Source organism: Gopherus evgoodei, chromosome 4 (assembly GCF_007399415.2).
Source record: "Gopherus evgoodei ecotype Sinaloan lineage chromosome 4, rGopEvg1_v1.p, whole genome shotgun sequence".
Taxonomy (NCBI): Eukaryota; Metazoa; Chordata; order Testudines; family Testudinidae; genus Gopherus; species Gopherus evgoodei.
Window position 1 is genome coordinate 51,750,341 of NC_044325.1, and position 144,179 is coordinate 51,894,519.

The window sequence follows — 144,179 nt, forward strand, 5'->3', positions numbered from 1 at the left end:
CTATTCGCACTATGTATGTTCAAAATCCACAAAGTTGTGTATCTAATGAATTTTAAAATAATCTGTAAAACATTACTTAACAAAATGCCACTTTTCAAACTCAGTGTGGGATTTTTAAAATATTCAAAGAAGAATCTACTGAAAGAACACATTTAAAAACAATACATTTTAGTAGCAAAATTTGCCTATAACAAAATACATAAAATACTAATCCGAGTTAAAGCGTGTGAGACGCTCAAGACGTCACGTTTATCAAGATACTGCTCTTATGATTATTGTAAAAATGGTCATTTAAAAAATTTAAAGCAATGCTTTTCGTGGTTTGAACTTTAATTATAACAATTATAAGAGACAATTCCATTAGCCAAACTACAGAGAATCTGTATGGAATGACATTCTTCCTTGCTTTATAGCAGTACTAAAGATTACCTATAAACTTCATTTTAAAATAGCAATGGTATAATTTTCTAGTATCTTTATTTTCTGTTCTATATATATAGCCATATAGTGTTTTAATATTAATCAAAAGCAGGGGTCGGCAACCTTTTAGAAGTGGTGTGCCGAGTCTTCATTTATTCACTCTAATTTAAGGTTTTGTGTGCTAGTAATACATTTAACATTTTTAGAAGGTCTCTTTCTATACGTCTATAATATATAACTAAACTATTGTTGTATGTAAAGTAAATAAGGTTTTTAAAACGTTTAAGAAGCTTCATTTAAAATTAATTTAAAATGCAGAGACCCTGGACAGGTGGCTAGGACCCGGGCAGTGTGGCACTGAAAATCAGCTTCTGTGCTGCCTTTGGCATGCGTGCCATAGGTTGCTTACCCCTGATCTAAAGACTACACAAGAAATACTGACAATGTCACCAAGTAGGTGTGTCATGCCAAGCTTTTTTTTTTTTTTTTAAATGAACCTTTCAGTAAGAGTTAATGACAATTTCTAACCAGGCCAAATACAAGGGCGGCATTTTAACAACTCCGTATGGAATAAGGGATGCAGTTGTAATAGAATACATAAAAACAGATGATATTGCAAATATTTTTGATCTATAATAAGCTTAACTTGAAATGGAGTTGTGGAAATGTATTTGTAACATAAAAATAGATAATTTTGTAATCAAAAATCAAAGATGAACTTAACATCATGGCCAACTAAACATATACTTCCACGCAGGAAGTAGAAAGTTAAAAATGAAATTCACAACACAAAGACTGAATATAGTTTTCTTTTTAGCCTACTTCCAATAGAAATAGTTTGGTTTGTTTCCTGTACAGTTTGATGCTTTGTCTATACCATATATAGTAGAAAAATAAATTCTTTAGCAACCTAGAAACAGTTTATAAAACTCTTGAAGTTTAATTTTTCTTTGCTAAATATGCCAATGTCAGACTGACACCTATAAATAAAAGCTATGTAGACAACAGATGCAGTGTAAAACAAGTTAAGAATACTACAATTTACAAGACAGACTTTATTATTGTACTTTATCAATTCCTGTATGCTTTGCGACAGGACTAGGGCTTTTTGTTCTTGTTTTCTTAGAAAAGATAATTACTTGCAAGAATATAACACAAATATCAAGATAATTTATCATATACATGTACTTCAACAGCAGCCTTGTTTATGGTATCATCTTAATCTAGAATGATAATCCAAGTCATAATTAGAAGTACAATACCTAGGACATAATTGGGAAAGGCAATTTTTATTTTAGGAAAATGGAGTAAATCAAAAACTCTTAAGAGCCTTAATTCTCAAAATCATCTATTTACTATAATACATAGAAGATGATCTTAAAATCTCATTATGAATGAAGATTACAACAGTGAACATCATAAAGCTTTTTTAAACTACACATAAGATATCCTAGCAGCTGAGTGAACAGAATTTATTTTTTTCCTTTCCAGACCCAAACCCAAAAAGCTATAATTTGAGCATGAAATAAAAAAACTGCTAAAAGTCTCACAAATATTTTTTACTTATGGCCTCCCCTCAATTCTGCTACAATGTGTAGTCTTCTAAAACAGTTACCACCAATTAAATGTTTAAAATTTTTTTTTAAAAAGCAGCACTCTTTTAAAGCAAAATTGGTACCAATGTCAAAGAAAAAAGTAATAACTAAAAATGGTGCAAAAAGTCAGTAATTTTGAATTTTTAGTACAACATACGACAGAAAAAATATGAATACAAATTTGAGATTTTATATATACACTCTAAAGAGGTTAATTGTCAGTACCGAAAGTATTTATTGCTATATATTAGCAATGCATTTTTGTATATCTTTAAAGGGCCACATAAAAATAGATTTAAAGAATAGATTAAACTGAAGTCCTAGATTAAAACATTGTTTGGTTTACAGAATTTTACTACAACAAAGTTCATGTTTATGTATGAAAAGTTATATAACCTTGTATGAAAATGTCATGAACTATTTTCTACACACTAAATGTGTTCCCAAGTGGGAAAAATTAAAATATCTAAAATATATTAGATTAAGTTTACAAGACCATCAATGATCTTTTAAACATGCAGCTGTTTACAGAATTAACAGTATTACAAAATGTTTAATTCAGTAATGGAATGTAAGGAAATAACTAGGAGACATCAAAATTTTTGTACAATATATGAAACTCACTTTTACAACAAGCATGTCCTTGGTATTGTGCTGTAAGAAATACTATGCAAGTTCAACAAATTGTCCACAGGTTTACTTAGAAGTAAAGATGAAAGGTGCAGGATTGTAATATTTTCAACAGTGCATTTTGCATTTTTTCAAAAACCATCCCCAGCATACTATAGCATAAGTAGCCAGGAGGTTACAAAATAAACTACAGCTGGGCTTCAGTTGTCTACACAGAATGCCTGAATGTGAATAACTCTGACAAAAATAGCACATTAAATAACAAAAACAGCCATAAAGCAGGCTGTAAGCACTGAATGTATCATAAATGTGATCTTTTAAATCATTAAATTTCTATAGAAAAATTTTATTCACAATATATTGTGACAAACTGCCACAGGAATGATATAGTGATTGCGACAAGGTTTCATGCAGCAGCAGCTTTGCACTTTATAGCTATTTTTGTTTTTAAAAATTAAACCTCTCCAGTCATGCTTATCCCATGGTTCTGATCTGCAGTGTGTATGAATGAAGAAATACAGTATGGGTTGTAACAAAAATGTCCCATCAGTTTGGATGTGGATTATTTTTCATAAATATGAAGTACATACTGAATCCTGAAACATGCATGTCTTGCTTTATTTTCTGTCCAACGCCAGGCTGCCTGCATCTTCTTCTATTTATATAATACCAAGAGGATCTGCTTGTAATTGTGGTTGTATCAGCTGAGGTTGCAATGGTGGTGGTAACTGAAGTGGCACCATTGGTTCCACCATCTGCACTGTGGTGGATGGTGGTGGCTGACATGCCACAGAGTTGGAGGTTTCTACAATCTCTCCATTGCAAAAGAAAAACTGGCACTGTTGAATGAAGGTCTCTATAACTGACTGGTGAATCTTGGTGGTAGACAGGAACTCCCGGTTTTCGAAATCAGGTCTCATCAAAGTTGGCCAGAAACAAATTGATAAGTTATCAGCAGTCATAAGATTGGTTCTATTTTGCTGGCTAACCCTGAAATGAGAATAAATTTTCAGAACACGTTCACAAAGAACAATTAAAAATGATATACAAACAGGTCTGATTTCAAATATTTTCATAAACATGAACTTTAATGCAAAAGAATATTTTTACAAATATCTATTAAAACAATAGCATTCTTAGATGTTACACTGATGCAAATCCAGAAATGAATATTTCAGATTTAACAGCTAACAGATAAGACTTTGACTCGGTGTTTTGAATCTGAATCACGGTGGAAATTAAAATGCAAGAAGTTATCCCTCATTTTAAAGAAGTGACAATGAATGTATATGTTAGAGTCTAGCAACTCTCAGAGGATTTCCTGCCCTGCAAGGTAAAATCCATTAGCTCTGCATAACATTTGACCTTTGTGCTGAGAGGGGTAGCTACGGGGGGGCTATGGCAAATTTTGGAGTGACTATAGCTCAAATAAGACCTCCCCTAGCACCACCCCGCCTGCGTGTCTTTTAAATTATAAATTACTTTTTTTTTTGCCTATCTCAGTGTTTTGATTGGTCTTCGGTTTAATGCAGCTCTATAGCTGCTGAACAATCAAGCCCTCTAATACTGTCTCAGCCTCAGGGGCAGCCTTAGGGAAAATGGCACCCCCGTGCAAACTTCTATTTTGGCACCCCTTCTTTGGAGACAGGGTGGGGTTGGATCGGCTCAGGCTGTCAGCCCCAGCATGTGCGAGGCTAGGGCTTACAGGTGGAACTCCGCCATGCATGGGGGCTTACAGCTCACAAGCCCCACATAAGAACCATGCAACCCCCCGTTTGAGGACCCCTATTCTAGAAGAAAAAGACGACAACATGCCTATACAAAGAGGAATCTACATTTAGTGATATCTATATATCAAAAGAAAAAAGCAAGATTGAAATATTTCATTTCATTATAGGCTTTTCATATTAGCCAGTGATAAAATAGTGTCTGAAATTAAGCCGTGCTATTAAGCAAATTCCCACTGTTATCAGTAGGTGTTTTGCTTACATCAAGATGCACAAGTTGAAGTGCAACATGTGTCCCCTCACAGTTACTTTGAGAAATATACACTGTTGAAAGCTAGATGATTCTGCCATGTCATCACTAGCTAAGGTGAAAACAACAGTATAAATAGGAGTAAGATTAACTTTTATTTTTTAAAATGTTTAAATTTAATTTAGCTGGGCAAAGCTGGCAAAATTTTTTTGCGAAATCAATGGAAAAGTTTTCACCCATTCATTTTGAATGGTTTGAGCTCTCCCAATTTTATTTTTCACAAAATTTCAAAAGTCCCATTTTTTAAAACTTTCTCTTGAGAAATCTACTCCCAACTTGATGTTTCAGTTTTACATCTTTGACAGCTTGCGCAAAAGCACTACAGTAGCTTGACTTCCAGCTGATTTCATTTGTTAAGTTCTGAAACTCAAGTTCAAGACGCTAAAAAGATGTTTTTAGCTTGGCTGGGGAATGGGAGAATCTATAATACAAACAGTTGAGGCCAGGACAGCATTTTGCTTTTTGTTCTGCAAGATGGAAGCTGTTGAATGAAGCGTCATAAAGTGAGCTGGAAAGAATAAAAAAGGTACCAATATGCTGCTTCAGTGATTATCCTGAGACTCAGAGAAATCCTCCAAACTGAGGGAAAAAACTAACTGTATTGTACATTTCAGATATTTTTATAGATTGATAGTTATTGTACATCAGTGGCCTCCAACCTTTTTACACCCAAAGATCACTTTTTGAATTTAAGGGCAACCCAGGATCTAGGATGACCAGATGTCCCGATTTTATAGAGTGAGTCCCGATTTTGGAGTCTTTTTCTTATATAGGCTCCTATTACCCCCCTGCCCCGTCCCGATTTCTACATTTGCTGTCTGGTCATCCTAACTCTGTTCCTTCCCCAAAGCCGCGCCCACTCCACCCCACTCTCTGTCACTCGCTCTCCCCCACCCTCACTCACTTTCACCAGACTGGGGCAGGGAGTTGAGGCTCAGGAGGGGGTGCGGGCTCTGGGCTGGGGCTGAGGGGTTTGCAGTGTGGGAGGGGGCTCTGGGCTGAGGGCTGGGGTGCAGGAAGGGGTGAGGGATGCAAGCTCTGGGTGGGTGTTGGGGTGCAAAAGGGGGCTCTGGGCTGTGGCAGAGAATTGAGGTGCAGCAGGGGGTGCAGGGCGCTAGCTCTGAGAGGAGGCTGAGGGCTGGAGCAGGGGGTTAGCATGAAGGAGGGGATATGGGGTCAGGGCTGGGGCAGGGTTTTGGGGTGCAGGAGGGGGTGGGGTGCTGGCTCTGGGAGAAGGCTCAGGGCTGGGGATTGGGGTGCAGGAGGGGGTATAGGGTGCTGGCTCTGGAAGTGGACTCAAGGCTGAGGCGTGGCCTCCCGCAGGGTGGCACTTACCTCGGGCAGCTCCCAGTCAGCGGCACAGTGAGGCTAAGGCAGGCTCTCTGCCTGCCACAGCCCCATGCCACTCCTGGAAGGGGCAAATGTGCCCCTGAAGGGGTGGGGGGGGGGACGACACATGGCTCTGTGTGCTGCCCCTCTCTACTGGTACCGCCCCCAATGCTCCCATGGGCAACAGTTCCCTGTTCCCAGCAAATGGGAGCTGTGGGAGCGGTGCTTGCAGGCAGGAGCAGTGCTCCGAGACCCGGTCCATTGCGATTGACGAGTTGGTCACCACTGTTGTACACTGTAGAATCATTATCCTGAAAACAAAAATCAAGACTATCTCCACAAAGTAGGTCTGTGTTAACAAACTGTTTGTCCCTGTTGGCACAAACCTTCTACACAGGGGGGCAAAAATGAAGACTTTCTGTGCTATGAAGGGCTTTGTTTAATCTGCAACTTTGGAACAGCTCTCACTCATTTTTCATTGCTGATTTCCCTGACCATCACCTTTTCCCCTTCAACATAGCTCTGCTGCCTCCTCCTAGTCCTTGCCATATCCAACCCTTCTGAGATTTCCAGTCTACCCACATCAGTGACTTCTCTACTTTAAGTCCTCATCCTCTCCTGTTATCTCAGTAGACAACACTACACTTCCCTTGACTCCTTTGACTCTCTCCCATTGCCAGATTTGCCTAATCAAGCACAAGCCACAGCTCAGCCCCTCTCCTATATCTGTTGCTTATTTTAATAAGCATGATAATTTCACTGTTAACTTGTCCTCCCCTTCCTTATTGTTTGCTTCATTCACCTGTTGTCTTTCGCCATATTTAAGCTCTTTGGGACAGTAATTAAATTATATGCATATAGCATCTGGCACAATACAGGCCAGATCCCTGATTGGAGCCTCTGTGCATACATAACCAACATGAATTTGTAATGATAGGGCAAGATATAAGCAGTTTTTAACAATCTTTGTCAGTACTTTATCGATTAGGTTAACTATTGATATTGCTCTGTGTGTCCTACTGCAGTGTGTCTCAAACTTTTGTACTGGTGACCCCTTTCACATAGAAAACCTCTGAGTGTGACCTCTCCTTAAAAATTAAAAACGCTTTTTATATATTTAACACCATTATAAATGCTGGAGGCAAAGCGGGGTTTGGGGTGGAGGTTGACAGCTCATGACCCCCTATGTAAGAACCTTTTGACCCCTGAGGAGTCCTGACCCCCAATTTGAGAACCTTTGTCCTACTGTCTTTTAGAGCTTCATACATTTTTTCCCCAAAACATGGTTATACACGCTTCCAAACAGGAATATGGGATTTTGCCCCTTTGAGGAAGTGACAGAATTTTAAAGTATTCAAGGTATATAGAACTCCTAAAAAGATGCATAGGTATTCAAACAGTAAAGTATCAAAGAACAGTACCATAACTAATGCCAATCAATATGGTTTTATTAAAAATCTATCTAGTTAAATAAATGTGTGGTGCTTTTTTTGTTTGTTTTTTTTTTTAAAAGAAGTTATACATTTGGTTGACAAAGACAACTGTGTTGACGTAATAGACTTCTGTAAGGCATCTGACTTAATATCACATGATATTCAGATTAAACAAACAGCACTGTACAAAAATCAACACAGTACACATTAAGTGGACTGAACACTGGTACAACCCACAACATATTTTCTAGGGTCTTGCATGGATCTGTTCTTGGCCCAATGATATTCAATATCTCTATCAATGATCTGGAAGAAAATATAACATTGCTAGTCAAGTTTTCACATGACAACATAGATGGGAGTGATAAATTTTAAGAAGTTTTACTGAGTAATCAGAATTGCTTAGTAAGTTGGATTCATCTGAACCATTTTAATATACTCAGAAATACTAGGTCATACATCTATGAACAATGAACATAGGTCATAGTTACAGAACGGGGAGGGGAGCCCTGAATTTTGGAAAGGAGTGCAATGTTATGCATATGAAAGCTAATGCCATTATTGGATGTATAAGCAGGGGAATATCAAATAGGACTAGGGAGAAGGTATCATCTCTGTATAAAGCATTGATAAGACAAATACTGGTATCCAGTTCTGGTGCCCACAATTTTAAAAGAATGTTGACACATTGGAAGGAATTCAGAAAAGAGTTACAAGAATTATTTGAGGTCTGGGAAACCTGTCTTCCTGTGAGAAAGTTAAGCGATGACTTCTTCATGGTCTGCATGTATCTACATGGGAAGAATATGTCTTACAGTAGAGGGTTCTTTAATTCAACAAAGACAGAATTTCCAGTTACTAGAAACTGAAACTAAAGATTCAGACTAGAAATGTGGTGCAAAATTAACCGTGAGGGTAATAAACCATTGAAACAGTTTACCTAGGAACATGCCGGATTCTCTGTCACTAGAATTTTTTCAGTTCAGTTTTGCTCTCTTTCTACAAGATATGCTCTAGCTCAACCAGAAGTTATATGCTTGATGCAAAACTATTGAAGAAATTCTATGGCCTCTGTTATGCAGGAGGTCAGATTAGGTGATCATAATGGTCCTTTCTGGCCTTACTGTCTATGAAACTCACTGGCAAGCTTGTCTTTAAATCCTGTACTTTACCCAGCAGCAGTATGTTGGATTTTTAGGTTCTTCAGAAAATAGTATATTTGTTTTATAGCAGGAGTTCCTGAGAATGAATTAAGTGTTATATCAAATTTTAAATGATTTTAATGCTCTCTTATCAGCTCCTGAGTGGAGACTTTAATGCAGTGGCCCCCAACCTTTTTCGTCTGGCGGGCACCAGACAACGAGCCACGGAAGACTGTGGCAGCAGACGAGCATCCGCTGAAATGCTGCTGACAAGCAGCGTCAATAGGAGTCGCCGCTGAAATACCGACAAGCAGCGTCATCCAGAGGCATCGCGGCATAAATTTTGGTGATGACACCTCGGGATGACGTTGCTTGTCGGTGCATTTCGGCGGATGCTCATCCGCTCGCCAGTACGCGGAAACATTTAGATGCCCTGGCGGATGCCATGGCACCAGTGGGTTCCGCATTGTGGACCCCTGCTTTAATTAAATGACATTTTTAATGTCACAGCTGGCTTTGTGGCCAATACAAAAAAAAAAAAATAGGTTTGAAATGAGAGTTCCTTGTGATTTAGATTTGACCACGAGAGAGCTCCTGCTTCTTTCTGCTTCTTTGAAGTTCTCAAGTTGCAATTGAATTTCTGTTGTGCCTTTGTTTTTTCAGTTTAAATGTTCCTGACAAAATGTGGGATTCTGTCCTACTTTGAAATACCGCTGCGTATATTATTAACAAGAAGAACGATTGTTTTCAACATATAAAAAGAGAATTTCCATCTTGGTGCCTGATCTTTGATATCCTGCACTCCTACCAGGTGTGTGATCTGAGATAGGTATAACACCTATTTACTAGGCTAAATATTTCACTACTGTTTCAGATTTACTGAAAATCAAACTTTAGATAAGTTTTAGATAAGGAATCTTTACCTTTAAAATGGAAAAAAACCCTCACACTTAAGACTACATCTTGTTCTAAAATTACAGATTTTAAGGTTTTAGATTTGTTGTTTATCTGGAAATTGGGTGGAATTTTATCTATTTTGTTTTTTAATATATGATTAAGGTTCATCAAGTTCCTTATCTGTAGTGTGAAAATAATTGGTTAATAAATCTGATAGACAACTGGGACATTAATCTGGACTGAATGTATACACCAAATATTAAGATAATTGTACAAGAAAATATTTTCCTCATTTGCAGTGGCAGAAGTAACTGCAACAGGTAATATTTTGTGTTAATAAATGTAGTGCCTTTGTCAAGTAGTATAGGATGAATCAGATACACCTCTACCCCGATATAACGCGACCCAATATAACACGAATTCGGATACAATGTGGTAAAGCAGCGCCCTGTGGGGGGGCAGGGGCTGCATGCTCCAGCGGATCAAAGCAAGTGTGATAGAATGTGGTTTCACCTATAATGAGGAAAGATTTTTTGGCTCCCGAAGACAGCGTTATATTGGGGTAGAGGTGTATTGTCTGTTTTGAATGTATTATGTCCAGAGATATTTACATAGTCATCCTGAATTAGGGCAATATTCACATTTTCTTTCTTGAGAACTTTTTACATTTCAATGAGTAGTTAATGCTGTCAATATTTCATGTACAGAATTTTAAAGAATTCAAAAGACAATAGGGAAGAAGTTGCATTTTGTTTAATGCTTGTATCCAAGATTTTTTTTTTTTAAATTGGCTCTTCTACATATAATTGTTTCCTAGGGTACCCCTCAGAGGAAAATTAATGAGTCAGTCTGTTGCCAGCTGAATAATTTAATTAAATTTTAAGAACACTGTTAAATGTAAATAGGCTAAAATGGTACACAATACCCTGCTGACAGCAAAGGGAGTAGGCTAGTTATTAAAATATCATTTTTAAAGTAGAACAAATGTTCAGTCTTCCAAGTTATCACAGAACCTTCTTCCTTTTCTCCCTGAAGTAATTCAACACGCTGCCTAGAGCTGCTCTCTGGAGCTCTGTCTTAAACTCCATCCTTGACCCTCTTCAGTGAGACTCCAGCTCTCTATACTTCTCTGAAATTGCTCTCACTTACATAGTACTGAAGAAGTTCTTAGCAAAGTGTCAGAAACAGTATTCTATCCCTACCTCCTGTCAGGCTGCCTTTTACCCTGTTGACCATGCTCTCCGTGAAATCTTGTTTCCCTCAGTTTCCATGACTATTCTCTCTTGGCTCTTCTACCTCTCCAATTGCAACTTCAGTGTTTGGTTTGGAAGATTCTTCTCATTCCAGATAATGGGAATTCTACTGGGCTTCTTCCTTAGCCCTCAACTCGTCTCTCTGTATGCAAAAGTGATTATACAGAGATAGAACAGACCTATCATCTACCTTCTCTGTGCTGACAACACCCAGATCTACTTCTCCACTCCACTCTAATTTGTTCTGCTCCTGGTCACAGCTAAAATCTCAGCCTTTTTGATATCTGCTGGCCATCTTAAACTCAACATGAGCTTTTAATCATTGCTTCTAAATCCTCATCATCCCTTCCTTTCTCAGTCATTATGACAAAACTTTCACTCTTCCCTAAGAACTTGAGTGTACCTTTAAATACCCGGCCTAGTCTAGGTATAAGATATCAATAGCTAGAAATAAGGACAATAAGGAAAAAATTTTCAGGAGCATGGAGTCTATCTCCATGAAAAAGATAAGTGATATTTCATATAGACCCCATTAAATAGTACTCTCTGTAACTGATATGGAAAGTGTAGACTGCTCCACATTAAGATCACAACAGGTTAGATTGTGATAAATCATAGGAGATAGTCCATTTAACACAATTATTGAAGCTAAGCACATACCATGGAACTCAAAAGTAAAAATTTTAAAATATATTTTTTAACAAACAGTAACTGCCATTTTAATTACATACTCACATTAGTTTAAACACAAGGTAGTCTAGAAGTCTATGTTTTCTACTCAGAAGCCTTTGCAAATTTCAAAACTTCTTCAGAGTTTTTAAATAGAACGTGTGTTTCTTTAAAGATCTTATGCTGCCAGTCTATTCCACTGGTTTCAGATGACCCATTGAGGTACCTTCCAGTCCTACATGTCTATGATTTTCAAATCCTTTTACCATCTATTACTGTGGTCAAATACAAGGCAATCTCTTGCATGAGTTTTGTTCTGTATACTGCACGACATCCCCATTTTGATCTGGTTCCACTCTTTAAGCGCTGTTAACTTTAATAACCAACTTAGCAGGACTTTCCTTCCTACTGCTCAGAAAGGTTTCTCTAGGGAGACATAGAAAGCTATTTTTGTGGTTTAATTAGCTGGGCAGCCAAATAGTTTTTTGAATGAATTATCTTAAAAGGATTCAGCTGGGAGCTGCAACATGTGACCTCTTATTTAGCATTTTATTTTTCAACGTGTTACTGTTACAGCGAAGAAAACATAATACTACCCTGTAATGTATTTTACTATAATACACGTTCCCAATCAAATCAAACATTATATAACTACATTAAAAGTCCATGAGAATACAACATTAAAATTGGATAGTTAGTCCAGAAATGCAATTATGGTTGAATATTCAACTGTAAGTATGTTACCTTGAGCCTACGTATTATAAAAATTTTATACTATATTCTATTTAAGAAATATTAGTCATTATGAGATATTTTTCTGCTCTAGATGAAGTTAAGAATATATACAATAATCTAAGAATCAGGGAGTTTCTTAATCACTTGAAACAGCCTCATCCATTGCACAGATTTTTAAAAATTGGACAAAAAGTTACTAGAATGCACTCTAGTCACACCAGTTTGGCTTCGGTGGAGTTAATTCTAATTTATACCAGTGTAACTGTTATCACAATTAGACTCAAGGCTTTTCAGGGCATACTCTCGCATTGGTGGGGTGAGAAATCAGATGACCAAACTGGTCTTTTCACTCTTCTTTCCATAATTCTGAACATTATGTACTTGTATATATACACCAAGTCATGCTATGGGTGATGTCCATCTGCTAGTGTCAAGATTAAAAACAATTCCTTATATATTAAAATCAAGGAAAAACCTTGAAAGCATTAAATGGCTCATGTAGAAGACCAGATTTGAGGAGACAAATACAAGACTTTCACTCCATAAGAAATATTTGTTTTCAAGCAGTTTTATTAAATAACACTTAAAGATGTTATGAAAAGCCAGGTGCAAAATAGACATGACCCTAAGTACCCCTGTATTTACACCTTACACACTACTGCAATGTTTGTACAAAATATGCCTTGTAATGAATTCCCTCTGTCTAATGTTACTATAATATATTTAAGACAAAGACAGCCTACCTTAGGTAAAAGGAACATGATTTTAAATCAATTTACACAGGAGCCATAAACAAAGCTATCAAGCTAAACCTGAAGAGGTTGTCTTGAGCCTGAACTCGAGAGAGAATTAACATAGCTCCTGCAGTGAGAGAGACAAGAGACCAAATCCCCAGGTGGCCTTCCTAACTTTAAGAACAAAGCCAATTTTTTGGGAATATAAAGGACAAAGAAACTCCATGTTTATCTTTTACCTGTGAAGACAAGGGAAATTTCTGTGGAAGGTCCTAACAGAGAGGACCTAGACATGCTAGACAAAGAATAACTAGTGAGAGAAACCATCCTAAAGACCGTACCTTGCTAAATTAAGTTCTCGACTTTTAGGTGCATATCTTCACTTCTACTACTAACCACCTTTACCTTTATTTCTTTTTCTTGGTATCACTTCACCTATGTTCTGTTGTTAATAAACTTGTTTTATTTTTCATCTAACCCAACCGAGTGCTGTGTTTGAACTGAACTGTTAACTCCAGTTAAATTGGCAGGCTGCTGGGTATTGTCTCTTTAAAGGAGCAAACATATCTTCTTATTTCTCTGAGTACACCACGGGAACATTGCAGACTCCAGGGCAGACAGTTCTGGGCAAATTTGGAACGGTAGGTGTGTTGGGGTCATCTTGCCAGGTGTAACCAAAACTGGTAGAAATCATGGATGAGGCTATTGTGTTGTAGGCAGGCTGCTAGGGTCAGAGCTGAACAAATGGTTACTTACCTGTAACTTGTTCTTCTAAATGTATTCTACTTAGGTATGTGTGCATGCACCCAGCACACTGGAGCTGGAAAACTGCCTAGCAGCATTCATAGGGGCAGCACTCATGCCCTATGCCCTAGTCCCTCCCCTGGCCATATATTGAGGTGCCGCCCCAATCTCCTCAGTTCTTTCACACAGAATGCCAGAAGTACAGACTCCAATGCAGAGGGCATGGAGAGGGAGTCATGAAATACACATCTGCATCACATTTCAAGGAAAAACAGTTACAGGTAGGTAACCAATTTCAGCCATTTCTGAAGAGGACATTGGTGCATACTTCCATATTGGACTATGGTGTGTGCATGCAACCATACGGCCTAGCAACTGCAGACATATTTGGGCTGTAGTTGAGTGTTGAGACTGCAGCTCCAGACGCAAGGGGAATTGCCCAGAATCACTCCGCTCGCAGAAATGCTCTTGAACTTGTAGAGTCTACCGGTGTGCCAACAAACTTGATTCTCTGAGCAGAGCCGGCCCACAACATTTTGACACCTGAGGCAGGGAGCTTAAATGATGCCCCCATGCCTCATTGCTTGGGCCAAAACTTTGAAAGGTATCAATTCTGACTTCTTCCTGTTCTACTCCTCTAATAGTACTGCTCTGCAATCTATCCCAATAAAGGAGAACAAATAACTTAAAATGCCTTGTTCAAAATTTTTAATTAACACTTAACTTTCAAATGCCTGAACAGAAAATGTAACTTTTCTTGTTTGCAAGAAAAAAAAAACACTGGAATTTTTATCTGTTTGAATAATCAAAAAGTGGTGCTTTCCATGCCTTCTTAGTTGCAAAGATTTGAACTGCTTCCTGAAGATCCTCAGTCTGGGCCAGCTCATGCTCTATTGAGATGGTTGCAAGGCCGACCAGCCTCTCCTGTGTCATTGTGGCGCATAGATGTGTTTTTATTAACTTCAGCTTGGAGAAGCTGTGTTCTCCACTGGCAACTGTTACAGGAAGTGTTAGAAGTATGCACAGAGCAACAAAAGCATTTGGAAAGAGGATGGTCATCTTATTTGTGCACATATATTCCAGAACAGCCTTTGGAGTTGATTCTGCTGAAATGTATCTTGAAAGGGCTTTCAGTTCATCACCTAAATCACTCGCATCAATATTGCGCATGTCATCATGTGTCAGCACTGTCTCTAGTGCCCTGCATTGCTGGTGTAGGTGTTCTTCAGGTATAGTGAGGAGTTTTGGAATATCCTACAGCATCCCAAATATACTGCTGTGTTCCTTGAGCTGCATGAAATGTTCTTCAACTGACTGTATTGCACAATCTTGCACCTGATTAAAGAATTCAACTTTGAATTGTTTTTGGAGTCTCTTATGGGATTATCCCGTGCCTCATAATCAAAATGTCGTCTTCTTCGGTGACTTTTGTATTCTTAAATGGGTGGGAAAATAGCTTCAGTGTGAAGTTTCTCTGCCAACTTCTGTGCACTCTTCAGAATGTGTTGAAATCTCTCATCTGACCAGTAAGACTGTAAGGATGACTTTGCTTTGTCCAGTTGTTTCATTGCTCTAGATATAACAAGGCAACACCTTAGAGTCTCTTACTTACAACATTTATTTCAAACAGTATGTTATGCCACAACACTAAGCCACACAAAAATTTGAAGTTATGTATGTTTCTGGTGATTCCATTTCCCTCTGCCACTGTTCTCCCACGAACAGTTCCTATCATAGCATTATCCTCCATAATGCAAACTATGGCATCATCTATCATCCCAATTTGGTGTATGATAGGCTTTATCGCTTCCACTCAACTTTCCCATCGTGCGGCACTCTGTGGTTTCAGTGTCAGAGACGATGTTCTCAGATGTTGCTTCAAAATTTGCCACCGATGACTCGATGCAGAAAAAAATACATAGATGCTTTGAATTACATTAAAAAAATCCAGCAGAAGCTGATGCTGCATCTGTATGGGCCAAAAAAAGCTAGAGGGTTTAACTCTTGGATCCGGGTCTGCACTCCTCTATTCTTTCCACCCATGTTCACAACATTATCTTAGCCCTGACCTCTTATGTCAGCTATTACAATTCCCTATCTTCCAGCTTTCAAAGAAGCACATTTGTCATACCACCTCCTGTAGTATCATCAATGTCAATACATTCTAGAAAATGCTCTCTGACAGTCACCACTGCAGGGACATTTTCACTAGGTTCTGTTGTTGTTACAAAACGCACCATTAAAGTCATTTGTTCCATATGGCTGAGGACAGGTGTGCGGTCCAGAATAACAGAACAACATCTTGCTGACTTCAGATCTGCCATAATCTTCTGTTTGACTTTTGTTGCCAGTAACTATATGATCACATTTTGAATTGTTTTTCCAATGTAGTGGTGCGTGTACATTTCTTGGGTGGTGACTCTCTTAGATGCTCGTAGAGTACAGCATCAAACTCAGCCATCAGCTCCACAATTTTAAGGAAGTTTCCATTGTTTGGCACATCCAGCTGATCTGAAGTGCCACGCAGTGCTAGGTTTTGGATAGCAAGCAGTCTCACAATGGCCAGTGAGCCTTTTCGGAACATTGTGCCAGTAAAGAGACACTGATGCAATCTTCTCTTGATGCTGATCATCTATGGTGGCCTTTAATCTTAATCTCATCTCAAGCTCTTTCCAGCTATGGAATGCTCTCTGGTGATCTGCTGTCTACTCATGGCATGCCAGATTTCTAGCCAGATTTTTCCAGTCCTTTGTTCCTGTAGAACCCAATGTGGCTAGAACATTAGACTGGAAGAGTTTGCAACAAAAACAGTATGCAGCATTCTGGGGTTTTGAGAACATAAGCCACAGCCTCTCCACTTTGTCACCATTGGGAATTTCATGCCAGTAATGTGGTACATAGAAACTTCTGTTTTCATTGTCTTTGGGGAACAAGAAGTTTTTCACTTGCTGTGGCCTATGCAGTACAAGGAAGTCCCTCAGGCTACTGCTCAAGTGGGTCCACAGTCCTGGATCATCTAGACTTAAGGAACTAAACTCAGCAGCAGCTGTTTCTTGTGACTCCACCATACTCTTCTCTGATCTACACTTTTCTTCAGGAATGTGCATGGTTACATTCCATTCGAGATGGAGATATGGATGCTATGGTAGCTGCCAGGTCACCTGCACTCTGACTAACTGGAAGATCAGGCATCTCCTCACCACTCACATCGTCACTGGCTCTGGAAGACTCACTGTGAACATTTGTGTCTATGTATCTCAGGAGAGCTCCTTCCTGCTTATACAGAAAAGCTTCCTTTGTTTTCTTTCTTTTTCTGAATGCTGCCCCAGAGGGGCATTCTCTTCTTTCACTCCTGACTGCTGTTCTGTGCCAGCTATAGTGGCTCTCAACACTCAGTTGAAGGGGACAAATAAGCAGACTGGTAGCAGGGCCTGAGTGAGGGAAGATGTCAGCATCTTAAGGGCTTAACTGGCTCCTACTACTTCAGTTGACTGCCTGTTCTCCTCAGCTGGGTTCAGGGAAACAGCAGGAAACAGGAAGCTCCCTGAGAAGCTGGTGTTTATGTACCTCTCTAGCACTCCTGGGGGTGCTAGAGAGGTACATAAGAGGCTCCTCCTCCTCTCTCTCCCTGCAGCTCCTGCTGCTTTCTGTTACCCCCACCCCCACGTCTGGTACCTGAGGCGGCCGCCTCAGTTCGCCTCACGGTAAGGCCAACTCTGTCTGAGTTGGAACCAACGTTGACTTTCCGCTGTTTAGGAGGAGGCCTAGAGGACCATGTAGGCGTAGTGTAAAGTGAACATGACAGAGGACCTCCTCTCTGGACTTGACCCCCAGTAACCAATCATCCAGATATGGAGGGATATGAATACCTCTCTTCCTGAAGCATGCTGTTACCACAATCATGTATCTGGAAAATCCCAGGGAGCAGAAAGTAGGCTGAAAGGCAGCACAGTGTACTGGTAGTGCTGGCCAGCTACCAGAAAACTGAGGAACCTCCCATGGCTCGGAACGATTGCTATGTGGAAATAAGCATCCTGCAGGTCCACAGCAGCAAACCAGAGATTGTGATTTAAGGCAGAGAGGATAGTTGATAGGGTGACCATACAGAATCTCACATATATGAAATATTTGTTGAGAGTGCAGAGGTTTCTTCCGTCGCTTGGTTTTGGGAACCAGGAAATATAGGGAGGAGAGCCCCTGTCCCCGATGCTGCCGGGAAACCTCCTCTATAGTTCCCAGAGCCAACCGAGACTGCTTGCGGAGCAGATTCTCATGAGAGGAGTCCCTGAAAAGGCAGTGGGTGGGGAGGAGAGATGGAAAGAAACAATATGGCATAATTCAATCTGACGAAGCTTAAGACCCAGCTTTCCATGGTAATTGAGTCCCAGATATGATAACAACAAGCTAGTCTGTCCCCAAACAGATGGAAAGGAGAAAGAGAGGTCACCACTGGATTACTGTCCTGGACACTTGTCAAAATAGGTACTTGCTGGATGCTGGGGAGAGAGGGAAAAGGAGGAAAGGCAAAGTTGGCAGGTTAAACCCAGAACCAGAGAACCGTCTCCTCAGGGATCTGTGGTCCCTTCCAGTAGTTCCTCTTCCTTACAAGAAGGGAGAACTGTCTGAAAAAAAAGTTGCTGTGTTGATCGCAATAGTGGCATCTCTTTATGGCCGGAGTATATACTCCCAAAGAATGGGACTTAGCTATGGAGTCTTTAGAAGAGTGCAGGGTTTCATCATTTTTTCCCCAAAAATAAATCCCAGCCATCAGTCAGTCAGTCCTTAATGGTCTGCTACACCTCACATGCAATGCACAAATTCTGCAGCCATGAGGCCCTCCTCATGGTCACAGCCAATGCTGTAACTCTGGTTGCGGCATCTACCACGTCCAGAGCTAACTGCAACAGTCTTAGCCACAATACGATCTTCTGCAATGAATGCTGTAAACTATTTCCTGGGAGGGTTCTGGTAACTTATCCATAAACTATATAATATACATGGGTGTCCAACTGACAGAGTCATATTTAGAGACCAACATCCGATTGTTTCCAATGGACATTTGCATGGAAGAGAAGGTATAAATCTTCCTCTCCATTAAGTCCATTCTTTTGGATTCTTTCTCCATAGGGATGGACTTATAGTTTCCCTGCCATGCCCTGTCATTTGCTGCAGTTTCCACCAGAGAGAGAGTTAGGGGCCAGATGGGTGGAGAAACCCTCAAAACCTGGCACTGGAATCAAATACCCCTTTTCTGAATGCTTTGCCATGGGAAGCAATGAAACTACAGTATTCCAGACGGCTTCTACAGGCTCCAAAAGAGCCTCACTCATCAGGAGGGACACTCTCGCTAAAGCTAATGATCAGAGAATATCCAACAACTTATGTGTATTCTCCTGTGGGCACTCCACCTTGATACCCAAGGTAGTGGCCATATGCCTTTGGAGGTCCTGATAAGACTTAAAATCATCAGTCACTGAGGGAGAGAAAGATTCTGGTACAGGACAGTCATCCAGGAAGAAGGTTTGCTGCATCAGCGACAGGTCCTGTTTTTGCACCGCAGGATCTGATCGGAATAACCCCGGAGGTCCAGGGGGAAACAAGCTCCGCAGTTGCTTGCAGCTGAGATGGTCTGGGAGTGGGAGCCACCATTGGGATTGGGTATCTCACTCTGTTGTCGGTCAAGGAATGGGATCTCAGGAGCAAAGAAGCATTCAAAGGCTTCCAAGGAGCTCACAGATGAGGCATTGTTGGCCAGTATGCACTGGACCAAGAGCCCCTGTCCCAACTGCAAGGCAGATGCCAATCTCCGTACTGATGGCCATCCAAAGGGGATCTGTGATGCCTATCTGGTGACAAAGGGTAGGATGACCCGGACCTGGAGCTTCAGGGGTCCTGGATCTTCTCTGCTGACAACGGGGTAAACAGACTCAGCACTGGCACTGAAGAGGAATGGGAGATCAGCAACGGCAGTACCAAATGAGAGAGAGAAAGAGTTCCATTCAGTACTAGGAGAGGCACCAGTATCAAGGCTGAGGGCAGCACTGAAGTTGACAAAGAAATCTGCTGCCAAGATGACAGTGCTGAAGGATGCACCATCACCAGGGGCCATTCAGTGTCAGGCCCAATGTTGGCCTCAATTCTACAGACTGAGGCCCAGATTGTGCTCTGGTGGTGATAAGACCAGGAGCTCTGCAACATGGCCACAAGATGCCAAGGGCACAACAAAGTACAAGGCTGTAGAAACCATACCAGTGGAGAGGCTGGGACTGAGGGGCAAAGCAGGTCAATGCTGCTTGTTATGTTGCCAGCATGGAGACAGTTGCGTGGTGCCGACGTCATTGGTATCAGACTCAATGAATGCCCCATGGCCAGAACCAGAGTCAACAGTACAGGCTCTCTGAGTGGTACTAGGGAGCAGTTAGATGACACTGCTTCATCCTGTGTGCTGGAGGAAATACACTGCTCCTCTTAGAAGATCAGGAGAAGCCTTCCCAAGCCCCGGAATGGTCCAGATTCATTTTATGGGATCTCTTCCTCACCATACCAGAGGAGGGAAAACAACCCCTTTTTCCTCTTGGGGAAATGACAGAACCCAAGCATGGAGCAGAATCACTTGCCAGATCTGAAGGTGACTGCTGATCTGGCACTGAAGCCCTCATCTAAGTGGGCCTCCTTCAGGTGCTTGTCTCTCACCACCTGTGTCCTCACTGTGAATGACTTGCAGATGGTGCACCACTCTTTAATGTGTCCTTCACCAAGACACAGGCACCTTGTGTGGGGATTACTGGTGGGGATCCCCCACCCCCCAACAGACAATGCTTAAACACACAGAGCAGCCAACTACAGTAACTTCTCACTTAACATCCTCCCGCTTAACGTTGCTTCAAAGTTACATCACTGCTCAATTAGGGAACACGCTCGTTTAAAGTTGTGCAATGCTCCCTTATAACGTTTTTTGGTTGCCTGCTCTGTTCACTGCTTGTAAGATTCTGTGGAAGAGCAGCGACTTCGCAAGGGAGCACTGCACAAGTTCCTCTTCTCCACCTCCTCCTCCTCCCTCCCAGTGCTTCCCCCACCGCCAAACAGCTGTTTGGTGTCACTTAGGACTTTCTGGGAGGGACGGGGAGGCGGGGGGGGAGTGCTGCATCTCCCCTCCTCCCCCTCCCTCCCAGAAAGTCCTAAGCACGGCCAAACAGCTGTTTGGCAGGAGGAAAGTGTGGAGAGGAGGTGAGTACGGGTGGAAAGAGGTGGGCCTGGAGTGGAGCAGGGACAGGAAGAGGCGGGCCTTTTCTTCTCTGGGAAAGCTGCCGCCACTGCTGCTGCGAAAGGTGCTTCCTAGTGTACTTGCCTGTCGCAGTGTAAGCTGGGGCACTTCCCAACCACAGTACAGTACTGTACTGTACAGTATATAATGCCTTTTGTCTGCCCCCAAAAAATTTCCTTGGAACCTAACCCCCCACATTTACATTAAATCTTATGGGAAAATTGGATTCATTTTGCATCGTTTCACTTAAATTTGCATTTTTCAGGAACATAACTACAACGTTAAGTGAGGCACTACTGTATTCTAACTAATACTTAACTAACACTAAACTTAACCTAAGTGCTACTACACCTCTACCCTGATATAACATTAATTCGGATAATACACGGTAAAGCAGAGCTCCGGGGGGGGGCGGGGCTGCGCACTCCAGCGGATCAAAGCAAGTTCGATATAATGCAGTTTTGCCTATAACACAGTAAGATTTTTTGGCTCTTGAGGACAGCATTATATTTGGGTAGAGGTGTATATTCAAGGAAAAATTCTTAGAAAGTGAGACCACAAGGTAAAAAACACCACATGGAACTCCAACGCTAGCCACAAGTGATCAGAAGGAACTGAGGAGGTCAGGACAGCTTTGCCCTTATATGGCCAGGGGAGGGGCTAGGGCCATAGAATATGAGTGTGCTCCTATGGGTAATGCTAGGCAAAGTTCTCCAGCTCCTGTGAGCTGGGTACGCACACCTCTAAGTAGATTACACAGCTGCATCAACTAACAGAAGAACCAGGGCTCCACAGCACACATACACAATACTGCATGCTTGTCTGCAGACTGTGAGCCACAGCAACAGAGTATTTAAGGCACCAGGGTTACAGGGAAGGCAGTGACACAACCTCTTACTGATCAAGCCTGCAGAACATGACAGTAGATTAAATACATACTGCATTCTAATGTTTAGTTCATTGTATGGTTTTGCATTGAATTTTAATTAAAAGAACTCCCAAATCTACTGTTGCACGCAACTGTCTCTTCAACAGAGACATTTACTCAAGATATAAGAAATTTTGCTCTATCCCACAGAACAGTGATAGCGTCAGATTATCCTACTTCAATAAATCACAGTATTAATAAGCTACAGTAAGGCAAACCCTTACACAAACCATGAATTCTTTTCATTATAAATTAACTTACATTTCAAATCCCCTTTCTTGCATTCCTTTTTTTAATATTAGTTTGTTCACGCATTCAATATTTTTATTGACAGATGAGTGATATGAACATACAATTTTTTCAGTAATTATTACATAGATTTTTAGTAGTGAAAAGAATACTAAACCTGTTTAGATGAGTTATTATAAATTTGAAGACATCGTAGTTCACAGGATGGAATTTCTTCACAATTTCTTTTAACTCATGCAGTCGTTCTGTTTTATCCAAGATCTCTGTAGAGATAACAGCAAAACACCAATTTTCCTTATATACTTAAAAGGAAACCTTTACAAATGGTAGTGCTAATTCATCTCATTAGTATGTAGGGACAGATAAAGCATCCATTCTGGGAAGGAATGCCAATGTGAGAAACCGTATTTGAAGATACATGAAGAATTGTGTCTAGACAAACTATTATATATAGTTTTACTTCTCTATCATAGGTAGAACACACAGTCTGTACCTGACAAAATTATTTATCTATGTTTAATGTTGAAAAATCATTTTAACAGCTCATTGTTGGCTTGTGAGATGATCATCATTAACTCACTTATGAGTCAGATTTCCCTCTTTCACACTATTACTACTAAAAATATTTTATAAGACTTTTATTCAGAGACAGAAGATTCCCAAAATTTGGGGGAGGGGTGGTTCTAATACATGATTTATGTCCATGAATTGAAAATATGTTAAGCCTGTCAAGTAGTCCAATTGATGAAATAACATGATTGAGCCTGGGAGAAATGATTTAAAAACCACTCTGTTTAAAAGAGGAAAAGGTAGAAACTAGCAGAAGCAGGCAAACATTCAAACTTTAAAGAGTAAGTATGAACAACAGTCTAGAGAATAAACTAACAGAGAAGCCTTCCACAGACTATTAAAAGTACAATGTTAAGTAGGTTAATTTTTCTGTATGGATAGCAATCACAAGTTTATCCAAACCTTACAAATTTATTTCAAATAATCTCTGCAGCTGCTGTTTGCAATTTCAGGGTGAGTTCTTAGTATTTAGATAAAAGAGCTGGCATATAAGGAAAGATCATTCAATATAAAAGAAAAGGACGTTTAAGGTAGCAGTAACAGAGATAGCCATTGGGATGGGCTTGGTCTTTCTCGGAAGGGATATGACCAAGGTACCCTCTTTGGCTGATATTCAGGAAATATTTTGTGGCTCCCAGTGGGGCAACAGACTGGCAGTTTAGTACTGCTGAAAGTTGCAATTACAGCAAAAGGACTGAAGCTCTCTCTTGATTCTCTAGAAGACAGTTGGTTAGACAAAAATAATTACTCATAATTTCTTCAAAGGCTGATTGAATGAAAATCTAAAGAATTGAAACATAAAGGATGCCATCACACATTTCTCTAGGTAGCCCACCAAGATGCATGTGTGAAAATTTCTTGAGTTTTAAAAATGGAGAGAGAGGTGGGGTCAACTGGCCAAATGATATTCCAAAAGTGAGCAATGCTGTTTTACAGCTTAAAAAGGACTGAAATGGAATTGTGTTTAGGGCCAGGAACTCCATGTTTTTCACACAGAGGAGGAGACTTGTAGTGTGTTTTCCTATTTAGATGGTGTTAGGATTATTACTTTTTTTTTTTTAAACAGTTCTTTTGATCCATCAATTTTACTGTTAGCGTACATATTTTTACCTTATCCTTCTGACTCGTAATGCTTAATTAAAAAAAGGAACAAATCTCTCTTACCTAGCCTCAAAATAATGCTACTATTAAACAATATGTAGGCATTAGGGAGTTTCCACTCTGCCCTGAACATGCAAACACTTTGTGGCATTAGCGCCATTTGGCATCTCATTCATTAAAATGTTATCTGCATGATTTTATTACTAAACACATATCTGAGGTACAGGGCCATACAGCACGGCATTAAATCTGTTCCCAAATTGGGATTATCATTCTGCAACAACAACATTTAATTTATATTCCTTTTTAAACAGTTGCTTCTATAGAAATTAAAAGTTTTCATTGGTTTTGTCACATTTAATAAAAAAAATCACTAAAATTTGCCTGTAGTTTATTAATCAAGTAATCTAACTAAAAATACTGATTGAGAATTAAGACCACTAACACCTTTTCCTAGAAATAAAGTATTTATGGATATCAACTAGATAAAACCAAAACATACAAAGATACATGTGTTAAAAGATAGGTGTTAATCTAGCTGGTCTTCTATACCCAATTTCCAGATTTAGTGTGATAAATATATTGTCATGTTTTGGATTAAAAAAACCAGTACTATGTGTGTCATTAGTTCCACCCTGCACAAGTATGTAACACTGGTTTATGTTTATGGAATAGTTTGCTGCAATCCAATTCCTTGACCTAATCTGATTCAAAGAAAGAAGGCCTTTAAACGGGGTAGATCCATAAAAGTTATGCTTTGCAGCTGTAAGTGTACGAAAAATACATGAAAGGTAAACAGATTTAACACTGTATAGTTGTTGGGTTTTTTTAAATAAAGGCATTTGGGAAAATTCTTAAGTAAAAAGAATATTAAATATTTTTAACTTATAAACCTTTTTGAACAAAATATTTATTTCATGCATGCTTCCCTATTACTATTATTTACATTTATTCTTCAACTTTACTATAGACTGGCACAAAGCTAATTCTTTCAATTAAATGAGTTATCCAGATAAGATAAATAATAAAATCACAATTTGGTCTGAGATGTTCATAAAAGATTTACTTCTTTATGTAACAGTGTTCATTCATTTTAAAGTGTGTCCTTTTAAAACTGCATAGACACAGCAGAAAGCAGCAATTTATTCTAAAAATTTCAGTTTCACAAGAGCTAGTCATTTCAAAATATAATGAATTTAAAACGTATAATAAGATAACACACAGAATGTAATCAACAAGAGACTAGATTTACTACTTACTTGATGCTTCTACCAATTCTGGATGTAGAGAATAAGGTATTAAAGGATCTGGCAGATCTGCAAAGAAAGCTTTAAGAGCCCCTGCCACAGCATTTACTGTCACTTCCATAGATTCTAGGTTGATATTATGATCTGTGAGACACAATGAAACAGAAATTTATTAGTGTAAGCAAAACCAACAGCTATCACTGCACATACCTTATTTTAAAATAAGGTATCTGTAATACAAAAAGGGATATACCACCAAACATTCTATTCAAAAAGTAACTGAATGAAAAGGTCCACCATCGGGTAAACATATGCCTGCAATCATGCTCTGATCCAAATGTGAGTAAATCCACTAATGTACCTATGCAGCTGAAGAACAAATAGATATTTTAGATAGATATTTAATAGATAGATTTAGATATTCTGTATAGAAGATGTTGGCTTCAATGTGGCAGAGAAAAAAATCTAATTTACTCTTGCCACTGTCTATGATGAATTTTACTATATTGCATCAATCCAACTGTGGGAATCCAGGTCAGAGTGGAAGTTTCTATATAAATGACTAAAAGACTGAGGCAGTATATTACAGGGTGATGTTCAGAGAGGAATAATAACAATAATACAGGACATCTTCCCTTGGAGATCCAGATTATAACCACAATATACTATTTGCATTCATGTACATTCTAACAAGATGAATAAAGGCTCTACATTGTACTGGAAGTGGACTAACTAAATTTAACATTTTAACAAGATTATTCAAAATACAATTCACCAATAACAGAATCCTCATTAGTCATACAGTTTACTTTTTAATTAGAACCTGAATGCCGAATACTAATAAATATAAATATTTATTAAAAAATGCAACACTTAAGCTAGAAAGTAGAGGTATTTTGGGAAATTACAGTTGAGAAATGTCAGGTCAGAACATAAGAACTGCCATACCAGATCAGATGAGTGGTTCATCTAACCAACATTCTGTCTCAGAGTGACCAGTAATAGATAGGAGTGCTCTTGGATTCTTCGCTAACACTAAGGGCTTGTCTACATGGGAACACTCAGGATAATTAATCCAAATTAATTAAAGATATCAATTTAAAGTGGATTAGTTAAACTGCATGAAACCCATGTGGACAAACATTCAGAATTGAAGTGGGTTTAATTCACTTTATCTTAATTCACTTCGAGTCAGTGTTCCGCTTTAGGAGTAGTAAAAGGGATTTGTTAAAATACACTTAAAAGAAGAACTCAAGAACTAATGACATTCGTTGGAGCAATCTAAAAGGAATTAGAAAACAAAATACCTGAGCTCTTACGAATAATAATTAATTTATAACAATAGAATGCTGAAGAGTGACCAATACTGAACCCCAATTCCCTTCCAAAAATAGCTACTAAGAATAATTCTGGAGAAGAGACTTATTGCAGTATCAGGAAAATCAGTTACAATTACCTTGATCAAACTGCTTCTGAATGTTGTCTTGATCAGTTTTATTCCCACTAACACGGTAGAGGCCTTCAGTGCATAGCCCTGATTGGGGAAAGAAAAATTTTTAAACACAAAATTATATTTTACAGAGTAACAATGAGATGGACGTATGGTACATAATTATTCATTCACACATGAAAGTAGCAATTAATGTGTTCTGCACATACATTCATTCATATTAATTTGCTGGGTATTACATTTATATAGGAATTACCATATTGTTTCAGTCTAGTCCAGTATCTTGTCTCTGACAATGGCCATAATTAAGGCTACGTTTTAGTCACAGGTATTGTTAGTAAAAGTCATGGATAGGTCATGGGCAGTAAACAAAAATTCACAGCCCGTGACCTGTCCATGACTTTTACTATGCACCCATAACTAAAACCTGCTCTGGAGGGGGGCACTGTGGGTGTTCGGGGGAGGGGTCTGACCCAGGACCTCTGCTGGTGCTGGGGTTCGGGGGAAGTTGAAGGGGCTGCCAGGCTCCCTACCCGGCTCCACTCAGCTCCCTGGAATCCCTTGGCTCGTAGGCGGAGGCACAGCCAGGGGGGTCTGTGAGCACTGCCCCTGCCCCGAACACCCAAATGCCAGCTCTGCAGTTCGTATTGGCTGGGAACCGTAGACAACTGGAGCTGCAGGAGTGGTGCTGCGGATGGAGGCACAGTGCAGAGCCGCCTGGCTGTGTCTCTGCCTAACAGCCGAGGGATATGTTGCCGCTTCTGGGGAGCCACTCCTAAGTAAGCGCCACCCGCACTCCAACCCTGTCTCAACCCTGTGCCCCCTCCCACACCCAAACTCCTGCTGCTGTTGGGGGGAGCGCTCCAGAAGCAGCCAGTGCCGCTGGCCCAAGGGCTGCCTGAGCAGCTCTGGCAGCCCCTGGACCAGCTGCACCAGCAGATGTCACAGAGGTCACAGAATCTGTGATCTCTGTGACAGACTCACAGCCTTAGCCACAATACGTGCCTGCATTAGCCACATGTGGACTAATCTCCCTACCACCAAAGAGATAAGGATTAGACCTAATCATCAGATATTTGCTTAAATCATGAAGTCCAAAGTTTAATATAATTTCTAAAAGCAGTCATTAACAACAACAACTTTGGATATTGATATCTATGTAAATATATAATCCTTTTCTGAATCCTACTAAATTCTTTGGATCAACAACTTCCTGTGGCAATTAGTTCCACAGTTTAATCACATGCTGAGTGAAAAAACTACTGTATATATTCATTCATAAGCCAAATTTTCTTTTAGTAAAAAAGGGAAGCACTAGAGAAGGGGTCGGCTTAAGAACGGGTATAGAGAGGGAGAGGTGGGACACAGCCCCTCCCCCCAACAGAGGGAGCAAGGAGAGACAGCACAGCCAGCAGAAACAGAAGGGAAGAGGCGGGGCCAGAGTTTCTCCGCTTCTGGACACGCTGCTCTCCCCCTAGCCTCTAAAGCAGCTGCAGCTCCAGGGCTGGCAGACTGCAGCCGTGCCGCTCAGCCCTGCCCCTAAGAGCAGGTTGTGGCCATGCCGCCCAGCCCAGCCCACTGGAACATGCTGCGGCCGTGCCGCCCACTCTGGCCCGTTGGAGCAGGCTGCGGCCACACTGCCCAGCCTGCCGGAGCATCTGCAGCCACGTCAGAGACATCCTCCTCTGGCCCTCCCCAGATAAGGTAGGAAGGGATGGGATGGGGAAAGTGTGGGGGTCCCGGACTAGGGGTGGGGTCATGTGGGGGGTGGTCACATGGGTTACTCCCCTGACTCCCAGCTTCTCCCCTCAAAAAAAATTTCCCCACCAGTTGCTGTCCCGGCCCGTTAGGGTGAACAGTTGGCACACCGGGACACTTCACTTACTTAGGCTTACCTCCGTGCCTGCAGACGCTCGAGGTAAACAAATCATCTTGGCCCACCGGTGACTTATCCTGATGGCCCGGTAGCCAAAGTTTGCTGAACCCTGAACTATAGGGTCAGCTTATAAACAAACCGTCTTATGATCGAGTATATATTCCCTTTTACTGGTTTGGAATTTTCTACCTTTTAATTTCATTCTACCTTGTTCTTAGTTAAAAAAGAGAATAGATGCCTCTGAGATCTACCTTCTTTATATAATTTATTATTTTATATACTTTTATCCTGTCTCCTCTTATTCATCTCCTTTCTAAGGCAAATAATCCCAATCTTCTGAGAGTTTTCCAGGCCTTTGATCATTCTCATCTTCTCTGAACCTCTTCCAGACCCTTCTGAGTTGGGGTGACAAATATTACAAAAGTATTCCAGCTGAGAATGAAGCATTGATTGTATAAAAAGAATTCTGTTTTCAATATTATCCTCCATTCCTTGGGTAGCCTAATATCTTGGGGTTTTTTTTGGCACACTGCACATTTTCACTGAGCTGTCACCAGTGATACCAAAGTTGCTTTCTTGGGTTGATAAACTTAATTTAGAATCCTGTGAGATGTAAAAGTAGTTTAATTTTTTTCCCTCTAATGTGCATTACTTTGCATTTTTTGTGTGAAATTTTGTTTGCCATCATAATGCCTATTCACCTAGCTTTAGGGCTGTCTGTAGTTCCTTACAGTCTGCTCTGGTCCTGACTAATCTAAATAACTTCGTGTCATATGCAAGTTGTGCTACCTCACTACTCACTTCCCCCACCCCCTTTTCCAAACCATTAATAAATATATTAAACTAACATCAGGCCTTGTATGGAGAGACCTAGCTGTTAACCTTTTGTCATGTTGAAAACTGAACATTTAATCCTATTCTGCTTTGTCTCCTAGCCAATTTTTGACTCAAGACAGTACTTTGACTTTCACCCCGTGCCTACTTAGCTTCTTCTAGTAGCCTCTTGCGCAGGACTTTGTCAAAGACTTTTTGCAGTTCCACATATATTATGTCATCTTGTTCTCTCATCCACTGCTTTAACTGATGTATTCAAAAGAGTGAGATATGATTTTCCTTTGCAGAATCTATACTGATTAGACCGTAGCAGATCTAGATCTTCCACACATTTTATTTTTAATTGTCAAATCACCAACTTGCCATGTAGAGATTTAAGGTTAACAGTTCTACAATTGCTCGGATCATTCCAATAGCCTTTTTATGGATGCAACATTTGCTACCTTCCAGTCCACTAGAATAGTAAATGTTTTGAATAAAAATGTATTGTTCGCAGCTCAGCTACTTCCTACTTGAGTGCTTTTAGAATTCCTGGATGTACCAACTGGGCTTGGAGCCTGATTATATTTTAAATTACGATTTTGCTCAAGCACCTCTCTCTAAGAGTATATAATCTGTATCATGAAAAAGCATGCTCGGGCTAGGAATCTTCCCAACATTGTGGGTAGTGAATACCAATTAAAAAAAGTCACTTGGCTTCTCAGCACCATCCTCATCTTCCTTAATTACTCCCTTTAAATCAGTGGTGATCCAGTAGATGCACAGGTTTCCTATTTTTGATACATTAAAAGAAACTCCTGCTTGTTTCTGCACCTTTAGCTATTTGCTCTTCAAACTCCACTTTAGCCTCTCTCATTTTCTTCATTCTTAATACCTGCTGTAATTTATGCTACTGTTTATTGGCTTCACTGTGGTCAGATAAATACATTTTGAATAATTTCTGTTTGGCTCAAATAGCCTCTCGAACTTTGTCAGTTAGCCAGAATGGTTTCCTCCTTGCTTTCCTGGTTCCCTTTTTGTTCAGCAGTCTGCACATCTCCTTGACTATTACTGTTTTTCTTAGTAGCACCCAAGCCACATCCAAGGTTTTAACTTTTTACTTTTCAGTTTAGGGCCTGTTTGGCTGCCCATCTCATTTTATTGAAATCTTTTTCTATAGTGTAGTGTCACTGTCACTTTTTGGTATGTTACTTGCTCTTCAGATACTGGACCTAATTAGATTACGGTTGCTGTTATTTAGTGGCTCAGTTATGGTCACCTCTTGAATTAGCCTCTATGTTGCTTAAGAATAAGACACGAATAACCTCTGCTCCTGTGTGATCTACAACAACTTGTCTCAAGAAGCAATCACTTAAGCATTGAGAAATTGTTTCGCTGAAGACTGTTTCATTGTGCTATTTGACCAATTTGTATGTTATCGTTAGATTTCGCTGCCTCATTGATCTTTCAACATTATGCATTGAATTTCCTTTTCTTCATCTGGAGACCGCTAGTACTGCCCAACTAATATATTTATAATTTTTTCAGGTTGAGATTTGCAGTCATACAAGATTCAACTGTGTGCCACTCAGAATTTTTATTTTGCTAGAGTGTCTGAAATCCCTTACATACAACCTTACTCTCCCAACTCTTCAGTCTAGTCTGTCTTTCCTGTGCAGGTATTACCATATCCCTTTGGCTAATATCATCTCACCACAGTTCTGTAATGCATGTTATATCAAGGTCCTCATCCATTGCAAGGCATTCCGGTTTGCTTATTTTAGCATTTAATCTTCCTGAATTTGTATACAGACATTTACAGTTTTTATTCCGGATTAAGTGTCGGTTTTTATTTAACACCTTAATCTAACACCTTGCTGAGTTTGCAGAATTTACCTATGTGTTCTTATTCTGTCTCTGCTCTAGTTCAGTTGTAATTTGCACCCTATCCTTTACTGGATACACAGATACCACTGTATTACCATCTTTATCAGATGACTCTAACTTGTGTGCTGCTCAGTTGCTGTCAGCTTTCCCCATTTATAAGTTTAAACACTCCTCCAACATACTATTTATTTTATGTACCAAATTCTCCTGTGCTCATTCCACCTTCTGAGTCTGAGGCTTCTCCTCATTGGAGACAGGCATCTGTCAGCCTAGCTACATAGATATAGCTACCCCAAACAAAGACCAAAGGCCTCAACTCCTCCCACCCACTTGATTATTGATGATTAGTGTCCTGAAGCTGGCATTAAAAAACTTAGTACAATATCTAACTCAAGAAGTCTAGGGGGATGTCTACACTACAGATGCGAGAGTGGTACAGCTACAACACTGCTGCTGAAGCACCATAGACACTTCATACATTGAGGAAAGGAGTTTTTCCATCTGTGTAGTTAATCCACCTCTCTGAGAGTGTTAGCTAGACTGACAGAAGAATTCTTCTGACAACCTAGCTGTGTATACACTAAAAATCAGGAGTCCCCAACGTGGTGCCTGCTGTGGCATCTATGTGCGCCCGCCTACTGGCTGTTGGAAAAGCAGCCACCGAAATGCTGCTGAGCAGCGGCAACGTCAACAAGCGCTGCCACCAAAATGCCACTGATTTTCGGCAGCATTTTGGCGGTGACGCCTCTCGGTGATGCTACTTCTCAGCGGCGACACTTGTTGGCATTGCTGCTTCTCGGCAGCATTTCGGCAGCTGCTTGTCCAGGGGCCACACTCCTAGGCAGCTAGTTGTCAAGCGTTCGCCACACTGAAAAGGTTGGGGACCACTGCACTAAATCCATCTCAAGGGAGCAAAACTTTTTCACAAGCCTGAGCTACATAAGCATATACCAGGACTAGTGATGGTTATACAGTTAGAAGAGTTGCTGTATGTGAGATCCTCCTTAAAAAAATACAAAGTCAGTAAGATATTTATAGATTAGTAATGTAAAACTGAATCTTCTTAATATAGACTCATAGACTCTAGGACTGGAAGGGACCTCGAGAGGTCATCGAGTCCAGTCCCCTGCCCTCATGGCAGGACCAAATACTGTCTAGACCATCCCTGATAGACATTTATCTAACCTACTCTTAAATATCTCCAGAGATGGAGATTCCACAACTTCCCTAGGCAATCTATTCCAGTGTTTAACTACCCTGACAGTTAGGAACTTTTTCCTAATGTCCAACCTAAATCTCCCTTGCTGCAGTTTAAGCCCATTGCTTCTTGTTCTATCATTGGAGGCTAAGGTGAACAAGTTTTCTCCCTCCTCCTGATGACACCCTTTTAGATACCTGAAAACTGCTATCATGTCTCCTCTCAGTCTTCTCTTTTCCAAACTAAACAAACCCAATTCCTTCAGCCTTCCTTCATAGGTCATATTCTCAAGACCTTTCATCATTCTTGTTGCTCTTCTCTGGACCCTCTCCAATTTCTCCACATCTTTCTTGAAATGCGGTGCCCAGAACTGGACACAATACTCCAGTTGAGGCCTAACCAGCGCAGAGTAAAGTGGAAGAATGACTTCTCGTGTCTTGTTTACAACACACCTGTTAATGCATCCCAGAATCATGTTTGCTTTTTTTGCAACAGTATCACACTGTTGACTCATATTAAGCTTATGGTCCACTATGACCCCTAGATCTCTTTCTGCCATACTCCTTCCTAGACAGTCTTCTCCCATTCTGTATGTGTGAAACTGATTGTTCCTTCCTAAGTGGAGCACTTTGCATTTATCTTTATTGAACTTCATCCTTGTTTACCTCAGACCATTTCTCCAACTTGTCCAGATCATTTTGAATTTTGACCCTGTCCTCCAAAACAGTTGCAATCCCTCCCAGTTTGGTATCATCCGCAAACTTAATAAGCGTACTTTCTATGCCAACATCTAAATCATTGATGAAGATATTGAACAGAACCGGTCCCAAAACAGACCCCTGCGGAACCCCACTTGTTATACCTTATGATGAACATAGTTCTAGTTAGTTACTACTGATATTTCTAAATCTGTTCTCTCTTCCACACCAAAATTAGATATTTTCTGTAGACTGAAATCTTACACTGAACAGTGTAACTTGGCCTTTATTATAACCTAGTGGGAATCAGAGGCAGTGAGGAGCAGCCTATGAAGTAAAGAGCCTGAAGGCTTGGGGCAGGGAGTGGGGTGTGAGGAGTGGAAGAAGCAGGGGAGCCTAAGGCAGCCTCCCCTCTTCTTCCTCCCATACATCCCTTATTTCCCTTCCCTACTCCAGCCTGGCCCCTAGCACTTCCCTCTTTTTCATTCCACTCCTATCACTCAGTCTACACCTGTTTCTGGCTCCCTCAACTCTGCAACTCCTAGCCTACCCTTCCCCTCTAATCTGTTCTCCCCTGCTTCTATTCTATTCCCCCTCCAAGCATGCACCCCATCTGATTCCATCCTTCTCAGTCTGCACCTACACCAATTTCTTGTCCCCCATCTCTGATCCTCAGGCCTCTGCATCTGAGTCATCTTGTTCCTCCTCCTCCACATTGCCTGAACACCAGCAGGGGGAGTGCTGAGAACACAGAAGAGTCTCCCCCGTTCTCAGTTCTTGTCACTGGCACCACATCAATACCCAGCTGTCAAGAGAAACAACTGAAAGAAGTTCATCTCAGCCCAGCGAGACAATGTTTTGAAATTTTAGCTGTTTACAAATCTCTAAGGAACACATGTTACAGTGATTTTCATAGATTTATAATTTGGACAAATCTGAGTAGATTTTCACAGAGACAGCACGAAGCACATCTGATGTCAAGGTTCATAGGTTCTGACTTTCTAAAGTGCCGGGGGGAATGGGTGCTCGAACCCTGGCTCTGCCTCAGGCCCTGCCCCCACTTCACCCCTTCCCCCAAGCCCCACCTCTTCCCCTGACCCAGTGTCCTCACTCCTCCCAGCCTCCTGCACACCATGAAACAGCTGACTGTGGTGGGCAGAAGGTACAGGGAGGGAGGCGCTGATCCGCAGCGCGAATGGGAAACATTGGGGGTTATGGGGAGAGCTGACAGGACTGCCTGTGAGTGCTCAGCACCCACCATTTTTTCCCCATGGGTGCACCCACAGAGCCCTGGAGCACCCACAGAGTTAACGCCTATGTCAGGGCTAGTCCCACCAAATTTCAAGTTCCTACTTCAAAACATGGAGGAAGCGATTTTCAAAAGCACCTAAGTGAGTCAGAAGCACATTTGACTTTTGGTTTTGAAAATTTCACAAAGACATTGAAGCTTTTCATTAAGAATTTAACATTGGCAAAACAACCTATTTTTCCCTAAACTTCTTCCAAGAAATGGCTGTACAGTTTTTGTTGAAATTTTAAAAACGAAAATTTGGCTCAAAGCAGCCACCTGGGATGGAAAATTTCAGAACAAACAATTAAAGCTTGGCAAAGCAAATAAAAACAAGACCTGACAAAGAAAATTGTTAGGCATCTTGAAGTGAAAAGGGGAGTGATTAGGATGAGGAGTCTGAGGACTGAGACTTGGATGAGAAAACTGGAGGAAGCCACTTGGACAAGGTGGGAAAGTGGGGCGGCAGAGACAGGATCCGTAATGAAGAGGCCGGCCAAGGATTGAGGATGGAGAATGGGATTGATTATGCAAGGAGATGGACTGGGATACAAAGCAGGGTTGGGAGAGAGAGAACTGGCACAGCAGGTTGCAAGAGCCATGAACAGAGAAGCCTGTGCCCAGTACAGTACACGGTTCCAGGATATGGAATGGGACCCAGCATTCTTGAGTCACCCTCTTTGTCTACTGTCAGCAAATATTTGCACTTTGCCAGTGTTTTTTGCGTTTTCTGCCCTTCTAGTGGATGGCCCATATGGAGGAGGCTCAACTAAACAGTACTATCAGTTATACTGTTAGCTCAAGTGACTGTGCTGTGGACATGAAAGTTCCAGCCCTGCTGATGACTCAGGTAATGGTCAATATGAGTCTCACATGATGAAATCTGTTTTTCTGATTTGTTTTAAAAAAGTTAAGAAATTACACGCAAAAAGCTATGTTAAAAGTATGTTAATGATTGCAAAGTCAAGCTTTCAAGTGTTAGGAAAAGAATTAGATTAATTTGGCATTCAAGTGTGTCTGCATGATACAATCCTTAATTATGTGATCAGTTTTTCCAATATTTTCCAGACTATTTTAGTGCTATACAAACATATAACAAAAAGGTATCCTCTGCTCCAAAGAGTTCATTATGCAAGTACCGGTAATTACTTGTAATCTAAGTTTGTTCTGTAATTGCATACTACAGATTTTCTCGGATCTTCCCCTGAAGCATCAGATATGTTGTTAGACTATACTGAACTAAATGAACCACTGGTCTGATCTTGTGTGGCAATTCCTATGTAAATTAAATAATTTGTGGGGAAAGAATCTAACCCATTTTATTTTTAAAGGGGAAAAAGAATAAAGCAAATCACTTATTCAAGATATGTTAAAGTTTCACATGAAATTAACCTATATAAATGCTATTTTTAATCTAAGCTTTGGAATTTGTAGAAAGGGTGGGATTTACAAACTACTAAAATGAGGTACCATTCACAAGCTCAAAAAAAACAGAACCAGACAACTTCAACATTAAAGTGATCTAAATGCACTAATGAAACAAATGTATAGTGAACATTAAGAACTTTCAATAGGCAATAGTGTGATCATTTAAAGTTGAAACTTTTCAAAAGTAAAAAACAGGGAGCGCTTCATCTGATGTTGAATTAACAGTTCTACATCTGCAAATACTAAAACTTTTTACATTAACCAATCTCTAACAAGCCCTCTGGCCCTACAGCAAGCATGGCTATTCACAGTCGTGTGTCCTACAGTGTGTTCACCCTGCTGACAACAGAATAAGATTTCTACCAATATGACATGACAAACAGCAACTCACTTTCCCTGCAGATGTCCTAGAGGAGGTGCCTATGCATTTATTTTATTAAAGAACGAGTAACTCAGATGTGAAGATTATTTAATCTGACTTTACCCAACTGTATCAGGTGTTTGGCTGCTTCTGTGGGGGAAGGGAGATACTATATCAGTAACTACAGTGAAAACAAACATTGATACCCATATTTAGATTTATGCTCACATGGTTTATATCTCCTTTACATAATTTCCATTGTGTTGGCTTTCATGAGATATCTTAATTAGTAGATAGTTGAAATGTACAACATTATTGTATATTTCAAAACGTGACTTTCAAGATCTTGTATGATACATAAAAACTAATTTCTTTCTTACTTGTATTCTGTGATGCCCCACAACAGTACAAACTAGTGATATGTTTCTGTCCTCTGTAATGCATGTGATGTCCAATCAGGATACATAATTTTTCATGCTGGCCTCTGCCCCCTTCTGTATTTGTGCAGGCAGACTTCTCACTTTATTATTTCCAAACTTACATAACACAAGTTAATCTGTGATGTCTTTCCTCACTTGTCACTCAGCCCAGGACCCAAGTCCGATGAGGTGGGCATTTATAAATACATGGTCACTCCATGACAAACAATTAACAGGTAAGAAATCTCTATCACATGACATTACTAGCAATACCCCTAAGCTATAGAGGGAAAGCTAAAGGACAGGCTGAGGTAAAGTGACGTCAAAAGGGGACAAAGGAGTGAAAAATTGGTCCTCTCCCCTGTGAACGGTAGCTTAGGTCCAACAAGAGACTACAGCTCAAAGCACTTACTGTCTTTGCCATACCTGTAAAGGATCAAATGGAGGCAGAAGAATTGGAGAAGGTGCATGGAGTATCAAACAGCAGTCTGATACAACTCGTTTACTGAGGTTTCTCCCTCTTCCTCCCAGGAGGGGGAACTATCCCAGCAGAGTGAGCCTGGAATTAGGGCTCTAATCCACCGAGTACTAATTTAGAGGCTTTGTTTCCCCTTCTTAAAATCCTCATATAAGAAAGGAATTGGAATTGCCTAAATTCCCTTGATGAAATCAAGATAAATCTTACAGACTCCATTACACATATAAGGAATGTCACCAAATTTCTGTGCGCGCTTTGGAAGATGAGCAGAGAAAGAAGTCTGCTTAAAGAAAAAATTGACACTATTTTGGGGGAAAATGAGAGACAGGAGTAACCATTTTTCTCCATCAAAAACTTGGCAGGCTAAATCGCAATCAAGGACAGCAAGTTCACCCATCTGCAGACAAAGAGGCTAGCCACCTAAATGTAAACTATCCAAGACAGAAAAGAGAGAGGCACTCCAAGTATTCAGAGGTATCTTAAAATAGGAGTTTTCACACTAATTTGAGATTTTAGAGGGTCTGAAAACTTAAATGGGACGGGAATATCTTAGGTAAAATAAGTCACTGAGAAATCTACACATGGCCAGATGAGATCCATTATAAATCCTATCTACCTGACCCTGGAAGAAACAAAGGGCAGAGACCTGGACCTGGAAGAAGCTAACTGCCAGACTGTTACCAACACTAGCCTAAATGAAACCTAAAATTACCAGCAGTACGGTTTTCTGTTGGAGAATTTGAGAAATTTGCATTAAGTGCCTGGCTCAAATCCTGTAGTAGGCAAACAAGGGCTGTTATTCCAGTGGGACTGAAGAAGAATGATTAGGACTTTGCCATACTTGATTTATTTAGAAGGCTTTGTTTACAAGGTGGGCCATTAGCCTTTAAGTTGCAGGACTGTGAGGCAGAACAGATTTATCAAGCAAGGTTGGGTCTTCTGGGAAATGGAAGATTGAGACCTTGAGACAACTAGAACACATCTGCAAATTACATTCTTGGCTAATCCAGAGCCCCTAGATCAGTGAGCCTATGCTGCTACTTGCCTTTTTGAGAAACTTCCAAATTAGACATGGGAGTAAAGTAAAAAATTCCCATATGTGCATGTGTACACAGAAGCAGAAAATATACTTGGCCCACATCTTGGGTTCTGCATACTGGCTATAGCACTGAGGTATCCAGTTGAAGATCAACTCAATGAACTCTCAACATTGGCTATTAACACTTCCTTGCACAACAACCATTACCTTCCTTGGATGGATCTATATTCTGTTCAAGAGGGCAGAGAATATGGAGCACTTTTAAAGAGACTCCAAGTGCTTCTCTGCCCATTAACAGAAGAGAGAGGACTTTCAGCAGATCTCTACTCCTGGCTTCCCCAGTCTCCTCAATGGTTTGGTATGCTCTCCTTGACATCATAAGCCTCACAACACAACTATTTCAAATTTGATGACAATATATATCTCCAGATCAGTGGCACCACTATGGGCACCCGCATGGCCCCACAATATGCCAATATTTTTATGGCCGACCTGGAACAATGCTTCCTCAGCTCTCGTCCATTCACGCCCCTTCTCTACCTATGCTACACTGATGACATCATCATCATCTGGACCCATGGGAAGGAGACTCTGGAAAAATTCCACCACGATTTCAACAGCTTCCACCCCACCATCAACCTCAGCCTGGACCAATCTATACGGGAGGTCCACTTCCTAGACACCTCGGTGCAAATAAGTGATGGTCACATTAACACCACCCTATACCGAAAACCTACCGACCGCTATGCCTACCTTCATGCCTCCAGCTTCCATCCCGAGCACATCACACGATCCATTGTCTACAGCCAAGCACTGATGTACAACTGCATCTGCTCTAACCCCTCAGACAGAGATCAACACCTACAAAATCTCCACCAGGCATTCTCAAAACTACAATACCCACATAAGGAAATAAGGAAACAGATCAACAGAGCCAGACGTGTACCCAGAAGCCTCCTACTGCAAGACAAACCCAAGAAAGAAACCAACAGGACTCCACTGGCCATCACATACAGTCCCCAGCTAAAACCTCTCCAATGCATCATCAGGGATCTACAACTCATCCTGGACAATGATCCCAGACTTTCACAGGCCTTGGGTGGCAGGCCAGTCCTCGCTCACAGGCAACCTGCCAACCTGAAGCATATTCTCACCAGTAACTGCTCACCGCACCATAGTAACTCTAGCTCAGGAACCAATCCATGCAACAAACCTTGATGCCAACTCTGCCCACATATCTACACCAGTGACACCATCACAGGACCTAATCAGATCAGCCACACCATCACCGGTTCATTCACTTGCACCTCCACCAATGTAATATACGCCATCATATGCCAGCAATGCCCCTCTGCTATGTACATCGGCCAAACTGGACAGTCGCTACGGAAAAGGATAAACAAATCAGATATTAGGAATGGCAATATACAAAAACCTGTAGGAGAACACTTCAGCCTCCCTGGCCACACTATAGCAGACCTTAAGGTGGCCATCCTGCAGCAAAACAACTTCAGGACCAGACTTCAAAGAGAAACTGCTGAGCTTCAGTTCATCTGCAAATTTGACATCATCAGCTCAGGATTAAACAAAGACTGTGAATTGCTTGTCAACTACAAAACCAGTTTCTCCTCCCTTGGTTTTCACACCTCAACTGCTAGAACAGGGCCTCATCCTCCCTGATTGAACTAACCTCATTATCTCTAGCTTGCCTGCATATATATACCTGCCTCTGGACATTTCCACTACATGCATCTGACGAAGTGGGTATTCACCCACGAAAGCTCATGCTCCAAAACGTCTGTTAGTCTATAAGGTGCCACAGGATTCTTTGCTGATCATAAGCCTGGGCTATCTTTATAACCTTGACCTATATGTCTAGGAATAGCGCCAATCCTCCTCCTCTACAGCTCCCTTTTCCCCTGCACAAAGCCTTGGATACCAAGGGAGCAAAGGAATAATAAAGGCTGCCTTCTATTGGGTTTTTCCAATTTTGGAAAAAGCTGCATTTTTGCGTCAGATTTCTGAGGAATGAGCCCTGTATGGCTGGATCTTGGGCTGGTACGGTCAGTACTTAACAAGAGACTGGCAGATAGAGAAATCTGGGTCAGCCCCTCCTAGAATAAAGGGGAAAAATGTCTCCATGACTTTAGATTCCAAGATGGAGAAAACACGTATAAAGTAGGGAAGTTTTTCTCCTGCCAAGTCTCTGGGAGAGCTGAGTACTGGACTTCACAAAATAATTTTGAGAAATTAGAATATCTGAGAGTTGAAAATAGAAACTTCCCCCGTGCCAAACTTCTGGGGCTCTGCTTGCTAAGATGAAAGACTCCTCAAAAAAACAATAACCTCAAGATAATTATAGACCTGAGGCTTGATGTTGAGACCCTTCAGAGCTAGCAAAAACCTAAGTTAGATTTCTGCAATCTAGTTTGTGAAGCCAGGAACAGAGTACTCTGTCTAAATGGACCTCCCATTAGCCTTCAGATGGCAGTTGTAGATGTACAAGGGACATGCCCAACTGTGGCAACAGGCTTACGCCTTAGGATGAATATCTGTCTGATCAGCCCTTCATTCATGCAATCATTGCCTCCAGTCAAGGACTAGAAATCCTGAAGTAAGGGGCCACTGTTGACTCCAAATTGGAGTGAGGCAGCCAGAGATCCTGAAACATTGAAACTGAGTTTGTAAACCTTGTGCAGATTCATAGGAAAAGAAAAGTTCTTGTCCAGAGTGGAGTAACCCATCTCTAACATTTTGATAGAGGGCTACACAGAGAGGACTTTTTCGTGAGTTAGCCCTGGAAGGAATACTGAAAAGCTCAACCTCATTCTTGGTGATCTTTCGCTCAACAGCGAAGACAGAAAGTTAATGCCAAATGAGACATTAGAGAGGCCCACATCTCTGGTAAAATTATCTGGGAATTTCCCAGTGAAAAGACTGGTTTTGAGAGAGGGAGACAAAACTGGATCTTTGGAGTAAGAGCCTACTTTCACTTCAACCTTATGCTTCATCCCCAGAGAACTGGAGAGCCATACACAGGACCATTCCACCTCTCAGGGCAGACAAGTCCAAGGCCTGAGGAAGGAAGTCAGAAAGGAAGATGAGAGGGGGAGTCATTTAAGAAGCTTGTTACCTGAGGAGGAAGACCTAACCCCCACAGACTAGAAAGGAGGGAAGCAGAGTATGGTTGGTTTACCTAGGCAATGGTCCTGGGATGCAACATCAGGCGGGGGGGGGGGGGGGAAACAATGGGTAGGGAACTCCACTGGGTAGGAACAGGGAAAAGGATCTCTGAGGGTAGGTCCTCTTCCCTGAAAATAGTTCTCCTTTTCTTCCAGTCAAGGGTGAGGAGGAGGCAGGAAATATTACGGGAGAACCCAAATTTGATCCTACTCCATGTCACACCAGTGGCAGCCTGCAAAGGCCTGAGAGATCTATAATAGTAAGGAATGCATTAAACGGATGAAATTTTGAACAACAAAAGAGGGAAGTGCTTGTACTTCCTACTTGGAATCCCCTCCTTTCCTGTTTTTTACATCTTCAAGACTGAGGTGGGTCTAAACAACCCTCAGCCTGTGGGAGAGCCTGTCAATTAATTTCTCAAAGAAAAAAAAAAAGTAAGTGCCGTGAGGGGAAAAAAGATCATCTCTCTGTTTCTACAGCAGCATAGATTTCTGCAATTGTAGCTGTCAAGATGGACAATTATACTAACAGTTTTTGACAAGCTATATTACCTAAAGCAGCAGTTCTCAACCTATTTACCATTGTGGGCCACACATGCAGCTCTCCTTACGTTATGTAGGTCGCATCCAGGGGTGAAAGTAAGTTAGGCCACTTAGCGGAGGGCGGAGGACGACTCTGGCCCCCAGAAGGGGCAGGGCTCGGGGCGGAAGGGGTAGCTGGGGTGGGGGTGGGGTGTAAGCATCCCCCAGCCTGCCCTTTCAGGCCACCTGGCCCACGCCACCCGGGGCTCCGTTGTTGATTTAAGGGCCCAGGGCTCCAGACACCGCTACTAAGCTAGCAGCAGCATCTGGAGCCCTGGGCCCTTTTAAATCATCGGCCCTTTTCCCTCTTCCCCCCCCGGGGGTGCACAATGGGACAGGGACATTAAAGCGCAGTAGGGTCCTTTGCCGCGGCAGCTCTTTAACGTTGCTGTACTCCCCGCTGACCGAGGGGAGAGGGGAGAGCGTGGTGCAGGAACGTTAAAGTGCTGCCACAGCAAAGGACCATCCTTAAAAGCACTGCCATGGCGCTTTAAGGTTGCTGCCCATTCCCCCTTCCGTATCTGCAGCCCTGCCAGTAGGGACCCTACCGTCAGGGCTGCCGACAGGGGAGGCAAAAGGGGCAGGGACATTAAAGCACTGCTGCAGCAGCATTTTAATGTGGGCTGGGTGTGGGCCAGTGTGGGTTCTTACTGGCACAGAGTACCATCCCGTACTGGCTCACTTTCACCCTTGGCCACATCCACACGCTATATATACTACCTGTAAAGCCCTGAGGATATCACATGAGCTCACCTGTGTACTGATTGGGTGGGTTGAGAACCACTGATTTAGAGTCACCCTATTTCTATGAGAAAAGAACAAGGTAGGTATAGCAAGTGAGAAAATGAAGATATGAAAAATTATGCTCAAGTGAGAGTTTCATCGCTTTGAACCCTAGCTGTTAGATATATTGCACATTGTAGGTGGGGCTGGTAGCACTGCATAGCATTAAACTTACCTGATACTTCTCATTATACACCCCTATATTCAGCTGCTTATAACTTTACCAAACTTTAAACATTTGGGCTGAAATTTTCCATGCCAGGTGTCTGCCCTAGGCTGAGTTTTTTTTGGAAAATTTCAGTCAAAGCAGTTCAGCTGTTTCCAAGACAGAGGCTAGGGAAAACACATTTTGCCTATGTTAACTCTTGGTAACCTTTACTTTGAACAATTCTAGCATCCCCATGCTTTGGAGCAGGGACTTCAAATTTGGCAGGAAAGCATCCTTTGTATCACAGATATATCTTTTGCCAGCCTTGTGAAAAGCCACTTAAACTGGGCTAAGTTATAAACCTTGGGGGCGGGGCGGAGAAATGCAGTTTGCATGTGCTCAGTAGATACTTATTAGGATTAACAGCTAAAATCTCTCAAGATTCTGTCCACACTGGATATGCTCCAGCTCACAGCTCAGCAGGGCTTTCCTGAAATTGCTGCTCTGGGCTGCTGTAGGCTCCATCAGGTCCAGGCTCCAGAAAGCAGTGAGCCTGTGAGCTTGTAAACACTGAAAATGCTGAAACAGATTCTGGTGTCCAGGAAGTTGATGCTGGTGTGCGACTGTTTTAGAGTTTGATGGATGGGTGGTGGCTGCTGAGGCTGTGGTGGAAATCTATGAGGGAGTTTAGGTCATCTATCCAGAGGATGAAAATATCATTGATGTATCTCAACTATATTACTGATTTTGTGGTACATTTGTCCAGAAATTTTTCCAGAAGGTGCCCATGAAGAGACTGGCATATTGGGGGGGCCATCCTAGTACCCATGATTGTTCCCATGGTTTGGACAAAGTGTTTGTTGTTAAATGTGTTATGTGTGAGGATCAAATGGATGACTTTGGTGATGTTGAGGTGGATTTCTAAGCGTTGTCCATTCTCTTCAAAATATTTGAGGCAGGCATCTATGCTGTCATTGTGAGGCACGTTGATGTATAGGGAAGTGACATCCACGATGGCAAGGATGGTTGTTCTGAAAGGTGTGTTAATGCTGTGGAGTTTCTGGAGAAAGTTGGCTGTGTCATGGAGGAAACTGGCCCTATATGTAGTGAGTGACTTGAGGATAGTTTCTACAAAATCTGATATTCCTTTAGTAAGAGTGATGTAGCCAGATATGATGCATCTGCCTGTGTTTTTTTTTTAATCTTGGGACGCATGTAGAAGTTCCTTGGGCAGGTTCATGGGGATGAGGTTATAGAGTTTCTCTTGCAGTTGTTTGGAAGAAGTATGTGAAGATATATTTAAATTCCTATGTTAAGTGTGGGTGGGTGGGGGGCTCTTCTGAATTCTATAAAGTACATTGTGTCACTGAATTGTCGGTCGGTCTCACCGATGTACTCATCACAGTTGAGGAATACAATGGCACCCCCTCTGTCTGCTGGTCTGATTGCTACCATAGCTGAATGTCAGGGACTCAATAACTACCTTCTCAGCCACAATGCTCAGGTGGATGTAATGTTTGTCAAGGATTTCATAGTCAATATTTTTTCTAATGCAATTGATGTAATGATTCATTGTGTGGTCTTGTCCACTGGGGGATGTCCAGTCAGATGATTCCTTTTGCTTATAATTGTCCAGGATGTGGTAGTTCTGAGTGGTATCATCTTTGTTGTGAAAGAATTCTCTGAGGCAGAGTCAGTGAAAGAATTACTTTTGTTCACCACGTTAGTATGATACCAGTTTCTGCAGTGGTGCAGAAGTTCAGTCCCTTGTCATGGTTACTCTAGAGCAGTAGTTCTCAAACTTAAGGTGCATCCCCCTCCAGAGGGGAGTGGGGGAACGTTCAGGAGGGATGGGACCAGCCCCTACAGGGGGCAGGGAGGGTGTGCCACATTTCCAGCCCCACTCCAGCCCCAGACCAGCTCCACCTCCAACCCCAATAGGCCCCCAGTCCTGTTCCACCTCCAGGCCCAGCTCCACCGTCACTCCCTCTCCATCCCAGACCAGCTGCAACCCCAGCTGCAGCTCTACTCCACCCTCAGCTCAGCTCTGCCCTCATTCTCTCTCCATTCCAAGACCAGCTCCGCCTCTATACCCAGCTCCTCCCCCATCCCCAGTTCTGCCCTCAGCTCTGTCTTCTGCCCAGGTTCCACTGCTGAGGAAGCCTTGGCTATGCAGTAATGAAGGGGAGGTGCAGACAGATTCCATTACTGGGAAAAGGGAGGCATGACTGAAAAAGTTTGAGCACCACTGCTCTGGAGGTGTTGTTCTGTTGGTTGTGGCCAGCACGCAGGAAAGAATTCTCTGTAGTAACTCAGATCCCACCCTATCTATCATCCCATTACAGACCACTGGGCTTTTTTCATTTTTGCTTTTTTTACTCCTGCCTATGATTTTTTTCCCCCCCTTTCTTGGGATGCGGCATTTGGTTTTCAGTTGGCAATGGCTGAATATACAAAATAACTGACAGCGGTACTGTCAAGTTCTGGCATGCAGGAATGTTGAATTCCAGGGTAACAGGCTGTCACCGTGTTTTTTTGATAGTTGTTTTGGGGTTCCTGCATGATTTCCAGTAAGTTTCATTATTTTTAATTCCAGTGTGTGGGATCATGTACTGGATTTCTTGATTGACTTGGTCCCTTCTCGAGGGGTTCCTCAGTTTTTCCAAAGTACGTCCGCAGAGCTGTTCAGCATATGTGGAGTTTTATACAGCATATGTGGAATTTTATACAGCATATGTGGTGGTCAGAAGGTTGTAAAAGGCGAGTCCTCTGGGGATGATATTTTGTTTCTTTCCTTTGTCCAGGAAGCAGCTCAGGAACTTTGCACTGTTAAGTTTGGTTTCTTTCTTGTTGTCGTTGTGGAGTTTCCTTTCAATAGGAGCAGGCATATTATCAAGGTCTCCTAGCGAAAAAAATCAAAAAACAAGGAAGAACTGGTTCTGAGACTAAGTGAAAAGAATTGGTTGATTGTACAGCAAATACCTGGCCTTTAATATAATGGAGGCTCAGGCCTTTGGAAAAATAGGTAACAGGAACCCAGTAAATTTTTTTTAATAGTGGCCTGCAAGAGATTTATTGCCTTTGGGCACACTAGAAAAACCCATCCTCTTGCATGTTCTTTTATTCTTTCTCATTCTTAATTTAAGGAGGAAATCCAATAGCTGTCCAAAGTATTTGTGCTATAAAAGACACAACAACTGGAGTCTCAGTAGGTGTGAATAGTGAAAAGAACCTTGATGAATTAAGTATCTCATGAGCAAAAGTAGCTATTAGTCTGACGTAGATAAGAGAATCATGGTCTGCGAGGCCAAAATTGGAAAGTTAGAAGCAAAAGCCATAATCCCTATAACTTCCAAGCTACTTTTACCAACAAATAGAAGGCAACAAGTCAAGCACTCCTCAACTGGAAGGAAAAAAAAAAAAAAAGAGTGTCCATCTTCCAAGACTCCACAATGAAACTTCTGTATAGGTAATTTGCAAAAAAAGGTTATCTTTTAGAATGAACTATTTGGGGCTAGAAGCACAAGAATATCCTAGCTCATTTTCCTTTACTGCTGTGAAGAGATCTCTCAGCCTCATATGGGCTGCTTTCTCTAGATGCATGTGGTCCAAAATGAAGGTCCAGATGTTACAGACATTGGCAGGATTTCTGAGTTTCTGGATCTGTTTGTTTCTAGTGTCTCCTTTCCTACTGAGGAGAACAATGGTGGTGCGGTTGTTGCTTTCTATAAGCAGAACTTCAAACAGCATTCTTGGAAGGATGATTTTATTGCACTTTCCAAATGGCATCATCGTCAAAAGGCTTATGCTGAAACAAGAATCTTCAAGATCACTTCGGACTAAGGGAGGACTTGGCTACATGTTGAGTTGCTCCTGATTAACTCCACGTGTAGACACGTATTCCTGAATAATAATGTCAGAGAATTAAGCAGAATAAATCAGTGTGTGGACTAAGTGTTTTCCCATCTGAGCATCTCACAGAGAGGTAGAGAAAACTAAATACTGCACAAGAGGTATTTAGCCCTCAATCAACACTGGGAGGAGATTAGTCACAAAGCAAAGCCCTGAATAAAACAAAATGGGAGTCTTACAACGGAGGAATGAGAAAAGTGAAAGATTAAGCCTCAAATCTGAGGCTTACTTGTCTTGTTCTTTGAAACAATTGGTAAGAAAACTGGTGCTGAAAGCAAAGTAAGTGTGAATGTATATAATTACATAATCTTCAATTATTTTGAAATTTTCTCCTTTTTCTATTTCTGCCATCAAAATTACCACTTCAGAGCATTCTATGTGATTTCTGTCAGGACTGCCCAGAGGATTCCGGGGGCCTGGGGCCATTGGCGGCAGGCGGCTCCGGTGGACCTCCCGCAGGTGTGCTTGCGGAGAGTCCGCTGGTCCCGCGGCTCCGGTGGAGCATCTGCAGGCACACCTGTGGGAGGGCCACCGGAGCCACGGGACCAGCGGACTCTCCGCAGCCATGCCTGCGGGAGGGTCCACCGGAGCCGTGGGACCGGCAAGCGGCAAGGGGCCCCCCGCGCAGCAAAATGTCTAGAGCCGGCCCTGTTCGGCAGAGGGGGGCCATTCCGTTCTGGGACCTGCCGCTGAAGTGCCCCGAAGACCCGCGGTGGGGGCCCCCCGCCGGCGAATTACCGCAGAAGCAAGACCCGCCGCCGAAGTGCAGCCCGCTCTTCGGCGGTAATTCGGTGGCGGGGGGTCCCCGCCGCGGGTCTTCGGGGCACTTCGGCAGCGGGTCCCTGAACAGAAGGGCCCCCCGCCGCCAAATTACCGCCGAAGACTGGGTTGCACTTCGGCAGCAGGTCCTGCTTTGGCGGTAATGCGATGGCGGGGGGTCCTTCCACCCCAGAGCGGAAGGACTCCCCCGTCAGCGAAGACCAGAAGCGGAAGAAGCTCTGGGGCCCAGCCCCGCAAGAGTTTTCTGGGGCCCCAGAGCAAGTGAAGGACCCCGCTCCAGGGGCCCCGAAAAACTCTCGTGGGGGCCCCTGCGGAGCCCGGGGCAAATTGCCCCTCTCCCCTCCCCCCCCCGGGCTGCCCTGATTTCTGTACCATGGGGCAATGTCTGCAACAGAAGAGAAAATAAAATTGCCAGACCTTGGCATACCAGGACAGCAAGTGTTCCTTACAAATTAGGCAAGGACCTGGTAGGAATGCTAAGAACCACTATACTAAGTCACTGGAAAAATCAATAGCAGTTTGGAACTCTAAGGAAAGCTTCATGTAATGCTGGTGCCCATCATCAGGAGTAAAATCTTGCTTGGGGGATGAGGGAAGGCTATGTTAAAATAGAAACTGGCAAAATCCAATAGGTCTCCTCTTTAAAAACTTAAGGTATTACACTGCTCTGAAAACAGATTTCCTTTCTTGAACATTTATTTTTGCTTCATCTGTCATAAAATAGAAGCTTGAGTAAATGCTTGTTTTACAGCATGTTTTAAATATCAGTATATTTGCAGAAGTTCCCGTTCTTTCTTCTTACATTAATTATTCACTAAATATACAACCTTATGGAGGCAATACAAATGGAAAGGGGATGGTGAGGCTATTTTCAGGGTGGGTAAAAAAATCAATGATTTTTTTTTTTAAATCTGATTTTATTTTAATCTGTTTTTTTTGGGGGGGGGAGAACCTATCTAAAATAGTTTTAATTAAGACACATTATAGCTCAAAGATATCTTGTCATGGAATAGGGATTATAAATTCTAATTCTATAGTATGAGACAACATATTTATGTAATGTTTAAGAAAAGTTTTCTAAATGAGTTCCAATAGTTCATGGATTAGGGACCCAATCTTAGAGGTTCCAGGGGCTTCAGTATAGATTATTTAGGTTTATCTTTCTATCTCCCCAATGGGACTTAGTGCTCAGTCTGGAAGATACCATCAGATACTTAGTTTTGCAGTTCTCAAACTGTCAATGTGTGTCTCCAGAGATAACATGCTTGTTAACAGAAAAAATGTTTTAAATAAATAAATATATAGAGGTAAGAAATAACAGACCTCAACCCTACTGTCCCTCTTCAAATTTGTGTACACTGAGTCAATCCCTTACCTCTCTTTGAAAGTGCAAAGTTTCAAAAAGTTCAATGAATAAAAGGTTGTTGGGGGCAGAATAAATCTGGAGATAAATGTGAGAAGGAAGGAACAGGCAGTAGAAACAAAAGTGAAACTGTTTGAGCAGCATATTCCAGAAGTCTTGAGGTTTTTCTGAGTTTAGCATTCATTGATTTGAGATCTACCATACCATTCTCTCAATAGCAAGTAAAACCTATAATGGCAGCAGGCCATAAGAGACCCAGTTTGGGAATATTTTAATGAAGTTCCTCTATCTGTGGGTAAGACAGGCATGCGTGGAAAATGCAAACAGTGCAACAAAGAAATGGAAGGTCTGAATGAAACAACATCACGAGAAGTGTTCTGTCTCAGGAGGAAGCTGTGTTGAAGATGATGAAAGGAACATGTCTGAACATGCAGGAACTTCAGGTTGGTAAACTTTTTGATTTCATACTTCTTTCTTAAAGGACTGCCTGACTTCCTTCTGGATTACTCCTGAATTCTCATGTTTGAGCAAAAAAATATAGTTGTTTCTCTATGATACTATCATTTTAGATGCAGTTGTGATAAAAAATAAATAGCTGGTCTTCCTTTTATAATTTCACCTTTAACGTAGTACTTGAGTTTCAGTGAATCCAGTGAGTAATACTAAATGAGCAGTATGGTAATAATAAAGTAACTGCATTGACTTATTTTCTTTAGGAGAATCCATCCTCAACATACAGAATTCTGAAGACTATTCACCTTCAAGATCACCATCATCTTCTATAGTTTCAGAGTTATCTGCCAATGATAGTGTTTCAGTCACATCATGTATGTCACAAAGCCACAGTATATCACCTGTAGCAAAAGGGAAAAAAAATCTCCATCATCCAGAAACAACCACAGATAAATTTGTGATAAGAACTAGCAGATTACAAAAGAGGTAATTGATTAAAAAATTGTCCGGTTTGTTTATGCAACAAACTCTCCTTTCCATATGATTGAGAACCCACGCTTCATTAACACGGTTCAGTCATTAAGACCAGAATACAGTACATGCAACAGAGCAGATGTTGCAGGCAAATTGCTGGATGAAGTGTATGAAAGAGAAACTGAGCTGTGTGCAAAAGGTCTAGAAGGTAAAATTGCTAACCTGAATCTTGATGGGGGGAGCAATGTCCACAATGATCCTGTCGTATTTGCTTGTGTGACAACAGAAGAAGGGAATGTTTTCATCACAGAAACAATTGATACATCAGGAAATGCACAACACACAGCAGAATACTTACAAGTAGCAGCTATTAAAGCTATAACTGTGAAAAAAATTCAAATGTCTAGTACGCAACTTGGTCACAGACAATGCTGCAAATGTATCCAAGATGAGAATAAATTCTTTAGAAGAGAGTCCCAAGCTAGTAACATACAGTTGCAGTGCTCATTTGATGTACCTCCTAGCCAAAAGACTTCAGTGTTCCAGAAATAAAGGCTAATGTTGTTGAAATTGCAAAATACTTCCATAACAACCACTTTGCAGCAGCTGCTCTGAAAAAACCAAGCTAACGTTCCCACAAGATTTGCAATGGAATTTAGTAGTGGACTGTTTTGAGCACTACATCAAGAACTGGCCTAATCTGATGAGAGTTTGTGAACAAAATGGTGAAAAAATAGATTGCACTGTCACAGCCAAAGTTCTCAACATTGGGCGTAAGAGAAATGTTGAACACATGCTGAGTACCCTGAGAAACCCATTTCTGTAGCCTTGAACAAAATGCAGGCAAATAGCTGTTTTATTGTTGATGCTGTTGAAATTTGCAAGGAACTGAGTGAGATCTTAAAAAGAGAATTATGCAATGACAGAGTTAAAATTACAAGCATTAAAAAATAAATGGGACAAGCACTATCTCCGGCTCATTTTCTTGCAAATATTCTCAATACTCCATACCACGGTCAAACCTTAGCTGCTGAAGAAGAGGAGTTGGCTATGACATGGACATCCAGCAATCATCCCTCCGTAATGCCAACTATAATAAACTTCAGAGCTAAGGGTGAACCATTCAAGAAACACGTTTGCTGATGACGTTTTAAAGAAAGTCATGCCAGCGAACTGGTGGAAGTCACTTAAGCATTTGGATTCAGAGACTGTTGAACTGATAGTCTCATTTTTAAACACCAGTAGCTTCTTCCGCTGGTGTAGAAAAAATATTTTCTTCCTTTGGACTAATTCATTCCAAATGGAGAAATAGTTTAGGACCTGAAAAGGCAGGAAAGTTTGTTTTTCCTTTTCCAGATTATGAACAAATAGGAAAATGAAGGTGAAGATGACTGAGTTAGCTGCAGAAGCCAATATTTTAAGCTTCTCATGTTGACCTGGCTGACAGTCGATTTAATTTATTTTTTAAATATTTCATTTAATTATTTTAGTTAAAACAACAAAAACAAATCTGATTTTAAAAAACTTGAATTTTTTAACTAAATTCAAAAATTCATATGCTTGTTTTGTTAAAATATTATATGTTTGCTGTTGAAGGAAAAAAATCCAGAATACTTAATATTGTTGTTTTAGTTAAATAAAACAATTTAAATGTCTGTCTGGTGATGTTCTCCTCCTAATACAGCATGACAAGAAAATCCTCCAAATATTAATTATTAACCTGTTGAATTGGAGATAGTTCACCTCCCAATGACTTCATAAATATCTGCTTCAATTACCTTTGGAAAATGAAATAACCTATATCAGAAAATGAACGATTGCTGTAAAATTAAACTGAAAAGTTTTCAAAATAAATCACTTTAAAAATGTATAGTGTGTACCCTCTAAAAATGAAACCTACATCTATCTCTGAGTTGTGAAGAATATGTATTAAGGTTATAACAATCAACAAGAATGCACTTTTATGTCAAAATCCATGATTAAATCGAGTCTTCCTGACTAGTGATTTAAATCAAATCCACCCTGGCTATTTTCAACCTCTCTTCAGTCATTTCAAAAGCTCAGTGAAAAACTAGGACTCCTCAACACTGATATTGAATATGTTCTGTACTTGGAAGTCTGAACCTAAAGAGACTAAGGAGGAAAACAGAATTAAACAAGAACAACATATAACAGCTGACAAATATCTGTTAGTGGTATGCCGAACAGTTGGGGGGAGGAAGAGGTCATGGGTATGCTTCCATACCTCTGAAAATGAAAGAAAGGCAGTTTTCCTACTAATGTCAATTAAATTCACATATGGCCAAATGGATTTTAGTATCTTAGCCTTCATTTGAATGTATTTATATTATTCTAGTTCAATTACATAACTGCAACATGAAAGCCGTGCAGCATGGGACCACTGAGACTGCCATATAGGTAACTATGCCCATAACTCCAAAAACTGTTACAGCTATCAAACCCAACAATTGTATAACACCAGCTGAATCAGACAAAACTTTTCCTTCCTCAACAATGAGACAAATGATACAGCCTTGAGATTAAAAGCACTGGACTATTACTCAGAAAATTCTGGGTTAATTTTCCACGTCCACTACAGATTTCCTGTGACCTTCAACATGTCAATCTCTGTGCACCTCAGTTCCCAATCTGTAAAATGGGGTAATCATACTTTTCTCCCACTCTTTGTCTTGTCTATATAAACAATAAGTTTCTTGGTCCAGAGATTACATCTAGTGTGACAATGCCAGTTAGGGCTGCTAGGCATTGCTGTCATACAAAGAATATACAATACTGTCATGATCCACACAGGAAGACTGGTGCATCCTGATATATCTGGGGCAGGAAGTCTTTCAGTTGGGGTGTGGCACGCAGGACTCTTAAGCAATGCGCAAGGTACTATGAAGCAAAATCATCTGCTTCGTGGCACATTTGGAGCAGTACATTGAAAATTCTGGATCAGCCTCAAATAAAATTTAAAATAAAGATTTTTAACTGAATAAACAAAGGAGTATAATCCAAATAGTACTTGTTTTTATTGTGTTATATCAAGTTTAATATGCTTTTCCTAAACTGTCAATATTCCACCTACTTTTGTATTGACAATATAAAATTGCATTGCAGAATTTATATGGGGGAAAACCTAACCAATTCTTGTAATTCTGTATTAGGAATGAAGTCCCATACCTGAGAAAGCTCCCACTGATTCAGAACAGAGCACCCTGCCTGCTCAGAAACACAGATTGCCAGGAATACATTACCTCAACTTGCCAGTTTTTGCACTGACTCCCCAGTGACACAGACTAGTTCAAGGCTATTGTCAAGATTTTCAGAGTACTACAAGACAGAATGCTTCTCTGTCCACGATAATCTGCCATGACAGCTACACTGGAACAATGAAACTGTTGATCAATATGGCAAATTTATGACTGCAAGAAACAGAACTTTCATGGGAGCCAAACAAAGGCAATGGAACTGACTGCCAGATGAAATAAGAATGACCAGCATTAGCAGAATTCAGAGCTAAATGCAAAACTCACTTAATCCAAGTTTTCCTGCAATAGTACCCTCAACTTTTGGCAACTGTAAATGTTACGAAAAGAAATCCATTTTTACGTAAAAGCTTCCTTTAAGTAGAAAGGTCTACTAATCCTTCCAGTCAATCTTCAGCCTACATGCCGATTTGAGGAGAGAATCAGACCTGTCAACCACTGGCAGTAAAGAAGAGGTCCTTTCCTGGAGAGGCCACTAGTTTAAAAATTTTCACATCTAAGAATACTGTAATTATAACAAGAAGTCAACGTGAACATGTGTAACAGTGAACTCTAATACAGAAACTATAAATTTGCAGTTCTCCAATGAAGATGTTAAGAATTTTCTCCTCCACTTTGACAGCTACCATTTCTTATAATACAACAGTTTTAGCCCAGGATAAATTAGATCTGATGAGATTCTCAGATAAATACAGATAAGGGAAGGACAAGGGAAGGTTAATAAGGAGAGCATAATTTTAGCACACTGCCTAGTCAGTGCGAGAGATAAATATGTTGAGAACTATACATACAATTTACATCTGTTTCCACCTTACAGAGATAGTACACTAGACTACACTTTTCTGCTAAATGCAGCTTCAGTTAAGCTAACATGCCCACTGTCCAGAACTTTGAGAGAGTGGGATGTCCTTGAATTTTTAGCCTATGTAGAGAAAACTGCAGGACCCTAACATGCCAAGTCCCTTCCTTACCTCAGCAGAAGTGTGGCAATTCTCCAAAAAGGACCATATTTTTGGAGTTTAATATACCCACCATACATACACCCACATCATATAGGATTTGAAAGTTTATTTTAGTATGTTTAGATGAGATCTGATGTTGAGCTGCCAAGTGGTGCCATAAGTCTGTAGACGAGGTAAACTATGGTACCCAAAATTAAAAAATGTCCCTTTTTTTTTGCACAGTTCCAAAAACACTGCAACATGACTACTGACTATAGTTATTAGAGATTAATGTAATCTCAACACCTTAATGTAGTATTTATAGATCAAAGCTACCAAATGACAAAGTATTAAGAGATTTTAGTGATTTTGAATGGTCAAGGGTTTCCCTCCCTGCCCTCCCGAAATGATTAAACTCTTTAGCATGTGTCAAAAATAGCAAATAACCTTTTGCAACATACTAACGTGAAATATTTTCACATTGCATATTCTTAATTGTTGAAGTATTTCACAAGTGATAACAGTTTTCTCTATTTTCAGCTGAACACTGCTGCCCATATCAGTCTCAAGCTAAAGGTTATGCACCAGGAGTATGTGTTCTCATGGCTTGCACAGCATAGTGAGTAGATATAATGTATGTGAATTCCTAACATAATGCTTCTCCATTTGCAAGCTTTTGTTCATAAACGCAGCTGCTAGTCTTCTTAGGGCAGGTCTACACTATGGCAGGGATCAACACTCTGAGATCGATCTACCGGCCATTGATTTAGCAGGCCTAGTAAAGACTCACCAAATTGACTGAAGATCAATCTCCAGTTGACCCCTGTACTCTACCACCAACGAGAAGATTAAGGGAAGTCGACGAGAGATTTTCTCCAGTCAACCCCCTGTGGTGTAGACTCCGCAGTAACTCAACCTAAGGTACACTGATTCCAGTTATGTTATTCACGTAGCTGGAGTTGCACAGTATAGGTCGACTTACCGTAGTAGTGTAGACATAGCCTTAGTAGAAGGTTTTAATTTGTAATAGCCTGTGCATGCACTACTAGCTTTTGAAGTACTCTAGAGATTAGCTTTTTAATTCTGTGTCACTTATACACAGGTCAGTATTAGTGTTATGCATGACAATACACAGCTTTATAGTATGAATATGCAAAAGCTATTTGTAATAGAGAAAGAAGTGGCCCAACAAAAAGTAGTGAAGACAAAGTTCACAAACAAGACCTCGCCTCTGAACTGAAGAGAGATGTAAAGCATGTTACAGCTCCTACAAACCATGTCATTAATAATCTGGCAAACCCATTGATCCTGAATCACATCTAGAGGTGAATATCAGCATATCTACCAGACTGCATGTGACATAAGATACACAAGAGACTTTACTGACAATAGCAGATGTTGGTGAAGAACAAATGGAGAGATTGGTGAGCAGTACACTTGATTCTGATGGGACAGCTAGCTTCTTCAGCTCAGTCAAGAAAACTGGCATCAAAACATTTGCTGACATGGCCAAGAAGACCATATTTGAAGTCTGGTAAGGGAAGAAGAATAAGAATCACAGTAGCTATCAGTCCAGAAATTGTGCCACAGAGCCCTGTCCTTGGCAAGACAAAGATGTTTCAATGGGAACTGTTCTTATGCACATAGTCCTGTTGGGTGATTATGTCAGACAAAACTGAATTAGGGCATCAACTAGGAGCTCAAGCTGAAAGAATCCATGAGCTAAAAACAAGAAAAAAATCCACAGTGTACATCAGCGATGCCATGGCCATCATACCAATGATGGTTGGAGATAAACTGCACACTTCTGATGAACTGACTGCTGAGCATTTGATGCAGGTCTTAAAAGGATTTGACAAAGCTAATTCTGTAATCAAGTCTTTGAAAGATACGACAGTAGTATCTCTGAAAAATGCAGAAAGAGAGCACAAGACAGGATAAGGTCAGCTGCAAGAAATACCAAGTGATTGGTGGATGCTCTGTGTCTCCATGGACACCCTGTGGCGTTCAACAAGCAGTCACCTGTAAAATTCCAAGGTTAATATAGGATTCAAAATTAACTTCTCAGATAATTGAAAGTGCTCTCACAAAATTAAATGTCCAATTTATCATTTGACAGCTAAAAGACCTATGAATATGCAAGAGCTTATTTAGATAATATTGCATATTATCTATCTGTAGACTTTCTAAAAGTTAATTTATTCTTCCAAAATGTGTGTTGATAAAAGTTACTTTAACTTAGAACATTTTATTCCCATTTTTAAGAGAACATTTTTGATTTGGGCAACGGATTCACCACCAATGAACATATTCGTCTGCCATACTCTGGTAACATTTGCAAGCCATTATCAAGTAGACTACTGTATACAGTTCCTTCTCTCCCCCCCCTTTTTTGGGGGTGTGGGGGAGGGTCAAACACCAGCTCCTGCCTTCAGGCAGGGAAGTAATGAAAGAAAAATGTTAGAGACAGACAATTCATTTTCTTAATTATCTGATCCTACAAAAAGGTCAATGCCTGATCAGTTCATCTACTGTATGGACATCATATCAGTGCCACATACGACAGTTCAAACTTCCCCATGGCAATGACTATTAGTCATATCACCTGTAGGAGCTCTCTTGGAAACATTACAATAGCACATACTAAACAGCATTTGTATTACTGATAAAAATATCCAGTTATATTTTACTAGCAATAGATATACTTTTGTCTCCCTACAACCATTGAGATCATTGGGATGCTACAGAGGTTAAGAATGCTGGCCAACATGAATCAGTAACATCTTAGTATGATACTTTCACTGGCGTAACAAAAATACAAAACAGATTAAGAATATGTGTTACGCTGTATTAGACAGTGTGCATGCATATACTGTTTTCAAATATTTTTCACTATTAGAGAATCCTCAGAAGAGTTAAACTGGACTACACAATCAAATTATTTTTCTTTCAATGTACTGCATGAACAGTAATTTCTACATTAAAAGTGTTAATTATCATAAGAGAACCACTAAAAAGCATTATTTTGTCAATTTAAAAAGAAAATTTAAGTTGGTAGAAAGGATTTTATTGAACAAATTGCACTCACATTAAATCAAGAAATTGTTTTCATCACTTGAAAAATGTGGATTGAGGTTTTTTTATATATGATTATGCAAAATCTATTAGTGACAATCATGGTGTCATTGTGTTAAAGTTCCAAATAATTCTACTTACATTAAAAATTAAGCTAGCCGCTTATTTAAAGAGCTGCAGTGGCTATATTTAAAAATTGTGTGTGTAAATACCCATAAAACCAATCATTTTAAGCATATGGTCTAAACATATTCAATCTTCCTGAAGCATATTTTACCTTACAGTAAACAAAATCTTAAAATTGTACAAATATTTACTTGTACGTCAAAGTAAAATTATAAAATCAATTTCGCAACTAAAGAAAAAAGACATACATTCCTCACTGAAGAAAAGGGTAAAAATATCTTTCTTCCAACAATACTTCTATCCTACCTGTATCTTCAATAAATTCCACACATTTTTCAACAAACAGTGGTATGGGCTTCTCAGGTGTAACCAGATCCTGTAGGGGCATCCCAAAGTAATTACTTTCCCAGTTTCTACGGGTTGGAGGATTGAATGCCTTAGTTTTCTTTTTCTGCTACAACAAAACATACCACAGTTACTCCAAAAATATCATTATTAAGCAGTGTAATAAAACAAACATTCACAATACAAACCCCCAATTAAGATCACATCTACAGTATGTGAGTTTTCCTTAATGGCAAAACTTAAGTAAAAATATATTTAACATAGTGTGCTTTAAGTAAAAAGCAGTGACATAATGGAAATGATTGGTCATATCTGCACCAGAAAGCAAACAGGATGATAACAAAAACAAAAACCACACACACACACGAGCAACAAATATGCAGCCTCAGGAATATAAAAGACTATTTATCTAGAGTTGCAATGACACTTTTTCTTCTGTATTTAAACTAATTAACATGTTAACACCATTCAAAGTGAAATTATAATGATGCTACTTTCACAACAAATCTACAGAAGTGAGTTATGATTCTGTACACACAAAAACAGATGTAAAAGATTCACATTGACAACAAAAGAGGTAAGGATATTTCTGCATCTTTTGAGAACCAAGTTGCTTCAGTATGTTTTATATTAAGGATACTGCATTCTGCACACTAGTTATTTTACTTACACACACACAAAATATCCCACAACAAATGTAAAATAAAAGTATAGTGTAGCCTCAGCTTGGCATCTAGGACCCATTCATTGGGGCTTATTATTAAAAGTTTTGCCATCAGGCTTGTGATTTTGTCTTAAAAAAGGTTTGCACTGGGTGAAAACTAAAGAGAAAATAGCTGAATTTCATGTCCAAGTCTTTTTATATTAGCATGTGCAGGAGCTTTCTATAATGGAATTCATGTTTCAGCTACTAAACAACTGAGGAAAATAATCCTGATATGAAACATTTTATCTGTCAAAAAATGTAGTACTACTGGACTGTTTGCAGCTACAGATCCACTTATTTTTTACATTTTACTTGTATAATCAGCACCTAAATGTGGAAATTAAACTAGACACCAGAAATAAATTACATTTCATTTACAAGGTATATACATACAAAAATTTCAACCTGAATGAAGATCAGAGTCAAGTATGTGTCAACAAAAAGATGCAATCAACAGTCAACACTTAGAAAATAGTACAAGAGTAGTGAGTTGGAGGCCATCTAAAAACTACAAAAGCAAGCTTTTAAAAGTTAAGCAACTTTTTAATAAAATGTTATTCAAACTACTGACCATAATTACAGTTCTGCTGATATGTCCAAAAGATTATCACCTGAATTAATATTTAGAGTACAGCATATAATCCAAGATTTTATATTAGGAAAAAACTCCTTACTAAATCAGCATCTTGCAAGACACAAGGACCTATTAGGATATTTAAAGACAGAATTTCTTTAGAAGTTATTTCTTCTGAAATTTCACACAGTTTCTTCAATCTCATGTTTACAGGAGGATATTTTCCTTGGTGTGAAACATATCTGTTGCACAGGATAAAACACTGCAGCATCCTCCCCAACAATGGAAAAAAAACCAGACAAATAGAAATGTCTACCTTCAAAATTGGATTGCAAATAACAGATTATTAAAAGTAACTGCTTCCCCCCAAAGCTGAGTATTTGTAAGTTATTACCCCTTTGCCTACTGCAGGGCTTCTCCTTCTGATGAGACTGGATTAGACCAATATACACAAGAATAATACCCTCCCTACCTCACGAGTGTTGTGAGGGATAAAATTCTTTAATGGTGGAGAAGCAGTCACACATAACAGTGAGGATGGATAAATGTGTTAAGTTCTTCTCTTGGTGTTTTCCTGAGGAGGCAAGGAGAAGAAATGAAGCGGTGTTGGTGCGTCTTACCATCATTACAGCAATTTGAGCAGGACAGGTGAGGAAACTGACGCAAAGCCGTGCCAGCACACAAGTGCCATATTCTGTGCACAGCCACTCCAGAGGCCTGTTGGCAATGGGACAGGGCAAGAGAAAAAGCTAAGAAGGATTTTAAAAAAGTGTTTTTTTCTCAGGGGTAGTTGTCACCCTCATCAACTCCTTTCCCCAGAGATCCCTCTAAGTATATGCTTCACTTATAGTTCAGGCATAAGGGACTTGGGATGTTTGGCTTTGAGAGGACTTGGCAGTGTGGGTACTTCCTGATCCTGAAGCTTCTGCAGGAGAAAGACCATGCTGCACTCACATGAAAGCTGACCAACTGCCAATAAGATTAAAAGCTGCAGGCACACCAGTGTGTACCCCAATATTGAAATGTCTTTGTTTCTGAGTACTTGACTTTGTAACTGTAATATTCTCTTAAGGTATTTTTAAGGCAATTTCCTAATTTTTTAAAAAAGTCTATTGGGAAAAAAAAAAACCACCTCACAGGAATAACATGTGGAACCATTATGACCACCAGACAGCTCATTAGAAGAGTTGGAACCGTGAGAGCCAGAGCACAATTCACACAAACTACTTGAGTTAACTGAGTAACTGATAGCAGTTAACCTCTATGCAGAATAGAAACCATAAAGGGAAAAGACATTTTGCCAGTGCGTTTCACAGCTATTTGGAAGACACCAGAGGACTACTGAGACTCCAAGACCCTGGATTAAATTCAAAGTTCTGGAGAATGTTTTCTAGGAGTTAGACACACTTCTGCACTTCCCCTTCATGGATACTCCCTGCCTTCATCTGCCCTATTTCCCCTGACAGACTCCTGCCTCACCCCCTCCACCTTCCAAGCTCCTATCCACATAAACACTACTCCTGTCCCTTCCACGCTCCTATCCACATGCACATGCCTCCTGCCCTCTTACCACGTGTTTTTAGTCTGTTCCTGTCTATTCCAGCTAGTCCCTGCCCTCCCACTGCATTCATCAAGCAAGTTAAACTATTTCCTCCTCTACTGCATGGTGCGTGGGTAAAAAAATTTTTTTTCCCAGGTGGGAGGTGGAAGAGAGGGGCATTCAGTACACAGGAAAGTTTTCCTGCTCCTCATTTTTGTGTTCAGCGGTACACAGCCAGCCCTTGGTAGCCAGGAGGAGCTACTGCAAGAAAAGTCCTCAGTTTTGCCAACCCCCAAAAGTTCTAAAATCATGAATCAAACCACAAAATCACAACTGGCCCCAAAACCAAATTTTTAATACACAAAAAGTACAGGATAATTTTTTCATTTCTGAACTCCCCCTGGCCACCCTGAATGCGTGTGTGGCAAACCAGTGTGGCCAGGTCTCTCAATTTGTAGAGAAAGGTGATTTTGGCCCCTGCTGCAGGAGCTCTCCCTGGCTGCCTGATGATGTGGATCTTCCTACTTCTCTCCAAATCCCAAAATTTTAATGATTTCTGTGCTGTCCCCAGCATCATATCTATCTGTCTCCCAGCCTATCAATGTATGCACCTCCCAGGCTTGCATCTTCCTCTTGCTCATCAATGTACCTCTGCTCCTCCTGAGGTTCTTCACCTTTGGGGGGTTCAGCTCCATTAATTTTTCCTCTCTCTCACACACAGATGAAAGGGGGAGGGGAAGTTGAAGGAGTAGAGAAAAGCAAATCAATTTTTCACATATTCACAAATGTAAGGTTTTGGACTTTGAGAGACAAAAGTCCCCCAAATACGTTTGCAGAAGACAAAAAACTGGTGGTGATATTAAAAGGTCCCCCCCACCAAGTAGATTCATGGGTAGGAGTACAATGACACACATATACTGTTTGTGACTTATAATATGGAATAGATAAATGGTAAGATAAAAGTTATATTTTAATAATTTATAATTATGAATAGTGAATGAATTTAGATAAGGTAACACGTAAGTCAAGGCCTTACTAGCATGAGTGTGGTTTTGCCAGTTCTCGTCCTCTCATACAAATTTGCTTAAAATTATGTTATTATTGACAGGACAAAGGTATCACGTTGTGCTGGAAGTTCTGAGGTAAAAATATACAAACCTATAATGACAAGAAACCTCCTTTTCATTGGAAAATCCAGGGCAAGGATGACACTGAAACATGATGACATGGAAATTAAACAGCAAAAGTTGTGTAAATTGAAGCTTGTGCATGTATGACCTAAAACACTTGCTTAATGTGCTTGAAATTGATTGGAGAAAGGTTAACAAATATGTAATGAGGAAATGTATTAATATACTGAAGTCAACAAGGCCCAAATTGGAGAAACAGCAGACCAGAAACTGAAGGAACAGAGAGAGATCAGAGGAGGTGACAATCATCAGAGTATAGGAGAACTTCCAGGTGCCCTGAAATGTGGTAAATTGGGACCCATACCCATATAAATATATGTTCAGACAGTACAAGTGACAATTCTGTCTGAAATTGTATAAATAAAGGCAGAAATTCATTAAGCCTAAATTGGCTGGACTCAGTTTCCCCACGTTAAATCCCAACAGGGTCCATTTAATATTTCTTTTCAAAAAAGGGCAAAAATCTTCAGCCACATTTATAGAAACATTTAATAATAATGCTATTATGTTTTAATCATGATTGAAGAAAGGGGAATTTAAGTCAATTACAAACAATACATTTTAAACAAGTATTGGAATGTAAATGTTTTCCTGAAACATATGCCCAAAAGAGAGATCTGCCCATCTGCTTACTATAATTTTAACTTCAACATCACTTACAGCAGTTTTATAGATTTTGTTGAGTGGTAGGAGTCAGACATGCATGAATATCCTCCTGTAGCAGCCTGGTTTAAAAATATGGTCATCTGCAACTCGTTGGCAGCCGGAAAAAAAAAAAACTCTTTCAATCTTTTAGCCTTTGGACAATTCTTATATATGCTTAAGAACATAAGAATGGCCGTACTGAGTCAGATCAAAGGTCCATCCAGCCCAGTATTCTGTCTACCGATAGTGGCCAATGCCAGGCGCCCCAGAGGGAGTGAACCTGACAGGTAACAATCAAGTGATCTCTCTCCTGTCGTTCACCACCACCCTCTGACAAACAGAGGGTAGGGACACCATTCCTTATCCATCCTGGCTAATAGCCATTAATGGACTTCACCACCATGAATTTATCCAGTTCTCTTTTAAACCCTGTTATAGTCCTAGCCTTCACAACCTCCTCAGGCAAGGAGTTCCACAAGTTGACTGTGCGCTGTGTGAAGTTTTTTGTTTTAAAGCTGCTGCCCATTAATTTCATTTGGTGGCCTCTAGTTCCTATATTATGGGAACAAGTACATAACTTTTCCTTATTCACTTTCTCCATATCATTCATGATTTATATACACCTCTATCATACCCCCCCCCCACCCAGTCTCCTCTTTTCCAAGCTGAAAAGTCCTAGCCTCTTCAATCTCTCCTCATATGGGACCCATTCCAAACCCCTAATCATTTTAGTTGCCATTCTCTGACCTTTTCTAATTTCAGTATATCTTGTTTGTGATGAGGAGACCACATCTGTACACAGTATTAAAGATGTGGGCGTACCATGGATTTATATAAGGGCAATAAGATATTCTCCATCTCTATCGCCTTTTTAATGATTCCTAACATCCTGTTTGCTTTTCTGACTGCCACTACACACTGCGTGGACGTCTTCAGAGAACTATCCACGATGACTCCAAGATCTCTTTCCTGAGTAGTTGTGGCTAAATTAGCCCCCATCATATTGTATGTATAGTTAGGGTTATTTTTCCCAATGTGCATTAGTTTACATTTATCCACATGAAATTTCATTTGCCATTTTGTTGCCTAATCACTTAGTTTTGTGAGATCTTTTTGAAGTTCTTCACAGTCTGCTTTGGTTTCAACTATCTTGAGCAGTTTACTATCGTCTGTGAACTTTGCCACCTCACTTTTTACCCCTTTCTCCAGATCATTTATGAGTAAGTTGAATAGGACTGGTCCTAGGACTGATCCTTGAGGAATACCACTACTTACCCCTCTCCATTCTGAACATTTACCATTTATTCCTACCCTTTGTTCCCTATCTTTTAACCAGTTCTCAATCTATGAAAGGATCTTCCCTCTTATCCCATAACAACTTAATTTACCTTAAGAGCTTTTGGTGAGGGACCTTGGTGAACTTTCTGGAAATCTAAGTAAACTATGTCCATTGGATCCCCCTTGTCCACATGTTTGTTGACCCCTTCAGAGAACTCTAATAGATTAATAAGACATGATTTCCCTTTACAGAAACCAGGTTGACTTTTGCCCAACAATTTATGTTCTTCTATGTATCTGACAATTTTATTCTTTACAATTGTTTCAACTAATTTGCTGGGTACTGATGTTAGACTTACCGGTCTGTAATTGCCAGGATCACCTCTAGAACCCTTTTAAAATATTGGCGTTATATTAGCTATCTTTCAGTCAATGGGTACAGAAACTGGTTTAAAGGACAGGTTACAAACCATAGTTAGTAGCTGCGCAATTTCACATTTGAGTTCTTTCAAAACTCTTGGATGAATGCCATCTGGTCCCGGTTAGGCAAGACCTGACTTACGCAAATTCGCACTTACGGAAAAAGACTGGAAAAGGGAAAATATAGTGCCCATCTATAAAAAGGGAAATAAAAACAACCCAAGAAACTACAGACCAGTTAGTTTAACTTCTGTGCCAGGGAAGATAATGGAGCAAGTAATTAAGGAAATCATCTGCAAACACTTGGAAGGTGATGTGACAGATCCAAACCAGTGGGGTACAGGAGCCTGGTAGAGGGCAAATATACTGGTCACTGGATGAGCAGTTTTTTGTTCCCTGAGTGACCAGAGCAGGGGCTGCACTAGAGTAATCAGGAAACTGCTAGAACCAATTAAGGCAGACACACTGATCAGAACACCTAGAGCCAATCAAGGCAGGCTAATCAGGGCACCTGGGTTTAAAATGGAGCTCACTCCAGTCAGGTGAGGGGGAGCCAGAGGAGAGGAAGTGCGTGTGAGGAGCTGGGAGCAAGAGGTGCAAGAAGCTGAGAGTGAGAGGCTGTGCTGCTGGAGGACTAAGGAGTAGAAGCATTATCAGACACCAGGGGGAAGGTCCTGTGGTGAGGATAAAGGTGTTTGGAGGAGACCATGGGGAAGTAACCCAGGGAGTTGTAGCTGTCATGCAGCTGTTACAGGAGGCACTATAGACAGCTGCAATCCACAGGGCCCTGGGCTGGAACCCGGAGTAGAGGGCGGGCCCGAGTTCCCCCCAAACCTCCCAACTCCTGATCAGACACAGGAGGAGTTGACCCAGACTGTGGGGAAGATCACTGAGGTGAGCAAATCTGCCAATAAGCGCAGGACCCACCAAGGCAGAGGAGGAACTTTGTCACAGTGGTAAGGTGATAGGGAATAGCCAGCATGGATTTGTAAAGGACAAATCATGTCAAACAAATCTGATAATCTTTCTTTGATAGGATAACGAGTCTTATGGATAAGGGAGAAGCGGTGGATGTGGTATACCTAGACTTTAGTAAGGCATTTCATCCGGTCTCGCATGATATTCTTATTGATAAACTAGGCAAATACAATTTAGATGGGGCTACTATAAGATGGGTGTCTAACTGGCTGGATAACCGTACTCAGAGAGTGGTTCTTAATGGTTCCTAATCCTGCTGGAAAGATATAACAAGTGCGGTTCCGCAGGGGTCTGTTTTGGGACCGGCTCTGTTCAATATCTTCATCAACGACTTAGATATTGGCATAGAAAGTACGCTTATTAAGTCTGCAGAGGATATCAAACTGGGAGGGATTGCAACTGCTTTGGAGGACAGGGTCATAATTCAAAATGATCTGGACAAATTGGAGAAATGGTCTGAGGTAAACAGGATGAAGTTTAACAAAGACAAATGCAAAGTGCTCCACTTAGGAAGGAACAATCAGTTTCACACATACAAAATGGGAAGAGACTGTAAGGAAGAAGTACGGCAGAAAGGGATCTAAGGGTTATAGTGGACCACAAGCTAAATATGAGTCAACAGTGTGATGCTGTTGCAAAAAAACAAACATGATTCTGGGATGCATTGACAGGTGTGTTGTGAGCAAGATACAAGAAGTCATTCTTCCGCTCTACTCTGCACTGGTTAGGCCTCAATTGGAGTATTGTGTCCAGTTCTGGGCACTGCATTTCAAGAAAGATGTGGAGAAACTGGAGAGGGTCCAGAGAAGAGCAACAAGAATGATTAAAGGTCTTGAGAACATGACCTATGAAGGAAGGCTGAAAGAACTGGGTTTAGTTAGTTTGGAAAAGAGAAGACTGAGAGGGGACATGATAGCAGTTTTCAGGAATCTAAAAGGGTGTCATCAGGAGGAGGGAGAAAACGTGTTCACCTTAGCCTCTAAGGACAGAACAAGAAGCAATGGCTTTAAACTGCAGCAAGGGAGGTTTAGGTTGGACATTAGGAAAAAGTTCCTAACTGTCAGGGCGGTTAAACACTGGAATAAATTGCCTAGGGAGGTTGTGGAATCTCCATCTCTGGAGATAATTACGAATAGGTTAGATAAATGTCTATCAGTGATGGTCTAGACAGTATATGGTCCTGCCATGAGAGCAAGGGACTGGACTAAATGACCTCTCGAGGTCCCTTCCAGTCCCAGAATCTATGAATAAGCCAGAAATATGATTTTCGAGTTGAGGAAATATTTGCGTAATGTAGGGTATACGTTTCCAACTTACGCAAAATTCGAGTTATGCAAGGCTTTCTGAAATGAAACGACTGTGTAAGTCGGGGGGCTTCTGTAGTGGAAAATTCTGCCTTCAGATACATAACTACTTTGATTCATAGCAGACAGAAGATTAAAAAACCTAAAAACTTTCCACAACCTTCTATGCAAAGAGTTCTCTGCAGTGCTATACAAGAGACCCAGATTAAATACCAAGTCTTTCACTCCCTTAGCCAGAAAAGGAGAGTGTGTTTCAACAGGTACTATTTAAACTGAGTAGTCAGAAGATTCTAAAGGCATCTTACCTGGAATTTCTAACTAACTATAGAATGGTAGGTGTTCGTGACACCAACAGAGAAAGAGAGGACATCAGTCCACGCATAGTTTGTTTGTTTAATGTTCATTTTCTTTACATACTTACAGCAAGCAAGCCAGAAGTTTCCAAAAAGTTTTATGAACACATTGGCCACAAATCTATCTGAAACATAACAGAACATTCCACAAAGTATGTCTAGTAATTTCTATTACAAAAAATAATAACATTGTACCATAGGTAATAGATGAAATAGTCACTTGCTGAGAAAGGCAGCCAACTGTCCTGTACACGTCCTACAGCTGAACAACTGAGACTGATTAACAAATTTAAGAAGCCTGTATATACACCCCTCTAACAGTAAATCTGTAATAGCAGTCCTTTCATGGTTGAAGGGGAAAAAAGTTTAAAAGCCTCTAAACAAAAAAGCAATAACAGTTTTATATTTATTATATTTAAAAATTCTGTGCACAATATTTTAAAATTCTAAAAATTTTATTTGTCAAATAAATGTGGAAGTTCCAGCATGGCATTGGGGAGCACAGGACACTGGCTGCACAGAGGTAGGAGATGACTGTGCAGTCCCCCATCCACCCCCCCGGACACAGACTCAGGGGTGAGGCTGCACCCAACCCTCACAGCACAAGGACCAGGTCTGCCCCAGAAACACCCCAGGACCCTGTCCCTCCATTCCAGGTGCACCAGCTGTGGGCAGGCAGGCTCAGCAAGGCAGGATCCAAGTGTGTAGGGGCTTAGTGTGGGGAGATCCAGGTGTGGACTGAGAGGGTTTGTGTGATCCAATCTAGGTGCGGGCAGTTCAGTGGGGGACCCAGGTGCAGGGGACATCTGGCTGCACAAGTGCTTGTTGCGGGGGGGTGGTTCTGGGTGCAACAGTAATGGGACTCTGCAAGGGGGTGGCACAGGTGAAGGTGATTGGGGATCAGCAGGGAGGTCAGTGTGAGGGGGCTGGAGCTCAGCTCGGGGCCCTGGGTGGGGGAACTCAGTAGTAGATCTAGATACTGGCGGAGTGGGGCTCACTGGAGTGGGGATCCAGGTGTAGCTGGTTGGGGCTCATTGAGGAGGGGATCCAGGTACGGGCGGCTCATTGTGGTGGTCCAGGTGCAGGGGAATCGGGCTCATCGGGGGGGGAGGGGGGATCTGAGTGCAGGGGGGTGAGGCTCAGTGGGAGGGACTGGGTATGAGGGGATCTGGATACACAGGATTAGGGAGATGGGGGACCAACTCCCTGTACAGGGATCCCTCCTCCTGCAGCTGAGGAGCCATGGGTGCAGGAAGTGGGGGGAGGGTCGGCAGAGGGCAGAGAGTTTGCAAAGATTCCTTCCCAGCCTAGCCAGGACTAGCAGCCGGGTCTTCCCTAGTCCCACTCCCCATCTCACAGTGATTTTACCTCTCTGCTGGCTGTCCTGGTCACCCAAAACATACAGCTGGGGAGAGTTGCATGACTGCTCTTATGGCTTCCCTTTGCTTCCCTTTTCTGCAGGGAAGCAAAGAAATCTGCAGGGGACAAATTCTGCACATGTGCAGTGATGCAGAATCCCCCCCAGGATTAACAACATCTAAGAGATGTAGGAAAAGAAGAAAGGACTACGCTCTTCCAAACTGAACTTCCACTCTGCCAGAGAATCCTCTTACACTTGGATCAGTGGCTCTTAAACTTTTGTATTGGTGACCCCTTTCACACAGCACCCCCCCAATACATTAAAAACTTTTTTATATTTAGCCCAATTATAAAAGCTGGAGGTGAAGTGGGGTTTAGGGCAGAGACTGACAGCTCACGACCATCCACATAAAAACCTCATGACCCCTACCCTCGGTTTGAGAACCCCTGACTTCGATGATCCTGCTGAAGGTATATATGCCAGCTTCAGAGCAACTTTGTGCCAGTAACGCAGTACAGCAAAAGACATTTTCAACTCGACACAGCAAGACTGTTTGCACCCAAAGGTATAGGCACCCCTCAATTAGGTTTATTACAAAATTGTTTAAACATTACTGAACTTTGTTAAAAAGCATAACTTCAAAGTGAGTATTTGTGTAGCTACACAACTTTGTCGAAGATATTTCATGAATATGAAGGCTTTGTTCGTGTTAGTTTGGGAGTCTCAAGAAATTGGCAGTGACTTCATATTGAATATTGTATTTCAGAAAGTACTGTATATACTCAATCATAAGCCAGTTCATTTATAAGCCGACACCCTACGATCAATAAGTAAAAATGGAAATTTTTTATAACCCATTAATAAGCCAAGTCTACAATTCAGGGGTTGGCAAACTTTGGCTCCCAGGCCATCAGGATAAGCAGCTTGTGGACCAAGAGGTTGTTTACCTCAAGCGTCCGCAGTAATGGAAGTAAACCTAAGTAAACAACGTGTCCCAGCGCACCAGCTGCTTACCCTGATGGGCCGGGACAGCAACTAGTTGGGAATTTTTTTTGGGGGGTGGGGGGAAGAGAAGGAAGGGGGGAGAAGCTGAGTGTCGAGGAGTAACCCGTGACCACCCCCCACATGACCCCACCTCTAGCCCGGGACCCCCACACACTCTCCCCATCCCTTCCCACCTTATCTGGGGAGGGCCAGGGGAGAATGTCTCTGACCTGGCTGGAGCTGCTACGGCAAGCTGGGCAGTGCGGCCGCAGCCTGCTCCAGCAGGCCAGACCGGGTGATGCGACCACAGCATGTTTTAGCCTGCTGGGTCGGGTGGCAGCCTGCTCTGGGGGCTGGGGCCGAGCAGCAGGGCTGCAGCCTGCCGCCTGCCAGCCCTGGAGCCGAAGCTGCTTCGGAGACCGTGGGAAAGCAGCGTGACCAGAAGTGGAGAGGCTCTGGCCCCGCCTCTTCCCTTCTGGCTATGCTGCCTCTCTTTGCCCCCTCTGTTGAGGGGAGGGGCTGTGTCCCACCTCTCCCTCTCTTTACTCATTCATAAGCTGACCCCCTTCTCTGGTGCTTCCCTTTTTACTAAAAAACTTCAGCTTATGAACGAGTATATACGGTAGTCCATTTATAAAATGCGGATTTTAATTTTTCATTAAAAATTTTTTTAAATGCTATTCAAGAACAGCAAACATAACCTTAAATTAATGGGAAGTTCCGAGATTCCGCAAAAGGCAACATCCAAAAGCTCTACACATTGTATAGTGACCAAAATGACAACTAATTGACCAAATATGTTTCTGATATATTAAGTGAAAACCAGGAGCACACTGACCGAAGCATTCTTGTGAGACTGAAGTGTAGCACAACTACCTTAGACACCGTAAGTTAAAATTATAGAGGGCATACAAGTACCACAAAGTTTTAATTCTTTCTATATAATTAGATATTTTAAACAAAGAGGAATCCCTACTAGAGAAAAAAAATTAAAAAAGGGATCCTGAAAACAGAAACCCTTCATGTGGTTGCATATGTGAAACAATCACACCATTGAAGCATACTAGTAAGAGCAATTAAAAAAAAACAAAAAAAAAGTTGCAATATCTGTACACAAATCTACTTAGCCTTGTGGGCAGAGTAACTGTGTATGTTTCTGAACATGCAAATAAATATTAAAAAAATTTAAGAGCAGTTCTGTGTAGAATATATCTAAAAATAATATTGTAGAATTGTATATTTAGAGTCCCAGTTTCCATGGAAAATGTATATAATTTACAAGTAAAAATAATTTTTTTCCTAAATGCTAACTCTGATAACTCTACCTGGGATTCAAAATTCTAGATGGCTTCCCCCCCCTTTTCTTCCATTATCACTAAAAATAAAGGATCTGAGGCCAAAGGATGTGTCCCAGCTGCCTTCCATGTGTTTGTGAAGGTGAACCTGTCTAGAACTTTGTAAACAACTGATGCATAAGGGGAAAACAAAAACAAAAAAACCAGCTCATTCCCTCATATTAAACTGGCTGTGCAGTGCCAACAAGATTAAAATATGTAAAAACTAGCACAAAAGAAAACAAATACAACTCTGAATATACATAAAGAACAGATCTATTCATAAAGTGCCATTTTTTAATCACAGAAATGAATGTTAATGCTTTATAAGTTAGTTTAAAGAACAGTTTAAAAAAAAAGGCGGGGGAACTCATCTATACACCATTTAACAAAATGAACTGAACTAACGTACCTTCTTATCTTCTTTTACTTTGTGAGTTTTCTTCTTCATTTTTTTGTCATCTAACTCTTGATCTGAAGTGATAGCAGGGTTATCAATGCCACCTTTCCAAGTTTCAACTGGAGACAGAAGTGGATCTTCTTCACTTCCACGATGTCTTCCTTTTCTTTTTGCTTTCGATGTGGTAAAAGGCTCATCATCACTTGCATCTGAATGTGTTCTCCTGTAATAAGATTTTGCTTTGCTAAATAGTGTCTTGGATTTATATTTGTATTTTGATGGCCTTCTTTCCCCATGACTCTTTGATATTCTATCAGAAAATCCATTTTCTTCATCTCCTTGGGCATTTATAACAAACGAGTTTCGAATTTTAATAATACGATTCTGACTATCATCTGGAACTGCATAGATATCATCAGTGAAACCTCTGTGTTTAAAAATAGTGTCAATAGGTTCTGCATAATTATCAGATTGGTCTGAATCTTCTGGTGGTGCCAAAGGCACTCGAGAGGATTGTTTCCTTGGGTTTTTACCAATGCCAGCCTCAATTGTTTTTAGAAGGTTTGGATCCAGTTTTTTCACATTTGCCTTAGGTACAAGCGGCTTGGGTTTTATAGGAGGAGGTACTTTGTGGTTGCGCTCATGGTCATGACAGTTGAGTGGTGTGCTATGAACAGGATACTCATTTCCTTCCATGTCTAATCGATTTTTTGAACGATCACTAGGTGTCGGGAGCAACTGCACATCATCTCCAATTGGGCTGTAGGGGGGTGGTGCTTCCGTATCATCTTCTGAATCCGGGTAGTAATTATACACAAGAGAATTTCCTCTGGGAGACTGCAGGAAAACATCTTCACTTGTATGTGTTGATTCTCTGGTGCTATCAGACATATAGGAATTTTCAATCATGTTTTTCTTCTCTAATACATCACTGAAGAACAATGTGAAAACCTCAGTCTGACGATGATACTGAGATAAAGAATATAAAGCTGTAAATTTAGCAGTAATCTCTGTTGCTATATGTTCTCCTTCAGTCATTAATTCCTTGATAGCTTCATTCTCAAAAAAATCTGCCTGGCTATCAGTTACAGCCACCAACTGAACAGGAATAGTGTCCTGTACTTCTGAAAGAAATGCCCGAAGCATTCCCATGGATGCCTTCCTTTTAGCAGAATAAACTAGTATATACCCATGAACTAGTTCATCTTTCCTTACACCAATTGAAGAATGGTATGATAATATTGTTATCTGTATTCGCCTTCTTTTTTCACCTATAATTTTATCAAGCATTAAAGAGTTATTCTGGCCAGCCTGAGCAGCACTACAGGAGTGAGAGTCAAGGAAGGGTGAAAGAATAAGGTCCACACTAAATGGATCTCCACACATGGCACACATCACAATTCTCAAGTCAGCTTCTGACAGATCTTTAATGGTGGGAACTGGGCTTACAACATCCAAATTGTGTTTAACTGCTTCCAGCACTCCCCTTAGAGCTTGCTTTATTTGAGCTTCATTAAATTTACGTGGATATGTACCAGCAGGCACATCTACAAAAGGACACTGCAACTTATTGGCTAATTGCTGACCTTGGAGTCTCAGAATAGGTAGGTTTTTGCTAATGCTATCTCTCTGATTAGCCAATATTAACGTAAATGGAAGACTAGCCATATACTTGTCTCTCCTTATCTGAGATGCTTCAGCCCTTATTTTTCCAATACATTCTCCAATAAAATTGAGGGATTCAATAGAGTTAAACACACAGAAAAATCCATGTGGTTTAAATGTAGAGGTCCATAACTGACTTAAAAGATAAGGTGACTTTGCATCAACTGGCCTAAGATCTAGTTCATATATTTTTCCATCTAAGGCATATTCATCATCAGTGGATTGTGTCCGAATCTCATTTGCCAACTCTTGTGCAAGACCATCTTTACCCAAAATGAAAAGATTAACTTTATCAATATTGGCTCTATCATGGTACAAATTTAAGCGACCATGGTCAAGCTGCAAAAGACTACTGGCAAGTAATTGCTCTACTTTAATGTCCATGCAATTTTGGCCACTGAGACAAGTTTCTTTAGTGGGATGATAAACAAATCCTATGTGTTTAAGAAGAAGAGATTCTCTATCAGGTGCAAGTTTCTGTAAAGCTTTGTATCTAGGCTCTTCACTCAGAACTGCATGAATTTCACTCATTTTATCTGAACTGGGTGTTGCATTAAGATCTAGGTCATAGAACAATTCCGAATGTTCAAAAAGCATTTCCTGAAACTCCTCTTTGGCTTTTTCAACTATTTCCCTCTGATGCCTGCTATATACTTCTTTACTGTCCACTTCAGTGATATATTTGAACGCTTCATCCTCCATTACAAAGCACATAACTTCTTCCCATGGCTGCCCAGGTGAAATGAACTGTATTTTCTCAAGAGTTTTTTTGAACTTCTCCTTCATTTCAATCCTCCTCTTCTCAGATATAAGATGCTGTACATGGTTTTGATAAACTTTTTCAGCTTCTAATGTACTGAGAAGGTCAAATGGTATCCTCCTATCATTCACTTTGTCTATATGGTCAGTTTCATCCCACGGTGTTTTTTCTAACACAATAAAACAAAGTTGGAAGTCTGGTCTTTTCTCCATTAACTTCAGGGCTTCTGACCAGTTCAGGTGTTCAATCTCATCAAGGTTTGACAGCAATGTGTTAAAAGCTCTTGGTAGTGTATTAATATATTCTTCTCTTCTTTTTCTTATATGTTCCTGTTTAAGCTGCTCTATGTGTTTTGAAAATGTATTTTTGGCCTTTTTTGTTCCTTCCAAATGTATGTACTCCTCATAATCAGGATGATTTTTCAGTTTATTACTAACAATTTTCCAAGTTGCATGATAGTCTCTCACAGTTTGCACAAGTTTTTCAAATTTATCTGTTGCAGTAACAACAAGTTGTCTCTGTGTCTTATAGGCATCCAGATATGGAATTATTTTAGGTTTGCCACGAGTTTTATCCATCATTTGTACCAGTGCAGTAAAACATGTCTCAACATTGATATTGAATCTTGCTGATGTTTCCACTACCACAAGATTCTTTTTATTTGAAGCAAATGCCTGAACCTCTCGTAGATAGTGATCCACACATTCATCACATTTAGTTGCTGCTATTATTATAGGTTTTTTAGATTTTGAGAGCTGGATATAGAGATTATTCACAAATTTAAGTTGATCATCGAATTTCCTATTGCATCCTTGGCTAACATCAATGCACAACAAAAAGCCATCTACGTTGAGTTTCCCTTCAGGCATTTGTTTTTGCTCAAAGTCTTGCTCCAAGCCTAGCTGATCTGTGCAAATGTACATTAATTTTTCTGCTGACTGCAATTTGGAGGCAGCTGCCCGTTTTATATATGGTTGTAAATTCGTACTCCGATGAGGCAAGAAAGTCTGATCATCAATGAACTCAGTCTGTTCAATTACATGAATTTTGCATTCTATTCCATCTTCACCGCTTTGTGTTACGTCACCCCAGTACAAAAAGTGATCATTATTAACAACTCGTCCTCCAAAGTCAATTGTGCTAAGCACAGAGGTATGCTCAGGATAATATTCATCCGCTTTCGAACGCACAAACCTATTGCACAAACATGACTTTCCAACTCCACAATTACCTTTGTCTTTTTCAGTTCCAGATAGTCCAACCACACTAATAGCATAGGATGGAGGACGAGGCTCTTTGTTTTTAGCCATCATAACTTTCTTCTCGTCCTTCTGCACTCATCAAGATAACTGAATGTGGTTTTCATTCTGAAAAAAAACTCTTCAAATTAAAATTGTATATCCTCGTCTCCAGGATTAATTTTCAGTTTTTCTTGTTTCCTCCATCACTGTGAGAGCTTACATATTCAGGATTAGGTGAATCATCATCCTAAAGAGAAAAAAGTCATTTTTAAAAAAGTTGACTATGGTTTCATTGAATATTTAAGATACAAAATAAATAAGCAAAAGTGAATCAATTTTAATTTTAACAAATATCATATTACAAATGCCCTTTTCGAGTTAGGAGGAAATTTTATAAATAATACTTTAAATTAAAAAACATTTGTAGTTCAGACTTCACCCTTTTATATCATTTAAAGCACCAAAACTTAAACTTGTGTCTGAAAAAATTTCAACTACTGTTGTTAAATTAACACTTTAAACAACTCTAAAAGATGAGAGAAAAATAAATTCTGTAGGGTTTTTTTCAGGTTGTTGGCTCTGTACATTTGGCAGCACTTTACACAATCAGTTCCATTGTTTCCCTTGTTTGTTTTTTAGTTGCCTTGTGGTATGTGAAAGACAAAAACAAACACTGAATTCTCACCTAGATAAAAACAATACAAAATATATTTTCTATACAATTGATGCTGTACACACTTATGAATCTCTCTAATCATGTGAGTAGTTCAACTGAAGTTAATGGGACTATTCATAAAAATAAAGTTACACGGATGGGTTTGGGTCTTATGTTTGTAAAATTCAAGTCCTACTAAACGTAGCAGGAATCTGCATGATATTCCTTGAATACTTATTTCAGTAAAGAAATGCTTGAAAACAGAATATAAAAACAAAAACTTGGTAGAGTAACTCAGGAGTACACACACATACCAAAAACTAATATTTGCTATTTTTTTTTAAATGGACTAGATTTCATAGTTGACAGCAACCCCCTTAAGCAGAACAAGTCACTAACAAAGCATAGAAGAAAACAAAATGTTAACATCCAGAATGGGCAATTACAAAATAACCTTAATACTGAAATACACACCAATCTCAAATTTTTTACTTGGTACCACTCACATTGCTTCCATGAAAAATAAAGGTTTAGAATTTGTTGCAAACAAAAAAAAATTATTTTAAAGGAACACCAAATATAAGAGAGAGTTACTCCAGGTTCACAATGGTGTCCCTGAAACAATAATATGGCACAAAGACTACCACTAACTTTTAGCTTTCTTAACAGATCATCTATTTAATTTAGAAACTATCAAGTTATGGGAAGAGGGGAGTACATTTGGATAAGTAGTCTATTCTAGTTATGATCTGTTTTGACAGACTTCTGGGAAAACAAGAAGTATCAGATGACATTGAAGACTTGGTAGGACTACTGCTAGATTAGAGTACCACCCATACATTTGTACAGATATAATGACTCATTAAATAAACATCCAATTGTGCATCTATAAGCAACCAAAATGCAAAGAAACAAAATTGGAATTTTAATCCACCTAAATTTTTAATCTGAATTTTGCAATCAGACTTAATTATAACTTGGTCTTTCTTTACATTATCTGAAGAAATCCATCAACAACAGTGGATATGAATGATGTGATTCCCAGAAAGCTTCTTTAGGGCTTGTGTACACAGGATATTAATACATTGCAAACTAATGTGCTGTAGACTTGCCACACAGTAATGTCTCATACAGACACGCTCTTAGTTTAAAAAAACAGTTGGCATAATACATTTCCAAAACCTGTCAAAGTGTAGGTCAAGACTTTTAAAACTGATAGGCAAATATTAAAATGTATCTACATTTGAAATCCTAAATTAAGACAAGACAAATAAGAATTTATTGTAAACAGACTAAACTGATGTCAAATGTTCAAGAAATTATTTTTCATGGCTTTATTTTGTAAAACAAATGTAACACAAAAATAGCTTTTCATTTGACATCTACATTAGAAAGAACTAAAACTGAACTTCAAATTGATCAGAAACAAAATACTTACATGTACCATCCATTGTCATGATACTCACTTACCTAAAATTTAACAGCTTTCACCCACAATGTTATCTCAGCTATACTGCTATTACTAAAATGGGTAATTTTAAAACCAAATACATTTCATTAAAAACAAGGAATTTAAACTCAGCTTGATTTCTACATCACAGTGAGTTTTTTTGGTCACAAGAGGCAAAACTACTATTATGTATTTTATTATGCTTGATATTATTTGCCGACAGTCTCAGTCAGAAACATGTTCAAAGAGAGTAAAACAATGTAAAATATTCTAAGTTCCTTCTTCCTAGATTTTTCGCTGCTCTTACAACCCAGAGAATGCAGGGCTAAAACAAAATGGCTCTCTCAGCAAAACAATTTTAGCAAAAATAAATCCTTAGGGAACATAGTATCTATAGTAATATAAACAGAGTTTATTTGTTTGTTTTTTAAAGTAAAACATATTATAGTGGCATAACTCACGAGATGAAAATTAGATGGTGAGTCAACATTTTCATTATAAACTATTTTCTGTTCATCACAGTCCAGTAAAAATTTGCTGTGAACTGAAAGTTGGAATGTAAAGTCTTGGCCAAGAAGGTCTGATTCACTGATTTATTTCAAAATACACCATCAATTTGAAATCCAGTTAGTTGAAAAAAAAAATAGTAAACAGTAATTTCGGGTACTATAACTACAAATTTAAGGTTTTACTTTCACATTCTCCTTTTTGATTTTTAAAAATATTTCCTTTGTGGCTGTAAGATGGCATAAACAAGACAAAATGAATGACAACACCAAAGACTGATACCAGCTGCAGACAGAATACTGTCAAATGAGAGGTAAACAAACACAACAGAAAAAACAATCTTCTATGCTTTTGGTTATAACAAACTTAGAGTTACTCATAATTCTAGCACATAAATATTTTCAGACATAACTGATTTTTCATTTGATGTATCCACTTGTACACCAATTCTTTCCTAATCCTCTCCTCTGCTTTTAAGAAATCTGGGTTCAGAAATCAATATCAACTTTCAAGTTGTACAACTGAGAAGACAGTAAGAAAGTTATTCTACAAGATTAAACACTTAAGAACAAGAGGAATTAAGAGCAATTTCAACTAGGAATAACAATGAAATTAAGGAAAGAAAAACAGTTTTGCTGAGTAGCAGTGAAAAGTTCCTGACAGGTGTATTAGACTGATGCAACATCTACCATTTTCCATGAAAGATCTTCATCAGTTGGAGCATTAATAAGACGGACAAAGGAAAAAATTGTAAGGAAGGTTGTTGGCAAAGCAGGAACATGAACTACATGACCCAGCAGTTCTTCTTCCATCTCATTCATATGTAGATATAGCTATACATAGATAGATATACAGATATCGAACTAGAAAATAATACAAAATAGACAATGAAATGCCTTTTAAATAAATACATGAGAAAGTAATAAACCTGTTAAAGAAATAAGCTGACTATACATTATGAGTAGGCATTTAACAGACCATTACTACTATATTGTTCCCGGAAGAGAAGCAAGATTTTCTTCTAAATACACCTGTATAACCCTACCTCTAAATGTTCCATGTTTACAAAGTTTTGTAAACGTACAAATGTGCATTTTCTAGAAATTCATAAGACATGAGCTTTAAAGTCTTCTTCTATTCAACGTAAAATAATTACACTGAAGTATCATAAAAGATCTGGTTAAAAGATGAATTTCTACAAACTTTCCCTAGTGTTTTTGACTGTTGTGAGTTCAGAGCTTTGTTTTGTTTCATTTCTAAAATCTCCTACCTGCCAAGATTTTGGAGTTACTAAAGGATCACACAGTTTCTATCTTTAGGTCCCTAAAAGAAGGACTTTGTGAATTAATGCATATTGAAAAAATGCAAGACATCACTGCAAAAGGAGTTGCTTTGTACTGCCTATGACTTGCCATAGGACTTTGTTTGGACAGGTTTTTAAATTTCAGAATGTAGTTGTTATAAAAAAAAAACAACAATATGTAGCGATCAGTATCTATTCACTTCTATTAATTTTTTAAAACATTATGAAGATCAAAAGCCTAAACTTACCCTGATAGAAGCAAGGTACCAAGCAAGTAGATGGTTAACTTGCAGGGATTTCCCTGCAGTGATGTCACACATTTAAACTATCTCCTTCAAGGAGTCCTTCCTTGAGGGATCTGAAAATGAACACATAATCTATTAATACTTTCAAAGTTATACAGGCATAAGAAAACCGACATTGGGATAAGGAACAAAACATTTTACTTTGTTCATCAGAAAGATTTACTTTAGTTTAAATCTACAAATACATGTAATTTCAGAGGCAAAATCCAAGTCAGAACTCCATCTTTAACTTATGCTGTTGTGCAAAAATCCTCACCACCACCACATACATCTAAGATAGGAATTTAGGCCAAGATTTTCTAAATCACTTGTGATTTTGAGAACCCAACTTGACATTGAGTCTTGATTTTTAGATGGTGGATGTTCCCAATCTTTTCTGAAGATCAGGCCCCTTAATGGCACCTCATTTTGGACATCCAAATACTGATACAAATATAAATTCATCTTAGTGATTTTGGTTGTAAGTCTGACTCCTTAATATTAAAATATAACATAGGTGAATTACATTTGTTTCCACATATACATATCTTAAAAATACTTACAAGAAATATTTTTTTTAAAATACAGTTATATATTACATTACAAGCTACTGGATAGGTTTGTAATTAGGAAGTTACAGTGGGTTATAACAATTGGAGCAGAAAAATAAAAGCATCACTATGGCACAAGATGATAAATCCTCAGCTTTTGGATACAAGTTTTTTTATTTTAGCCCTCCCCAAAAACTGAGTTTATACCAAGGGAAGCTGCAATAAAGTAATGAGAGAGGAAAGGGAGTTACACTTTTACGGTGCTGTCCTTTGAAAAAGGACATGAACAAAGGTTCATTTTTTTCCTGTCTCTAGTAGTGGTTCAGTTCCTAATTAAATATTAGATTGGTTTTACTTTATTTTGGGGGCACAGGAAGATGTACAATGAAACTCTGAGTCCCAGGAAAAATTCACTAGGTTTTAGTGTTCAAGGCTGGGTATGAACTATACTGATGATGCATACACCAGAGCCATTGAACCACCAGTATTCACTTCATTACTTTTAGACATCCCAAGATGTTCCAGGATGTTAGTTACCAAGAGTTACCCTTAGTTGTTACTTGTGAGGGCCTTTGTAAAGTGAGTTGGTAGTCTCAGTCCATCGCCTAGTGGATAAGAGTGGACACACCTCACTTCAAATCAGCATTCATGCACATTAAACAAAGCTGTTTAGGAATGCTTGCACTGCCTCTGACCATATTTTACTCTTAAGTATCCAAGACTGTCAATTGGACATCTTTCATTAGCATTAATTTTAGTAAGAGTGACTATAACCAAACTGAATTTATAAAAAGGGACTGAAAATGTGTAAATAACTTTCATAAATTATTTTAAAGGGTTAAAAACCCACAAACACTAAACCAAGGAAGAAAACATTGAGGCTACATGTCGGGAAATAAGTTCAACACAGGAATAACTAACAAAAATAAATACGGGAACAAACTACCAAGAGAGGTGGCTTAAGCACTAACATTGCAGATATTTCAAGATCAGAGAAGAAATTAGTTTGAATGGAACAGCAAGTAATAATGCGAAATAGATGGAGGATGAAACTGCGTGATCCAAATTTTCATTTGTTTTTCTTTATTATGTGAATTCTAAATATATCACAGTACATTTTTAAAGAGCAATCCTCTATCCTTAATCCTCACTCAAAAGCTATAAAGAAACTGCTATCCTCATTTTACAAACTGAGACGGACAGAAAAATTACATGCTTTGCCCAAAGTGGAACCAAAATATATATATGTATACACAATGGCAAAACATGGGTTAAAAGCAGGTGTTCCAAGTTCTCAGCCCCTTTAGGAGGGAGAGAGAGCTCAGTGGTTTGAGCATTGGCCTGCTATATCTAGGGTTGAGAGTTCAATCCTTAAGAGGGCCATTTAGGGATCTGGGGCAAAAATCTGTCTGGGGATTGGTCCTGCTTTGAGCAGGGGGTTGGACTAGATCTCCTGAGGTCACTTCCAATCCTGATATTCTATGATTCAACCCACTAGATTTTCCATTTTATCTCTGACTGACTAATATTACATTCAGCTCGAAAATCCTCTAATTCTCTTTTAAGATTTAACATAATCTAAAAATTATTTCCACTTCTAAAAACAAAACACCCCACAGAGCTCTCAGGATGGGATCTTGTATTCTAATTGTTCCAAAAGTAACTATATTTTGACTATTAGTAATTTCACATGGTGCTCACCAACTACGTTTACCATTTGCTATTTTGAAATTTCTCTCTAAAATCCTAAGAAGATTTTTATGACTATTACATTACTGTATTCAGATAAAAAGTTAACTACAAGTGGGTATTAAAATCAGGAATCACCCACAACATGTGTTGTCTTGAAATCTCAAAACAACTGTTTTATGAAGACACATAGAAGGCAAATAGTAATGATTCAAATTACCATCATTATTCAAGTCTGAACTTTTTTCCCTAGATTAGGCTATTGGTCTTCTACAGAAGATTTTCAAATATCTGAAAGACAACTGTTAAATTTAGATATAATACCATTATTTAAACAGAAGCAAAAAGTAAAACTGTAACACAAGATCAGACTAGGCCTGATCTTATAGTCATTGTGCAGGAGCAACTCCCACTAAAGATATTCATGCTGTTCAACAAAAGTTTCTCAGTGCTAAGACTGCAGGATCAGGCTCCCCATTTACAGATAACATTATAGTTACTCAAAGACCACAGAAGTGTTGCTGGAAGGAAGATTACCAAGGGGAATTATGGGGAATTCAAGACAGAACCTGCAAGATAATGGGATAAAGGAAGTGATGGAGAGTTAAAAAAAGAAAAGTCATAAATTAGAGGAAGAAACTGTGAAACTGAACTAAAACCTGTTTGGCATGTGGAAGAAAAGAGAATAAAACCAGTCACTAAAAGGATAGAGAAAATAGTGGAGCAGAACTCAGCAACCCATATGTGTTGTGCCATGTAAATCAAGTGTCCTTTTTAAGGAGGAATTGTGATATATGGCTTAGGCCACAGTACTAAAAGTCGAGATCTAGTTCTATTTCTAGTTCTGCCACTGACTTGTATGGTCTTGGGCAAATCACACATCTTTGTCTCCGTTTCCCTCTCTACAAATGTGAGTAAGCATTATTTTCATTTTACAAAGTGCTTAGAGATCTATGCACAAAAAGCACTCTCCAAGTAGCAAATATTATTAACTATTATAAAGAGATACTCTGATACTTTAGGCCAAGTTGTACCTTTGAAAACATTTTGCAGTGCCTGGGATTTCTAAAAGTGTATTATCAATAACAAATATCATCTTCCAGTGCTAAAATAATTGCTCACTGCAGTAGTGGTATCAAATTATCTGGGATATAACATGTTTTCTCTAGTAACTGCTCATTTACAGTAGAACATCTCTATGCACAGTGACTAAATTCTGAAGTCACAAATTACTCATTCACTCCAGACATTCACTTAGACAAAACTTTTATTCCTTCAATAAAGGTAAATTCACATACAGAATCAACTCTGGACGCTGCTTTATAGAAAATTTTAAAAATATCCCATATATTAGTCTATTAAAAATAATAAATGTTTTAAAATTATATGTAAGGCATCCTCCAGGAGTGCCACTATATTTACCTTTAGTTTTACCTCAGTTTACCCTTAGTTAAGGAAGTACCTTTGGGGTTTTGATAAGATTGCCAGCATCCTTTAATACCTTTATTAAATGGAATGGAATTATTTTTAGTAGCATTATTCTTTAATAAAGATGCTCAGAAAACTTGATTAATATGGTTATGTAAATATCAGAGAAATTTTCCATGAAAATAAAGACCTAAGGGACAAAGAAAACTTTTTATCTTTAACCTCAAAGAACTAACTCTGTTTGTTTATACCTGTGTTAACAATAGGATTTTAAAGACAATTTGTTCTGTGCATAAAATATTTAATTGAACTATGTTACCCATGCTGCACCTTAGTAAAAATAAAGCCTACCACCACCAAAAGAAGAAACCTGGCTGAAAGTCTTTCATTTTATTGAGTTGTTCACAATTGCACCATTAAACCTATTTACATTCCAATCAAGCTTATAAAAGATGTTTTAGTAATTTGTATATTCAGCATTTAGAATGTTATTTTCCCAGATTAAAAGCAACAAGCTAGTGATAATGTAACAAACTCTTAAAGTAATGTTCTGACACTGTATGATGTACTATATGGCCTCTAAAAATATCACCTCTATATTAACTGCATATTTACTACAGTATAGTAAAATTAGTATATTTAAGTTGTAGCATATTACCATACACAAAAAACAATAGTCACAAGGAAAAAAAATAAGCCATGTCAAAAATGTACCTGGATCCTCATTTATAAACCTGCCAGTTTTAAATATGCACTGTTAATTCTTTTTTTTTTTTAAAAGCATAATTCTGGGATTACAGTAACTATTGTCACAGCTGAAAACAGTTTTCATACCACAGAACTTTATAAGGTAGGACACAGTGACATCAACACAATAGAAAAATACCACCTATTAACTCCTCATTCATATATGAAATAGGTATACCAGTATCAGTGCTGTAATTCATTTCAATAGTAGTGAAAGCCTTCCAAAGACACAGAGTTAAAATGGACGTGCGATTGATCAGCAAATGCAGTGATCCATTTCAGTTTTATTCTGCAGTGCACACTTTTAAAAAAAATTCTGTCAATCTCTACTACCTAAGCAAAAAAAAATTAATCATCTGTGTGAATCTCAATTTAAGAATACACACATATCTCTACACTATTTTGTTTTAGATTTAAAATGTTTGACTCCCACTTACTAGGCAAATCCTCAGCACTGAAGATACCAAAAGCCTCATATACAGAGGGGGCAAAAAAGGGGGGTGGCTTCCCATTTTCTCTGTTATTGATCTTAAATTTTTAAAACAGATCCAGTGTTTCACCCTCCCTATATCATGCATCTGTAATACCATATTGTAATTTCTATATGTATCCCTAGAGCTTTCCTTGGGTGGAGAAAGTCTAAAGGTTACACCGGTTGAAAGGATATAAAATGCTGTAAATTGCAACATCTCATCCTGGATCCCCTATTTCAAAAACCCACCTGGTGGAAAAATAGAAACGCACACAGATCATTAAAAGGGAGCAAAGTTTGCGGAGATTTAATTTCAAGGAATTTTTGAGGCGTAGGGGAAGGGGGCTGGGGTGGGAGAACTGAGAACAGTTGAAATCCATTAGAGAAGGGAAGAGGAGAGAAAGGAAGAATTAGGAGGAAGGCGAAAGGACTAGGAAAGCTCCCCCCACAACCGTGACCAGCTGGCAGCCTCGTACGGCAAGCTCAGACCCTCCCATTGCTCAGGCCTTGCCCTTCACCTGTCTGGGACCAGGCAGCACACTCCTCTCCCGCCCCCCCCCCCCCCCCCCGCGCGTAGGTGCCGGGGCAGCCGGCTCCCCGGTTCCGCCGCTTCGGGCGGGCAGCAGTCCCAGCCCTCCCAACTGGTTACACCCAGCGACGGCGGCAGCAGCTCCCCCTTCTCCGCCGGCCGGCCCCGGCCCCTGCAGCCCGGGGTGGGGAGCCGGGTGAGATCCCAGGGGAAAGGATTCTTTCCCCTACCTCGCGCGGTCGGGATCCGGCTCCTCCGCGGCGGCGGGGGTAGCAGCATTCCCGGGACGGTCTCTCCTCGCCAGCGGCTTCTCCTCCCCGCCGGGCTTCCCAGACTCGCCGGCCCTCCGCGCTCTTGGCCGCCGCAGCCCCGTCCCGCCTCCCCGGCGCTCTCGGCTCAGTAATGGCGGCCGCTGAGCCTCCCCGGCTCTCGCTTCGCTGACGGAGTCTGTCTCTCCCCCTAACTTTACCTCAGCAGCTTCCCTCCCGCCGCCGCGCGACTCCGCGCTCCCGAGGCCCGGCCGGCTGCGCGTGCGCGGGAAGAACCTCTGCTGCTCCCGCGAATTCCCTGGGAAGCTAGGCGGACGCGCGCCTTCCCGCACTCCCAGTGCGCGTGTCCGTATGGGCGCGAGCTGATGAGGCTGATTTATTCCCTCTTGGCTAAATGGCTGGTCCAAGTAACTGGCATAGGGTGAGACCCCGGTTCTAATCCTACCTCAGGCGGTGATAAAGGGCTACGTGTGCGGCCCTGGACAAGAGACACTTAAGCCAAGCTATTTGAAAGCAGCTGTCCAAAACGTTGGGCAGATGAAGATGGTCTTTTAAAACAGGGGGAATGTAACCTTTGCACACACACTCTTACTCCACTCTGTAAAGTGGGGCAGTGACACTTGCCTACCTAATAACAGTTTGGGAAATTTAATTCCCACAGGAAAAAAAGCAAGAATTAAAAGTGTGTGGACACAACAATCAATATTACAGCCTATGAAATTTGCTTAACACTTCCCATTCTAAGACTGTTTTCGGGTACTTATAACTTTGCCAAACTATAATTGTTTGGGCTGAGAATTCCAGCTAACACGCACTGCTCCTCAAAGTCACCTAAGGAGTCAGTGGACACACGGCTAAGAGGAACTGTGCCCAGAGGCATGATTGGACAAGGACAGAAAAGAACCCACCAATGTACAACAGTTGTAAAACATTCTCCTCCCTGCCCTGTTCTCCACTTTCCTTCTCCTGCTGTGATGGATGGCTGTCTTAGCCAGCAGGAGAAGCAGGTTGACAAGGAAGTCTTGCAACTTTCTGAGGCCACAGATGAGGTGTAAGTGAATCAGGAGGTACAGTGCTGGGGCAGCCGGCTCCCCGGTTCTGCCACTGTGGGCGGGCACCAGTCTCAGTCCTCCCAACATTCAGCAGGAGGTTCTGGAGCAGCTGGAAGAAGGGATGCAACCTGACACATTCTGTGTAGATGTGCACCAGGTACACAAAAGGGACAGTTGTGGTTCATAAACACAAACTCCTCCAACACCAGGTACACAGCTGTGCTCAGGGTTCTGTGAAGGAACTGCCAACCATAAGCAATGCATGGGGATTCGGGGGGGCATGCAGGCTCAAGTACACCTTGCCCACCCCCCAGATTTCTGCTTGGCCTGCCAGGAGGAGGGAGAAGGGGTCTGTTCTTGTCTCACTGCACCTGCCCTCTGTCACACTCAGCCCCGTCACTGGCAACCGGGCTTGGTTGGGGACCAGCCACTTCTCACATCCACTGCTCCTGGTTGCTGGTCTGTGCAGCCTGGTGGCTGCCTGCAAGAGCCAGCATAGGGAGACACATTTCCAGATCCCTCAGCCCCTGTCCCTGGCAGCCAGGTCTGGGCAGTGGGCAACCCACTGCCACTGCCTCTGCAGTTTGGTTCTTGTAGGCAACCATTGTGCTGCACGGAGCAGTGACCCATAGCAGCCAGCTTCAGATGGCATGAGAAGCAGCTCCCTCCTGGGCCCAGCTGCCAGGGAGAATGGTCAAATGTGCCAGGGAACAGTGGGAGAAGGACAGAGCCCCCCTTTCCCCTGCAGATAATTCTGGTGGGGCAGCGAAAGCATGGCAGGCCCAGACTGGGAGCAGAGTAGGGGGGTCACTGGGCAGACGAGATGTGGGGTGATTACATGTCCCCTTTAGATTGTGCCCCCCCCAGCATGAGGAGGCATAAGTTGTCTATGCCATCAACTAATATCCCTGGTGGGCTGTGGGACCAGAATGGAGTGCAGACTGCCCCACCAGGGCTCCTCTCCCCTCTTCATTGGCAATAAATCCCACCTCTCGGTGTCGAGGCAGGACACAAGGGCAAGGAAGTGGATGGTGTGAAGCACAAGTAATACAGATGTTTCCTGGGTGCAGTTCAGAGGCAAACCAGCTGAATGTTGTGCATTCAGCTCAGGTTGCATGTTGGGGTCAGCCAGGGAGGCTCACAGGACAGGGGCCCATTGATGGGTTCTGGACAGAGAGGGTAGACAGCCTCATGCACTGGTTAAACACCATGGGGTCCTCTCAGACCCTCCAATTATAGTCCTGGAGGTCTCAGTCTGGTGGTACCAGCCAAGACCAACCTGCAGTGCACCAAGGGAGACTCCACCACCTGCACACATAGATGGGGGTTGTGTAGCAGGGGTTCTGAGAGGAGATCCTCCCGCTAGGTTGCTGCCACTTTCCTGGTTGCAGAGTGCTAGCTTCCAGGTCCTGGCGAATGAGACTGGCAGCTCAGAGAGGTCTTAGGGGACATCTCTCAGGTGGAGCCAAAAGAGCTGCCAGTCATACTGGAGCCCTCAGAGGTGGTGGAGGAAAGTATGCACCAGTGTGCTCCATGCTATACTACCTGCACTGTAAAGCAGACTCTTCAGGACCTGGAGATGGAAGGCAGGGACCTGGCTGCAGTTGCAGACCAAGCACATCCTCTCTACCCCAGGGGGAGGCTCAGCACACCCGCAAAGACCCAGTGAAGCCTTGGCCAGAAAAACTCCAGGATTTTCCTCTGGGGACCATCTAGGGTTCCCAGGGGCAGGTTCAGTGTAGTAAACCAGTTCCAGAGCATGGACAGCATCTGGTTGACCACCAGGCCCTGCTCCAAAAGAGAAAGGCACTGGAGCAGCCCTGTCCATCTCTGCAACTGGTGACCAACCTGGCCTTGTTATTGACCCAATTCTCCAGGGAGAAGGAATCAGTGGCAGAAAGGTAGATGCCCAGATAGAGTTGCAGACCTGTACCCCACCAGATGGCACAGAGAGCAGATTGGAGGGTGCCCACCTGCCACATATTACTGAGAGAGGTGGGAGGGGGTGAAGCAGAAGGGGTCAAGCTTGGAAGGGAACAGAAGAAGAGCCAGTCCCTTTAGATCTTGCAATGGAATCAAGAATTCCTGAGTCTCACTATACTTCTGCTGCCAGCAAACTTCTTTGAAACCCAGTAACAAAGTGTATCATCCCCTTCTAATGCTGGTCTGCATAAAGAGCCATCCTTCTACTTCTGTCAGTCACTCTATTAGCTCAAGCAGCAGAAGTGTATGTGTGGGGTGTAAAGGTTCCAGCCTTGTTGATGATCCACATGGGTGTCCATACAATGTCAAAAATTAAATTTGTTTGGGTTTTTTCAATTTGCTTTTTAAAAATCATATGAAATTAACAAAAATTAAAAACCACTAAACATTAAGCCTGCAAAATCAGGCATTCCCTAATTCTAGCATTTCTTAACTTTTGAGTCATTAACTTGGCAGACTTAATAATGTTCTTTTGTGCATAATTATAGATACATGTTATAAAATTCTAGAAAGAAAACAGGAAATTAGATGACTAGTTCAACAATCTTCTATTCCCTTCTAAAGACCCACCTCTGAGATCTTGTCTACATGAGAAAGTTACACCAATTTAACATCATTGGTTTAGAAACCAATTTTGTAAACTGGTAAAAATTACTTGTGTGAACACTTTCAGTATAAGAATACCCATATCAATTAAGTTTACATCAATTCCTTGCTGGTTTAAGTTAAATCAGTATGATCCACTTTAAAACTGAAATAAAGAGTGTCCACACAAGAGGCCTGAACTAATTTAGGGTTTTTTAAACTCAACACTACAACATCCTACTTTTCTGACTTTTGAATTTTTAATCTTAACCCTAAATTGCCTGACCTTCAAGTACTTGGGGCATTTTTTTTTCTGTTTTGTTTAAAGTATACAACTTAGAGCATATTAATTACATTTTACATTACTGCATATCAAGTTACAGTTTAAATTCTATCTGAAAGTTTTTGCCTCATATCTTAAGAAAATTATAATTTGTATCACTTTCTAAAAGCATAGAAATATTGATTACCTGAACATTTTAAAGTAATGAATTAAAAAAAGTTTTATCCCATATACTTGTGTATAAGACAATTCACATATGAACTGCCCATTTTGCCCACAATCTGAATGTTAAAGTCATTCAGGGAGTAAAATTAACACACTCTGAGTAGGCTTATATTTTTATATAAACAATTGTACTAAATGGGACCAGGAAATATCAGGATAACTTGTCCAGCAAGCCCAAAGCTTAAGAGTATGAAGATGAGGCAGGCTGCCTGAATTAGGAGCATGCAAAATCATCATTAGAAGCTGCACTTCTTCAGAGCTTGAGTAGGATTGTCCCTTCTGCTTCAGGTCTTTGGGGAATCTCCTCACTCATGGATGAAAGCAGAGTGAATTAACTGCATCTGCAGCACCATTTCCTTGTTCTCCCTCTCTCAGTCCCACCAACAATGCTCCACTAGAGAAAGGGGCAGAGATTGTAAAGTCTCTTTGCAGGAGTGGGTAGAGTCGGGGGGGAATGCTCATTCTTCCTCTTTTGACTTCATGCTATCTCAGATAGGTTATTAAGAGAAAGCAGAAAGCCTACAAGGAATGGAAGATGGGAACGATCTGCAAAGAAAGCTACCTCTTGGAGTCAGAAGGTGTACGGGAAAAGTGAGAACTGCCAAAAGCCAAGTAGAGCTAGACCTTGTAAAGGGAATTAAAACCAATAGTAAAATGTGCTATAGCCATAGAAATAAAAAGAAAAAAATGGAAGAAGTGGGACCACTAAACACTGACTCTGGGGAAGAGATTAAAGATAATCTTGTCATGGCCCAACTCCTAACTGAATATTTTGCCTCAGTTTTTAAATAAAAGTAATGAGCTTAGGAGTAGTAGAAGGGGAGCTAATGGGAAATGAGAACATGGAAGTAGAAATTACCTCATCCGAGGTGGAAGTCAAACTCAAACAGTTTAATGGGACCAAATCAAGGGGCCTGGATAATCTCCATCCAAGAATATTAAAGGAACAGGCAGATGACATTACAAGCCCAATAGCAAGGACTTTTAATGAATCTGTAAACTTAGAGGTCACAGTCTATTACAGTGATGCTAAATATGTTGTTTATTGCTAATTATCCTTTGTGCCTTCTCTGCGACACAAATCCCCCTTGGAAACACCACAATACCTCAACTACCTCACTCTTGGGTGCCTAGCATTCCATGAAAGCTCTGTAACTCATAGGCTAGTTCTATCTCTTGCTAAGGCAACATGACCTGAAGGGGAAGCAACAACTCATTGCCGCCTCTCTCTCTCTCACACACATATGCACACACTTTTCCTTCACGGGCAGCAGGAGGAGAAGAGAAGGCAATTCATGTCTTTATTCATCCCCTCTCCCCCAACACGTCTGGAAGGTTAGAAATGCAGTCTTGCTTGGTGGCTCACAAATCATAGACCAGACAAGTAAGATACACACTCCTCCCACTGGCATAATATTTTCTTAATTACTTTTACTTTTCTATCATTGCTTTCTTTCAATAATGTTGTAAGCATTTTGTTTCTTGGTTATAAAATGCTGTATTATATAACACAAAATGCTTACAACATTGTTACTGAATGGTTTGATTAACTATTGTAGCGTACTAGGTAGTATTTTTGTAAGGGAAAACAAGTCAACCTGGAAGCACAAAGTATTTATACATTTGCATTTATATATTACAGAAATGTTATTTAAATTTCTGATGGGAATCACTTAGATATTTTTAATTACTTAATAGGCTCACCACAGCACATAGACTCACAACCAGGGATTTAACTGTAGTGGAAAGACAGAGAAATTCCCCACCCTCAAAAATCTATTGGTTTCCTACTTATAAAACATAAAATACCTTTCCAGTCCCAGGGCAGGTATTCCCCACATCCCCCTTTTGCTTGCATGTGGCTTGAATTATCATTTCTTAAATATGCTATTACATTCACCTGCATGTTTGAGGTATTTGCATGATTTGCCATTCCCAAAGGAATTTCATAACTAGTGTAAATCATTGCTCAGAAGCCAGGTTATGCAAAATCAAGCACACTTTTACTATGATGCTTCTTCCCTAAGAATTCTTGACATGTTGTATGTAAACAAAAAGTGTCATTTAGTAAACCATTAGGTTACCATACTTCAGTGTTTAGATTTGCAGGAATAAATTGTTTTGGAGAGAAATTAGTAGCTACAAGAGCAAGCAACAAATTAACTGAAAAGCAGTGTTCTCACTTTCCAAGTGCTAGTATTTATCTGGTTTTTGTCCCTTTTTACAGTCTGCTTACTATTGACCTAGTGTAGAGTAACTGGTTAGTGTTTGATGTCATCCTTAATGCTGATCAAATGTACAAGTTCACTGAATTGGAAGAGAACCCTTTGCTTGTGGTTTTAAATGCCTTATTTGTGTATGTGAAAATACTTGTAAAATAACTGTGGTGTTTTCTCAGTCTTATTATATCAGAAATGAACTGTCCCATGTGATAAGAATTATTAAGCAAAGAAGACCAGTAAAATAACACAAGAAATGCTCTGTTATGTAAACATTGATGTGTGTGGCCATAAACAGTCATTGGATTAATTAAAAATTGCTTGGAGATTGTAGGCTTCTTGAATATATGATAATTTGTATATGTTAATCCATCCTTTTCTGGCTTTTTGTGGAGTAGAGTTGATAGTTTGTAAAACGCTGAAGTGTCAGTAAAAATTTTGAGTATGTCAAACTACTTTTATATGGATTGTTCATATCCTACAATATTTACAAAACTCTTCATTTTCATTAATGATTTCCATGACAAGATCCTTGTCTTAAGTGTAATCACTAAGTGATTTACTTTATCATCCCATTGCTTCACTCTGGTTTTGGCAACAGTGAGTGACAGAATCATCATTCTTTCCCTATCAATACTCAGGAATCGCTCTCTGTTTATTCAGCTAAAGCCCCTGGTTTAGGAAAAACTTTTGGCACAGCATTGCCTGGGGGGAGACTACTGACAGGGATTGTTGTGCCTCTGTTAGGTGAGTATAAATCCCTCCCTCCCCTAACTGTGTGTTCCCACATTTCAAAATAGTGAAGCATGTTCTCCCTTATACTCCCAGATAACTCTGTGGGCCAATGAGAAGAAACCATAGACCCATCTTCGCATGCACCATTAGGGAAATGTATTCTCCCCAGGGGTGTACAGAAGAAGCAGTTCTTGAGAGCTCCTTAGGATAGGAACTCCATATAACCTTGCTTTCCATGAGCATGCAATGGGAGGAAAGTTCCTTTCAGTATTCTCCTCGGCTGAAATAGTCGCTACAACCCCTGTATGCATCCTATGAACTGGCTGCTGGATCCATGTAACCCTGAATGCAGTTGTCCTGCCATCATCCTTTCCCTTATTCCCCCCACCCTAAATCCACACCATTAATGGGCAATATAGAGCCCAGCTCCACTGCACACAGAAAGTGTGGTGTCGAAATAGCCTAATGGTTAGAACACAAGACTGGGGGTTCACAGACCTTTATTCTAGTCCTACTTAGGTAGGTCACTTACTCTCTCTGTCTCAGTTTCCCCTCTATAAAATGAGTATAATAATTATCTGCCTACCTGATTGGGTTGTTGAGAGGATTAATTATTTAAATTTGTAGAGCACTTTGAAGATTTAAAATGGTATGTAAATATTATGTATTTCTTATTATTGCTGGCCAGTGAGACCCAGAACTGTTCTGGTTTCACTACTCTGAGAGCTTTTCATAGCCTCTGCTACCATAGATGAATTTCATCATTCCTAAAGAAGGTTGCATACTTCCTTTTGTGTGAAAAGAAAAGACAACATAGGGAGAATCCAGAGAACAAAATAAAATGCAGAAACCAAATTCTTCTAAAGAAAAGACTAATAAGTCTGAGAGATTAAATACAAATCTAGGAGTTCAAAATAAAAAAAAATAGAATAAAAATTGGAAAACTACAGTGCAAAACAATTAAAAATATTGTCTGAAACTCCCTCAAAGGTCATCTGCTCTTGCTTTAGAAATAGATTTTTTTTTTTAAATTGCACAGTGCCAGACACTTAAAACATCACCAGAGGTTCACTTCACATAAAATATCTGTTCTTCATTTTATTTGGCAAAATTAACCAAACAAAGGTTTAGCGAGGGATCCTGCATGTTTTTGATTTAGAGATTTTACAGGGAAAGTTTAGCACTTTGCAATATGCCAATAGAACCTAAACGTTCATGGTGTTTTAAGCCCTCTACAAGAGGTAAATTTTCAATTGTGTGTGTAGGTAAAGAAAGAGTAGGATAGCCAATTAGTTTACTGTATAATAAACAATTTTAGCTTCAACTCCAAGGCCCTGACTCCTGTAATCCACCATCAGAGAACTCTTGAGTACAGTACAATGGAATGCAATGCATCAGTGGTACTCCCCTACCCCACCACACACATGCTGCACCCCCTGTGGGAGGCTCAGGGTAGTCACTGCCTTAGCATCCTTCTCAGCCAACACAGCCAATTGTTGTAGCCTGTACTGAGTTGGATACCCATTCCCATAGACTTCTTAATAATTATGAATTATTTCAATACAGGTGCCAGTCTGGTGCAGGAGATGGAGGAAGGATCTTTGTGAACAAACACGCTTTTTCTGTTGCCTGCATGCTTAGTGAAGAAATCAATGAGTGAAGCTTTGGCAGCTGCTGGTGAGAGATTACATTTATCACAGGTGAACAAGAAGAGGGCTGTGAGAGGCAGATACCAAAGAAGACTCCTGGGGACAGGGATATGAAGGTGGTTTGCTGTTACCATCCCTCCCTCTTTGCTTTCAGACAACTCAAGCATTTCTATTTAGTAGCACATTGCTCTTTTTGGGGAGGAAGGAGGGTTGGGGATAAGATGGTTTCCTTTAGCTTTTTCTGTTAGATAATTGGATAGTACCAAAATATTGCAGCTTCTGATGCCTCAGGGACACAACAGTCTAGGAAATGGATGGATTTTATTTGCCTAATGTTTTAAAGCTATAATTGAGGATTTCTCTGTATGAAATAAAGATGCTAAATATGCCTTAGGAGAGGTGGTGGAAAATATTTAGACCCCATTCAAGATGATTGCAAACACTGTAAGGCTGCAATGCATGCAGATGATCTAACTAAGCATAGATACTTGAAATCCTCATTGACTGTAGTATTGTTGGCAAATCCTAACCAAAACACCAAGATGATTTGGATGGCCAAATTATTGAACTATCAGATATTAGCCCCTTGGCTCTTACAACATATATAATTACTACAATCATTATTTTCAAAAGTCTTTTTTATAGGGAAAGTACTTTCTTCCCCTCCCCAATAACAGTAGTTAGTTCAAATACTTTGGTATTTTAATATCATGAAAAGAACTATTGCCTCACAATTAAACCCATATGGTGAGTTTTAACTTGAATTTATGGGGTTCATTTTACAATTTGAAAATAATACATTTTATATAGATTTCTAATATTAAAGCATTAATTGTAAGGATATCCCATGTCCTAAGAAATAAGAAAAATTGAAAACCTAATAGGAACAAAAAATACTTACCCACTAACAGAAATGAAGGTATGGCTACAACAGTCAGACACAAAATGGCAACTCCAGGGCTGCTGCTGTTTGTCTCTCCCAAGTTTAAAGGGCAAGCTCTGAGAAAAGCATGCTAGAAGAGGTTAACTATTAAGAAAGGAATTGCATTTTTATGTTTGTAATGGATAGATGGAAACGGTCTTGGGTTTCTAAAATATCTTTTTGATAGTATGCAAGTATAAAAAAACTAGATACTTTTTGGGCATCCACTTAGAGTTAACCTGTAATGTATCATAGTACTGTAATTCTGATGCATCATAAGACTATGTTCTAAAAGTAATTGCTTTGGAAAAGAGCAAACTGAGATCAAATAGGAAACATATATGTTTTGATATTTGTTATATATACTAACTAGTATTTCCTGGTTAATTATTAAATAAACTTACTTCCCGATCCTTACTTAGTCAAACCTCCCCTTGGAGTCAATGATAGTATTAAAATGTTGGGTAGTGATTACACCAATCATTTGTTAAATCATATATAAAGAGATAGGAGCAGTGCAGAACTGCCAACATATGCTCTGATCCTGGAAAGAGAGCTGTGTGCCCTACAGTTGCATGGAGCCCAGCTGATTTCAATGGGGCTTCCTGCAGCCCACGGGAGTCCATACCCATTGCTCTCTTCGCAGGATAAGGGCCATAGTATACTGGCATGCTTCAATTGATCTGACAAAAATCTTTATCTCTAGAATTCTGGGCTCTTGATGCCAAGGTGACTCAGCAGAAAAGTTTTGAATGCCTATGCTGATTCCTAAAACTTGCCAACTTCTTCCTTTCTAAATCATAATTTTAAAACAAATATGGTTAGCTTTGCAAAAACAAACTGTCATCAACAGATAAGTAAGAGTTAATAGAACAGAAGTACTTGATATCTCTTTTGCCTGTAAAGGGTTAACAAAATCAGTGAGCCTGGCTGTCACCTGACCAGAGGACCAATCAGAGGACAGGATACTTTCAAATCTTGAGGGAGGGAAGTTTTGTGTGTGCTGTTAGATTTTGGTTATTGTTCACTCTGGGGGCTCTGAGTGACCAGACGTGCAACCAGGTTTCTCTCCAATGTCTTTGATACCGTCTCTTATATGTCCAGAATAGTGAGTACTAGGTAGATAAGGTGAGTTAGGCTTATGTTTGTTTTCTTTATTTGCAAATGTGTGTTTGGCTGGGAGGAGTTCAAATGTGTATTTGGCTGAAAGGATTTTAATTTGTACTTGTATACTTAGGCTGGGAGGGTATTCCCAGTGTCTATAGCTGAAAGACCCTGTAACATATACCATCTTAAATTTACAAAGATAATTTTTACTGTTTTTTCTTTCTTTAATTAAAAGCTTTTCTTGTTTAAGAACCTGATTGTTTGTTTGTTTGTTTGTTTGTTTGTTTTTATTCTGGTGAGACCCCAGGGGACTGGGTCTGGATCCACCAGGGAATTGGTGGGGGGGAAGGGGGAGAGAAAGGTTAATTTCTCTCTGTGTTAGGATTACTTTCTCTCTCAGGGAGAGTCTGGGAGGGGGAGAGAGAAGGAGAGCAAAGGTGAATTTTCCTCTCTGTTTTAAGATTCAAGGAGTTTGAATCACAGGGATCTTCCAGGGTAACCCAAGGAGGGGAAGTCTGGGAGAGGCAACGGAGGGGGAAAGGGTTTACTTTCCTTGTGTTAACATCCAGAGGGTCTGGGTCTTGGGGGTCCCCGGGCAAGGTTTTGGGGGGGACCAGAGTGTACCAGGCACTGGAATTCCTGGTTGGTGGCAGCGCTACAAGTACTAAGCTGGTAATTGAGCTTAGAGGAATTCATGCTGGTACCCCATCTTTTGGACGCTAAGGTTCAGAGTGGGGAATTATACCAACACACACGCCTTAAAAAATGTTGTCAAAACACAAACATTATTTGCACATATATAATAAATAGAACATGTTTTGGAGTTTCTTTTGTGTTTTGTCTCTGTAAATGGTTTAATGGGACTTTATATGGACATATTTGAAGACAAACCTGCACATATTTAAGTCATTGGGAGATGAATTAGGCCCTAATATTGTTTAAGCAATAAGTGCATTCTTATCATTAGCATTGCCATTCATGCCACTGCAGGTATAGGATTTTGTCACTGCATTGTAAATCACTGTGATCACTGTGTTCAAGGTCTTTATATCTTGATATAAATAATTTTTCTACCATACACCCAAAAGCAAATTTGAAAAACACACCTATGTCTCAAGAAAAAAGGATAAAAGAAAAGTGTTTGGGGTTTGGTTTAATTCCTTCTGCATTTTTAACTAAAAGATTTATTCTTTGCAGTGAAATTTTCCTGCCAAATCTTAACAGGAAAAAATGTAAAATATTTTTTGGCAGTCAGATACCTGTTTTTACCCAGGCAAGATTCACATTGACTTCAGTGGAAGCAGGAGCAGATGTTGAGCAAAGACAACAGGACTTGGTCCTTTCAGCCTACAGTGTAAATAATAGCTTTAGGTATTTTCATTTAAAACAAGTAAATGTAACTATTAAATGTATTCTTTACAAGTGTATTGTTTCTGCATGTATTTTCCCCCCATTGAAAACTTATGCAGATCTTTAGCATATGAAAAGTGCAGAACAACTTGATTTTCATAATAGACTCTAATGGCTCTTAGATGAAAAAGGTCCATAAAAATTTCAAATATAAACCCTAACATCTCATGTAGCTTTCTTCTTTACCCAGTGTTATGAGTTCAGGACAATGAGCCTGTTCCTGCAAACCTGTATGTACGTGGGTATATTTTATAAATGTGAGTAGACCTATTGCAGCCAAGAGTATCACTCACTTGAGTAGGGACTTGTTGCGTGAATGTGTTTTTCTCAGAATCAGTTCAATAAGTACCCCTTAACATAGTAATTCTTGGCATAAATTATATGACTAGTTCTGCTTTGTCAGTTTTACAGACCTATTCTTCTTTTGATGATTTTTTGTTTCCTATTAATTCTTTCTCAGTGACTCCTGCAATGTCATTTTCTATTGCACATTGTCATATATGTAGGTCTGGCTGACAAGAATCATAGGATGATATCCTGGCCCCATTGGAGTCAATGGCAAAACTGCCACGGATGTCACTAGGGCCAGGATTTCTGCTAGAGAACAAAGTGGCGGCAGAATGCCTTATATGCCATTCCACAGATATTCTATAAAAGGAGATATTTCCCCTTTAATGCTGAGCAAAGAAAGATTACAAAACTTTCCAGAAGTCTTGATCAGGCCATTTGTCTGTAACAAAAATGTTTATTTGTTCTATTATACAAATGATTTATTTTTTTTTTACTAAACCAGGTAATAAATGCTTCCATATCCCCTTACAATTTTTTTTTTATTCTTGCCCACTCTATCCCTTTACACACACAGAAAAACACCTGCCATGGGATGTGTGTACACACACACACACACACACACACACACACACACACACACACACACAGAGCAATGGTACAGCAAGTGGCTGAAAAGATCAGCTAAAATTGTTTTGCTGCTAGACAGCTGTTCTCCTCCTTGAGTACCTGTCATGAATCTGCCAACTTCTGACTATGAATCTGTTTTGAATACATGGAGGTGTGATACCCCCATATCTTTGGCCACTGAAATAATGCGAAGGAAGTGTTTGGTGAACAGTAAATATAACCATTAACTTTTCTGTTATCTTATAAATTCCTTATTTTCAATACCTCATCCGTAACAGTGTTGACACAGGAACATAAGATAGTCTTCGCAAGTGGAACAAGTATGCATGTACTATAAATCCTGTTTCATCAAACAACTTGACAAATTGATCACCAAATTATTTTGCAGTTAGGGACTTTCCCTCTACTACAAAAGCAAAAATTAATCATATTCCAATAATTAAGGGACTTATGCAATAAATCAAGCTTTGGATCTATTTTATATTATAATTTTCAAAATATTTGCGTTTTTGCCAAAGTAAACTAGAGTAACTGCTCTACATTAGATGATGCTTAGTAATGATGCAACATTATTATTATTATTTATTTTAGCAAATATACCATATAACAATATTTATTCGGGTTTTTTTGTGGAATTCTGGACACTACCACTACAATCAAAATATGAGTACATTCCACAAATTCCTGTTTACAAACCATGTCTCTCCCCCGTGCAGCTTTTTTGCATTCCTTTGTGTCTTAAGGTCAAAAGGGCCAGTTCGCTGCAAAGGTGGAGTTACACAGAAAGAGGTTGTCCAAGATCATAAAAACAAAGAACATTTATTCATTAATACAAATATTAAGAAGATATTTCAATATAGCTAAAGTATAATTTAGAACTATCCAATACTGAACGAATCAACATTTTATAGAAGTGACTGCATCTCAACAGACACATTAATATGACAGCTGACATGTGGCTTGAGCAAATCCTGTATTTACCCTGCAGCGCCAGCTCTGCTCAGCTCCCTGCTCGGGGCATTGCAACCTGGTACACAGGGTTTCAGCACCTCTCCAGTTTGGCTCAGCTGTCCCTCCATCTTGAGGATGAGGACCAGCCAGGCTCAATCTGAGTTAGTGGCACTGCAGCCCCATGCATTAGGTCGCAACACCACTCACACAAATTTGTTCCAGCTGGCCCCCAGGTCAGGGAAGCCAGGTCAAACCCAAGCAGCACTACACCCTGGAATCTGCAATGGCCAGAGTGGAGAGCTGATCCCAGCTAGCCCTCAGGACAGGAGCCACAGGAGCCAGTGCTTACGGTACACACTGTATACTTATTAGTACTTTTTATGTTAATGTGTATATATCATGGGTGAAAAATATTTAGTAAGCCGAATGTTTTTTGCACTAGAACTATTTACTGGATTGCAACAGGCCTTCAAGGTTTTCAAATGAATCCTGAGCCCCAAACAGTCGAGACCCACTGCTTTAAGGAGTAGTATCAGTAGGGACATCATATGGGAAATATGGCATAGCAAGTTGGTAATTCTTCACAAACCCATTCTATACTGAGTTCAAATCCTATCCTCAGTTAAGTCAATGGGAGATGTGCCATTAACTTCACTGGGACTAGAATTTGGCCCATCATGCATATGTATATGTATCATTCATTAATATGAGTTGAGTATAAGTACTGAAGGCCAAATGATCCCTAACAGGGCTGATGTAGGCATATGTCAGGTGTGTGGCCATACAAAGTCCTGTTTTGTGGGTACCTACTGTGCATCCCTTCCCAGATATAAATATGGTTCCCCCATTAAATTTGGATTCTCAGCTCTTTATGGCCAAACAATGAAAAGTACACTCCCCTACCAGCTGTCCACAGCCCTGTTGCCTGAGGACAAGCCAGCTGATCTCCTGCCATTTGCCAAACTCTACCTTCCAACCCTTATACGTTGCATGAGTTAGTGTAATCTGTCTGAGGCTCATGAATTTTCCTTTACATAGGGTGTTGCAGGGGTTAGTGCAGATGTTGGTTAGAGCACAGTAGTGTGAACTAAGAGTTCTATTTCTAGCTTTGCCACTACAGTGGGACAAGTCCCTTAACGTTTATGCCCCAGTTTCCCACTTTGTACAATGTGTCTAAAAGTACTTCTCTACTTTACAAGGATGTTGTGAGGCTTAATTAATTCATCTGTAAAATGCTTCGAGCTCATTAGGCAAGTGCAAAGTATTATTTTCATTATTCAAAACTGTGCTTAACTTTCTGTTCATAAATTCAGTGCACCTATTCATGTATGTATGTAAAGTTAAGTGGGTACAGGATCACACTCTAAGGCAGCTTCTGCCTACAGAATAAATAAGTAGATATAACACTAATAGAAGCATAGGCCATGAACATGTCTTCATTTGTTGGTGTTTTCCTTGTCCTAGATCTGATATTTATCTTTCAGGTGCCTAAACTCTGTCTAGAGATTCAGGGCTAGATCCACCAGGGGATTTAGGCACCTAACTGCCATTTTAAGTCACCTAAATCCAAAATTTAGATCCTCAAAACCTTCACTTAGCTGTTGTATGACCCTGCAAGCACCTAAGTTTCCAATGGCAGAGTTCCCTATGCACCTACATTTCTGCCACTAGGCATGTGCAAAACTGTGTCAGCCCTGCCACCTTGCTCCTGTCAAGATCCTCAAACTAGCCATTTCCCCACTTATCTGATTCATGCTTATAGTATGCCTAACAGATCAGGCCCACCCACCACAAAACACAGCAGGAGGTGGTAGTGTCCCATTCCCCACATATGTTAAAGCTTGGGGGTATAGCACTCCCTCAAGGTGTTGGAGACCCAGGTTCAAATCCTCTCTCTCTAGCTGACGTGGAGCAAAACCTTGAAGCCACATCATCTTCTCCAAGATGAGTGCACTAACCCTAGGGCTCTGGAGTTATTTGGACTCCAGTATTTTATACAAAGAGAAACAGCATCAACAGGAAAGACTGAAGTATGTCTACACAGCTTGCTGCTGTGGGACTCAGAGCCAATCTGACAGACTTGGGCTCATGTGGCTCATGCTATGGCAATAAAATAGCTGTATAGACATTGCAGTTGCGGCTGGAGCATAGGGGCTGAAGCCCACCTACCTCCCTATGCTTCAGAGCTCGAGCACCTAGGGTGACCAGATGTCCCGATTTTATAGGGACAGTCCCGATTTTTTGGTCTTTTTCTTATATAGGTTCCTATTACCCCCACCCCCATCCCGATTTTTCACATTTGCTGTCTGGCCACCCTACAAGCATCTAAACAACTATTTTCAGTGCCATAGCACAAGCCTTGTGATTCGGAGTCTGTTGACCTAGGTTCTGAGGCTTGCTGCTGTGGGCTGCTGCTTAGTGTGTTTTCATTTTTGAAAATATATTAATTCTGATGGGGGCTTATGAAAAGGGCTCCCAGAGAGTATTTTAATATCAAAAATATACCCTGAGAGAGCCCCACCCCAGAATACTTTGGATTCCACTAGGCAGCAGAGCACCCAGAAGTTAGATGTTAAAATGCTGAATCTATGTCCCTCTCTAGCCCTCATATACCACAGTGATGAACTTGATCTAATTAGATAGATTGGGTACACTAAGATGTGTTGTTTAATGGTAGAATAATACTGTAGCTTGTATTTGTGTATCAAGTGCACTGAACTCACAGCACATGTCCCCATAAGATATATCAGAAAAATCACATTTCCTATCCTTATATATTTTTTAAAAACATATGGCCAATTATGCCGGAGTTCACTATGATTTACTATCTGTAGGCTATCAACTGTTAAATTAACTTTGTTCATAGGACTGATAAGAGAATACAAGAGACAAAGTCAGTAATGAGTTCTTTTCACAGGTCTGTCTTTCTTACTTTATTTATTTATTGCAGTTTAGTACACTAACCACATCTCAGACTACCTATGACGCTATAGGAAACTTTGAATTCCTTTACATGTAAGTATGCTATAGTATGCTCTCTCTCTCTCTCATTGAATAGTTATAATATTCACATTTATTTGTTCTTATGAGCGACAGTAGCAAGAAACATTTTCTATTGTCTCCATATTGCTAGAAGTTTGTTCTTGTTCTTCTCAGATGACAACTTTTCAACAGTGATTCACAAATTCATCACCTCAGCACTTGAGTACTATATCCCTATACCTAGGCATTTTGGTCAAGGACAACTAAAAATTCAAGCTCATACAACACACAGCAGCTTGTCTCTGGAGCAGAGCTTGCCTCTCAGAGCACTTTACAGCAGAGGTCTACAACTTCCATTAATTCCCCCTTCACTTCCAGGTCCAATGTAAAGTTCTGCCTTAAGGCTCACAGTGGAAGGAAGCAACCTCTCCATCTGTGTCTCACCAAGACAACCACACTCATTGTGTAAATATTACACAGCATTCTCCAATCTGTGAAGTTCACTTACATGGGACAAAGTGGACTTAAGCAGATGCAGATGACCAGTAAATAATTCCTCCTGTGTAAAGGAACTATGCCTGTGGGGGCTGCTCTTGCACCAGCCACACCTCTTAAGGATGCAATCCTCAAACTGCGCTGATCTTATGCTTGGTGTTGCTGAAGAAAGTGGAAGCAAAGGTGTTGCTAAGCAACCCTATGGCTCCCCTAATTCCAGAAGCAGTTAGGGGCCAACCTGGGCCCTGGCACAAGTTGGAACATACCATGTAGAACACATCTCATACCTCCTAGGGACTATTGCTTCTTCTAAGGATTGGTGGGATGACTCACACCCTGGCTTCACTCTTCCTTCCCTAAGCCAGCCCTGACAAGTCCCTGCGTCAGGGAAGACAAGGAGAGGAAGGTGTAAAGTTGTCTTTATGTCACCCCATGATTCCTTTATAATGAGGAACCCCATTAGACTTTTAGGGATAATGTAAGGGTCCTTTGTGTCAGCTTAGCAAGGGCTATGATTCTGTCAGCAGATTGGCACGACAGGAGTGTGCTGGGCCCATAACCCAGACATCAATGGGCTGAAACCATCCATTGTTAATGGCCACCTCTTTCCTGGCAAACGGTGACTCTGGAGAGAACTTAGTTGGGGGGTCACAGTGGATAACAATCTGAAAGCTCCCAGTGCAATGCAGTGGCTAAGAGGGGTAATGTAATCTTTGTATGTACTATACTATGTACATCCTTTAAAAAGGATGCTGAAGATTTCAGACAACAACTATAAGACTGACTAGAAGTCTGGAAAACCTGGTTACACATTCAATCTATTTAGTTTATCCAAGAGAAGGTTAAGAGATGACTTTATTATCTTCTACAAGTACTTTGACAGGGAGAAGAGTTGATAGTGGAAGACTCTTTAATCTAGCAGTCAAAGGGGTAATGAGATCCAATAGCTGGAAGCTCATGTAAAACAATTCAAAAGAAATAAGGTGAATTTTTTTTTTAATCAGTAAAGGTAAATAACCATTGGAACAGTTTACCAAAGGATGTGGTGAATTCTCCAGTCAAGACTTAATGCTTTCTAAAAGAGATGCTTTGGCTCAGTGGGTAAGGGATGAATACAGAAGTTACAAGGCGAGATTCTCTGGCATATAAATTATCATAATTGTCACCTCTGTCCTTAGAACAAGAATTAAAAAACAAGATGACAATGAATCTTACCAATAACTTTCTGTGCAGAAGGGTGAAACTTACATGACTCCCAGTGCTTGGCTCTGGGCTGTGAAACACTCTCTGGAAAAGATTAGAGACAGCCCTACTCCTTTCTAATTTCAGACCCCCGTCTGAACGCCACCACAGTCTACCTGCAGTAATAGGTACTGATAAACGAACCTAGAAGAAAGCTAGATAGAAGAGCATGGAAGTGAGGTTTTTCAGTAGAATTTATTGTGAGTGTCAACATTCAATCACTTACCATGTATTGTTGTCATTTACTAACTCTGGGTCTAATCCTGCAAGCCCTTGATCATAGAATCTGAGAAATTTAGGGCTGGAAAGAGCCTCGACAAGCCAGCAAGTCAAATCCACTGCACTGAAGCAGGAACAAGTAAACCTAGGCCATTTCTGACAGGCATTTGTCCAACTGGATATTTAAAACCTCCAATGATGGGGATTCCACAACCTGCCTTGGAAACCTATTCCAGTGCTCCACTGCTGTTATAATTAGAAAGCTTTTCCCAATATCTAACATAAATCTCTCTCCCTTCAGATTAAGCCCTTTACTTCTTGTCCTACCTTCACTGGACATGGAAAACAATTGATTAAATCTTCTTTATAACAACCCTGAAAATATCTGAAGACTTACCAGGTCCCCACTCATTCTTTTTTTTCCTCAAGACTAAACATGCCCCGCTTTTATTTAAACCTTTCCTCATAGGTCAGGTTTTCTAAACCTTTTATCATATTTGTTGCTGTCCTCTGGACTCTCGTCAATTTGTCCACATTTTTCCCAAAGTGTGGTGCCCAGAACTGAACACAATACTCCAGCTAAGACATTACCCAAGCTGAGTAGAGCCAGACAGTTAGCTTCTGGGTCTTACATATAACACTCTTGTTAATACACTCTAGAATGATACTAGCCTTTTTTACATTTACATCATATAGTAGATCAACAGTTGAGTACGAGTCAACAATAAGCCACAAATCCTTTTCAGCAGTACTACCAAAGCCAGTTAAAGTATTCCCCATTTTCACTTGTACACTTGATTAGTCCCTCCTAAATGAAGTACTTTGCATTTGTCTTTATTGAATTTCATCTTGTTGATTTCAGATCAATTCTCTAGTTTATCAAGATCATTTTGAATTCTAATCTTGTCCTCCAAAGTGCTTGCAATGCTTCCCATCTTGGTGTCATCTGCAAGTCATTAATGAAAACATTGACTAATATCAGACACATATCAGACACAGGACTGACCCCTGAAACACCCCACTAGATACACCCTCCCAGTTTGTCAGAGAACCATTGATAACCAACAACTCTTTGAGTATGGTCCTGCAATCAGTTGTGCACTCACCTTATATTAATTTCATCTAGAACACATTTCTCTCATTGGTTTATGAGAATGTCATGCGGGACTATGTCAAAGCCTTACTAAAATTAAAATACATCATGCGTACAACTTCCCCTCTATCCATTAGACTAGTAATCCTGTCAAAGAAAGAAGAGAAGCTGGTTTGGCATGATTTATACTTCACACATCTGCACTGGCTATTCCTTATAACACTATTATCCTCTAGGTGCCTATAAACTGACAACTTGTTGCAGTCTCCTGCCATATACTGAAGTTAAGCTGACTGATCTATAATTCCAAGGCTCTTTGTGCCCCTTTTTAAAGATAGATACTAGGTTTACCCTCCTCCAGTACTCTGGAACCACACCCATCCTCCATGAGTTCTCAAAGATAATTGCTAGCAGTTTCAAGATTAAAATTCATCCTAGGGTACTTAAGGAACTAGCTGAAGCAATCAGGCCCCATGACTTCAACACATCTAATTTTTCTAAATATTCTTTGATCTGTTCTTTCCCCGCTTTGACTTGCATTCCTTCCCCTTGTTGTTAATATTAATTGTGTGGAATATGTGGTCATCATTAACCTTTTTAGTGAAGACTGAAGCAAAACAACACACACTTCAGCCTCCTTGATGTCATTAATTATTAGTTCTCCTTCCCTGCTAAGTCCATCTTTCTCAGGCTCCCAATGTATTTAAAGAACCTCTTCTTATTGCCTTTATGTCCCTTGCTAGGTGTCACTTATTCTGTGCCTTAGCTTTTCTGATTTTATCCCTACCTCCTTGTGCTATCCTTTTGTAGTCCTCCTTAACAATTTGTCCATGTTTCCATATTTTTTTGAAGAATTCCTTTTTGACTTCAAGGTCATTAAAAGGCTCCTGCTGGAGCCATATTGGCTGCTTACTATTCTTCCTATCTTTCCTTTGGATCAAGATAATTTGCAGTTGAGCCTTTAAAATTGTCTCCTGGAGGAACTGTCAGCTCTCCTTAACTTCTTTTTTCCCTTAGAATTTCTTCCCGTGAAACCTTACCTATCAGTTCTCAGAGATTGTTAAAACTGGCTTTTTGAAGTCCATCATCCTTATTCTATTGCTTTCACTCTTTCCTTTTCTTAGAATCATGAAATCTATCATCTCATGATTACTTTCACCTCAAATTGCCTTCCACTTCAGATTCACTACCAATTTTTCTCTGGTGATCAGAATCAAGTCTCAAATGTCTGCCTCCCTGGTTTCTTCCTCCACTTTCTGGAACGAAATGGTTTCTCCAATACATTTTAAGAACTTATTGGACATTTTGTATTTTGCCAAGTTTCCAAGAGATGTCTGGGCAGTTAAAGACTCCCTTACTATCAAGTCTTGTGTTTTGTGTATTTCTGTTTATTTATTCTAGAATTGCCTCATCCACCTTCATTTCCTGATTTGAGTGAATATAGTAGACCCATACCATAACATCACCCCTATTTTTTACCTCTTTTATCTTTATCTTACCCTGGAGACACTCAACTAATCTACCTCTCACCTCCTTTTGGACCTCAAAACAAGTGAATATATTCTTGATGTATAGTGCAACACCTCCTCTCTTTTTAACCTGCTTAACCTTCCTGAACAAGGTGCCTCCAGCTTTCAAGGACAGAGAAAGAGCAGCATGGGGTTGTGGACAGATGAGCCTTTGCAACCTTTCCATAATTATTAGATGCAGGATCCAGTTAGGCAGCACTCCTCACAGGCCATCATGTAGGTTAGCAAAGGACTGTCTCCATTCCCCTCAGAAGGGAGTCCTGACTGTCAGTACCCTATATCTTGGCTGTGGTGGTCAAGAGCCTCCCATCCTTGGTGGCAAGTAGCTTCTTGTCCTTAGCCATGGGTCTGCTCCTCACTTCCTGTTGCCAGTACATCATACCAGTTCTCAGGGGTGGCTTTACCATGAGGCGAACTGAGGTGGCTGCCTTAGGTGCCAGACTCTGGGGGGGTGCCACTAGGACCCAAAGTGTAGAAAATTGTGTCTGCTGCTGGTGCATATGTATTCTCTCTGCTCTAGATGCACAGAGATGGTGGAGTGCTGTGCTTGAGAAAGGAGTGCACAAGAGACATAACAGACAGGCAGGCAAGAGAAAAGGTGAGAGGGAATAACAGAAAGCAGCAGGAGCTGCAGGAAGAGAGGAGGAGGAAGAGTCTCTTATGTACCTCTCTAGCACCCTCTCTAGCTGGACTGATTAACACCAGCTTCTCAGGGAGCTTCCTGTTTCCTGCTGCTTCCCTGAATCCACTTGAGGAGAACAGGCAGTCAACTGAAGTAGTAGAAGCCAGTTAGGCCCTTAAGATGCTGATATCTTCCCTCACTCAGGCCCTGCTACCAGCTTGCTTATTTGTCCCCTTCCAACTGGATGTTGAGAGCCACTATAGCTGGCACAGAACAGCAGTCATGAATGAAAGAAGAAAACACCCCTCTGGGGCAGCATTCAGAAAAAGCAAAAGCAAAGGAAGCTTTTCTATCTAAGCAGGAAAGAGCTCTCCTGAGATACATAGACCCAAATGTTCACTCTGAGCCTTCCGGTCCCAGTGAGGATGTGAGTGGTGAGGAGATGCCTGATCTTCCAGTTAGTCAGAGTGCAGGTGACCTGGCAGCTACTGTAGCATCCATATCTCCATCTCAGATGGATGTAACCATGCACATTCCTGAAGAAAAGTGTAGAAGTGTATGGTGGAGGCACAAGAAACAGCTGCTGCTGAGTTTAGTTCCTTAAGTGTAGATGGTCCAGGACTGTGGACCCACTTGAGCAGTAGCCTGAGGGACTTTCTTGTACTGTATAGGCCAGAGCAAGTGAAAAACTTCATGTTCCCCAAAGACAATGAAAATAGAAGTTTCCATCCAACACATTACTGGCGTGAAATCCCACGGCTTATGTACTCAAAACCCCAGAATGCTGCATACTCTTTTTGTTGCAAACTCTTCCAGTCTAATGTTCTAGCCACATTGAGTTCTACAGGAACAAAGGACTGGAAAAATTCGGCATGCCATGAGAAAGCAGCAAATCACCAGAGAGCATTCCATAGGTGGAAAGAGCTTGAGATGAAACTAAGGTTAAAGGCCACCATAGATGATCAGCATAAAGAGAAGATTGCATCAGCATGTCTTTACTGGCAAAATGTTCTCAAAGGACTCATTGCCATTGTGAGAATGCTTGCTACCCAAAACCTAGCACTGTGTGGCACTTCAGATCAGCTGGATGTGCCAAACAATGGAAACATCCTTAAAACTGTGGAGCTGATGGCTGAGTTTGATGCTGTACTCCAGGAGCATCTAAGAAGAGTCACCACCCAAGAAATGTACACACACCACTATGTTAGAAAAACAATTCAAAATAAGACCATACAGTTACTGGCAACAAAAGTCAAACAGAAGATTGTGGCAGATCTGAAGTCAGCAAGATATTACTCTGTTATTCTGGACTGCACACCTGACATCAGCCATACGGAACAAATGATTTAATGGTGCGTTTTTTAACAACAACAGAACTTAGTGAAAATGTCCCTGCAACGGTGACTATCAGAGAGTATTTTCTAGAATGTATTGACATTGATGATACTACAGGAGCTGGTATGACAAATGTGCTTCTTAAAACGCTGGAAGATATGGGAATAGCGATAGCTGACGTGAGAGGTCAGGGCTACGATAATGGTGCCAACATGGGAGAAAAGAACAGAGGAGTGCAGACACGGATCCGAGAGTTAAACCCTCAAGCTTTTTTTGTCCCATGCAGTTCTCATTCATTGAACTTGGTGGTCTCTGATGCAGCATCAGCTTTCTAGTGGGGCTGCTGAATTTTTAATGTAATTCAAAGCATCTATGTATCTGTTTCTGCATCAACTCATCGATGGCAAATTTTGAAGCAACATCTGAGAACATCGTCTCTGACACTGAAACCACAGAGTGCCGCAGGCTGGGAAAGTCGAGTGGAGGCGATAAAGCCTATCAAACACCAAATTGGGAAGATAGATGATGCCATAGTTGCCATTAAGGAGGATAATGCTATGACAGGAACTGTTCGTGGGAGAACAGTGGCAGAGGGAAATGGAATGACCAGAAACATACATAACTTCAAATTTCTGTGTGGCTTAGTGTTGTGGCATGACATACTTACAACATTTATTTCAAACAGTAAGAGAGTCAAAGATGTTGACCTTGATATATCTGAAGCAATGGAACAACTGGACAAAGCAAAGTCATCTTTACAGTCTTACCGGTCAGAAGAGGGATTTCAAGACATTCTGACAAGTACACAGAAGTTGGCAGAGGAACTTCACACTGAAGCTATTTTCACACCCATTCAAGAATACAAGAGTCACTGAAGAAGACGACATTTTGATTATGAGGCACAGGATAACCCCATAAGAGACCCCAAACAACAATTCAAAGTTGAATTCTTTAACCAGGTGCTAGATTGTACAATACAGTCAGTTGAAGACCGTTTCATGCATCTCAAGGAACACAGCAGTATATTTGGGATGCTGTAGGATATTCCAAAACTCCTCACTATACCTGAAGAACACCTACACCAGCAATGCAGGGCACTAGAGACAGTGTTGACACATGATGACATGCGCGATATTGATGCGAGTGATTTAGGTGATGAACTGAAAGCCCTTTCAAGATACATTTCAGCAGGATCAACTCTAAAGGCTGTTCTGGAATATATGTGCACAAATAAGATAACCACTCCCTTTCCAAATGCTTTTGTTGCTCTGTGCATACTTCTAACACTTCCTGTAACAGTTGCCAGTGGAGAACGCAGCTTCTCCAAGCTGAAGTTAATAAAAACCCATCTATGCGCCACAATGACACAGGAGAGGCTGGTCGGCCTTGCAACCATCTCAACAGAGCATGAACTGGCCCAGACTGTGGACCTTCAGGAAGCAGTTCAAATCTTTGCAACCAAGAAGGCACGGAAAGCACCACTTTGATTATTCAAACAGATAAAAATTCCAATGTTTACTGTGCAGACAAGAAAAGTTACATTTGTTGTTCAGGCGTTTGAAAGTTAAGTGTTACAAAAAAATTTTGAACAAGGTATTTTAAGTTGTTAGTTCTCCTTACTGGGATAGGGAAGCAGAGCAGTGCATCAGAGAGGAGTAGAACAGGAAGGAGGTAGAATTGATACCTTTCAAAGTTTTGGCACAAGCGAGAGGGCGTGGGGGCATCATTTGAGCTCCCTGCCTCAGGTGCCAAAATGTTGTGGGCGGGACAGTTCTTCACGTTGCTACACAGGGGACCTCGTGGGGAATGGAGCACTACCTCCTATCTATTGAGCAGCTTTCTTCTCTAGTGTTTCTGTAATCACCTGTAGTCTACTAGCATCCTGTGTCGCAGGTGTTTTCATGTGCATTCTGCCGATGAAGTCCTTGTGATCCCAGATGCTACACAGATGAGCCACCTCCACCTGAAGCTCTCTCACCTGCTTCCTGAGGATCTCCACCAACAGACACCTCTCACACCAGGGAGTTTCCCCTGCCTGAACTGTCCGCAGGGACATGCAGGCCACATTCCCAGCAAGTCAAGGCTAGGGCCTGGGTAGAAGATTCCAGGGTCAGGATGCCTATCTGGCAGTGAGGCCCACAGGTACAGACAGAGGAAAAACTATCAATAGTATTGGCAACACACCATTTTCCTCCCATTGTGGATTCTTCCCTGGAGAGCACCTGCTAGCTAAGTAAAAGAAAAGAAACAAATACAACCCTATCTCCTGCCAGGGAACTCAGCTGACTAGCTCCCTTAGTCTCCTCACTGCCTCAGTCTCACCAGCCACATGACCTGTGCACAGAAACAAGTGGGTGTTCCATGCAGGATAAGGCTGTTGCTATACCTTACAGATGTGGTAGATATTTCATTTTTTTATTTTCATTTATTCATTCAAAATAGTTATTACTACCCTACCACATGACTTCAGAATTTTTTATTGCAGACATTTACATGCTTATAGTTCTTTCTATTACTGTGGCTGTGTGATGTATTCTTTGAATCCTAGCTATAATAGAACACACAGGAAACAGAATCCATTCCTGTGCTAGTATACTGGAAGTATATATCCTAAAATCAGACAATAACTATCAATGCAAAGCATTTAATTAGACCGATTCTGTTGTGCCTGAATCTTCCAGTGCTTGAAGCTTATTTAGGGTGACCAGATGTCCTGATTTCATAGGGACAGTCCTGCTATTCAGGGCTTTTTCTTATATAGATGCCTAGTACCTCCCACCCCCTGTCCCAATTTTTCATACTTTCTATCCAGTCACCCTAAACTTGTTACAAGAACTTGCAGTATCACTACAAGAATGAGGTTTGGCCACCAACTTTGGTCAAATTTGCTTACCTGCACCTGTTTGTGGTCCTACTGACTATGTTATGACTAGTGGGTTGCGTCAGGCAAGCAGGATTTGTCCCTGCAATTGTGAAGCTAACAGGCTGAATACCCAGGAAAGACAGCATATGCTGCACTTCTCTTGCACTATTCACTCCTGGTTGAGACATAACCTGCAATTAGCACCAGTTCCCATGAAGGCTCCATTCTCTTGCCCACACCCCCCCAAACTGATAGGCTTTTTGTTAGTGCTTGACAGCAAGAGGCGACAATGAAAAGGAGAGGAAAATGTCAGGGTGAAGTATCAGGAAATTATGGCACAATGCATATTCAGTTATGGTTTAAATTAAGATGTAATACTTTTAAAATCAGTATATTGTGTTTGGAGAGTGACATGTTAATTTATGTTTGCACAGTGAGTAGAACCTTAGCAGAGCTCTTAAATGAAAACAAACTTCTAAACCATGTTGATGTTAGATATATACAAGCCTATCAAATACATTAAACCCAGATAAGCATGATGTTATGTGAAACTAATTCATTTTGAATTTTCCATAGCAGGTATAGGCTACCCAAGAAGAGCACAAATATTATGTGGTATGTATAATATATTGCAGGATTGAACATTCTTTTCGTATTTGTTTTATAGCAGTTTCTTTAGGTTCATATTAGTGAATTCATAAATTGAATTTCCCTTTTCCAGTGTATGAGTTCACATATTTTCTGAGATATATTTTTCTACAGTAAAGAAATGTAATGTTCCTCCATTCACTTGCATTACAAATTTGCCGTGAAACGATTTTTAATTTTTCAAAACTTTTTTCAACTTAATCCTCAATTTTCATTAATATTTTAACACACTTCAATAAAATACATTTATCAGTTGTTTAAATAGAAGCAGTATCACTTTTCAATTAGTAGCAATTGGATTTTGTTTATAAAGCTACTTCTATACTTCGGGAAACTTTAAAAATCCAGGGCCAAATTGTACCTTTCTGTAGAAATAGCTTAAAGAGGTTGGCCCAGCAAACTCTAGAAACTGACCTCAAAGTTTCTTCAAGTTCTTCTCACAGGAGGGGGAGGTTTGTGGGGGGGACAAGGGACAGGATGGAAGTAGAGTGTGTGGCCACCCAGTCCTGAAGAACCCAGGTATTGGAGGGGAATGCAAATCCTCCCATATAGCAGTGACCAGCTACAATGTTTCTCTGCCTATTTCCTACCTCTTTCTTGGCAGTACGGCTTCTTCTTTTTCTATATTTCCTTCCCCAACATTACTAATTAATATGAAAACGGAAGCCCACATTCTGTGATGTCACAATCCAGTTGCATTTGCAACTTCAGAATATACTAATATAGCAGTTATCAGAAATGTGTGACAGAAAATACAGAAGAGAGATCCTAATAGGGTCCTTTAAAAAGATGACAATTTTCCCTCTTCAAACACAATCATTTTATTTTATACATATTGTTTGATCCTTCTCCCATTGAAATAAATGGCAAAATTCCTACAAGCTTAAATGGATACAAGATTTAGCTCATAGCCTCATCTGTCTATACATAAAATGTATCATGCAGTAGAGAACAAATTTATCATTTGTTTCTCTGTGACTGGTTTGTTTTTGAACCTATGGTCAGATTAGGGAGTTTGACAGATGGTACTTTCAATTTAAATGGATTTATATGCCATTAAAAGAAATATTTGCTGTGGCTAAGAAGAGCATTGACTGAGGAAGTCAGAGCTCTAGATTATTTCCTCTGGGAATATTTCAGTATCCTTCCAATTAGTCAGTCAATATAATGTTCTTATAAAGATGATACTTTATTTTTCTTCAGGATGTTTCTGAAAAGGATGAAACCTTTTTCAAAGCATCTACTCCTCCAGCACAGTGTTTATGATTAATATGCATTCCTATGTTATGAATGATTAAAAAAACACATGTACTATTGCTTTCTCTGTTCACACAATGAACATTTGCTGCAATTTGATTTCTAGCCAACTTTCCTTTTTTTGGTAATAATTTAGACAAATTATACCAGCAACTAACAATCATAATCCAATAATCATACCCACAGCTTCCACCAAGGACCTTTTCCAGTAGTTGAAAAGATAACATTGTATTTGCAGTTACATAATTCAGTATACGTTCCTCATCATCTGCACTTTTTTAAAAACACGAACTCTGGTAATAATCACAGCAACAACTTTCTGTTTGCCTTCTTAAAACAAAAATTATCATTTGCAATCACTAGTCCTGCAAACATTTCAAATGGAATCTTCATCTTAAGAAAAAACATAATTAAGCTTCTTAAAAGATCCTTAAGGTGTTTAATTGGATTCTAATTAAACAAAAATATTTTCACTAATATCTCATTTGAATAAAATATATCAATGTAGGATTACATTCATCCCAGCGTAGAGGAGTCATGCAAAATTGTTCCCACAATTAAATTCCATATTTCTGCCTACCGACCAGGATAAATTTTAACTATGTTGGCTAATAATTTTTTGTTTGTTTTTATCATTATAACTATATCAAATATCAAACCCGATGCTAGAAACACTTTCTACTTTACTGCTGTGATTAGCCCCTTTGGAATTATGATTGTAAGTGTACACACAATAATGTTTGTTGGACCAGACCTTTATAGTGTGATGCTATAAATGTAGAGTTTGATCCTACAAACAAACAAGAATAACTTGAAAGGGATGAGTAGTCTTATTGAGTTCAATGGGACAACTCACATGAGTAAAGTTACTTCAGGATGAGTAAGTGTTAGACAGGATCAGGACAGTCTAAAATTCTACATGTTTGCAATCTGAAATAATATAGTAGAATGTTAATAAAACATTTTTCAGATCTTTTTCACCATTTCACACAACTTTAGAACCAATCACAATACAGGAAACATGAAGACTTTTCTAGCATGCTGAGATTTTGATCCTGGCACAAGAAATATTTAGCGTGTTCTCCTTTTAAGACTATAAAAATACAGTTAAAGCTGAATCCTGGTCCCTTGTGCAAACCCCAGGTAAACAGTCCTTTCACAGGGGGATTTTGCATAAACCAGGTAAATGCAGTATTTCTCCAAAGCCGAGGAGCACCAGCAAAGCTGCTGTCACAAACCACCTACATTGGGGAGTCTGACCAATTATAGTCATAGATCCAGTGGTTGTACTCCTTACCCCTTCCTCCCCCCACCATCAACACACTACACTGTGGAGGCAGCTGCACCTAAGCAGTAATCAGTGGCATATATAGATGCAGTCTCCCACTACGTGGCTTCTCCTTAACGTAGCCCCTGACCAGCAAAGTTGTCTGAGCTCTTCAGCCCTTGTTCATGTGCACGTGACTTTGATCCTTAATATACGTTTTTGTTGCAGAGTGATCTAGGAATCAAGTGACCTGTTCTGTTAAATTGTGGATAAAACATATCACTTTGTCAATAAGCATCTTGATACAGCCCTAGACCAGATAGGTAAATCCCCATTTTAATAAATTGGTATGGAGAGGGCGATATTTGTAGTGTTTGCTTTGTATCACCCCATTTGTAAGGAATTTCATTCTGTAACTAGCTTTTCTGTTTTCCTTTGGTGGGGGAAGGTTCTTGAAAACAGTTCTTGTAATAGCAAAGAGTTTGTACTGAGAGGAATATATATATAGCCTTGCTGAGTTTGGGTAATACCAATGGGTAACTGGGAGTTATGGATGTACACTCAACTCCCTACTGTCTTCTACTTGCTTTTGAAAGGGAAATACAGAATATTAACATTTGAAAGAGCTGGAATGGCTGGAGAAAAAATCCACGTAGAATAAGAAATGTTTTAGAGTCTTTCTGTGGGGTGATTTTTTGAAAGCTTGTAATATTTCAAAACTATTCAAAAGGAAGAAAATGCTTTGCTTTTAAAACTAAAGATTTTAGACACACACAGCTCAAGGATATTTTAACATATCATATCCTGTAGAACAGCTCCAGTTCTGGAGAAAGATATTTATTGAACACAAAGTTTTATTGATGATTGTTTTTCTCTAGCTCTGAAAGTAACAGTAGAGGTTCAACAGACTCTAAAGCTATGAGGGAGAAACTGAAAAAAAATACTTAAATTTAAGGTTACATTTCTCCAGTTGGCTGGGAAACATCTCTTTTAAACCTATATAGTTTGCTTTTTAAATCTAAACAGATTTTTTAAGATCACTGCCTGGAAAATAATTACATCATTTCTAAGGTGTGCTTGAACTTTTCCTATCACTACAACCACACACATTCATCTTAAGCCACCCCAGTACGTACACAGTCTGAGCCACTATATGTTGGTAAGAACTCCTGACAGAAGAAATGCCTGGCCCCAGACCCCACAAAAAACAAACAAACAATGAGCCTAGCCCAGTTCAGCAAACAAGCTGTACTGTAGATGTGTCATGCTGGGCCCAAGCCTGTGGTTTTTATGCAGACAAAAATCTCATTGACTTCAAAGGAGATGGAGTTTTATCTGCATAAGCAACTTGAGGAATGGGGCTATCAGTAACAATACACAACTTTTCAGATAATAATATTTAATCTAATCTATCTACATTTTTATAATTTGCTTTTCATCCTGACATCTAGGCACCAAATACAAAACTAATAGGGAGGTATGTTAGCTGTACAGTTTTATATTTGTCATCATCTGAAACTTACAGTTTAGTTTCACTTTCCAAAACAGAATGATAAGAAAAGAAGTGTATACAGTGAACAATCAGTTGACAGAGGCACAAATATATATAAACACTGGGGTCCAGCGGTGGAACTTACTCACATGAGTAGTCCATGAGATTACTTGCATAAGTAAGTAAGTGCTCCCCACTTCCTGGTAATTAGAGTCCAAATACTTCTCAATTTACTTAAGCAAGAAGACCCATTGACATAAGCAGAACTATTAGTGTGATTCAGGGCTTCAGGATCAGACTGACATTTTGTAAAATAGCACTATAAAAACTCTTACTGTGACAGCCCTAGATTATGCTCCTTTGGTATTAGGCTGCCAAGTAATTCACTGCAGGTGTCCACAGAGTAATGTGCTACCATTGATATGATGACGAATGTCAGCTTAGCGGTATTTTCACCCCTACTCTTACTGCCTCCCTTTTGTTCTCCACTCAGTTTGAGTCATGAAACTTTGCATTTCTCTGTTCATGACAATACTAACCATATAGAAGAGTTTATTTCCTTAACCCAGATACAAGGAGGGCTTGGGGAAGGAATACATTTATTTATAGGAGCATTGTCATTAACATTCAAAATGTGCAAAGGGGGAAGGCTGAGTGATTACTAAAGAACATTTTTGCATTACTTTCAGTTATATTTAAATGAGCTAAATTAGCAAAATTAACTAGCATTCATATTCACTTTTACTGTGTGCATTATAATTGCATAATCTATAATATTTGTAAATAAGCACCTTGATAATTAGAACAGAAAAAAACAGAACAAGACTAAGGTTCACAAGGTATCCATATGGAGTTTTCCCTGCACCTGCCAGGTAGGGCTAGATCCTGTGAGGTGTTGAAAACCCCAGTCCCACTGAAGTCAACAGGAATGAAGGGTGCAACATGCCTTGTATTACCCTATAGGACCAGACATTTAAAGGATTAAGGCCTCTAAAGCTACAGATAGGGGTTTTGAAAATCCCAGAAAAGCCCTAGGTGGCCAACTCCTACTGAAATTAATAAGAGTTATGCATCTGGATGCTTTTGAAAATCCTATTAGACCCCTATCTACATCTTTAGAAGCATAAATCCCTTAAAAATCTGGCCCTTCATTCCCAATTATTTAACAAAAAAATGCTCTTAGCTACATAAACAAGTTTAATTCTAGTGAATTTACTAACATAATGGGAATTTACAGTCTAGCCATATTGCAGCAAGTTTGCCCTAGTCTTAGTCCTTATGCTGACACTTAAATAAACTAAAATTCCAGCTCTGATGAGAAATAGCATGATACTAATCTCTGGCAAACACTTACAAATTAAGAATAAAGGGAGTAGGGACAGCAGTGTAATGTATTACTACGCAGCATCAGAAACAGCTTCTCTTAAAGACTTGGCCGGCCGGTCGGCCTGCCACCCTCACACACAAGCTTACTTTTATGGAACAGAAGTTTAGTTGTTCTTAATTTTTATTCTTAAAGAATGTGACCCAATCTATAATTTGGAATGAATTTGGGATTAAGTCAGAAACAGAAGACCTAACACCTGTGGAGTTACTCTGGCATAAAGCAGTGGTGAATCAGGCCTTATGATCCTAATGAGTCAGAAACACCAAGCAGGATCAAGAAATTCTGGCTTCTGCAAGCGTAAATTGACTTGTTCAGGGATCCATTTTCATTTCTTGTAACCTTTATGCTATCATAGAAATTCTTGTCTTTTCTCCTCTGCCCTTTACTGCATGATCAGCTAGCCTATATGTTTTTGCTATAGACTGTTTCCCTGGTCAGTCTTCAGAGCACAGAATGTTAAAATTGAAATCTTTGAAGTGTCTGAGTCAAAAGTTGTTTTTTAAATAAAACTCACACTTGGCAGAGCTACTCATCCCTTAGTAACATTGTGAAATCAAGTTTCCCAGGTTGCTTACAGCTCTCAGCATTTTGTTAATTACTGCAAGCAATGAAAGTGATAGACACACTCATATCAGCCAAAGCATCTTCCTCTCTAGTGAAGCATGCAGTTGAAATACTGTGCCACTGGCTGATTCAAGGATCAGAAAGAAAAAGAAGCCCCAGTAGATACATCTTCTTGACTCTGAAGACTTTTGGATGATCAGTTGTTATTATTGTTGTCACCCCTTTTTAACCCAAGTGACTAGTCAAATTTCAGAGCCCTGAGGATGTTGCTGTTGGAAGTATAAACTGATGAAGTCTGGTATTTTCTTTGATGCAGTTTTGTTTTTTTACAAATGTGACAAAGTGCTCAGCTTAGCAGTTAGTGCACCTGCCCTTTGGCCCTGCTGCCTCTCTGTCAGGGCAGTAGATGTGCCTGATTCCTGACCCTAAGCTGGGAATCACCTGCATCCACCCACATCTGGATAACGGCCCTTAAGGGGATGTGGTAGGGGAACCCAGGCTCTCCCTCTCCATTGGTTTCCAGCCCAGGGCCCTGTGGGAAGCAACACCAGCAAGTTCCTCCCTGCAGACTCTAAGTTCACAGCCCTGGACAACTTGCTACCTATATGGCCCTGATAACTTAACCAATCACTTGAAAAAAAAAAAAGACCAAATGAGCAGGGTTCTAGAGGATCTGGTCTGAGATTCTTACCCACTCTGTAGTCCCCTCTCAGTCTCAACCCTCTGTTTGAGTTCCTAAGGGAGAATTCTTCTCTCCTATAACCTGTCCACTCACTTTTGCATCGTCTTCTAAGCTCCTTTTAGCCCATTCTTCAGTCAGAATGTAATATCAACAGACTCTGGTCATCAGCAGGTGGGATTGAACCTAGGCCCTTGCGAGCTAAATGCATGAGCCTCTCCTATATGAGCTAAAAGCTACATGCCTCTTAGCTAAGGTTGTAGCAGACTCATTAATCTCTAAGTGGTCTTGGTGTCACTAGAGGAGGAAAAAGCACCACACCCAAGAGGTGTGTGGGTTACAAGAGCATGCTCTGCAAGCCTGGAGAGGTCAGGCTATCTGGGTCTAGTATTGCCTTTTAACCCTTTTGGGCCCAGTGTGGAGTTTGTGTACCCCATCACACAAACAGTGTACAAAGGCTCGTGTCTCTGAAGGAAGAAGGGATCAAATATCAGGAAATATCTTCTTTTGCTCACAGCACCAAGAGCATTCTCATCAGCCTGCACCTGACCCAAAAACCTCTTCCTAGGTTTCTTCCCAAGTAAGTGTTTTAAGCTGCTCACTCAGGCACTTTCTCTCTCTCATAGGCCTGGTCTACACTACGCGTTTTTTAAACCGAATTTAGCAGCGTTAAACCAAATTAACCCTGCACCCATCCACACAACAAAGTCCTTTATATCGACATAAAGGGCTCTTTAAACCGATTTCTGTACTCCTCCCCGATGAGGGGAGTAGCGCTGAAATCGGTATTGCCATGTTGGATTAGGGTTAGTGTGGCCACAATTCAATGGTATTGGTCTCCAGGTGGTATCCCACAGTGCACCATTGTGAAGACTCTGGACAGCAATCTGAACTCGGATGCACTGGCCAGGTAGACAGGAAAAGCCCCGCAAACTTTTGAATTTAATTTCCTGTTTGCCCAGCGTGGAGCTCTGATCAGCAGAGGTGGCGATGCAGTCCCAAATCCAAAAAGAGCTCCAGCATGGACCGTATGGGAGATACTGATCTGATCGCTGTATGGGGAGACAAATCTGTTCTATCAGAGCTCCATTACAGAAGATGAAATGAGAAAGCATTTGAAAAAATCTCCAGGCTATGATAGACAGAGGCCACAGCAGGGACTCAGCACAATGCTGCATGAGAAGCGTAACAGAAAGCCAAAGAATCAAATGGACGCTCATGGAGGGAGGGAAGGGGTACTGAGGACTCCAGTTATCCCACAGTCCCCGCAGTCTCCAAAAAGTATTTGCATTCTTGGCAGAGCTCCAAATGCCTGAAGGGTCAAAAACATTTTCCTGGGTGTTTCAGGGTGTATGTCGTCAATTTACACCCTTCCTCCCCCCCACCCCGAAAGAAAAAGGAAAAAAATCGTTTCTTGCTTTTTTTCAATGTCACCCTATGTCTACTGCATGCTGCTGGTAGATGGGGTGCTGCAGCACTGAACACCAGCATCCCCTTCCCGGTGGCAGATGGTGCAAAATGATTGGTATCCATTGTCATCCTCAGCCCGTGGGTGCTCCTGGCTGGCCTCAGTGAGGTCGGCTGGGGGCGCCTGGGTAAAAATGGAAATTACTCCTGGTCATTCCCGGCAGATGGTACAAAAGGTTTGGTAACTGTCCTCATCACAGCAGCTGGAGGCTGAGCTCCATCAGCCTCCCTTTCATGTCTAAAGAAAAGATTCTGTACTGCCTGGACTATCACAGCAGTGGGAGGCTGCGCTCCTCTCCCCCCCACCCTTTAATGTCCTGCCTGGACTATCATAGCAGCTGGAGGCTGCCTCCCCCTCATTTTATCTCACTAAAAGTCAGAGTTTCTTATTCCTGCATTCTTTATTACTTCATCACACAAATGGGGGGACACTGCCACGGTAGCCCAGGAGGATTGGGGGAGGAGGGAAGCAACACATGGGGTTGTTGCAGGGGCACCCCTTAGAATGGCATTCAGCTTATCATTTCTGCGGGATCTCTGGGGCCCCATATTCTAGGCAGGACTGACTCTATTTTTAGACAAAATATAAAGAAGGGAATGACTCAGGGAGTCATTCCCATTATTGTCCATGAGCCCCCAGCCGACCTCAGCAAGGCCATCCAGGAGCACCCATGACAGCAGCAGACGGTACAAAAGGATTGATAACCATCATCGCCAATTTCCAAATGCAAATGGTGCAAAATGACTGATAACCATCATCTCATCGCCAATTTACAATGGCAGACGGTGCAATAGAGATGGTAATCGTCTCTGCTACCTTGCAAAGGCAAATGAATGCTGCTGTGTAGCACTGCAGTACCGCCTCTGTCAGCAGCATCCAGTACACGTACGGTGACAGTGACAAAAGGCAAAACAGGCTCCATGGTTGCCATGCTATGGCATCTGCCAGGGCAATCCAGGTGAAAAAGGGCGCGTAATGATTGTCTGCTGTTGCTTCCACGGAGGAAGGATTGAGTGATGACATTTACCCAGAATCACCCGCGACACTGTTTTTGCCCCATCATGCATTGGCGTCTCAACCCAGAATTCCAATGGGCGAGGGACACTGTGGGAACTATAGAATAGCTACAGGATAGCTACCCACAGTGCAATGCTCTGAAAATCGACGCTAGCCTCGATACATGGACGCACACTGCCGAATTAATGTGCTTAGGGTGGCCTCATGCACTCGACTTTATGCAATCTGTTTTTAAAAAACAGTTTCTGTAAAATCAGAATAATCCCGTAGTGTAGACATACCCATATAGTATGTCTATCTTACAAGTGCTACAGCAGCACAGCTGCAGCTACACTGCTGTAGTAAAGACACTTACTACAGCAACAGAAGGGGTTTTTCCTTTGGTCTAGTAAATCCCCACTCCTCCAGAGGTGGTAGGTAGGTCAACAGAATTCTTCTATTGACCTAATGGTGTGTACTCTGGGAGTTGGGTCTGCTTAACTACATCTTTCAAGGGTGTGATTTTTTTACACCCTTGAGTGACATAGCTAAGTCCACCTGAGTTTTAGGCTTAGACCAGGGCTCAGTCTTTCAATATTCTGTGTGTTCACTCTGCCTCACACACCTAACTAGTAACAACACCCAGATGACTCTTCTGCCCATTTGGTGCTAATTTCTGGGCAGACTATTAGGCTTTGTTTTAGGTGTTGCCCCTTAACTGTCTCTTACAATTGTCTTAAATGGGGGATGCATTCACACATTTTTTTCAAATTAGGTTTTAACTCAACCAATAAAAAGTTTTCATCATGCTCATAACATTATTCTAGCCATCAGCAGTTACTGGTTACAAGCAGGTCATGGCTATATGACAATGGTACAGTTTGTGTGTGTGTTCCTCTTCTATTTAGAAATGCAGTTTGTAAAAGATGGAAAGGAAAGGGACAAGTTTATTAGGAGAGAACCATAGCTTGTGGAATGATATCATAGCATTTAGATTTTGAATTTACAAGGATTCCTATGCTAAACTTTAAATTCATTACCTATTGATGGACTTGACAGCTCAAAGGTTTTGAAAAAGGACACAGGGTAAAAATTTCAAAAGCCTACAAGTAACTTAGGAGCCTATGTCCCATTTTCAAAAGTGATTTCGTGCTAGATGTTTGATGATATTTAGACCTCTAAAGATGCTGATAGGCACTTAACTAAGGACCATCATAAACTTCACCACCTTCTGCGCCAAGGTCAAGGCACATTTCCTTCACATTCTCTAAAATATATAGCAACATGTATATTTAAAAAAAAATTAAAACCCTTTCAAAACAAGACACTCTTCTCCCTCCGGGGAAGAGGGTGAGAGAACAAACAATACATGGCAGATGTTAGTCATGTTGCTTAATGCACTACTGAAAGACACTTAGATATTATGGCTATGAACATAGTATAAGGAATGATTAATAGAATAGAATAGAATAGTGCTGAGCAAGCAAAAAAACCTCACCTCTTAGTGCACCCAGAAAGAATGTACCCAGGCATGAGGCAGGTTTTGGCAAATGTGAACAACTCAATTTTTTTCCTTACAAAGCACATTTTTTTGTTCGAAAAAGATCCATATTGTTCCTATATATAAAAGTACAACCCTGTAATTTAACTCTGGGTTAAAAACCTGAAAGGTGATCAGCATCTCGAAGGTGGTGCTAAACACTTGTAAGGTTAGAACTCATACAAATAAACATTGTTAGAACTAGAATGCAAGGGTTGGTGATAGAAGTCTATAAATTGTGTAATGAAAATTCTCAAGTTATATCTGTCAAACAGATAAATAAACCCTAAAGGATTTGTAATAGTTCATTTAACGGAGGCTGGTATTTCACCCATTAATGATTAGGGCAATAAGAGATGTTAACAAAAAGCTAAAAGGATGGGGGGGGGGCAGTTTTTTATTTTTCCATCTAATTCCGAGTAAAATTACTGCTAAAATGATGTAGGGCTTTCCTGGAATTATTAAATTATATTGCTCCTAAATTGATTTAACTGAGAAAATTATATCATTAAATGTTTTACTCTAACTCAGCATAAGAAGGCATTAAGAACAAAGCTGCTGTCCTGGTAAATTTGGCAGGAGCATTTTTCTGGTATGTAGAATATCCAGTTTTGGCTTCTCACTTCCGGTGGTTCCATGGTACAGACTGAGTAACAGACAAGCATGTTAAGACTCCAATAGAGGAAAAAGGTGAAAAAAAGGAGAGGGTGTTAATAGTGAAATATTTCTGCATCCTTACCCATAATTAGCACTCCTGCCTCCTAGGCACAGATACAGGACTGGATTCTGACTTCAAATACAATTTGTTAATTCAAATTAACTCAACTGAAATTTGTGGTGCAACTCTGGATTGAGATCAAAATCTGGCCTATAATGTGTGACCCTGTGTGGCTAAAGGAAATGGGGATACATTATTTGCCTTAACTGAAGCAAAGGAACCAGAGTATGCACATTTGGAGGGTCCTTTTGTTAGAGGTAGGTGCAGCAAGAGAAATCTCATGTCCCAACTAGAGCAAAGAAGGACACAAGTGCTAGTCCAAGAATAGAAAATAAAAGCTTAAAAGTGACTTACAATTTATTCTGTTCCAAATTCAATCATGAGTTTTATTTTCTAGTTTCCACTGTGTAGGTCTATGTAAGTGTCACCAGGATAAACACAAACAAATAATTTCAAACATAATTATACAGTATTAATTCTGGTCTGCACACAAACTTGGACTGAAATAACTAGATGAGGTTTAATTCACACTTGCTATTTCAGAACAAATTAGTGTGTCAACAGCATTATTTCAGAATAAAGGTTCTCTATTTTGATTTTCCGTAATTGGATAAAACTAAGTATGACACTTACTCTGAAATAAGATCATCCAAATGCAGACTTACCAAAATAACAAAAGATGTGAATTAAAACCAAGTTAGTTATTTCAGTGCAAGTTGATGTGCAGAGCAGCTCACAATTACAGATACATTATATACAATAAATAAAAAGTGTTGTTGCAAACCTTTTACACTATCAGAACAAGTATTTACGTTTCCCCATCTATAATATATACAATATATATTTCAGAACTATGTCTCTCTATATTTACTACAAATCTTCTATCATTCAGCAGAACAGATCCAAATCTTAAAATCTTTTCTTTCTCTCATGTTTCTACTTTGAATGGCAATACTGTAAGCTCTGGAGATTCAGTTTCTTTAAGGGCACAGTGGCAAAACAGTAAACAAATGATCAATATCTGTATAACTAATAGCATCTTAAATTATTAAATGGATTTTTTTCTTCTTTAGTTTCAATTTCCCATTCTCATGTACTAGCACAAACTTATTCTGTTTGAGTTTCTTACTGTGCAAGGGAATGTTTAATTCTAAAAATGATATGCGCTAAGTGAAAGTAACAAAAAATTATTCAGAAACCCCAAACAGTTCTATTAGCTTTAGGTTTTTAAAGTCCTTCTTTAAATTCTACATTTAGCTTCATTTAGTCTAAAATTTGAGCTTAAACCATTTGTTGATTTCCCTTTAAATGTCAATGAGAGAAATTGAGGAAGTGAGAAATAAATCCATAGCGTCTGAATCCTTTTTCCTACTCAATACAAAGGGCAGGTCCAGGCTTTACTGTAGCAGTTCAGGAAAAACTGCATACCAATGCAACATCTTGCTACAGTATAATTCAGCATGCTGCAGCTACAAAGAAGTCCCTCGTGCCTTTCACTATAGCTTTAATATGCTGTCTTGGGAGAAGCAGAAGCAATACAATGAAATATGTAACTTATAACTGCCAATCATTCTCTCTCTTTTCTGGAGTAATCGCCTTATCTGTAATTAGAAAGAATATGCATCTTAACTTTCTAACATGAGCTATTGTGTAGAGTTGCTATGTGCAGTTAAAGAGTTGTTGTGTTCCACCCCAGAGATGGTTACATTTAAGAATGAGTGTCCTCTCTATATGACAGCCAAATTCTGGCTCCCCTTAGAAATGCCCCTTCAAAATGTGTCCCTATATGCTGTGAAAGTAGCATTAACATCCATCTTTATAATAGCAGGCAGAATTCTCATGCACAGCCTCCAAACATAGATTATTATTCTTGCTAAGAGAATAAACAGGAGGAAGGAGTGTGTAACTGAAATTGCCAGGTCAAGAAGTGGGCATGCGCAGGTATGTAGACCATATCCCTTGATCATTAGGTCTTATCCCCAAATGACCTTTAGTAACTCATGTCATGAAGGGTCTACGGATCAGGTTTTCCATAGATTTTGCAGAAGCCATACCTGGGGAACACTGCTGCCTTATGGTTCCCTTTTGCCTCTGGGTTTCATGGTGTGTCTCTCCGTGTGCTGGGCACCCATAATTTGGCCCATAGTTTGTAAATCAGTTTATAAAGCTTTTGGGGATCATTCTGAAAGAAAGGTGCTACATAAATTAAAATAAATATTACCTACATTGGGCCAAACTTTCAGAACTGAATACCTAAAATTATATCCACAAAACTTATACCTAATATAGCCACACACGGGCAACTGTATCTGTATTTATTAATTTTATATATGTGGACAATTTATCATCAAAGTATTGCACCAATCATTTACTAACATCTCTTATTTTATATTTGAAATACATGAGCATTTAAGGGGGTGAAGAAAAATGTTTAAAATGTTGTATGTGTAAAATGTTTTCAGTTCCTATATTTTATAGATGAAAGAAAAGTAACATTAAGAAGCTGTGTAAAGCATACAACTCATTAAAACGCTTTAATATAAAAGCCACAAAATGAGGCCCAAAATGCATATTCATGCTGAAATGATTCTTTGGGGTAAAATTAAAATAACCTGTATCCCTTTTGCCACCGTGCTAGCAATTCATTAGCTTTCTGTTCAAAAAAGATTGTATAATACAATATTTTAAAATTGGCACGCTACCACTATTAGAATTATACTTTACAAATCCATGAGTTATTTTCGCAAAGCTAATTGCATATGTTGCATTTCTTCTTTCAGTTTCAGAGTGCAATTTTGTGTGTACTATATGCTAACACAAAAAAGCAAAACAACAATAGATAGGCACCGTAGCATTGCAGTAATTAATTTAAAATAAGGTTGATTTGTTCTATTGCTTCTTTCCCTGAGGCCAATAACTGGGAGCTAGTTATACTTCAATTCAATAAACGAGAGGAAAAACACCTGTTGCATATGATTACGGCCTATTAAAATGCAATGAATAATTCAGCATGAATATTTTAAACAGCAGCATTGTTGTCTTGCCACCAACTTCTCAAGAGTATATATGAGGCTGAAGAGAGACAGGGTCAAGTCAACCCAATAAGTCTCTGTCCTGTCAAGTAACTCATCCTCTCCACTCCCTCACATCTTGGAGGCATTCTATTGTGGCTTTGTTTTCTTTCAGCCATTGATTGAAAGAGAACATAACTGTGGTATTGTGCTTTTAACCTAGATTCTGCATCTTCTGTGTTTAATTTTATTTCACCCGGAGATGGGCCCAAACCGAAAACTCCAATCTGAACAGTGGCTGGCGCTTAGTATGTAGGAGGCCAAATCAAAAACCCTCATCTAACCCCACCCCGCCCAAATTCTGGATCTGAATTTTACTGTATTTAGGCCCTAATCTTAAAAAGTTGTTGCTCCTCCTAGAAGACACAGTGTTCTCTCAGGACGAAGGTTCTACTTCCATCTCTGTTTTTCTTAAAACCAAATCCTAGTCTCTCTGAAGTCAATGTCAAAGGTCCCATTTACTTCAGCTGGACCAAGACTTGACCTATAGGATCTGATCCAACTCCACTGAAGTCAATGGAAGTCTTTCTATTAAATCCAAAGGGAGTTGGACTGGATCCTTACTGCATCCTGGTGCCACATTACTACTACTTAGATTAGAAGCTCTTTGGGGCAGGGATTGTCATTTCACCTTCCCAGAGGCTAGGAACTAGGGATTCCGGTGGCCTAACCTCAACTACTCTTAGGAGAGGGAGAGGAGTATTGATTCCCCATCCTCCTGAGGTGGCCTCTCATTCCCTCCACATTGAGTCAAGGTGAGCAGAATTCCTTCTACTATCTGGCTCTGGGTCTTTGCATTTTCACAGATCCTCAAGCACTCAGAGACTGCGGGACGGAGTCCCTCCTCCTTCATGACTGTAGTTACCATTATCATCTCCCAAGCAGCTGTCTTACACTCTACTTGGGCATTTCCCACCCTGGTGTGGGTGTGGGTTTGGGTGTGAGGTAGATTTGGCAGTGCGCTGCAGCTGCCTCAGTCCCTACTTCTGGCTAGAGCCATTGCCATCACCACACTTTGAATGGCCTCTGGGTCCCTGGTGAGGGTAGTCAGAGAACTTATTTCCCTGAGCCCAGAGAATTCTCCTTGAAGTCAGTAGGTCTCATCACTCCCCTCTTCTCAGGTATTTGTTTGCCTACACTGGGAAAGTAACTGGATTCCTCTTTACCTCTGGGAGGGGAATGCCACCCTTCACTCCACCCCGACCCCCGGATTTTCTATTTGCATTTTGGCTCAGAACATCTCTTGTCTGTCTGGAGCTTACTGAGGGGACCTGATTTACTCCTGCTTTCAAAGCTATATCATCATTGTCCGAAAGCAAAGATTATGGCCTATCCAACAATATACTTACAATCACCACCTGTGACCCTTCCTGGGTCTGTATAAAAACCTGTGCTGTAGGTAGAGTCAAGGCTTATCATAGTAACTTTAACCCACATTTCACACCCTGGGAGCATTTGATGGAGTTTCATGACATGGGGCTTATATTCTTAGCTGTCTCATTAATCCCCAAGCAGTAAATGTCTCCTCATTAATTACCATCTTCCTCTCCTTCTGATGATCCAATGGACCTGCATCTGGGAGGGTTTAGCATGGTGTGTCGGGGGTAGATTGGGGGTGAATGGTTCAGCATGAATATTATATGCCATCTGCAGACAGACTGTGTGACTCCCTCCCTCTGGAGGCTCAGTCACAAATTTAACTCTCTGAGGTTGGGGTGCAGCTAGTCTTTCCAGTACTCAATGGGCGACATGAGTATTCTGGTCAAAGTGACCCTGCTGATCACATAGGGAACACTGCTTTTCCCCACCAGACCCAGGGCTTCTCAGAGGTGGTTTCCTTTTCTCCTGGGCGAGAGTCTCAGCATAGGCCTGATACCTATCCTCTGAGCCCATTCCATCCCTACCAGGTTTTCTATTAACCCCAGGCTGACTATCTGGATATTGGTCTTTCCATTTCCATCTCTGGGGTTTTTGTCTGTTAACCATGATTTCAGATTAGAGGGGCAGAGTTTATAGAATTGTTCTATACCCGAAGAGGGCCATTGATGCTAGCTGGCAATGGATTCATTACTCTGTGTCAGCAACTCCTAACAGACCCAACAAACTCTCTACAACTACTACTACTTTCATAGTATTTATCCATAAAGAATATAATGTCAGATCTTAAATGAAAGCCACATCGTGCAATGACCAGCACGATCTTATGTGTGGATAATATTTAAGAAGTTGTGGGTATGGATGAAAATATATCCTGAGAGTCTGTATCAAGGTGTGAGTCACCAGCAAAGATAGTCTTGGTATGAGGGGAAACCTATTTGTCCATCTAGTTAATTGACATGTAAATTAAGCATTGTATTATTTCACAATGGGCCTGCCCTCACCGGTTTGAACTGAATGCTAATTAAGAACAGAGATGTGTGAAGTCAACAGAAAAAACAAGCAATGAAGGAGAAGAATCTTATCTTCAAAGGTTTACTAGCCTATAACTGGAAGACAAACATTTTGTCATCTATTCATGGAGTAAACCCATGGAAAGGCGAGGGATGTTCATGAAAGTTTGCCTTCTGGTTTTGACTGAAAACCAGCAACTCTATCAAAGACTGAAACCTTGGGAGACAATCTACTTTATCAAATAGGAAAGGTAACTATTGATAAGTGTAGACCTAAGATTATGGTTTATATTTTGTTTTATTTGTGGAACCATTTCTGTTTCCATTATCCTTACTCAATATCTCCTAAATTTTAATCTTTGTTAATAAAGATATGATTGTTTTCACAATAATTAAATCTCAGTGTGGTGGGACTATAAAGGACCTGATCCTGAGTTGTATCAGTCAAGCTGTGTGTATACTGTTTCCTTGGGAATAGCACACATGATAATTACTGTGCGTGGGGCTGGATACTAAAGGGAAAGGCTTTCTGAGGTGCGACTAGTGTTAACCAGCAAGGGAAAGTTAAGGGCTGACAGAGCTCTGAGAAGACTGTACGGGTTGCTAATAGATCGGTGATGTCACAGAGCTGATCCAAGTCTCTCTCTCAGTGAGGTAGGGGTAACAAGCTGGTCACAATCCTGGCATCTTGAGATAGAGTCATACCCATTAATATGTAGGCCTAAGTGACTGTTTAAAACCCCCAACCAGTTCCCCATTTCCTTATGTACCTCTAATTTGAACTGATGCCTCAGTATAGGTCGTGTCCTCTCTTTTCTGGACTCCCTAAAACCTTCTCCTATATGCTTGAAAAATCAGTTTAACTTTTGCAAAAAAAATCTTGTTTTCATTCATAATCTTGTAATTCTCTGTCCATAAAGGTGAAAATGGCCAATGTTCCAGACCATATTGGAGCCAGATTCCATATCATGTCCTCCTTCCTCTACCTTGTTCAATTCACACCCAGTTTTAAAGGCATTTAGAAAGACATCCATGTCATCCCCCTCCCTAAAGTGAGGAATAATTTGGAGTATATACCACCCACCAGGACAGGTGCAGGAGCCCTGGCTTCACCTACCAGCTAAAAGTGTCGAGGGAACAGTTTCCTCCATCTCAAGCTGATATTTACATTCCTTGTCCTTCTCTTTCTCATCATAATGGTGCTGCTTCTCCTGTTCTTCTGTCTGGTGCTGGTTCTTCTTCTCTTCTTTCTCAAAGTGATGCTGGTTCTCCTCTTCTCTCTCATGCTGATGCTGGTGTTCATGGTCTGCGAGCTTCTGGATATCCAGATGTATTCAATTCCTCTCCAGATGCAGCTTCCGCCACCCCACCCTGCCCCAGAACTGTTCTGGGAGAACAAAGGGACACCATGCACCCTCCCTAGAAACTGCCTGGAAGGTAGGAATGGGAGGAGCAGGTCTCAAGTTTACACACAAAAATTTTGGGATAACAAGGGGCATATGAGAACTCGGCTCCAGAGATTCCTTAGAGAGACATTATACAGGATGATTGACAAACAGTATGGATTTTTGAAAGATGTATGCTGGCTTACTAGCAGACTGTTTATTATGTACATAATTGAAATATGAATTTATGAAAAGCAATGGCAGAAATGGCAGGGAATAAACCTGTCCAGGAAATAAATCAATGGGTGCCCCTAGAATGCCTGCCAAGCACCTTAGTTGTACCCACTTTTTTAGGAGGGAGAGGTGACAGAGATTACAATATCCAGCAGTAAGCTGGACAAACCTTATAGACTTAAGTTTAAGTATTTTAGGAGTTCACTATATTAAAAATGCAAATGTTTATGTACTATTGAGGGATTGTATATATTTCCATGGGGGATGGGGACCACACCTCTCCAGGAACTAAGAACAGTGAGGAGTGGCTAGGCAAATTCATGCAGGTTGTAACATGTCCAGAGAGCTTCCACCACCCAGGGGTGGCTCTATGTATTTTGCCACCCCAAGCATGGCAGTCAGTCGGCTTTTGGCGGCCCACCAGCGGGAGTTCTGCTGGTAATGCAGATTCAGCAACACTCCTGCGGGAGTTCCGCTGGTAAGGCAGATTCAGCGGTGTGCCTGTGCCTTCGGGGTACCCGCTGCCGAATTGCCGCGGAAACTGTGGGACCGGCAGACCTCATGCAGGCATGCCACTGAAGGCAGTCTGACTACCACCCTCATGGTGACCAGCAGGCCACCCCCCGCAGCTTGCTGCCCCAGGTACGTGCTTGGTGCACTGGTGCCTGCAGCTGCCCCTGCCACCACCTGGGTGTGGAGAGGCTCACAGATACTGGTTCAAACTGAATTTTCCAGGGACCTACAGAAAACAAAAGGATTTTTGGTTACATAGCCTGGAGTTAAAATTGACTTTTTTCTGATTCAGTAAATGGACAGGACCTTGGTTCAAGGGAAGCCCCAATCCTTAGGAAAAGGTTGGCAGGACTTTGGCCTACTCTGTGCCAATGAGACTGAGGGGGCTGGTTCTGAGCTGAAGTTGTGATGAACTTGTGGCCACAGGAAAAACTACTGTGTGAGGTATGGAGAACTGTTCACCAGCCAGAGCCCTTGTTGCAGTTGGGGGTGATCTCTGCTAAGTTTATTAGCATTCATGTAAGTTCTTTTAAGATGTTTTTTCTGTAATGTTTTTATCTTCAGAATAAATGTGTTTACTTAGACAGAGCTGTGTGGTAACCCAACAATGGCAGTTACATTGTGTACAGTCTCTGAGGAGAGAAGCAAAGCAGGCCTGGTTTGCTAGGGATATCAGAGTATAGTTGGGAAACTGTGTAGCCTGGAAATTCCCCAGTCAGAAGAGAGAGAAACAACAAAGAGAGGTAACAGCTGAGGAGCCTGGATCCTAGAGTAGGTGCCCTTGCCAGATCATAGATGGGGGAATACAGGTGTAGATGGTCTGAAATGTGACAAATACTAGATTATAAACTCTTTGGAGCAGGCACTTGTCTTTTTGTCAAGTGTCAGAACAGCGCCTAGCACAATGGGGTGCTTGTCCATGACTGGGACACATATTGGCGACCAGAATATAAATAAATAATAATACTTAACATTCCTATGTCCATATTTAAATAATCTTAAATACTGCAGTGTTGCTTCCTCTCAATATTCTGAGCTACAGCTCATGCAAATATTTTCAAGGGACTTTATAGACTAAGCTGTCTTGTCTCCAATCAGCTACTGAAAACAGGGTTTATTTTTTTTAAAACCAGTGATCTTGCATCACCTCTATATCACTGGTTCAGATCTAGGTTAGATCAGTAGTGATGAAAAATTGTGGGCATCTGAGGAAATTTTTCAATGGCCTATATAAAGTTAATTAGTGCTGTTAATTAATTTCATAATAGAACATCCCAACACAATCTCACAAAACACTGTCAAATAAAATAATCATAATCAGCATCTGTCTAATTACTGCTGCAACTAAAAATAAACAATATTTTGCACTTTTCAGCTAGAGATCACAAAGCACTTTACAAATCCCGATTACCCTCCCCATTTTGCAAAGTATCTGAGGAACAGGTAGGCTGTAGGCCACGTCTCTCACACAAGAGTCAGGCGTAAAGCTGGAAATAGAGCCCATGGACTAGATTCTCATTCTCATTCTAAATTCAGTCAGGCTGGAGAATAAACTACCCTCTACCTTAAAGACATCTAAAGATGGTCTCTCCAAGTCAGGAGCATTGAGGCTGAGGCAAATTGATGAGGCAGCATGGGGAAGCTTATACTGAGGCCTGGTCTACACTACGCTGTTAAACCGATTTTAACAGCATTAAATTGATTTAACGCTGCACCCATCCACACTACACTGCTCTTTATATCGATTTAAAGGGCTCTTTAAATAGACTTCTGTACTCCTACAAAACGAGAGGAGTAACGCTAAAATCGATATTACTATATCGGATTAGGGTTAGTGTGGACGCAAATCGACGTTATTGGCCTCATTATTTTACAGTAGCTACCCACAGTGCACTGCTCCAGAAATCGACGCTAACCTCGGACCATGGACGCACACCACCGAATTAATGTGCTTAGTGTGGACGCGCACAATCGACTTTATAATATCTGTTTTATAAAATCGGTTTAAGCTAATTTGAATTTATCCTGTAGTGTAGACGTAGCCTGTCACTGACTTTCCATGCTTTACCCACTGCATGAAATCCTTACCTCACTGAATTCAATAGAAAAACTCCCACTGACTTCAATAGGGCCAGGATTTCACCCTCTCTAACTACATAGAGGACATTAATTGCCAAAACAGTCAATCCAGCATATTTTACAAGCAAGATTTAATTTAAATAATTATTTAAAGTCATAAAAATTTTGTTCATATTTCTGAATACACACGCTTAAGAAACTGCTATTGTGAAAAGCTCAAAAACACATCAAGGGTTCAAATTTGCAAGGTATAAGGTACCTAAAAGAAGATGCTGAGTGGCTCTCATTAAACTCATTGGGAGTCAAGGGGATTCAGCATCTTGCAGGATCAGGCCCTAATAAAATAAAAATACCTTTTCTCACCATAGTTGGAATGAGATAGACACAACAATTGGTTTTCACCCATGCAACTCAATGGAAATGCTGCTCAGGTGTTAAAGAGGATTGCATTTGACCCAGCTACAGCAGAAAGATGGTGATCCTGAAAAGAGACTGGGGGGAGATTTGTAAAGGCACAAAAGGCCAGTTGACCCTAATTCTAACTTGTTTCCCAATAAGGAAGCTGCATGCTTTGCCCCAGACGTAGGGGAGAGAACAAGAGCAAGTAAAGGGGCTGCATTCATTCTCTGTGGGAACATTAAGAACTGTTCCAATTCCTCTGACTTTTAAAACATTTAATAAGTCATTCAGAAACTGTCATGGTTACGTTTAACTGACCTTCTCCTGATAGTCACAGTCTCAATGGAAATCTAAAAGCTCCAAATCGTTTACATCTAAAAGCCTAATTCATTCAGAAAATGACTTATAGAGCCAGGTTGTACTGTTCTTTCTACAGTTTTACGCATATACTGGGAAGACAATCAATAGTACCTATGATTCATAAAGGGAAATAACCCTTTTGTTAAAGTGCTACCTACTAGCAGATGGGGCAATGAATTCAGTCATTTGGAAGCAGGCTTTTTTATGTCCTTCCATGAACTGATCGTTTAATTCATATTCTCACCGGGTGTCCTGTTCCTGATTAGAGCTCTATGTAAATGCTTCTACCCAAAGGGAAACTGGGCTTTTCAGCAGCTATTCTTTTTGGGTTTGAAATTTCTAATGATTCTTTCTCAAATTTTGCAGCAGCAAAAAGTTTCTTTTTTCTTTCTTTTTTTTTTTTTTTAAGATTGACTGTTTTTCACTCAAACCTAGGTTAAAAATTGCAGCATTCTGACTTTTAAACTAGGCCAAAGGATATTTTAAAACTTTTCAATGTGGGTGCAAAGGGGAGATGGAAGTTCCTCACCCTAGTCCTTTCTTGCTTATTTTCTACCAAAGGGCTACAGTTGCTTAACTAGTGCAGTATCTGGTGACATCCACAAAACACCACACTAGGCCATATAGGAATCAGGGTTTAAACAAGGAAGGCACGCCTCCATCTTAGGAGATAGACAAGTCTTCTGTCCTGACTAAAGTTTCACTTTCCTTCATGCCAAGGACTTAGAGGTCCTTATTTCACATAATTTTTCCACTAGGCTGGGATGGAAGGTTGTAGGTGTCACTATTTTCACTTTCACAATTTTCACCAAAACATTGTGTGTCCTGTTCTATTCATAAATATTAACAGCCACCATTTATTTGCTTTTGCTTTACCAACTATAAAAATGCAGCATATCACTTATGCATAATAGAGCTCTCCCTGATATTTAGTATCCCCTCCCTGCTTCCTTCCCTTTATCCCAGATGATCATGATCATGTCAATTCCTGGGCTCTCTGGACACACACCATATATAGTACATCGTGCATAAACATCATCTCCACATCATACACAAGCTTCTTGCGTTTATCATTAAGGCTCTTCACATCTTAGCTCCACCCTACCACACTGATCTAGTAACTATCATAACACTGACCCTCAACCTTCACTCTCTGATAACATTTCCAACCTTTAATGCCCACCTGTCAGCTTCTGTGCTAAACACCTTTATGCTTTCTCCCACATCACCCCTTATGGATGGGGAAAACTTCCTGATGTGAACCATACAGCCACTAGCCTATCTTCTTATAAATCCTTCTGCCACGATGCTAATAAAATTCTACCCGCTGACCTTGGCTAGGTAGGTGATGAGCTGTGACTGTCTCTCTTCTCCTTCCTTCCCTTCCCTGCTCCCCTTTCATTCATTCCTGACATTCCCCATCTCTCTACCTCTGATTTTAAAAATTGGGAGTAAAATGAAAACAAGCAGCACCATAACACATAACTAAGAAAGTTGTGCCAATTCTTCACCATACTCATTTACTTGTATGTTATGCCCTTATCCCCTACTCTTTGTCTGTTTTTGATTCGTTAGACTCTAAGTGCTCTGCGGCAGGGATTGTCTCATATCCGTGTTGGTTTGTACAACAGCCAGCACATGGGCCTTTGGGCACTGGCATAATTTACTATTTCTAACAGGTTGTGCTGGCTCTTCACACTTTCCAGGGTCTTTCTACATCCTGCCTGCCTCCCTGCCACTTTTGGTGGAGACCCTTACATATAGAATTATAGAGTTGAAAGGGACCTTAGGAGGTCAGCTAGTCTAACCCCCTGCTCAAAGCAGGACCAATCCCCAGACAGATTTGCTTTGATCCACCAGAGTGCGCAGCCCCCCACCGCCGCCGTGCTGCTTTACCGCGTTATATCTGAATTTGTGTTATATCAGGTCACATTATATCGGGGTAGAGGTGTACATGAATTTCAACTATATAGAGAATACCGCTAAAATCAAGCAAAAGAGAAAAACTAGCATAAAAGATCCCTGTAAGTAGTCTGGCAAGTATTGCCTCTGAGGTACATTATACCATGCCTGTATCAGTGGATTTTTTAATTTGATGTTTGTTTATGTTACTTTAACAAACACTAAGTACTACCGCTTTTCACACTAATCCTTCAATATTTAAGTTTATATTGCCTTGAGTCAGTTTCTTCAACAGAGATTCTCCTGAATACAGAATAATAAACGTGTTGTGGTTTAACTATTCTTGGTCCTGATGTCTTTAACAGGTTTAAGAAAAAATAGAACTTGCATCTAATGAAACCACGTGAAAGCCTCATGTGCTTTCTATTCTTACTTAAATCATTAAAACAAGATTTCTCTCAGTTCAGTTTTGCAGCAATGACTGTAACTCCGTACTTGACTTTTATTATTTGTAGCAATTTTCTATTCTTCGTCATTGCAGCTCTCTGCTATTTTGTTCAAAGCTACAGAGTAAGAGGAATCATGTCACTAATCCTCTTTAGTTATATGAATAGGAAAAAAAATCAATACATCGAGTCCAAATGTATCTGGAAATAGAGTTAATCTATTATAAGTTCATTGTGTTGTACTGGGATAATATAGTGATTCTTTCTCTACTTTGGAGAACTCACAGCTGCAATATTTCAACCCTGCGTTGCAGGTTTTTATCACAGTTTTAATGAAGTGTAGTTGATTTTGAAGTAAAATCTGTCAGATTTCATTAAAAGAATTAGATTCTTGTCGTGTGTCACCTGATCAACTTTAAAATAGGACTTAGTTCCCATTATCCTGTGAACAATATATTTTCTAAAAATTAATTGTAGTGGTACATTTTAACGTGATATGACGACAGGCTCATTATCAGGAGTAGTATGCCATCAGGCAAAGATGGATTATCTAGAAAAACAGATTCATGGGTAGGAATTTTAAAAGATTAGACTGTCTCCTGGGCAAAGGGTCCCTTTGCTGAAGAGAAGAACCTGAAATTACCCTCTCTCTCTCTCTGTATCCACATGCACTTTTTGTCGAAAAGGCATGTATAATTATGGCTGGTAGAAAGAGAAGGCTCCAAACTACACTCCTCACTACACACACACGCATCATCATCATCATCTTGGTCTATTAGTTACAGTAGAAGGTAAGAACAGTCAGAGGCAGTTCAATAGGCAGGCACATGGATACTCAGCTTGCTTCTTAAAAGTTGCCTCTGGGATAACCTTTCATGTCTGACCCTCAGTTTCCTCAGGCCCTGCTATTGTCAATGGGCGTCTTGAGAGTGGGCTCAGCTCACTAGCCACATTGGTTGTTGTCTCACATCCTTCATTTAACAGCTTCTCTCAGTGTGTGACAGACTATAAACTCCCTGAAATAACTAGAAGTGGTCAAAATATAATTATCTGCTCTCTCCCCACTGTACTGATGCCCAGCTAAAACAACCCCCTGTGACTTCCGATGCCTGGATCCTTCTGGCTCTGTATATAATTGCTTCCTTGCTCTGAGACCCAGTTGCTCAGCATGTGCTTATCAGCCTTCCCCACAGATTGGCTGTTTCCTCCTTCCTTCCCCAGCAGCCAGCATGCTGCTTCTACAATCCCCAGATCCTAGATCCCAGTGCAGCCTCAGGGCTGCTCCTGCTGGCTTTGCCTTGTCCCTGCCTGGCTCCCTGACAGTTACCACAGCAACTCCAAGGCAGTTCCAATTATGACTCCATTTCCGACCCCTTAGGCAGAAAGCAGGATCAGCAAGCAGGATCTTCTGGTTCTGTTCAGGCCTTTGCATCCCATCTGTCACAGCTGAGCTGATGTGTGTTTCTTACTCTCTGTGGTTCAGCGGCTTCCCTTTCCCAGGCTCTCAATGCTACCTCCCTGCATAGTTGCCTAGCAGTCGCAGGTAGCTACTGTTTGCATGCACTGCTGGCCCCCTACCCCAGCATATCCACGCTACCACTATTCTCTTTACCCTCTAGGTGCCCTGAGTCCTACTGCCACATCCTCTGTGCTCTGATAGCCGAGGGCTTCTCAAGCAGCGGGTGGCGATCAACACATGAGTTATGAAGAGGTATCCCTAAAGGTGTCATCCTACTGGTTGAAAAGCAAATACAATCAGTAAACATCCCCTGGCACTAAGGCCCAGAGGGAGCCTGTGAAGAGAAGGAAAGGAACAGCATGCTCCTTGTCTGCTTCCTCCACCCGTGCCTCACCTCTTCTAACTCCAGACACAGTCAGACTGTCTGTCCACCTCCCTCTCTCATGCACAGAATTCAACTATGTTGAAGAACTGCTGCTTGGAGATATAGCGCAGCTAATTGTGCAGTCCCTTGAAGCCGTGCTTCTCTGGAACTATGTTCCGCCTGTACGGAAAGGAAGCTGGGAGGCTAATGAACAAATGCAGTAGCCACTTTAAATGGCTCTTACATGAGAGAGAGGACGGTTGATGCAGCGTGGTGATTTGACTAAAGAGGAAGCAGAATAGGCCTGAGAAAATCTGTCTCAGATGGTTTGTTAGTGAGAGAGGAAAGAGCATGTCAATATTTTTAAAAGCTCTGCAACACGCAGAAAGTTTGGTCTGCTAGAGAGTGCTGTTATAATGGGGATATGGCCAGGAAATGGTGGGCACCGAATATATATATCTGAGCCTTAAAACAGCAATAACAAACAGAATGGTAAAAGTTTGAGAAAATCAAGAACTTGGAGAAGACCAATAAAACTCTTAGGAATTTCTATTACAAGGTTACATTCTTCACAAGGGGTTAGACAGAAGGAAAGACTAGAGAAATATATATCAGTAGCTTTAAATTTCCCAGAGAGGATACAGAGAATCTAGGAGGTCCTATACAAAAAGAAGATTGGAGATCTGTCCTAAAAGAGATTTAAACAAAGGGGAAATTCCTAGAGGGAGACTATCTTGGTGATTTAAAAAAAAGAAGAGCGATCACCTAATTCCACAGGTTAGTTAGTGAATGCCTTGAATTAAAGCTTCTTGCTTGGAACTATGAGTAATGCTTCTACAATTCTCTTTACAAAACCTGGGAAAGATCCAACAGATTGAGGAAGCTACAAACTTGTTTCACTTCTAAATCCTGACTACAAATTACTGGCAGAAATTCTGGCTTCCCAGCTACAAGATAAAACACCCCAAAATAATACACGCCAATTAGGTGCGGTTTATGAAGGAGTGGCTGCTGCCTGACAAAATGAGGAAACTGAATAATGTGATAAATCAGACAAAATGCATTAAAGAGGCAACTGCAGTTTTTGCAATAGACCCACACAAAGTAGTCAGCAAAGCTGAATGGGGTTTTCTCTGTGAGATTATGAAGCATTACAGGATAAGAAATTTATTTATTATGTGGATTAAACTTTAACACAAGGCATCCTCAACAGCAGTTATCACCAGTGACACTACTTCAGAAAACCTTTTCCTAGGCCAGGTACAAAGCAGAGGGTGCTGTTTATCCCCCACTACTCTTGCTGTTGGCAGTGGGACCTCTTGCACAGCAATTGTAGAATCACCAGCAATAGAAGGAATCAAAGTTGGGGAATATGTAGTTAAAGGCCAGCCTACACAACATAGACTTGAGGAACTCTGAGAAATCCTAACAAACTGGAGAAAAAAAATGAATGAACATCCAGGAATACAGGGCATGGTCTCATCTTCCTGTCAATGTTCTTTAATCAGGCTGTATCCTTAAATGAAAAATGCATTAGGCCCCAGATTGAATTGTGGTGTAAATTGAAAGGCAGGGGCCTTAAATGCCTACAAGTTAAAATACACCCCAAATTAGGGATATGCTCATTGTCCCATCCTAAGCAGATTCTATTAAGAAAGGTTTTAATTGATGGAGTTAATTACCCCTTCACATCTGGGATATAAATGGTTGTTACAGATGTCTTTTAGACAGAGGATAAAAAGTGACTAGATCTAGTTCTCACAAACGTTAATATCTGTTAATATATGTTTAAAATATGGAATATTTAGCCCCCTAAGCTTGTATGGTTAAAATTATTATTATTGTCTGAATAGTATGACATTTATTTAAAGTGTGAAGTGGTTGGTGTACCTGTAGCTAGATTGCTTACTTTGCAAAAAATTATACTGAAAAAGTCTTGGAGTTTATACAAAAAAAAATCCTGTACACAATGGTGAAAAGCGGAATACATGCTCTTCATGGCTGTGAACCAGAAATACAGCTGTGAAAAAATATTTTTTAACCAAAGCTTTAAAATTCTCATTTTTCGTGTTTCTTTAGTTCTCCTTTTGGGTATAAAATTTCCAGTATTTCAGATAATTTTTGTGACTGGGAGGAAAAAACATTTCCACAACTAAAACCTGATTTTCTTGACTAAAATATTCCTTTCCTCTTCTTTTAAAGGGAGGTCATGAGCAAAAGAATTTTGAAAAAATCATCCTTTTCTGAGAAACATGAGGAAGCAGAGAGTTTTATCTGAGACACTGGGATGGCACTAGCCTGACTTGCTGTGTCACACCTCAGCTTGATGAGAAGTAAATGGGTGTCTCTGAGGTACATCTCTAGCTACAAGTTAAAAACAACTATCCCACAACAACCAGCTGCCACCATAACAGTTAGCGTCCCTGCAAAATTTTGTTTCATTTGAAATGATCTTTACCAACTTAAAGGACTCTGCTAGGCAATTATCTCGTCAGATGTACAAAGCCATCAAGGAAAGGCCAGCACTGGGCCAGAAGGTTCACCAGAGAAATTGTCTTTTACTGTTTTCTTCAGGAACAGGAAGATGCTGTGTAATTTTCCCACCATGTAGAAATTTATTATTGCTATTACAGCATGTGGAAATATATTATGTGTTATGTACATATATTACTTTTACTAAATGTTTTAAAGTAGATTAAATTGTATTAAGATTTGTATTTTGCCATTCAAACCTTCTGCAATTCCCAGCCCTGCAGGGAGGAACTAGCCCTGCTGTCATATTCCATGAAGGGGTGAAGCTTTTGCTGGCCTGCACTGCAGGCCTGATCCATTGGCCTATATGTTTGGAGTCAGGGCCATAGCCCCATTTTCTGCTCCTTTGGAGTGGCTTATGCCCTACAAGGCATAAGCAGAGAATAGTCTCTGCATCCAGAAGAGCACAATAAAGCTTCACACAGTCCTTCCCCTCCCACCCCTTGGAGTCGAGAGACCGTCTATCATCTAGCCCACAATGGGTCTGATCCTACTCTCAGTAAAGTCAATAGGAATTTTGCTATTGAGCTCAAAAGGCATAGAATTGGTCCCTATTTTTGTTAGCTAATACAGGTATAAGAAGCATAATGAAATACAAAGATCAGGCACAACAGCATCATGCAGCCTTCAGAACTACCCTATTATCCTTTCTCAAGTCTCCCCAAACCTCTCTCCTTGTCCTTTACAGCCTGTGTAGGATAAAGTCTTTTCAGCACCTGAAGATAATTTCCCTGTCCAGTTGCATGAGAGTTCTATTACTATTGTTTTCATCATTTTAGTTTTTATGTTGTAATGTGGTTGCTCACTATTGAGCATTTATTCAGTTACTTGAAATAGGCGTAACCTCTGAAAGATTAGCCGATGGTTCATGAGAAACTGAAAAAATATATACTGATGGGTAACAATTCTCAGGCTGAATCTGTGTTGCCTTACCCCTGTAGTATCGATTTATACCTGTGCAAAGGGATGCCAAATGCTACCAAAGCAGAATGGTGCACAGGTGTAAATGATTGCACAAAGCCCATGACAGGAGAAAAGGTCCCTGTGCCTATTAGAGCTGACATTTCCTGTTTTTTCTTCCTCTGTGCATTATTACCAGGGATATTACTATGGAAACAAGAACTTTCTTTCAGCTATTCCTGCTGTTTATTTCATACCTAAAGCCCAGGGATACATCTTGGCCCCCACTCCAGCCCCTTTGAGACACTCTGATGGTACCAAGGATGATAGACAGCTGGCAAATACAGCCAAATGGGGATTTATCCAGCAATGGGGAAACTCTGGCTCTGCATCAACCCATTATAGCCCTCCTGGTGCAGGAGTATGGCTGTTACCAGCCAGCACAAATTGGAGTATTAAAGCAGTTGTAAAGCTGCTCTAACTTGGGCCAGGGACTGAATTAGCCCTAGCTACATTCAAGATCCAGAGGGAGGGAGGCATATGAAGGTTCTTTAGCACCAATTTCCCCTACAGCCCTCGGTCCTGTGCTAAGCAAAGCATGGCTTCACCGAAGGATTTGATCTTTAAATCCTTTCTTCCTTGATGCCTGTGTCAATTAGTATAGTGTCATATACCAAAGCGTAAGATTTCAGATGGGACAGTTGAACAGAAGCAGATGAACTCAGACCCCACTTACATACCACTGTCCATGCTAAGCTAAAAGTGAGGGAAATAGAATACAGAAAATATGATACCTGCAGCTCCAGGGCATCCCAGAGGATTCGGGGGCCTGGGGCAAAGCAATTTTGGGGGCCCCTTCCATAAAAAACAGTTGTAATATTATAAAATACTATATTCTCATGGGGGCCTGGGGCAAATTGCCCCACTTGCCCCCCCCCGGGTGGCCCTGTGCAGCTCTTGCTCACCTTCTATGCATGTGGTTTTTTACACAGTGGATCCATGTAATCACGGCTTTATTTGACACACCTCTGTTGCTCCCCTAGACTGGTAAAATAGGCAGAATGATGAATATCTGTTTTATAACCAAACTTTTCCATTAAGCATCAATGGGGATAAGTTAAAATGTACCAAAAGATCCTCCTCCTCCTCTTTCTAGACTGTAGCATGACTCAGAAAAATAAAGAACTGAAGAGCCTTTGTTAAACCCTGGCATGCAGATTTGGTTTTGGCTTTTTTTTAAATGTTATGCTTTATCCGGGTCATTGCTTGGACCATGCGGAGTAAAATAAATTCTTAAGAAACATAAGAGGAAAAGCAATAACATTTTGCCAGTGTTTAACAGTATCTTAAATATAGTGTCTTTATTCCCCAGAGATCTCAGATACAGATATCATTTTGTAAAACTGGACTACCCTACCATATATACATACAACAATGGAATTGTACCTCTTCTCTAACATTCTACAGGTATTAGAGAGACAAGGAAGATGAGGTAATATCTTTTATTGGCCCAACTTCTGTTGATGAGAGAGAGACAAGCTTTTGAGCTTATATAAAGCTCTTATTCAGGTCTGGGAAACTAAATCAAAGTGTCCCTGTTAAGTACAAGGGACTCTCACCAACAGAAGTTGGGCCAATAAAAGATATTACCTCACCCACCTAGTCTCTCTAAGGTCCTAGGACCAACATGGCTACAACAACGCTGCAAACATTCTGCTGGGTAGTCACTTATATTCTCTAGTGCCAAATCCTGCACAAGGGCCATGGAAGACCTCAAAGGCAATGGAACTGGAGCAGTTTGACTGCATAGGGGTATTCTAGCAATGAAAAGGACATACAACAGAATTCTGTTCACCTGAGCGACAGCTTACTGCAGCCGTCTCTGCACCACTGGGTGGAGGACAGGCTAGAGAAGCAGCAAATAAATCTGTGACTACATGGATTCATAGTGCAAAAATATACATGCATATGTGGTAAGCAAGGGCTAGAAGTTGTCCTGCTGCAGTGGCAATAACTCCTCTGCTAGAAATTCAGCTCTGTGCGATGGGTCAGTGCAAGGCACACACCTCACTTAAATGTTGCTTAAACCTTCAGAACAGGGCGTGGGTGGTGCATAGGCTTTGTACTGTCCCTCTGCAAAGGGTTGGATTTAATTCCTAGTATTTTGTGACCCATGGGGCAAGGTGAGAGTTCTATCCCCTGTGACTCCCTTGAATAGCTCTGTATGCAAGACTCACCTTGAATATGGTTTGTGTGTGGAAAATGGCTGCTGGTTTCTTTGCTCTACTCCTTAGGGTATATTTTCACAGTTACATTGAGTTTCAATTTCACAGTCACCTTCCATTGACTTTAAACCTCATGAGTTTCTTTGACAATGTATCTTTGAGGGCTTCTATTTTACCTCACTTTTTATTTCAATTTCCCTTTTCGTGATAGCTTGGATCACAGAAAACCCCTTGGGAACTGCCAACTGATGTGCTGAGACTACCTTTGAGCCTGTTTCCCCGTCAGCTTGGAATTTCAGTGCCTTGCCTGGTTTGAGCCAGACACGCTCGCCTGCTACAAACAACGTCTCCCAAAAGCTGCAGGCTTAACTGAAAACAGCTTAAGAAGTGCTCCTGTCCCGGCACTCAGATGCCCAGCTCCCAATGGAGTCCAAACCCAAATAAATCCGTTTTACCTGTATAAAGCTTATACAGGATAAACTCATGTTCATCCTCTATAACACTGATAGAGAGATATGCACAGCTCTTTGTTCCCCCCTCCCCCAGTATTGATACATACTCTGGGTTAATCAATAAGTAAAAAGTGATTTTATTAAATACAAAAAGTTCCAAGTAATAACAAACAGAACAAAGTGAATTACCAAGCAAAATAAAATACACACGTCTAAACCTAATACAGTAAGAAAGTGATTACAGATGAAATCTTACTCCCAGAGATGTTCTAGTAAGCTTCTTTTTCAGACTAGCCTCCTTCTAGTCTGGGTCCAGCAATCACTCACACTCTTGTGGTTACTGTCCTTTGTTCCAGTTTCTTTCAGGTATCCTTTTGGAGGTGGAGAGGGTATCTCTTGAGCCAGCTGAAGACAAAATGGAGGGATCTCCCAGGGGTTTTAAATAGACTCTCTTCTGTGGGTGGAGATCCATTCCTCTCTCCTATGTAGAATCCAGCTGCAAGATGGAGTTTTGGAATCACATGGGCAAGTCACATGTCCATGCATGACTCAGAACTTTACAGGTGGCAGCCATTGCTCACATGCTACCTTGAAAATCCCTAGGTAGACTTCTTATGTGAATTGGAGTCTTCCAAGGTCCCACTGTCTGTTAAGTGTTTCTTGATTGGGCACTTAACTTGCAAATTCCTGTCTTAAGAAGCTGACCAAATGCCTGTTCGCAGCCAATATTCATAATTTCGAATACAAAATGATACATGCATACAAATAGGATGAATATATTCAGTAGTCATAAACCTTTGCACGAGATATGTACATGGCATATGTAGCATAAAACATATTCCAGTCTTGTCATATATATATTCATAAGCATATTTCCATAAAGCATTAGGGGGTACAACATCACAGTGTACTTTACTTCTGAGTTTGGGGTTAGTTTGAATGAGAAGTTGATTTTCATGGAGGATTTTCCTTCTTTGTGGCAGCCAGTTTGGATGAGTTGTGCTTTCAAGCTTTCCTCTTGTTATTTTCGATACTACTTTTCATGAGTGCAAGAAGCCATTTTTGTTGC

The 144,179-nt window shown here is 40.4% G+C and overlaps 1 protein-coding gene across 5 annotated transcripts; it reads right to left on the minus strand.

The window, feature by feature from the left end:
- Nucleotides 1–893: 893 nt before the first annotated feature.
- On the minus strand, nt 894–84,246 carry ARHGAP5 (Rho GTPase activating protein 5). Of its 5 annotated transcripts, none has more exons than XM_030559315.1 (8): nt 84,165–84,246; nt 78,244–78,353; nt 70,427–74,327; nt 57,310–57,457; nt 26,434–26,511; nt 24,990–25,121; nt 22,217–22,322; nt 894–3,635 (listed from the first exon to the last, which is right to left on the minus strand). In XM_030559315.1, the coding sequence occupies exons 3-8, from the start codon at nt 74,150–74,152 to the stop codon at nt 3,305–3,307; spliced, it is 4,521 nt and encodes a 1,506-aa protein (XP_030415175.1). In that variant the 5' UTR covers nt 74,153–74,327; nt 78,244–78,353; nt 84,165–84,246; the 3' UTR covers nt 894–3,304. The 5 variants fall into 5 exon arrangements, with proteins under 5 accessions (XP_030415175.1, XP_030415177.1, XP_030415174.1 ...); XM_030559317.1 differs by lacking the exon at nt 84,165–84,246 and adding an exon at nt 83,926–84,158 and having other exon boundaries at nt 57,310–57,454; XM_030559314.1 differs by lacking the exon at nt 84,165–84,246 and adding an exon at nt 83,926–84,158.
- Nucleotides 84,247–144,179: the final 59,933 nt, after the last annotated feature.

Bases quoted from the DNA above. Each gene is read 5' to 3' on its own strand.
- ARHGAP5 (XM_030559315.1), bottom strand. From the start codon at position 74,152: ATGATGGCTAAAAACAAAGAGCCTCGTCCTCCATCCTATGCTATTAGT. The intron at 22,323-24,989 runs GTAAGTAGTAAA...TTATCTCTACAG, and splicing joins AGAATTGGTAGAAGCATCAA to AGATCTTGGATAAAACAGAA. The intron at 3,636-22,216 runs GTTTAGTATTCT...TTCTCATTTCAG, and splicing joins ATAATAACTCATCTAAACAG to GGTTAGCCAGCAAAATAGAA.